The sequence below is a fragment of the Brienomyrus brachyistius genome, chromosome 9, assembly GCF_023856365.1.
Source record: "Brienomyrus brachyistius isolate T26 chromosome 9, BBRACH_0.4, whole genome shotgun sequence".
Lineage (NCBI taxonomy): Eukaryota > Metazoa > Chordata > Actinopteri > Osteoglossiformes > Mormyridae > Brienomyrus > Brienomyrus brachyistius.
The window spans coordinates 19045943-19181914 of record NC_064541.1 but is presented as its reverse complement, the minus strand read 5'-3'; the positions used below and the strand labels follow the sequence as shown (position 1 = coordinate 19181914).

At 41.9% G+C, this 135972-nt stretch overlaps 3 protein-coding genes and 1 long non-coding RNA gene across 13 annotated transcripts; 2 read left to right on the top strand and 2 right to left on the bottom strand.

The window, feature by feature from the left end:
• Positions 1-37678: 37678 nt before the first annotated feature.
• On the bottom strand, positions 37679-46322 carry efhb (EF-hand domain family, member B). Of its 3 annotated transcripts, none has more exons than XM_049026780.1 (13): positions 46004-46322; positions 45787-45846; positions 45476-45622; positions 44460-44640; positions 43996-44106; positions 43345-43459; positions 42589-42672; positions 42419-42486; positions 40236-40390; positions 39737-39944; positions 39278-39472; positions 38297-38478; positions 37679-38011 (listed from the first exon to the last, which is right to left on the bottom strand). In XM_049026780.1, exons 1-13 carry the CDS (start codon positions 46070-46072, stop codon positions 37865-37867), a joined length of 1722 nt encoding a protein of 573 aa, XP_048882737.1. In that variant the 5' UTR covers positions 46073-46322; the 3' UTR covers positions 37679-37864. The 3 variants fall into 3 exon arrangements, with proteins under 3 accessions (XP_048882737.1, XP_048882738.1, XP_048882740.1); XM_049026781.1 differs by having other exon boundaries at positions 45476-45619; XM_049026783.1 differs by having other exon boundaries at positions 45476-45681; positions 46004-46050.
• rab5ab (RAB5A, member RAS oncogene family, b) lies at positions 46097-52423 on the top strand. Of its 7 annotated transcripts, none has more exons than XM_049026788.1 (6): positions 46097-46159; positions 49214-49515; positions 49673-49824; positions 50646-50768; positions 50896-50989; positions 51087-52423. In XM_049026788.1, the coding sequence occupies exons 2-6, from the start codon at positions 49350-49352 to the stop codon at positions 51203-51205; spliced, it is 654 nt and encodes a 217-aa protein (XP_048882745.1). In that variant the 5' UTR covers positions 46097-46159; positions 49214-49349; the 3' UTR covers positions 51206-52423. The 7 variants fall into 7 exon arrangements, with proteins under 7 accessions (XP_048882745.1, XP_048882749.1, XP_048882746.1 ...); XM_049026792.1 differs by having other exon boundaries at positions 46111-46159; positions 49290-49515; XM_049026789.1 differs by lacking the exon at positions 46097-46159 and adding an exon at positions 47147-47164 and having other exon boundaries at positions 49290-49515.
• A 240-nt stretch (positions 52424-52663) lies between these two features.
• Positions 52664-65186, top strand: LOC125749492 (uncharacterized). Its single transcript, XR_007399928.1, has 3 exons — positions 52664-53449; positions 56611-56685; positions 63688-65186. It is a non-coding gene; the product is annotated as an uncharacterized LOC125749492 (long non-coding RNA).
• An 8471-nt stretch (positions 65187-73657) lies between these two features.
• On the bottom strand, positions 73658-105004 carry znf385d (zinc finger protein 385D). 2 transcript variants are annotated; one of them, XM_049026785.1, is made up of 9 exons: positions 104685-105004; positions 95133-95275; positions 84916-85002; positions 82735-82845; positions 80032-80185; positions 76259-76504; positions 75830-76011; positions 75176-75268; positions 73658-74371 (listed from the first exon to the last, which is right to left on the bottom strand). In XM_049026785.1, the coding sequence occupies exons 1-9, from the start codon at positions 104692-104694 to the stop codon at positions 74165-74167; spliced, it is 1233 nt and encodes a 410-aa protein (XP_048882742.1). In that variant the 5' UTR covers positions 104695-105004; the 3' UTR covers positions 73658-74164. The 2 variants fall into 2 exon arrangements, with proteins under 2 accessions (XP_048882742.1, XP_048882741.1); XM_049026784.1 differs by lacking the exon at positions 104685-105004 and adding an exon at positions 96189-96317.
• Positions 105005-135972: the final 30968 nt, after the last annotated feature.

The window sequence follows — 135972 nt, the reverse complement described above, 5'->3', positions numbered from 1 at the left end:
AGCTCCTCTACACATTATTATTATTGTTATTATTATTATTATTATTATTACTACTACTACTACTATATTAATATATTAGTATCCGTTGCAGACTTCCTAATACAACTTTCTGTTGGTTTATTTGCCAAACAGCAGTAAACGGTAGTAAAATTCAGACGATTTTGTATTTATTGAGAATGAAGCTAGAAATTTAGCATTTTTACTATTCGCTTGCGCCTTTAGTCTGTATATCAGCAGTTCCTACAAATGAGAGAACCGTTGTCCTTTTTTGTTGGTTTTCATTCTCAGCATTTGTCAGAAGTAATATCCAATATTTATTAAATTAATAATTTCACAAGCATTGTTCATACATTTAATATTCCAAATAGAAACTGAGAATCCTGAATATCCGGCAAGAATTCTTCTGCTTGGCGCACAGAACCAAATGACACTAGACACTGTTTTAGTAGGAAAAGGGGCTTCGAAGTATTTTAAATGAAAACAGATCCATTAAAAACATAAGTAACGCCCGCAAAAAAGTGAGGATATTTTAAATAGCCTACATAGGCTTCGCCCTGTTCGGTAAAATGTTATCAGGAGATTGAACAAACTTTCTATTCTGTTAGTCTACACTTTCATGTAGCGCAATATATTTGAAAACGTATCAAATAGGCCTATAATTCGATTTCTTGTGATTTCAGAGAATTATTACTAACTTACAATTCATCGGTTCATTAAATGCTGCCTTACTGTACAAAATTCTAGTACGCAATGAGGGCACCGCTGTCCGGAGACGGTGTTTTGCGATTATTTTGCACACAACCCAAGCGTCCATATTTTCTTTGAAAATTGTACAGTTCCCGAAAAATGCAGTTTAATGTGTCATATCGTGTACGCATTTTTAACTTTTATTAACAGATAGCCTACCTGTGCCGTTTTATAAACCTTCAAATGTCCGTCTTAATGGAATGAACAATGGCAGCGTTATATTCCTCTATACAGGAAAAAAAATGCGCGCGCAGCTTTGAATCAAAAGTTACATTTTAACCTTATTTCGATTTATTGCTCATCCCAGTTACATGACAGCTGCGCTAATGTAGGTCTCGGAGAGTTTAGTACTCAATGTCTTTAATGCGCCATGCATATCATAAACGTACCATTTGTGCGTTATTTATGTGACAATTCAGCTTATATTGTGTGTCCTCATTCACTCCCAGTGTTATGACGGGTTGCTGTCATTTCTGCCTCCATCTAAATAGAAAAACTGATGAGTTAAACATTTTCAAAAGGATTCGATTGCTGAAAAGTATCGACAACAACATAGAAACTTAATGGCAGTTTTGCAATCACTTGCCTGCTGGATACGGTGCTGATTAATTATCTACGATGATGTGTGGAGATATATCATATATTTATATATATCTGTTACCATAAGGAAATAAATATTCTTGTGTCTAATATTTATAAGTTTCGTTTCCACTTTTTCAACCACGACGTGGAAGTTTGGATTTTCTTCCATTTATTTTATAAATTATGTTGACATTTTAATCAGTTTTAATGTCTCCTTGCCCATATTTATTTGTGGTACTGTGGGTGGTCTTCATTTAAATGATTGGTATTTCACCAGCACCGATGGAGGTAAATTAGCCAGTTTGTGATTCGATGCCAGCAGCCGCACAGGACATCACACCTTCCGCTCACACGTACGCGGCAGCGCCAATTACGAGAAAACCGGCGTTACGTGCAACTAACGTACTCGCTGCCCGCACACCGAACGCGCTGCTTTTCGCGTCCCTCGGAGTTCTTCTGCTGAAAGTCTACTAGCAGTATCCAGTGTGGTACAATACGCTGCCTCTGTTTGCGTTGGGAATAGCAGGCATACTGTTGCTTGTATGACTAAAGCGTAAAGTTGGGTTAATTGCGTGCCTGCCTGCTATTACTGAATAATATTTATGTACTGTATCTGAAAGGACTTTTAACCACTGTTATTCATTTAAGAGAAAAAATGATGGAGGTGGTTTAATTAAGATCACACACATATGTGAGAGGTGTCCTTTAGAAGTCTAAATCATGATGTTCAGAAAACCTGAATAAGGTCATTAATAGGTCAGGCGTCAGGCATGGACATCAGGGTGGACAAGTGATTTCTGAAAGTCTGCAGAACGGTGCTGAGGATGCTTAACCTCTGGTGTTTGGAAATGCAAAGGATGCAGCTATGCGACAAACCTGAAAACGAAACGCCAGAATCACTCCCATTTGTACTTGTTACCAGATGAAGGATCCTAAATGAACTCAAAGAAAACAGACCGATGATAAGTCATTACAAACGGAAGCGGGCGAGGGCCGCGTCTCCGTAAGGTGTTATTCGCGTAGGGCCTGGCATTTCATCATTTCCCAGCCAAGATCCAGAATTTCATGAATGTTTCATGTTATTAAATGAGCCATGTTGGGTTGTATGCATTTGCTTATCCGTTCCCAGTATATATCTGTCTGTATGTGCATCCAGAAAGTATAGCATCATCAGATTGTACGTCTGAATACCATACATACAATTCATACAAAGCTATATATATTTTTTATATTTTAGGCATATTGATAAAACTACGTAGGTATGAACATCTGTAACTCTGAATAGGATGAGTGGATGGATGGATGGATGATGGATGGATTGATATCGTAGGTATATATGTATTAACAGAATAGAAACAGACTGCTAATTTTTATAATGTCTTCATTAAGTCAGGGAAATGGTACAAAGTACAAATACAGTACATGTCACTCTGCTGGAAGGAGAATGTTAAGAATGATTATATATGCATGCTGTTTTACCACAGTCAGTAACACAGCAACATGCTTTCCAGACTGTGTTCATAGATTGAGGCGACTGACCCATCTGTCAAAGACCTGTTAGTACGTATGACAGATGTTCACCTGTCATGCCACATTGTCGGCTGCGCGTTCCGGTACAATCCATTTGTTTTGCCTTGTTTGAGCAACACGTACTGAAGTGACTGTGTGTAAATGCTCTCCCGGAGAAGGCATCATCCACCCACTGAAGATTCCCAGGATTCCCTGAATGCTCACATCTGAGCCACAAAGGCTACATGGACTCTCCCAGTTCTCCATTGTCCTTTCCTCCGGCATGCGCGTGTGCAGGCATCCTGCTGCTGCATTCGGCGCAGCGATTTAGCTGCATCTAACGCGTGCTGAAGACCATGCAGTCCTGGATTCTTTAATGGCAATTTGCCAAGTACATTTAGCTTCTGTCGTGGCCTTTTTATTACCTTAAAATATCTTTAAACGTAAAAGAAAACAGGGAATCCATGGCTAACTGTATACATTACAATCATTACAGCAAAATTAATTATTATTATTGTATTATTCTACCAACTTATGGATGTTCATACCCCATTATGGGGCTCCATTATTATTATTATTATTATTATTATTATTAATATTATTATTATTATTATGATTATTATTATTATTATTATTATTAATAATAATAATAATAATAATAATCAAATCACTTATCACTAGATCAGATGAAAGTTTTGGGTCAGAAGTTCCTATTCATGGTGCAGTACACAGGGTAGTACAATACAAGAGCAACAATAATAATAATGATAAAATTTCGACTGTAGGACTAACGAGACAGGAGACATCGAATGAAATGTGACTGACTGCCGTTGGTCGCATGGTCTGAGTAGTGGGTAGGAATTGACGTCTTCCGGCCAAATTTGGTCGGCCTCAGCCTTACGGTTCAGGCTGCCCATTCCGTTTTAGGGAAGAAGACAGATAATAAAAGAGAAAATGCTAAGAAAAACAATAATAATCTGTTTGTTTATGTCGTTGCATTTCCAACTGCCACGTCACTGTGCAGCTCCAATCCAAGGCCAGAGGAGCCGATGGCATTTCTTGCGTATACAGTAGGCATATCGTCGTAATTATACTAGAAATGCTACACACTTTTCGGATTTAGAAACATAGTTATGCTAGATGATTGTATTTAAGATTTAAAAATAAATACAGTGGACAATGTCTCTACCGATACTTCCTTCATTTGCTTTCTCTTCAGAAAATTATTCTGTAGCAAACAGTAATGTTAAGAAATGTAACGTGGTAATACCTGTAAGTCCCTCGTGTTTTTTTTTTCTTTTCAACAATTGTTTGTTAATCAATGTTTCCCAGAAAAGTACAGATTTATTGTTGTCTGTGTGAGGACTTGTTTCGCATTTAGTCAGATTTTGACATCTACATCAGCTTCTTCTGAAAGGTGTGTTCTCAGAATGATTAACCTGCTTGTTGCAATTTTAGGAGGGAGTGGAAGAGCTGATTGGGCACACTAATGTAAATGTTAAATGAATTTTAATGTGACTTTTTCGTAATCTACCAAAGTTAATCGGACATAAATGAGAATGACCTCCAAATTAATCTTCTCTGTCGGTTACATTACATGGCCCCTGCCAGGCATTAAAGAGTGCATATTTTCAGGATGATCCATGCGCCTATCTATCACGCTGTCAGAGCAGTCTTAGACCGCATATAAAAAGCACTGATTTGACATCATTAAATGGGCGTCTGTAACGGCAGACTGAATTTATTTATGGATGTCATTCATTGAGTCGCCACCAGGGGGACATTTGTGGTAAATTCCGTGGGCCTTTAAGCAGAGTGGAGGCAGTTCAACTTCTGGTTTACATTTCTGCCTGATAAGGCTACATATTTGAAGGGAAAATGTAGATTAATTGTGCTATAACTATAAAACACAAAAATAAGCAAAAAATGATATTTAAATAATATTGATGCTGTTTTATGCATGATGTCGGTTTAGATTTGGTGATATACCTAGATGACAGCAATATCTGTAAGCTTCCCAAAACAGTCTGATGATTACGTAACATCTGCTCTTCAGTAAGTCAAGTGAAATTTGCTGACATGTGCACTTAACTCAATATATAGTTGCACATATATGTGACCTTTTATTAAAAGATACTAATACTCTTGTGCATTCAGCATTCACTGCTGGTATACAGAATATAGTGAATAACCTTAATAATATAAACCTTATAAAACATGAAATGGTACAGGGGATGTATATAGGATTTCTTGCCCTTTAATAACATTAATATTTATATGCACAAATAAAATGTCTTATTAAAGACTCTGACCCAAGTTCAATTTTTAATTCGTGGGTTAATATTTCACATTCCAACTTCCTTTTGGTGTGTCTGACCCAGTAATATCCCTAATTTGAAGTAGCACAAGCTTTTTTTAATTTTTATTTGTTCTTTGAGGTTATGCAATTGGCCCAGAAATATCAGCAAGGTTATTTTCTGATAGTTATTACACTGCAGCTTAGGGGAGAAATGGATTGCTGAGGTGAGACACCCTGGAATTAGTGTAGGAAATTATAACTATGCTGTAGCTATCTCATCGTCTCATCATAACTGGGGACAATTTAATTATAGACGATTTCATTTGAACGCTAATTTGTCTGAAAATATGACTAAAGGAAATTCAGACATGAAACTGAGTGTGATATGGAATTTGTTTTATAGTTCTGTTTTGTACATGTACAGAGTAAAGAGAAGATCAATCTCTCTATTATAATGAATACGGCACATTCAGCGTAATCCTGTGGGGCAAACCTTAATCCTGCGTGACGCTAAAATTATAAATAGTGAGTAGAAGCTCTGCACTTGCACCATGTTTGCTAAGACCTGGTCAATGCAAACACAGTCTGGGTTTCTAACAGGATGATTTATGGTGTATTATCACTTCTAAAGCCCTTGAAGCATTTGTTATTAAAACTACATTGTCTCATTAAACACTAGTTGGAATCTAAAGGAATAGAGGAAAAGCTTAAAAGCCCGAGTAGGATAATAAACTTCCCGTTTAAAAGTTGATTAGTGGAAAAATGCCAGGAGTAGAAAAACGTAGAAAGGTAAATAAAAGGAAATTGTTTTTTTTTTTTTTTTTTTTATTCAAATGCATTTACTTGTTTAATTATGACACGAATAAGGCATTTACAAAACATAAACATTTAAAGTATTTACAGACAGGGTGACATGTCATCTTGCCTGTCATAAATTAAATTAAAACATTTTTTGATATAGATCTTATCAGGAAGACCTGATCATGAAGTATGTTGCCAATGAAATTGCGGTATCACAATTAAATATATTTTAAAAATTGCTGACATATCGGCAATTTGCTTCAAGTCACAGATAGCCCTTCTCACTTCCAGAGTGGTCTGTTACCCTGACTTAAGCAAATGCAATTAGTCAGCTTGATACTTACGCAACTGAATCTGGTTCCGAGTTTAACATCAGTTAAACAGGACTAATATTAAAACCTGACATGTTAGCACTAAAACAGATTTTACATAAATAATTTTTGGAAAAGATAAATAAAGTGATGTCTCTCTTAGAGGACTCTGGGTATTTATTACTGTGCTTTAAAATTTATCAGCACAAGAAATACACAAAATTTATGATCATGAAATATAAACTTAATTCAAACTCTTTATTTGCTTTCTATAAAATAATTGCTGTTAGAGAAATATATTTCGAGTTATTAATTATCTTCTTTAATTAATTATCTGCTGTTACTGACCTTTAAGCTGATTACTGACATACCCAGAAAAATCAGGGACACCATCACAGCCTATAGCTCATTTTTAAAGTAGAGTCTTATCTTTCCTCATGTTGACATGTTTTGACACTGTAACCACAATGGAGAGATACTCCTCTGCTTGCTTCCAGCCGTTATTTCGCCACAGAAACGTAAACGTGTTAGAGCAGCAGATGACACCTGTTACAGAAGACGACACCTTTAGATGTCAGCCTCAAACGGATATGGCGTGGAAAAGAAGCAGTCTGTTTATACTAGTGAATTAGAGGGATTAGCCTTGAAATTCTGCAGTGTACTAAACGATAAATTCAGTTACTAACTAAATTATCGACTGGGTCCCACAAATCTATCCATCCATCCATTTTCCAAACCGCTTATTCTACTGGGTCGTGGGGGGTCCGGAGCCTATCCCGGAAGCAATGAGCACGAGGCAGGGAACAACCCAGGATGGGGAGCCAGCCCATCGCAGGGCACACTCACACACCATTCACTCACACATGCACACCTACGGGCTTTTTGGACTGTGGGGGGAAACCGGAGTACCTTGAGGAAACCCCATGACGACATGGGGGGAACATGCAAACTCCACACATATGTGGACTCGAACCCGGGTCCCAGAGGTGTGAGGCAACAGTGCTAACCACTGCACCACCATGCCGCCCCGGGTCCCAGATGTGTGAGGCAACACTGCTAACCACTGCACCACCATGCCGCCCCAGGTCCCACAAATCATTTGTTTAATTTTAAGGATATTTAATTTTAGGCAGAGCTTCAGTGAGAACATGTCAAGCTGATGTAGATACAGATACGCTGCTACAAATTTTGGGCCCCATGAAAGCATATTATACTGAGCCCCCAACCCAATCCAATCCAGCTATGTTCCACCCCTCTGGGACCCTTGGAATTGTCCTTTGTTGCCCCTCCAAACCCTTCTCCACCAACGTAGACAGAAAAACCCCCATAATTTCATTGATCTTTTCTTATGCTAATATTGCCCCTTTATGTTTATTAATATACCTTCTGGATTACACAATGCAACAATTACATAACCGCTAACCGTCACGCCTCTCACCTTGCATTCTGTGCTCTGTTAACCTATTGGCTGTCATTGCATTACACGCTTCAGAGAGGCTGATTTAGCCTATAGCGAGATCGGGCAGAAATAGCAGTCTATTCGTTGTCACTGGCAAATAAATGCATGTATGAGTTACCATTTCAGGATCAATTTATAAAGATAGTGTGTCTTGCTTGTACTGTGAAGCTGTGCCTGGTCCCTTCTTTGCCATGATATCATTATAAATACTGACAGTTCATTTACCAGGTAACATAGCTAATGAAAAAAGAGTATAGCACAACTTTAAGCTGTTTTAAGTTCCATTTTTTTTCTCCAATAACGCAAGTACTATGTTGTTCTACAACAGCTCTGGTTTGATGGGAACCAGAGGACAGGTACCCAAAATTGGAATAATGTGCACTTTTCAGATTCTTAGAAAATCACAAATTCAACACAGCAAATAAAAAACCATGCAAAAGAAGCTTTGAGTTTAGGATACTGTTCCGCTTCAAACGGCATCCAGACATGAACAGTCCACGTGCAGCAGGCAGGTACAGTGTGTACGTGTCATTTGCTTTCTGGCCGGTCACAATAACATACTTTGGTAATTTAAATGAATAGATCAGTATTCTCCTGATCCTCCCTGCAAAGGAGCCCGTCAACCCTCCATGCCCCCCCCAACCCCCCATTTCTGTAGACCCCAGTGCAGCTGCCCCTCCTAGAATTCAAGTGTTAGTATGCAAAATGAAGTATGTGAAGTAAGCAGAGTGCCCAAATCCTCAGCACTGATAAGACAGCAGGCAAATGGAACGGTAAGAAACTTCACTTGCTCAGAAATTTGACTCACGATTGGGGGGGGGGGGGGGGGGGTAGTGCCAGCTTCTTACAAAATTAAGTAGAAAACAATACCTGGTTACATAAGTTGACTCAAACGTTGTTTTTCGATTGCTGATTTTAACGGTTTTTAATTTTCACAGTGGTTAAGCTACGTCATTAGCAAACGTCCGGGTCAAGTAAGATGGCGGCCGCAGTATGACGGAGTGCATTTGTCCTCTTCTTGTGCATGCATACGTACAGTACATACTACAGTACATACTACATTAACGGCTGAGTAGTAGACTTCTGACAAAATTCAGTACCTACTGTGCAAGCAAACAATTTCAGACCCTATGTCTTTTTATTGTGATTTTTTGAATCCTTCATCATTTAAAAATATGTCTGAATGAAGTTACCATCATTATCATTGTGTCTGTTAGCTTGCTGACATTCTTTGTCACAGTAATAGCATTGGGCTGGCTGGGTTTGCTGTGCTAGTGTGTTAGTGGAGTTTATCCTGTGTGAAACTGTTTAGGTTTGCGGGGGGGAGGGAGTTCCTATAAGGGGAAACCGCTTTGTGGTTGTCACTACAGTGGGGATTGTGGAACAGAGAAGTGCTTACTGTTTTCTCGCCAATGGAAATGGGTTTCTATTGTCAGAGTGTATAATCAGAAGCCAAGGACCACATTTCTTGCCATAGCAACATCAATTCCCACTACTGTCAGATGTTACTTAGAATAAGTAATCGTAACGTGCATAGCGTACCGTGTAAAACATCTTTGTGACAATATGAGATGCAACCTGAGTTTTTTCGCACACATTTGTGGAGGATTCTGTCAGTGGGCCCTTTATTGGTTTCTTGCAAAATGCATATGAGGTTCCATCAGTCTTACAAGTGATCAATTGTGAGATCATTGTAACCTCTCAGATTCAATTGATGTCGGGAAGGGGACCTTTGTGACACATCACGTAACCATGGCAATGTCTCGTGTGCCAGGAAACACCTGTGCTAGGGCCAATCACCGTGGATTTAGCAATGCACCTTCCGAGAGTCAGCTTCATTAGGGCATTCAAAACACTTCAGTGCAGCATTAACAAATGATTCAATTAACATTTCTCTAAGAAAAGGAAGATCTGAGAAAGATTAAATCAATGTTAAATCATTATTTAAACCATTATTCACATCAGTTAGCACTACTATATGTTATTCAGGCAAAAGAAAGTGAAGATTTTTTTCTTTAAAACCTTTGCTTCTTGGTACGTGGGCATTGCAAACTGATTTTGATTTAAATGCACGTTTTTTTTTCTAGCAAACTTCTTCATCTTCTTCACATTTCTTCTCCTGGTGAGGGTTGCCGTGGCAGCAGACCATCTCCATGTTGACAAAGCGCATGCAGACTGTGTTGGCATATTCCCATAAACTGTGGAAGGGAAAGGAGTTAGTCTGTATCTTAGACAGCCCAGATTCTGCGTTGTTTCTTCTCAGAGGTTAAACCACGGGGCAGAGACGCCTCTCCATCAGCCTGACACTGGCTTTCTCAGTTGAGTTGAGAACTACCTTCTTCCATTAGTAGAAACACACCTTCTGGTTCCCTGAAAACCATCACCTCTGTTTGCCTGACCAGAGGTTTTTGACCCACTTTCAATGCAATATTGAAGTGGCACATCAGCTATGTCACGCCGATAACATCCAATGCTTTCAGCGTCTCAGATTTCACCCCCCCCCCCCCCCCCCCCCCTTCAGGCTTTCCACCCTGGAGGCCTCCGAGCGCCACAGCACCTTCAGCTGCAGTGAACCATCAGAATTTTCCAACACTGCCTCCTGATAAGAAGGCAAACCCACTGGATGGAGGAATTCCTCAAAGTGAACTATTCAACAATATTCAACAGTGTTTCCGGAGGTTATCAGCACCACCACATGCAGGCCAAACACAGCCCCATTATTAGTCATCAAACTTGTTTGCTCAAACATCTTTGGGGCTACGTGTCAATGTATCGGCATGGTCTCTCAGTATCCATAAGCAGCATAAGTAGGCGTACTACCTGCAGTTCGGATTAAGTAATCCTAATCTAAAGATAAACTGGATTGGACCTGACCTATCCTTGGATGGGGGACCAGCTAGGAAAGCTGTGTTGCTGCTGGAGGAGGTGTTGGCCTGTCCTACACAGGAACCGGGAGCCCATCTTGTGGTCTGTGTGTATCCCAGTGCAGTGATGAGGACACTGCGCTGTAAAAATGCTGCTGTCTTTCATCAGAGATGTAAAACCGAGCTCATAAAAGATCCTTGGCGGCCTTTTGAAAGAGAAGGGGTGGTGTCTAAACTGCTACTCAGTACAGACAGCAGTTAAAGTTTCCTTTGCTGCAACTTGTTGTAACATAGAGGAACCTCTTTTATTCGCCGGGAACAAACTCCAGCTAGATATGCCTGAGGCATGTGAATATCCTCACACCCACCTGACGTCTTCCACCACAGGGAACTCCACCGCCGATCAATTGGTCCATTCAGAGCTCTCACTGCGCATGAAGGTAAGGCTAACTAAAACTGGCCAATTCCATATTCTGCACCAGATCAGACACCTTCCCCATTAAAGAGGTAGCATTCCATGTACCTAAAGCCAACAGGCATCAGCAGGGCCTATTCCATCAAATAGCACTGTACCCGACCCTTGCCGACCTTGCAGTTGGTGAGGCCTTAAAATGACTCCATGGAATCATCTTGGGTTGAGCCAGATGGGTTACGAGGGAGGCCCAGACACCAGAGGCTAGCCTGTGGTCACCACCCCAAACCTAGCGCCAGGGCTAATCCCTATTTCAGTCAGGTACCTTTCATGAACATCTTTGTTGAACAGCTGTTCTCCTTTCAGACCTGTTCACTGAGGGACGACCTACCAGAAGATCAAGACTCAGACTCCATAGTTCTGCAGATCATTAAAGCACACACAACCCCTACAGAATGCTGAGCTCATTGTGTTACCTATTTTAGAATAAAGGAATTGTTTCCTGCTTATCTATTCCATGTTAGCTTTTGGAAATTTAGATCCAGCAATTACTTTTTACATTTTGGTTTACACATGTAGCATTTCGCATGATTTGAAGTCTAGAAAGGATGTGTATTTAGGGCAGAGTAACTAGCACAAACATGTGATTTTTATGAGAATAGCATGATTTGTTTTGATGTCTTTCATGCTGATGCTTTTGCTATGTGCTATACTTAGTCACTTACCTGTCACCATAATTAAATACGTTAGTGAGGATATCTGTCCTTTTTTCACACATGGTTACCGTTACAATTTATAGCTGACTGATTCGGTAATTTAACAGTCAGTACAGCTAAAGAGCATTTGGAATATTATTTGAGATCTTGTTTCGTTACTGAGCCCGGTTTCAGTTCAGCTGTGTAGGTGGCACATCTGAGGCACTGACACTAGGATCACGAGCCAACCTATGGAAGGCCTCCTAGAAAGGATACATGTTAATAACATGCCTGTATGTAGCTTCTCTGCCCATCGACATGGTACATCAACAGCTGGTCCAGACGGTACCAAAAACTTGGACTATCTCCAGATTTTTCCCCCTAATTGTTTTTTCTTTCTGAGTTGACCTTTGGACCCGCATGTGGTAGATCTGCTTCCCTATTTGCTTCTGATCCTTGCAGAAATATTTCTTAACAACCTACTCCATCCTTTATTTTTCCTACACCCCTGCCAAGATAAGGAACTGATCTCCAGTTGCACATCGCCTTTCCCTTTCGCTCTTCCATCTGTCACATCCTTTGAGTATCATGCAGTAGCTTACGGTGCCGACTAACCTCTACAGACTACAAGGTCCCGATAGGTGAGTCTTTGAAGTTCTCTGTCAACAGTTCACCGCTCATCCTTTTTGGAGAAATGACATAAAATCCAAGTGCCTGACTCACTCATAAATGTTCAAGGACATCCTTAGCACTGTGATTCCGTTTATGGTTATTTAATTAGGTGACCAGGCAGGCATCTTGCACTGTACATTCACTTCAAAAGTAACAGACTCCCACAAGGATCAGAATAGCATATTCCTCTGTGCTCCCTGTGCGAAGCATTCTGGGTTTTTGATCTTTCCAACAGCTTAAATCACCATTGCTGTTTTGAGTGACCCCACCTGCCTTTTCTCCGAACCCTCCTCGTGTTTCCATTTATGTTGAGTCATGCATTGTGAATATATGCTGTCCGGATGGCTATCCAAAGATGAACGATCGCAGTGTTCACATCTATGTACTTCACTCTACTAGGAATTCACTCTGATCTCAAGTTCATGCTCTTTTCAACTCTCTGGTGTTTCTCTGCAGGTGGCTTCTAAACAACATCCAAAAATTTGCCCACATCCCAAACATAAGACTTGCATCTTCTCCCTTATTGTGACTGGGGTTTGTCCGGAGAGAACTGTGTCCACCAGCTCAGCTACCGTAACGCAAATCCACCCTAACATCCTGTCTGCACAAGACCATGACTCGCAAGGCTACGTAAATATTACTACAGTATTTATAAAAAAAAAAAAAACACTGTAAACAAAAAATCTAAGGGCAAGAAGTAAATGTCTTGCTACACATGCTAATATTGTGCATTTTGAAAATTATATTTAGGTTCTTTAAGAATTCAGAGGCAAATAAAGATGTAAACATGGTCAACACCGTGTTCTTTCCTAAAGTTTGTTGTCTCCACATTGCCAACATACAGCAGTATCATGCCCAATAGTATGTCATTTTTAATAGCATATATTATCCTTCAATACTAATGGCAACATTACCAGAAATCATATTACCTTTCAATACTAATCACAGAATTCACAGAAATCATCATTGACCCAGTTTTAGAGATTTCTTTGTTCTACGCGCATTTTCCTGTTGTCACGCTTTTATTACGATCTCAGTTATCTCTGTGGCAAAGTTATAAAGAGAAACTGACATCTAATGAGTGGGGGGGGGACAACAGGTGGGGGAAAGACTAGCATGGCGAGCGGCTCGGCTGATTTTTAGAAAACCAAAGGATTCACATAATTTTTCATGCTTGGCATTAGTCGCTAATGATTTGGATTTTTTAGATGAATTGTTGTATCAATCTCTTTCACAGGCAGAAAAATCCATTATTAATCAAAATCATTTAGGCACAACAAGCAAAGCAAATTGCAAAGCAGTGAATGTCTAAATTAAATAATTATGGCAATATATCATGACAGTACGGTTTCGATGGGTTAAAGGTAAACATGTGGCACTCGAGACCGGGACAACATTGTTTTATAAATGTTTAATGACTGATATAAGATCATAAATGTTTATTACACTTTTGGGTTGCTGTAGCATATAATAGCTTTACCCTGGGATTTATTGCAGTAAGGGTAATGTGAAAATGTGGACAGTGTGGGTAGTAACGTTTTTAGTTGTTACTGTATTGCCCACTCTTTTAGTACATTTAAATGTTTCAAATAGTAGAAACTGTACTATCGAAAACTGAGATTGTATTTAATCTGTTGTGTGTGACACCGATCTTACTTTCTAATACATTTGCAGCTCATTAATTCTTTCATTAAAATTAACGGCTGACGTTCTAGCTGATGTTCTCTGTTGACGTTTTCCTCCCCAACACAATTATTTAATGTCACTTAACTTCGTGTTTTATGTCTCCTTTCTTTCACTGGCTGTTTATATTACAGTGAAACTTCCAAATTAATTTTGTTGTCAACGCTGCACTAGTCAATTTCTAAATCAATTTTATTCACGGAATATAAATGGTTAACTTTCCAATTTTAGCTCATTAGTCGAAAAGGCAGAACTTTATTGAGGTGAGATGCTTGGTCTTCAACTCCAGTCCTGGAGAGCAACTGTCCAGACTAGTAGGAAGTCGGGTAGGATAGGAAACCTGCTGGAAAGTTGCTCTCCAGGACTGGAGTTGGAGATCCGTGCTGTAGCCAGACGACAGGAACCAGGACCCAGTAAGCAAGAGATGGGAGGTAGGGAACAAGCCACACACCAGAAATGTGGCTTCATCTAGCTGATACTATGTTCATGAGACACAGTCGGGCAGAAGCACCAAGTCTTGTAGTCAAGGAATGCCCAAGAACCCCCGCTTGATGAGATGACAGTGAGGACGCCCGTCACTGCGAATCCCCAGTCTGAAGGTTGAAGATTGCAGAAGGTTGCTAACTGGAATGCCAGTGCTGCCAGTTACATGTGTGGTAAAAACAAAGCAGAGATTCTGATCAGTGTCCAGCTGTGGTCGCGATCTGCCACGCATGGAGAGAAACATGTGCTTCTAAGGCTGAAGTTATGGGAAAATGTAAAGGCAAAGTATCCCTTTGGTCAGTGGCAAATCGTATGGCCTCCTTTGGGGAATCGATTAAGAATGAGTCACTGCATTGTATAATCTCCCTGAGGTAGGAAATATGAGGGCGGCTTGCAGACTGAAGCCCGTCTTTACACTGAAACACCTCGAACGAGCAAACGCAGTCTTTCCCTTGCAAATTCTGCATGACATAAATAGCCCATGGTGAAAACATATCCTTTCCATTCACTGCTCTGTGATCCATCATAAACAGTCGGTGCCAAGCGTTCCCGTTGGCCGAGATTCCCGAGGGGGGGCGGGGCTTAAGCCTCTATAGGCCAGTAAGCCCCCAGGGGCCCCCGGGCCTTGGGAAATGTGGCTAATTTTGAGTGTCTTGGCAGCAGCGTTTTGCAGTGCCTTCGGGTCCGTCACAGTTAAAGGTTCCAGATATGGAGCAACAAGACCTGAAATGTTGGGCAAGCGTGTCTTTTGCTTCATCTGGATTGGCATCGATAAGAACCACTGTCCATTTCTTCCCTCCTATCAGCCCCTTGCATTGGATTATGGGAGCTAGCGCTGCGGTGTGCCTGCGTGCGAGCATGCTGGGGGAGTCTGGTGTGCCCCCCCAGCCCTCTACCACCGATGCCAGTGCTAAAATGCTTGCAGAACACATTCCTGTGAAGCAATGTTCTGCCGCTGATGGCTCCACATCAGAGTACCTGTCAGCCATCGGTGTGCTGCCTGCCTGTAACCCGATCGTCACAACCGCCGTCAGGAAACGTACGCAAAGGTGGAGCGAAGAGGCGGGATCCCGTGGACTGCTTTTCTCATGTGCCGTTCAAGTTAAATGCCCAGTCGATCACTTTACATAAAAAAACATCCATTTAAAGACATAACATTATTTAAAAGTCGAGTCAGAGGTCAGGACAAGTTCACACAACTGGAAAGAGCGCGTGACATGAGCGCTACGTATCGGAGAGAGCGCCTTGCCTGGAACGCCTAGCCTCGTCATATTTTAAGAAATGGTTTCGCTAGAAAAAAAAAACAGTTTCCTCTAACGACATTGACTTTCAAAGGCAACATTTGTCTACATATAGTTACTTTCAGGGGGAAAATGCTGAACTGTTAAAGTTTTTTTTTATTTTCTTTAGAAAGGGATGATGGTCAAGGAGACAGAAAAACCCAGAAGTTAGAAAAAACACAATTTATACCCTTGACGATGCTGGGTGATTATAACAGAGGGCTGGTCTGTACAGTATGATTCCCTTAAATGAAAGGTTTATTAGAAGATAATCCCTGTCATTTATGAAAAAAACGTCATTCATTACACCCCTTTAACTGCTCTCATTGGGACGTTGAGACTTTGATTCTGTGTGATTTTTACAAATCGTGGAAGCTCTGTAATGCCCGGGTTAATTAGTTAAATCAAAATGAATCGAATAACCGGAAATAACAGCACGATGACCTAAAATCTGCATCAATAAAAGATTAGCTGAGTAAAAAAATATATATATACCATTTTCACTCTCTCAGGTGATGACACAAAATTACTACACTACAGTCAAACAAAGCAGATGTAACGGGGTAATTACCCACTTAGCACCACTGTCTATCTCAGTGGTATAACAAGTCTCCCTTTGCTGCTATTTAATTAGTCCCGATAACATACTCTAAGCTAATATGCTAAATAGTTCAACCTGAAAAGTAATAAGTAAATAATTTTTCGACCATTTCTGGAGTTTACCCATTAAGCTCACAGTCAATCTGTGCTTATTAATACAAACAGACGTATTCTGCGGGAGAAAGAACATGTTGAGCATGTATAGTAGAAATGTGCACGTCTGTTTGTGACAAGACAAGACTTCCAAAATACAGATGAGTGGCAAGAGGTGACTAACTTCAGGTAAGACGTAGGAGTTCAGAGAAAGAGAGAAGCATGATTGTGCCGCAACAAAGGAAGCCTGAAGCGGGGTATTAGTAATGAAAAGCGCGTCGACTCATCTCATCAGTGGGAACAGTATTGTTTTGATGTTCTCACTGAGTGTGACGTGAAGAATATTAATCTAATTACCACACATTAATCTCTGTACTTGATATATATAAGAGGAGCGCTTTTATTGCTTTCTGGCCATTGATGTTGGCTGCGCTTTGCACGCAGGGCGTGCTAATATTTCGATTAACATATGCAGGCATGCCGAATAGTTTGAGACATTGGTTCTTCTCGGTATTGTGAAGATGCGAACTCTCAGCCCTTTATCGTGCCCTGGTGGAATTTCTCGTGATAAACAAAAGTAGTTGGACTTCTGCCACTTTGACATGGAAGATGCACACGTGCCAAGCAGCCCGGATGGGGGGCGTGTCTCCAGCCTGCTCCGTGGCCTGAGCCAATCAGGTCATTGGGGGGGCGGCTGCTTCCCGCAAAGAGGTATAAGAGCGTAAGGCTGTAGGGTAGGGAAATTACCGCTAGTTTGTCCACCAGTTACAATAGCTAACCATCCCGTAGTTTGTGTAATCATCCTGTATTGAAAAGCTAATATTGCAGTGTGCTGTTTTGAACCAGTACGGGATGCGATTTGTCCTGTATTTTGTGATTTGTCCCCCCAACAACTTGGCACAATTTACTGTGGGGGAAACACTGAGGGTGCGGGACATCCCATATCACTTCAGACTGAAAGTGGCAACCCTATATGCCAACAGTTAGACACGAGTAATTCCATTCACATTTTTATTCCTCATGTGCCCCGAATTTTCTGGAATGAATATATAATTGATGTGTCATGTGACCCATTACACCGAACACAAGAAAGTAGTGCATAAAATTACATTAAAGCTCCACATGTAAGAACCTCAAGGGGTCTTTTAGTGCTTCATAGCCTTATTATTAATCTGGATTTCCACCTTCTGATACACATGCAGCCAAACGCAAACTATTTATAATTAAGTACATTCAAACACGTATTAACAAGTATTATATGCTGTGTGTTTAATTATTAGATTTTAACTGAATCATTTCCCACGTAGCCGTTTTTTCTTGCCTGTACTTAAATTCTCTGCGCACTGTATGTGCTTGTAGTGCAGGGCTAATAGCCTCTTATATTTCGCGATGAGAGGAACGGTGCGAGGAAATCCGCAGTGGGTAGGATAATCGGTGGCTGTCAGCAGCAGGATTAACCCACTTGTCATTGGTTACATTATTGGTCCCCGTTGGGTTACACTGAGCAGTATGTGGTGAATCCCACCCAATTTTCAAAGCCTCATTTCTGCCATAAGTGCTCACGGCGTGTTAATTGCACAGTGCAGTGCAGCTAAAGCTTGTGGTTTGGACAGCTGAGGAATATCTGTTTTCCCGCAGTGGCCTCATTATTTGATGGTTAAGGTGTTTTGGACTTGCGTCAATCTGAATACTCTGGAAACCCCCTTTTTCAGCATTGCAGTTCGTAGTCTGTTACTGGGTAGCAAATAATATTATTAAACGTGTTTAAACTTGTCCTGTTTCTAATTACATTTTTTGCTTACTAGATGCATCTGGGAAAAAATACATGGAATTGATACATGAACCTCCTTTGATTGATGAAAATTAATCAATGTTCCAGGTCCTAAACAGTCAACAATTATACAGACTCCCCCTGGGTTACGATGGTCTGTCTTACGATATTTCGACCTTACGACGGGTATTCAAATTCCATTCTGTTTTTCACTCTCAGTACATTATTCAATAAATTACATGAGAAATTCAACACTTTATTATAAAATAGGCTTTGTGTTAATGATTTTGCCCAACTGTAGGCTAATGCAAGTGTTCTAACAATGTTTAAGGTGGGCTAGGCTAGGCTATGATGTTTGTTAGGTTGGGTTTACTGTATTAACATGCATTTTTCAATAGATAAATGTCACAATTACATTAGGGGTATATATTATGGGGGCAGTTATCAAAATTATTCTGTAATTTCTTGAAATGGTGGAGTGTCTTTTCCTTTCATCATGTAAAGATACAGTTCTTACCCATAATATTACTCACTGTGATGTCATCTGGTTTCCAGTGGTCCGATAGGTGATGCGTCACAGGAATTATCATTGTCACTGTGTAATTTGTGTAAAAAAAATTCACTGCTGAATTCAAGGTATGACTACCAAAGTCGTAGCGCTCATGTTGTTATTGGGTGGCGTCATATGAAAAATTCTTCCCACAACCGATGCCAAGCCTGTAAACAACCCCCCCCCCCCACACACACACACACACACACACACACATGCACACCCTCACATCTGCCCCGGCGATATTAAACGGTGATTCCTTTTTAGAACAAAGTGGGGATCTGATGCACATTCTACAATTCGGTCGAAAGTCTTACTGGGGTGTTGGGTGGGGGCTAGTGCAGTAGGCAGCTGTGAAAGTGCTGGGCGGTGCTCGCCCTCATCTGGCAATGGGGGCCCCCGCTAATCCGCCCCACCTCTGCAAGCTGGCGCAAAATTACAGTCCTGCTGCAGTGCAGCCTCAGAACACGCTGTGCATTACACCTTCCGAACACCAGGGCGGCAGCAAAACAGCAAAGCAGGGTCCAGCAATAGGGAGAGGCGTGAAGGGAATCCAGTGACACACTACAGGCAGCCAGGGGTTTTATTCTTGTTTTTTAATAGAAATTTTACAGGTAGAAGGGGAGTCACCTCAACTGCCATGCAGCTCAGAAACTGCATGACACATTTTTTTTTTTTTTTTCTGGCTTGCTGATGAAGAAGATGCCACAGACCGATAAGACGAGAAAATGAAAGGAACTCTAAGCCTCCATGGGGAGAATTACTTTCTTAATTAGTACCTCGAACAGGTTATATGTTTGTAAATGAGCAGCTTAAGAGTTTCCAAGGCGGCGCTTACTGTTAGAAAAATAAGGGCACAATGTGTCTCACGGTGCAAGTACAGTCTGGATCATAAATAGTGCCGGGGGATTAAAGAATAGGCTTCTTCTGGCGGTGATAGTAGATTTAGTGGATGTTTGGGAAAAGTGTAAAATTAGATTTAATATCCTCAAAATGTCCTGCTTGGGTAACATGTGACACAGTGTGAAAAATTCTTGCTGAAAAACCAGTAGAAGACTTTGACCTAACACCCAGGTTCAGCTGGTTGTTGCATTATATAACACCTCTCCGCTATCCTGTTACTGGACGTTTATCTCTGCAAGAAAAAAAACTGGACTATTTACCTAGCAACTAATTAAACGTTTGGTAAATACTCACAAAATCACAATCACTTGAATGTCACTTAAATGTAACATTTTGGATTTTAGCAGTGAGAGACGTTTCCTTTCCTTTTCGTATTGTATCGTTCATATTGTGTTTTCTGTAACGATCACATAACCAGTACCACTACAATTTGTGAATTCTGTGAGTTCTTCATCTGCACTACGTGTCACCTGACTGCACTGCGAATCATTTCCTCTGTGACATCTCCATACACTGAACACCCAGTGAATTTTACATTGATTCCAGTTCTGATTAATCATTCTTAAGGACCAGTTGTGTTATGTAACTATTACTCATTCAGTCTGGGCTTTGTTGAACAAAAACAGATAATATTCATTCCCTGTTTATTTTTCACACACTGATTGGTTCCTTCTGAACACTTAGAATTAACTGGCTACATGTCAGGACAATATTAGCTGTTTAAATGTTCAGTTCTTTCATTTTTAGAACTGCATCCAAAACGCTGCTGTTTAACTGACATGAGTGACATTTGTATGACATTAAGAGAGTCTGATAATCTCCTTCAAAGCAACTGTGATGATTTCTAATGCATCTGTTTTTATAAATTGCCCTCGATTTTCAGCCCACATAGTTTGAACCCTGTGCTGGCATCATATTATTAAAGTAAATCCCAGAAAAGAAAAAAACGGAGAAAACGGGAAAAAAACCAGTACAAAACACAATAATTTCCCAGTGGAGTCAAAGCAATGCATTCTGAGTGTTTACCTTGCATTTACTCCTGTTTAAGAACAGTCAACAAACACATACAGATCAAAGTGGAAACACTGAAGCTTTTCCAGAAGTAGGGAGGGTAATGGGAAGAGAGACTCTTCCAGCTTTAAAAATAATTTATATATGAAATTAAATTCTGCACACAGTTCTCCTAATTTCACTTTAATTAAACAATACTCAATAAATGGCGCATTCGGTGACCAAATGTTCACGGAAAGAGAAATGAGGGCCCCCAGCCATCAAGACCGAAATAAAGTTTGTCTCCAGGGATGACACCAGAATATGATCTCCTTAAATGACAACTGATGGTTTCAAGAAAGATAATTAACTTTTCAATTAAAGTCACATCTGACTTTGCAGTTATTTGTAGCAGTGGTAGGTTGCTATTTGCAAAGAGAAGGGATGTTTTCAAATCTAGTGTATTGTTACTTTGTTTCAATTGACTTTCAAAAACACTTTAAATGGTTAAAGGTATACATTGTAATTGCATGTCCTGTGTTCTTTTTTAACGCATTTATTACGGTTTATGAGGTATATGTTAAGTTAGTGGGGAGTGAAATAGGCAATTATGATTTCTTAAGTTTGATTATTTCCTGTAAAAGCAGACAGCATTTCATAAGTAAAACAAATGAAAAATGTTACTTATCATCTGTCTCAGAAGGCCATGTTACTGTATTGTCAAGATTTATTTATTTCTTTATTTTTGCCACAAATCAATTTTTATTTTAATCTGACCAGTATATAGACATACACATATACATGCACATGCACACATATTCCTGGAAATGTCCCTCAGTTATTACTGCCATGAAGAGTAGCGGGGGGTGGAGTGAGGCGGGGGGGGGGGGGGGCAATGTGGAGCTGTTGTCTTGCTCATTAAGCAGACTTGTACACCTGGGGTTCATCCAAACCAGGGGTCAAAAGCGAAAGAGATCTGTAGGATAATTATTGACAAGCAGATGTTATAAAATCATTTATGATAATGCAATCATATTAAATGGGGTTGTGTTTGAAAGGAAGATGCAAAAAAAAAAAGAAGATATTTACACTTCTGCTCAGCTATGTGAAATAGTCATTCGGCAATTTTAAACCGAATTGTCCACAGGGCAGCACAGCAGCACCTAAGCTGACCCTATAAGAAGACACTCAGAAATGTGCATACAGATATTAAAAGATATTAAAGCGAAATACATTCTTTAAGATGCATTAAAAGGTTTCAAACGGATATTATACACATGCAGATACACACACACACACACACACATACACACATACACACACACACACACACACATACACACACACACACACACACATATATATATTTTTTTTCTTCCCCAATAGATCAACACCATTTCTTGTCACTATTTGGTGTCAATAAAGAACCAGGAATTACAAACCGTTTGTTTTTAAATTCCAACGACGTGCGCTAACCCTCTCCTGAGGTTCAATAGTACTTTCAGCATGTGCAAATATCACAAGAAAACAGCAAGCTGGCAATAGGAGGAGGAGGAGGACCCCGTGCAGGAGGAAGGCGTCCATGTTATCATTCACACACATGTGGCCTGCTGAAGATTAAGCCATATTCATCCCGGCCCCCTTCACTGCTGCCTCATTCCATGCCAGATATGGCAGCGATTCAGCCAGCAAGCTGAAGGAAAGGAGAGCGGGATTTTGCTCACACACGCACGCACACGCATACTCGCATGCACGTGGAGCCAAGAGAGTGAGGCGTGCTACATTTACAGTTAGCCAGGTAGCCACCACCAGCGAGATTATTTCACATGCCACGAAGGCCGGCATTGGAAATCCTTACCAGAACACCAGACGTAAATATGAGAATCAAAGGCCCATCTCCCTATTTTTAAATATACAAAAAGAACCAAGCTTTTAAGGGTTATAATTGTTCTAGTCCACAAGACATGTGCCGAGCGGGCGATACTGGTGCACCTGCTGGTGACCTGAGTGAGCTTCACTGACAGGTTGAAGAATCCCTCTGTAAATGAGTCACAAAAAAAGCAAACGTACTTAAAAAGTTACATCGGTAGCGATGCTCTAATCATGTAAATCACATCCCAGAATCTTTTTTCCCTCTGTGTCAGTGTGACAGGTTTTGTTTTGAATATTTCCACTGTGATTGTGCAAAGATGATTTTTTTTTTCTGTGGAATAAAAACATTTAGCAATAATCGTAACTGAGGAAATCCCCTGCACTTCAGTAATAAAAATATGCTTAATAAATTCATATATGAAAAACATTTCTCAGAAGAAAAATCTTCTAGATTGATATAACCCTGATACTTTTTCCTATTTATATTTTATAATATACACATTTTATTAATTGAGTGATTTTGAAAGTGTTATACTATAAAATATTCTCCTGTTTGCCTGCTCTTTCATCCTTAATTCTTCCAAACATGTTCTTGTCTATTCTTAACGGATGACAGTGGATTAAAATTGATTGACGGGGAAACTTGTCCAAATGGTGCTGAAGTATTAAAAAAAATCACCATATTTGCAACTGCTAGAATTTACTTTGCCCTAAAAGACTGGAGAGGAAGAAGAGCAAGAATCACATCAGAATGACACTGTGACTGCCGTGTGGCTGTAATACCCCTTAAAACTCTCTAGTATGACTGACTACCTACAGAGGACTGAGCTTCATATCCTACTGATACCCAGCACACATACATGTAAGACTGCAGTAATTTTTATTATGTATCGCATATTGATAAATATATTTATTACATTAGCAGCCGTAGCAATTTAAATACGCTAGCTTTTTTTGCTTTAATATTGATTTTAGTTTTATGTTATTCTTCAGAATAGGTTTCTGGTTAGGTGAGGTGTGTGTGTTTGTGTTGGTGTGTGTGTGTGGTGGGGGAGGGGCATGTATAGATTACATTGTGGGGACCAAAAGTACCCCATAATGTGAACTCAATTTTATTCAAATCTGTGAATGCAATAAAAAAAAACTCAAATGTCAAAAAGCCCATAGAAGTGATGGTCCCCACAAGGAAATTAATACAAATATGTGTGTGTGTGTGTAATTTCCCTCCTGTCACCAAAGCATGAGCGCGCCACACTCGTGCACGGCAGGTCGTGCGATTTAACGCTGACACGAGCCGGGCTGTAAATAAACGCGCCCAGGCGCCCAGGCGCGAGCTCTGCAGTAACCCGTCTTCATTTTCAAGGGCGCCTCGCAGCCCCACGTTTGGCGCCTGTGTTGTTTTTGTCCAAACGCTTCACCAGGCACGGATTAGGCCCGTTACGCTGCTGCAGTGCCTCTGGAGTGTTTTCCCTGTGTCAGTAATTTTTATTTTTCTGAAGCCACTGATGCAGTATATTAGCCGTAATTTATGTTTACCGTCTCGCGTACCTCCAGTTGACTTCAACAAACCATTTAACATTTAAACCGGTGCATATGGCCTCTGTAATAGTTATTCTGCTTGGAGGAGCAGTTTCCAGATTTTTAATCATGTCTTTGGGCAAACATTAATGAATTATGTCATCAGTGGCCAAATTGGAAATCGCCTGTAAACCAAATAAAAATAAAAATTACTGGAGAATAAGAAGCGTTTGAGGGAGGCAGGGAGCAGCTACTATTAGGTGCTCTTAACAAGGCCCTAAAAATGTTGATAGCGTGGAAAGTCCATATTGAAAGTGGAGAGATCCTTCACAGGAAAGGATACACTCACTGAGGGTGAAAAGGACATTTTGAAGAGCATTGATCTCCCTTCAACTGAGGTGGAATAAAAAAACAAAACACTGAACCCTTAAATGCATTTATATATTTTTTATTTTTAATGCCTTTTTATATACTCTATTTCAACTCTGTTGTCATTTTAATGTAATTAATACATAATATTTGTACACAGTTTAAGCTTGTCAGAAGCTTGCTGTGACCCCTAGATACGACATCAGACTCTGAAGTTTTTCTCACTGTGAGCTGTCAGTGACTCTCTTCACGAGACTCTATTTGAGCCATAATTTCATAAATTTGCCTGTGAAGTAAAAACTTCCACTTAAGCGTTTGTTCCTGGGGCAAAATGATTTATCTGCCTTAGCTGTGCTGCTCGTCCCTGAGACGTTAAATATTGTTCATCATTTTATATTCCTGTTCTAAGGATCTCCAGTGTGTCTTTAAATATCTCCCAGTAAGTGTTCATTATTCCTCTTTTGTGTGTGTGTGTGTGTGTGTGTGTGTGTGTGTGTGTGTGTGTCTGTTTTTCCCACCACAATGTTTAAATGCATTTTTTGCACAAATACATTTGTGGGTTTACTCAAACACTATAGTTAATTTAATTACACGGTCAGCGTAATTAAAGACTGCATTCTTTAAAATCTTAAATCATTTTTATTGTCATGTTTGTCTTTTTAAAGTATTTTAAATGCAATTATGACAATTTTTTCCACTATTAAAAAAACAATGAATATATTACTTGTAAATGAATTAAATAATTTGCTTGTGCCATTTCGACATTTGTATTATTCCTTGTTTCACCAGCAAGTCTGTCTAGAGACCTTAAGCACACAACTTATTTTTGTTTTTGTTTGTTTTTTTCTCGTAAATATACAGAATATGCTTTTCTGAGGGTAAGGTGCGCTTCAGCATATTGAATAGTTATTTCCATATAGACTGTGAAGTAGGATGAATTTAATTAAAGCTTCAGGATTCCTTTGGCAAAAATTCCAAGGTGGAGCGCAAACAAACTAAGAAATGAACAGCAGGACTGGCAGGGACTAGCGTGTGAAGTTGGCAGCCGACGGCAACAAAACGATAACACTTAGGAAAATTTGAGCATCTGTAACGTAATGAAAATACGGTGCACTATGTGTATACAGACGTAGGACGGAGATGAGCGTGAAATAGCGGGCAAAATCTGTGCGATACAGATTCGAGAAAATAAGAGGCAAAGGAGCTTGATTTGAAGGTGTCATTCAGTTCACAGGTCGGTGATGTGTCTTTCCTACCGGGCATGTTGAAGTACTTGTAGCTTACTTCTGCCTGTAATTCTCACTGGGTGCCTTTGATATAATCTGGAGGTGAGGTTTCATGGTTATGCTCTCCCCGGCTCTTTAGGCGTAAGCGTGAGCACGACTCTCCGGCTCGTAGGTGTAACGCAGACGTGCTCCTTTCAAGCACGCGGTCGAGCGCCCTTCGTGTCCCCAACCCTGAGGTTACATCTGGGTTACATCTTTGCCAACCCCCCCCAGCACGCCCCCACGCTCTCAATGGCAGCCTCATTCCCTGGGCCCCACTGCGCTCACCTCTGACGCCACAGAGGCCCCCATGCACTGGTGGTTAAGGCCCCCGCGGCAGTGGCTGTCGACTGTGACGCGTACGCGCTGTGGAGACCCGCCCGGGTGCGGATGCTGAGCCCCCCGCCCCTACTGCTCGCTGTCATGTACAGAGATGCTCGCTCCTCATCTCCGTCTCACTCCTACTCTCCCACTTTGCCGCTTCTGGTTTTTTTTTTTTTTTTTTACGCCCACTTATGATGAATATGGTTTATTTTCTTCATGACTTTCTAGTCTGCATTCATTTAAGCTTTTCATTAAGAGCTGCTGCACACCTATGATGGACTGGAATCTCCCAACTGTCTCTCAACTGGTGGGTCTCACTTTTGTGTCGTTTTGTTGAGTTATAGAGAGTGTGGATGAAAAATTATTTTGAGGGTTTTTTTCTAATGTGAAACGTTTTTTTTGACAGTGCATGAAGGCATCATACTATCATTACTACACTATGTTCTATTTAATATTACTGTGCAAGTTTTTTTTTCTGAAATGAATTTGGTTCAAAATTTGGTAAAAAAAAATTTAATTGCTGCCTTGCACCTTCTGTTCTCCACAACCCTGAATAGGACAACGAAGTATAGAAAATGGATGGATGGATGGATGGATGGATGGATTGATGGATGGATGGATATTACTTACAGAACATTACAGTATTTTGAGATGCAAAGACCTCCTAACGTTCCACCACAGGAAAATTAAATATCCTCAAATCCACGCACAGATCTTCTTCTGAAGGACATCTCACCGGGAGGAGGGGGGCAGTCGTCTCCCGATGACCCAACCAGTGTAATTATTTGTATCAGTGAGTCCTTGTGTGCTCCAGGACGCCAGTATCTGACATGGAGGGGAAGCTAGACCGCTGCTGGAATGCTACCCCCTTATCCCCTGCAATGCCCCCCCAGCACAACCACCCCTTCTATTCCCAGGGGATGATACTCCCTCCCCACACACTCATTGCCCCTGGCTACACCAGCTGTACTGTAGGGCTGAGTGCCTTTACTATCAGTGAAAGCAGGCACTGATGGGGGGTGGGGGGGGAGAAGGCAAGGGTGGGGGAGTAGCAGGGGAGAAAATCGGAAATAGCATACTTGGCACCTGGTTTCATTTGATTGCAGTGGAAACATAACACATACTCAACATAGAATGTACAGATTTCTATTTTTGAGATGAAACACCATCCCTTTGGGTCAAATATCTGCGTGCTGTGGCCTGACCATGAAGCTGAGAAAGAGCTGCAGTGGCAGAAATGAGCCATATGGGGGCGACAAAGAGCCCCGGGTGGCACTAATCAGTAAGGTGTGAAGGATAAAGACTGATTTGTGCCATGGGGCATTTTGCGCTCATGAGGAGGCAGCAGTGAGGGCTGGTGGGTGGGAGTATTGTGTGCCATGGCGGTGCGTTATAGGATTGTGCTCAAGTTTCCTTTGTGTGTAGGTTTTGTTGCAGGATTATGTTCTTTGAGAGAGTTGTGCAGGCAGGCACGCAGGGAGGGGGCGGCGAGTGCAGTGGAGAGGAAGGGGGGGGCAGATGGCTTTGTTCGGAGCGCCGATCATGAACAAGACAGATAGTGGGGGGGGGGGGGGGGGGGGTGCCAGGGAGAGGATGCCGGATGAGCAAGATGTCAGGCCATGCAAACAGCCATGTAACTATTTAAATCAATTTGCCTCTGAAGACAGAGTACGTCTATGAAGGGACCCCTTTCCATTCCGATCTACGCGACTCCGAACCTCCACAGATAGCATCGTGCTGTTGTGAAGTTACAGCCTGAAATCACATAGCACAGTCCATTCTGTTGTCGTTTCCAATTAACCGATATTAAATTGCCCATAGTTAACGTTATCAATTGACATTTATCATGCATAACACGTAGCGCTCCGCCGGAGGAGACTCTGACGGGTCACAGGAGAGGAACATCTGGACAAATCTGCCAGTAAAGGAGGCAGGTTCCCTAACTAGTCACTGTGTCATTCTTGTACAGTCAAAATGCCATAAAACATCACAGAAAATGAATCCCGCTCTGAACAAGAAAATAGCACATTGGCTTCTACTGCTTCATCGTTTCAATGTTCAAGTTTCATATTTATGAAATAAAACAGTTTTCGGATTTTCCCAAGTGTTAAAGCACCACATGGTAAATTTGCATAGGATAACCAACATATAGCACATCATTTGCACGTCTGAAAGTACACTTGAGTAACCGTAATTACACGTGACACCAATTACTCTGTTACTTTGTATTAAATTATAATGGAAAATTCCACTAGAGAATTGGAGCCTAATTGCATCTTAATTTGCATAATTTTGCATATTAATTACATCTCAGATGAATAATAAATTTCAGCAGATTTTTTAATTTATGCACAGATACAAAAACAAGTTGAAAAATAATTTGCAGGGGAAAAAAAATCTAAAACTATTACTTATGGCGTTTGCACTAATTTCGCTCATTATCCGACGCCAAAGCGAAAGCGGAGCATCCTTCGGCAGAATCGCGGATCGTTACGCGGGCTGCGGGTTCTGTGAGAAATAATGTTTACCGGTGTTACTTCGCGGCACTTTGTTTCAGCTGCTCTTTAAGACATTTAACTTGATCAGCATTTTCCCCTTCCCAGTAAAAATAGCGCTACAAGCTCAAGCATGCAGCTACACGGTGCCAGACAGGAGTAATAACAGGACACACACAGATAAAACAATACAAAATTATATATCCCTGGAGGGATAGAAAAATGGTGTCTCCGCTGGTTAGATTTCTTCTTCCTCATCAACCATGTTCTTGGTGAGTTCTGTATTCACCAACATTTAAAGAGTATTTTGTGATAATTTACAAAATGTTAAAAAATACACATTTTAATCCATTATCTGCAGCTATCTATATAAAGTACTCCGTAAAAATGAAACATTAAAAAATGAAGAGAAGATAGAACAAGAAACATGATAAACTGAAGTTTTTTTATCATTTAAATTGGAAATATCTGTTTCGTCTAAAATACTGTATTAAAATATATCACGGACCGCAAGTGTAGCATTGATTTTTCACTTGCTAAGGTGTATGAGTTAGTTAAATGTTTTGATCATTTTAGCAACTATATTAAATTGTGTTTCTGTTCTTTTTTATTGGTTCGTCTCCTTAATCGATTAAATGTTACATTATTTAATGATGTACTTCTTTTTGGTGGGGGGGGGGGGGTACCATACATTATGATTCAAAATCATAAATAAACAAATAAATAACATTCAAATGAATCCAACATTTGTCGTATGGCACAAACTATGGCGTTTAAAATACAAATAATATTCTATAAAGAACATTTTTTTTCTGGAAAGCCCTTCCATTTTACAGTTATCCATGTGTACACGAGCGCGACAATTTTTTATCTCCCATGCAGATGTTGAATTATGTATGGACCACAGCGCCTTCTACTGGCCCGTTGTAGAAATATGTAAAACTTCTTCATATTCTTACAGAACTACTCGCTCTCCATCAGACGTGTGTAATATAAAGTGTTAGTGTTGATAAAATATTATATTTAATGTCATTAAAAGGCGATTATACTTAGAACGTATATTCAAATATATAAAGTAACGTTGAATTGATTAAATCAAGATTAAATCCCATCCATCTTCCAATCGCTTATCCTGGTTCAGTGTCATCGGGATCTTGGAGTCACTTCCCAGGCAGCTTGAGGCTCCAGGCACAGGTCACCCAAAATGCGATAGTGGGCCATCTCACGTACTGATGAGCAATTTACGGTAATACTCCAGTTAGACTAACTGCATGTAGGCAACTCTACAGGTGTGAGGCAACATTGCTTAGCTACTGAGCCCATTCATGATTTAATCGTTCGGTCCAAAACTGATTATACACCCCCTGTTAAATATTAGAAAAGGCCGTTATGTGGTGATCTAGTGTCCCCTAGTCGCATACACAATTCAGTAAACTAATTGACTGTCTATATATAGCATGTCATATTATGTGATGTATATGATATTAGATGAGTTATTTGACGTATATGATTTGACATACATGAAATTTCCATCGTTAAATGTAGGTAAGAAAATGTAACCCAAAGCAGCATACGTAAAAACAAACGTCTTTCGGTTATTTTGCATGTGCTATTAAGCCGACATTATCTGGCAAAAGAAAAGCAAGTAATTGAAATCGCTGTGGAATCAGCGCAACATTATATTTTATTATTCTGCTCCATTCAATCCCCAGATGTAAAAACGTTTAAAGCCGACAGTGGTAATTACTATAATACACCTTAGAAAGGTTTCCATATCTGAACGCAATTTCAATAATCAAATGCAGTAGTAGCAATTATTTATCAATAAAATTAGTTACAGAACTTCGAGGGGCGGGCAGCAACGCAGGTGTTTCTTCCGTGTTTGTCATGCACAGAAATAGTGTCTCAAACCAGAATAAATTACCATTATTCCCGTCACCACTAAAAGATAATAAAAATATCAAGCAAACACAAACGCCTGTGACCTGTAATCACCACGAACAGCGTGAATTTAATGATGTTTTGGTCTACTGATCAAATTTACGCTTTTGAAACAATGATTTTTGCACCTGTGCGGTATGTTCGGCAGAGTTCGCTTCGAAAACAAATCTGTTTTAATGTGCAGAGCTTAGGAAATTGGAAGGAAAAAATGTCCTCAGTTTCAGCATTTTAAAAGTTTATTCAACCGTTTAATTTGCCGTTAACAGACAGAACAACTGTACCCTGCCTTTTTTATATAAGCCGCTTACCTTTATTGTTCAATTTTACAGTAGTACGTAAATCTAAATAAATATATGTCATTTGTAAATACATTGTAAATGGCAGTATATATACCTAAAACATAGGATTAGCGACCTTTGACATTTAGCTTTTAAAACAGCGCATGTCCGTTTTAACAACGGTTTGTTCTAGTCCTTGCAACCCAGACAGGCATAAGCGGTTCAGAAAATAAATGAATACTTTCATAACTGATTATCTAAGTATCACTATAATATTGGTTGTTTGTTTTCAGTAGTTAGCACCATTGTCTTTCACCTGTGGGACCTGCGTTCGAGGTCCCGCCGGAGCTCCACGCGTGTGGAGGTCACGACCCTGAGTAGGACAAGCGGTTATGGACCGATAGACGAATCTATTTCTTAATTGCTACACCTCTGCCAAAGCGTATCTTCCATTTAGATTGTCTGCCCACTAGAAATGGGCAGAATACGACCTATCGGGATGTCAAAATGGGGATATGACAGTATTTAGCTGTAGTAGACTGCCCTCTACCGGGCATTTTGCTGAATTCACCGTTGTTTTTTGTTCTTATGTAAAAACATCAAGCAAGCGGTGGAACCACGTAACAGAAGGGAATGTCTAACATAGATTAAATCATGAATATTGTAAATGCTTATAAAATAATCTTAAGCTTTAATGCATTTGATCTATACAGTAATTAAGTATATTGTCATTGTTTAAATAAAGCCCCTTTTTCGTAAGACACTGTTCTCGTGTCTTATTGGAGTTCTGGGAGCCATCGATTTACCCAAGACAGCAGTTTATCTTAAAAATGATTGATGAAGAAGAGGCCATTTCCCTGGTTTATGCGTGATCATGACAAAGACGGAAAGACGCTTTTAGCCACCTGATTGGTGGGGAGGATTATGCAAATTGGCACCAAACCTTTCAGATGGAGTTTATCTCCCTGAACACAGATATCGACTTTAAAGTACAATGTGGGAACAGTTATTATCCCGTGTATATTGTTGTTGTTGTTACTTTGGTTTCCAGTCTCCTGTCCTCCAGTCCTTTATGATTTCAGGTCCAGCCTGAACGTGGAAGCTGTACCTTCTAACTAACTATGCCTCTTAAAGGATCCTTCGGAAATCATTCTTAAAACCGGAGCTCACACTCTGATTTTATATATAAGTACGAAATTGCATGCTTTGCATACAAGTTTTTTTAATTCCAGTTGTACTTTTAAGATCCTATTCATAATTACCACATGAACAATAATATTTAAAACTTAATGAAGTAATGCATTTGTTTGCCCTAAAATATTTAAACTTACCACAGCTGTGCTAATATAAATAAAAGCAGGGATACTGGATGAATAATTGTGTACCAAGACTCTACTGTGCAGTGAAACCCACCTCACTGGGGACCCAACATATGGATCGCGTCACTGCTAAGGGCAACGGCAATGCAGTGGTTAATGATGTGGACTCTGTAGCAGATGGCTGCAGGTTCAGATCTCAGGGTTCCTGCTCACGAGGCATAACCATATTGCTGCTGCACTGCATTTGCACCCAAATTTACAGATATATATAGCAGTTGTAATAGCTTGTTCATGGAGGTAGGGGGCAGTCAAGCTACATGTCAGCTTTTCACTGGGGGCGACTAACAAAACCCTCAATCTGATCAGATGGCATCTAATGTAAGCAAAATGGCAAAGTAAATAAATAAATAATGAAGATTTGTGCAGCATTTGACGCAGGGTCACTGCATTGTCAGTTAATTCTGATTAAATGCAGTTAATTTTGAGTAAGGGAGATTTCAACATGCACATTTTTGAACAACCCTCACTGTATACAATGGATAATCTGACAAAAAAAAATAAAAAAATTTTTTTGTGTAACAAAAATGCAATATAGGGTTATGATTAACCTTAAAGTCAAGAAATCCCAATTGTGTACATCACTGTGCTTAAGTTAAACGAGCTACTGTATGCTTGGTTTATATAGATGAATGTTTTTCCACCTGGTCATTGGGGACCTCCAGCCAGTCCATGTTTTTGCTCCCTCCCAGCTCCGGGAGCAAAAATGTTGACTATCTGGTAGAAAGCTGGGAGGAAAAAACATGCAAAAACATGGACCATCTGAGGGTTCTCGGGAACCGGGTTGAAAGATACTGATCTAAATGGTTATTCAGAATGTGATTTGCTCATAGAAAACAGTTGAGTTACAAAGACATCTGGACCTGTCTGTGCTGCTCAGCCGTGGAATTTTTGTTATTAAGACATTATGGAGCTTTGCCTTTATTAGCTCAATTGAATACATTTGGGGGATTTTGCAAAAGATTATGATAATCCTCTGCTCTTAATTTTTTATTGTGAACTCTCATTTGTATTGGGAAAAATACATTTAATCCCTAGTCCAAAGAGAGTTACATTGGTGGAATAAACACCAGATTACTTTGGGTGGATTATTTCCAAATAAGGGGTCTGTGACGGGATTATTTAAAAACAGAAAATGAAACAGAACTATTTCACCATAAGAAATTTACACGTATCTAAGGCCTGTTTGAGTATAAAATCATTTTTCTACAACTTCCTGCAGAATCCCGCAGCAATTCTTGTTAAGAAATTCCAGCAGAGTTTTGTTGACTGAATGTGTGAATTGGTTTAGAAAATACAATAGTGATGACAGATGTTGGAAACACAGTAAATGCAACCAGCTAATTAAAGGCAGGTCAAACACAGGAAATGTGTTAAAAGAGACTATTGAAGCAAATGACAGATTGTGTTAAAAAGATTACATCAAACAAAAAGCATTGCTTACTGAATAAAACCATTAAATAAGAGCTAAGATCTGTCAGCTAGTACAAACTTTGTCTCATGGGGGGGCCTTTGAACAATTCCTCTCGCATCAGCTGGGTGGGATATGTTGACCTATTGGCTTTCTTACATTACAAGGGCGACATTTTTGAAATGTATCTACATTTTTCATTCCAGGATAACAGCTTACAATAGCTAATGCATAAACAACCATTGTGAGATTCAGACTGAACAGTAATGACAACAGGGCAACTGAGCGTAACTCAGGAATGTCACAATTCAGCATTTCCAGAACTTTTTACTTCATTTGCAAATACAGAAAAATGTGTATTGAAATATATTTCACTTTAAATGGGAGTGTGTGGGTGATCTAAAGATATGTATAGATGCAAAGCTTATTAAGTGACTTCATTAAATATGGTTTTAGTGCTATATTTTTAACTAGGTAACATGGTTCTCTAAGTCTTGTCAGAAGTCTATTTGGTCTCTTAAATGCAGTCGTTCAGAAAGTACTTGCACGGATTTAGCGGCAACTTTGCGCTTTGGGAGAAATTTGATGAAAGCTGGTCAGTGGAAATAACATACTAGTCTAAATCGCTTACTGTTCCAAATACACACACGCAGAGATATACATATTCATCAGATTGAATGCTGGGAAATATTAAGACCACAGTGCAGCCCAAAGACATCAGGAATTTAATCTACGTCTCTGCTTCCCATTATTGAAAACAGGCACAAATCCAACCTTATTGAGGCCAAATGTCATAAAGAAGAAACATTGAACAATTGCTTCAGTTTCCAGAAATTTGAAAGGATATGTACTTCTGGCACACAAGTGTTGAATTAACCGATTTTTTTAAAAGCAGAACATTTTATCAGCCATGTTCACACACTCCAATGCATATGTTGGTTTCACAAAAACTAAGGAGTGTTCAATCATTTAAAATGTAATTGATTCATATGTGCTTAATGCAAAATATTTCATTTTTTCAGTTTTAATTTCCTGTGGTTCCATGTGAAATGCTATGACACCAGATTATTAAACGGTAATTGCTGGGTTCATTGAAGTTTGCAAATTTGTATTATTTGAGCTTGTCACGATGTGATTATGACATAGAAAATCTTACATTTGCAGTGAAGTGAGTAATAGAACATCGGCATCCACAAGAGTGTGCGGTAACCCACTGAGCGGTGAAATGAGGGTGAAAATAACAAGCAAACAAAAAAAAACTGACACATATGAATGAGCATTAATCTATCAGTCACATTGTAAAATTCTGGGTTTTTTGTAGGATTAGTTCATGCTTACTGTGGTTAATCTGTGTACAGTACTCAAGCATAAGTCTCTGGTTGTACACGGCAAGAAATTACCATGACAAGTTAATTTTTCTCTGAGAGAAATTAACTGTACTCAAAGGATGGTTGTTGAGTGTAATGTGATTAGTGTCTGAAAAGCTACATATTTAATTAAGCTTTTAAAACTTAAAACATGAAACTGGTTAGCAGAATTAGGCCGCAAATATATCGTGTAAACTGCAGCAGAACAAAGTAGGATTTTAAATTGGGTTCTCAAGAGGCACGTTTCCATTATATTATGTCTCGCGTACTTTAAATGTTAATGTGCAACTGGCCACACAAACGCAGACATTTTTTCATGGATATAAAAAAACTTAATGAAATATATCCGAAAGGTGTTGTCCGTTTCAAACAAAACCCATAACTCATGACACATCTAATGACTAATGAGTACAGTAAGCTTTATCTAGCTTTAACTGGTTGTAATTAGTCATAATATGAGCTAAGAAATGTTTTGTGAAGCTGAACACTGGGGCTTTTATGCGACCGGCCAGTGTAATTCCTCTGGGGAACATGAGGGCCGTAACACAGCACATAACATGCCGCAGTGGTGACATGCACTGTGTGCGTGTTCATACAACACGGGGGTTTTGGAGTTTGTGTACCTCGCGGAGAGCCCTCGCATACTTTATGAAGGTCAACAGATCCCAGCTTCAATATAAAAACGTTTTAAACAAGGTAAAACAAATTCTGAGTGTCTTTATGATTTTTTAATCAACCTGGAGTGACTGTTCTAGTTCCAGAAATAAGAACAAAATGATCTCTTGATTATACAGTGGAGAAGTAAGTACAGTTGTTCAGTGTTTAAAGAGATATATTGAGGTTTTAAGACAATGTATAATTAACTTAGAAGTTAATTAAACTTTAATATTAATCTACACTTAGCTGCGTATTCTCCACAACATCAAAATTAAATGACTTGCAAATATAACTACCACAGGTCATTTTCAGCTCATATAATCTCTTCTGTAAATCAAATGATGGATTTTTCCATTTCTTGTGTACCTGTTTCCTTTATCATTGATTACACTTTCTACTTTGCTTCTTTAGAAATGAAAACAAATGGATTTTATTACTATAATTTCTTTGTCTGTGTGTGTGGCTCAACAGTTAGCATGGTGGTCTTAAGTGTTCAAGAACTGCAAGTCTGACTCCTGGTCCTGGCTATTTGTGCTGCAGAAGTTCCATGTCTTCCCTGTGTTTGTGGAGTTCTGCGTCTTCCCTGTGTTTGTGGAGTTCTATGTCTTCCCTGTGTTTGTGGAGTTCTGCGTCTTCCCTGTGTTTGTGGAGTTCTATGTCATCCCTGTGTTTGTGGAGTTCTGCGTCTTCCCTGTGTTTGTGGAGTTCTGCGTCTTCCCTGTGTTTGTGGAGTTCTATGTCTTCCCTGTGTTTGCGGAGTTCTGTGTCATCCCTGTGTTTGTGGAGTTCTGTGTCTTCCCTGTGTTTGTGGAGTTCTATGTCATCCCTGTGTTTGTGGAGTTCTATGTCGTCCCTGTGTTTGTGGAGTTCTATGTCATCCCTGTGTTTGTGGAGTTCTGTGTCATCCCTGTGTTTGTGGAGTTCTGTGTCTTCCCTGTGTTTGTGGAGTTCTGTGTCTTCCCTGTGTTTGCGGAGTTCTATGTCATCCCTGTGTTTGCGGAGTTCTGTGTCATCCCTGTGTTTGTGGAGTTCTGTGTCTTCCCTGTGTTTGTGGAGTTCTATGTCATCCCTGTGTTTGTGGAGTTCTATGTCATCCCTGTGTTTGTGGAGTTCTATGTCATCCCTGTGTTTGTGGAGTTCTATGTCATCCCTGTGTTTGTGGAGTTCTATGTCATCCCTGTGTTTGTGGCGTTCTATGTCATCCCTGTGTTTGTGGAGTTCTATGTCATCCCTGTGTTTGTGGAGTTCTGCATCTTCCTTGTGTTTTTGGAGTTCTATGTCTTCCCTGTGTTTGTGGAGTTCTATGTCATCCCTGTGTTTGTGGCGTTCTATGTCATCCCTGTGTTTGTGGAGTTCTATGTCATCCCTGTGTTTGTGGAGTTCTATGTCATCCCTGTGTTTGTGGAGTGCTATGTCATCCCTGTGTTTGTGGAGTTCTATGTCATCCCTGTGTTTGTGGAGTGCTATGTCATCTCTGTCTTCCCTGTGTTTGTGGAGTTCTGTGTCATCCCTGTGTTTGTGGAGTTCTATGTCATCCCTGTGTTTGTGGAGTCCTGCGTCTTCCCTGTGTTTGTGGAGTTCTATGTCATCCCTGTGTTTGTGGAGTTCTATGTCATCCCTGTGTTTGTGGAGTGCTATGTCATCTCTGTCTTCCCTGTGTTTGTGGAGTTCTGTGTCATCCCTGTGTTTGTGGAGTTCTATGTCATCCCTGTGTTTGTGGAGTTCTATGTCATCCCTGTGTTTGTGGAGTGCTATGTCATCTCTGTCTTCCCTGTGTTTGTGGAGTTCTATGTCATCCCTGTGTTTGTGGAGTTCTATGTCATCCCTGTGTTTGTGGAGTGCTATGTCATCCCTGTGTTTGTGGAGTTCTATGTCATCCCTGTGTTTGTGGAGTGCTATGTCATCTCTGTCTTCCCTGTGTTTGTGGAGTTCTGTGTCATCCCTGTGTTTGTGGAGTTCTATGTCATCCCTGTGTTTGTGGAGTCCTGCGTCTTCCCTGTGTTTGTGGAGTTCTATGTCATCCCTGTGTTTGTGGAGTTCTATGTCATCCCTGTGTTTGTGGAGTTCTGTGTCATCCCTGTGTTTGTGGAGTTCTATGTCATCCCTGTGTTTGTGGAGTTCTGTGTCATCCCTGTGTTTGTGGAGTTCTATGTCATCCCTGTGTTTGTGGGCACTACAATAATAAATAAACCAATGAAAATGAGCTGGAATTAATATCCTAAATGTCAGACTTTTATAATTTTTTAAATCCATACAACATTTAATATACAATCTACTGTACATATATTTAATACGCCTGCATTTCCTTTAGCACATTTCTGAAGACCTCCACACAAACTTTGCCCCTGGGGTGTGTCACTGAGGCCAGCTTCCATGCCTCTTCAAACACTGCTTCACTGATGTCAACACCCAAATTCCTGAATATCTGTGAGATCTGAAGCACGAAGAAGAAGCAGAGGCATGAACATCTCCCACAGCGGTTTAGGGTTGAACTCCAAACAGCACAGCACACTAGATACCTGAGCTCACCTCTATTTAAGGACGTACATATTTCTCTTAGCCTTTTTCTACTGAAAGTATCACTCAGGGATTTGGTCGTTGCATTTTCGAGAACCTTTTGTGTGCATTGACAACAAAGGCATTCTATTCTATTCTATTATATTATATTCTATCAATTTAAAGTATGAATATACTGTATGTATGAACAAGGGAAAAGAACCTCTTCTTTGGTCCGGGGGGTAAACAGGACCTCCTCAGGGACGCCTTTCTGGGAGTAGATTGTGGGGTGAAGCAGGCCGTGTGCCGCTGACGCATCTCCGTAGTTTGTCCTGTCACCGAGACGTTTCACCGGCTGGGCAGCCAAGTCGGTGTGGACAGTAGGGACTCCATATGTACGGGCGTCTGAGAGACGGTAAAAAGTACAACAATGAAATCCTAGGTGGGAATCTGAAAAAGAAACGGTTGCAAAGTGTAGTTAAGCCTTATTTTCAAAATGTCTTGAGTACCAGCTGATGTGTTAATTGGATGCTGAACCTGATGGATGGTAATACCAAGGAAAATAGCTGCAGGAAACGTACTTCATACATACATGTCCAATTAAAAAAAAGTAGTGGGAAATAGCAGATAATTGAAAATAAATGTAAAAAAATCTCCTTACTCAAGTAACTGATCATATACATCAGTGTTTCCCAGTCGAGGCCTCGGGGGCCTACAGGCAGTCCAAGTTTTTGCTCTAGGAGCTGGCAGGGACTGTCTGGCAAGGAGCTAGGAGGGAGCAAAAATGTGGACTGTCTGGCAGGGAGCTGGAAGAGAGCAAAAATGTGGACTGTCTGGCAGGGAGCTGGAAGGGAGCAAAAATGTGGAATGCCTGGCAAGGAGCTGGAAGGGAGCAAAAATATGGACTGTCTGGCAGGGAGCTGGAAGAGAGCAAAAATGTGGACTGTCTGGCAGGGAGCTGGAAGGGAGCAAAAATGTGGACTGCCTGGCAGGGAGCTGGAAGGGAGCAAAAACACAGAGCATCTCTGGGTCCCCGAGGACTGGATTGGGAGACACTGACACACAGGTACATGTCTGAAAGGAATCCCGTATATAGCAAAGGGCTTGCAGTTTAACAACTGATTAAAAAACCACAGGACTTTTGCGGATCTTATTTTAAAGCAGTCATCTATGTATTTCTGCGTTTTTTATTCCCCCCACTCACTATCACAGGTGGGACCGCCCACAACAGCGTGCATCATTGAGGAGGAGGCGATGCTGCGGCTGGGCACGGTTCTGGGCCGGGCTCTAGGTGTCCTCAGGGTACCGTCCACGTGGGTTTGCTCCAAGTGCCCATGCCTGGTCCGGGTCTCCGATGCCGCTGCTGTCTTGGCTCTCTGGAGTCGGTTGATGTGAGAATCTGCATGGGCAGTTCCGTGTGGGTGTAATAAAATAAGGGAAGGAACAAGAGCACGTTACACTATGCCCCAGTGTTAGAGGTTATGCACACTATCTTGAAAGATTGTGGCTTTGTAATCCTGAAAAGGGAGACTCTTGACCCCAGTATATACAATCATAGCACCTTGGGAACTGTAGTTTGTTAAATATAAAGCTAGCTCATAAAAATGAATGATGTGCGAGTCCAATATAAATAAACAAGATTGATAAAAACTGAGCAATTAACCTCCAGTGAGAATCTGCTCTTCCCATTCTTTGATCGTCAAGTTATCCCTCCAGTTGAGAAGATCAAAAAATCCCAGGAAGTCTATCTGTCCATCTTCATTTCTGCCACAGATCTCCATCACAGCATCAAGGACGGGGGTGCTGAGGTCAAGGTTAAACATGTGACAGGCATCCTGCAGCTCTTCTTTATTGATGAACCCCTCGCCATTCTGTGGACCAACAAAAAAATCTCTATAACCCATTTATTTCATTTTATTTTTTTTATCAAATCATATTCATATATATTTCAGTTGCCAAGTGTGTAACATCTGCTATCTTCATAGACTGGCAGTTTACTACTATAAATAATTAATACATAGCATGCACTGCTGGCCATGACCGGAAGGCACCCCATCAGAGTATGAAGCCTTTGCACTGCCACATGTGATGAAAAGTTTTCCCAATATTATGAATTTTATTATCTTAAGTTGAGGTGTATAACTGTGGCCCGTTATGGATACCTTGTCAAAGTGCCTAAATGCCTGCAGCAAAGGGGTAAAGTTGTGGAATCTGTCCCTCTTCAGATGTTGACGGGCAGCAATGACAAGGGATCGACGTTCGTTCGTCCCTCGCAGACCCCCCTCAGGGAGCCCTTGGTATAGGATGTCACCAACACCTTCAAATTAAATATTTTAATTCCACAATTAAATGCTGTGCATCTACAAACTCTTTTTATGCATCTAAATTAAAAGCATTTTACATTAATTTAGATCTACTATATGCAGACCTTTTTAAGGTCTATATTATACAGTCCAGTCCCACCCTCTGGAAACGGTTACCCATGTGCAGCAGCCAGGTGTTGCGTGGGGGTCCCCTCGGCCTGGTCCAGCCTCTCGAGCCCCCAGCAGTGAGGATCCTGTGAGCCGGATCCCCCTCAGGGAAACGCGCCACATGGCCGTAGTGCCGTAACTGACGCTCCCTCACAATGCAGGTAATGTGCCTCATTTGGGACTCATCTAGCAACTGCTCATTCAACACAAAGTCAAACCAGCGGTACCCAAAGAATCTCCGAAGAGACACAGTACCGATGGAGTCCAGTCTTCATCTCAGCCCACTGGATAGTGTCCATGTCTCACAGCCATACAGCCAGACTGGGAGCAGCGGGACTCTAAAGGCTTGAACCTTCGTCCTCTTGGCTAAAGCCAATCGGGAGCCACACACCCCTTTCCAGCGACCTCGTGGCCCCCCCGTGCTCGCTCAATCCGTCTGCTGACTTCATACGACATGGATGCCGCCGCTGAAGGTAGGTGAATCTCTCGACAAGGCCGCCATTCTCCCCACACACAGAAACACTGCTGATGACTCTACCTAACGGCCCATCTGCATTAATACGTTTTTGTTTAGTAAAAATTTTCTTCCGATTTAGCCTTTCCTGATTAGCTCTCTTCGTTTCGATGTATCTTTTCCTAATTGGTTATTCTTCAAGGGAATGAAGAATCACTTTGCCTTTGTTTTCACAGAAGTAAGTCACATGTGAGTACGGAGGATACTCAGGACTCTCGCTACCTGGCATAGGTTTGCTTGCTTGTGTGCAACTAAGTCATGTTTTGTGTAAATTGTATGCTGTTTACAACTACTGCATGCACTGATGCAGCGTGTTGAGCAGCATGCACTGATGCAGCGTGTTGGGCAGCATGCACTGATGCAGCGTGTTGGGCAGCATGCACTGATGCAGCGTGTTGGGCATTAAAGTTTAGGGTTTTAGTAAACCCTAAAGTTTGGAGGACCACTTGCGGATGCAGTTTAACATCATACCCAGGACAAAAAGGAGGATTACAGCTTAATTCTTAGAAAACTTATTTAAAAATGTATTATCAGGATAAAAGATGAATAAAATGAAAAACAATTAAATTATACTATAGCAAACATCCATCCATCCATTTTCCACCCCGCTGTTCCTACTGGGTCGCGGGGGGTCCGGAGCCTATCCTGGAAGCAATGGGCACGAGGTAGGGAACAACCCAGGATGGGGGGCCAGCCCATCGCAGGGCACATTCACACACCATTCACTCACACATGCACACCTATGGGCAATTTAGCAACTCCGATTAGCCACAGCATGTTTTTGGATCGTGGGGGGAAACCAGAGTACCCGGAGGAAACCCCACAACGACATGGGGAGAACATGCAAACTCCACACACATGTGACCCAGGCGGAGACTCGAACCCGGGTCCCAGAGGTGTGAGGCGACAGTGCTAACCACTGCACCACCATGCCGCCCCCAGTGCTAACCACTGCACCACCATGCCGCCCCCTATAGCGAACATATTTCCCAGATATAAAGAATTATGAATTGCAATTCATTTAAATAAAATCTGTTATCTAATGCTTTGTTTTTACTGTAAGGATACTGCTCATGTTTATGATACATATTAATTACTGTACTGTACTGTACTGTATCTCCAAATAAATCAGTATTTCAGTCTAGGGCTCCCCCTACTGAGAGAAAATCTATAAAAATATTCAGTATGAAATATTCAATGTGTGCAGTTGCTCTCTCTCTCTCTCTCTAAATATATATATACATGTGAGTGTGTGTGTGTGTGTGTGTGTGTGTGTGTGCGTGTGTGCGTGTACATTTCATTTCATTCTTCATTGTCACAATCTAGTAATTTGAAGGAAGTCAAGAAAATAAAAACTTACCGAATTTATCACAAGAGGACAGAATCCCAAATGTGTGATTTTCTGGAACATTCAGTGTTTCTGCAATTCTATAACAAACACAATATTGCTTCATAAAATGAGTTACACATAGCAATACTGAAAGCTATGCTTCCTGCATTCATATTCCTGCCTGCCAGGGTCTGACTTACGGGTCATGCACCTTCCCGGTCTGTGGCTGAGTCCTCCTCCTGAAGTCATCGTATCGCATTGAAACTAACTTCCCCTCATTCTGCCTTTGGGGACAGTTGTAACAGTATACAAAGTGGATTCCATCTGTTTGCAGTCATTGCTGTTAATGTTCATTTGATCAAAGGGTTTAACAAAAGCAAGGAGATTTAACAAAGTGGAATTCATGCAGGTATTATATACAGCAAATCCTAAATCCTACAAATGAGGAATAATTATAGTCATATGACCATTGAGGCTGGACCATTAAGGCCATAAATGCCCCTTTTCCTTGCTCTCCATATGCTTCCTGAATTGTAGGTACAGAAGATGGGTGGATGGATGGATGGATGGATGGGTGGATGGATGGATGGATGGATGGGTGGATGGATGGGTGGATGGATGGATGGATGGATGGATGGATGGGTGGATGGATGGATGGATGGATGGGTGGATGGGTGGATGGATGGATGGATGGGTGGATGGATGGGTGGATGGATGGGTGGATGGATGGATGGATGGATGGGTGGATGGATGGATGGCCAAAATCCTGTTTGCTCTTCATGCTAAACAAAATACATCACATAGATGCAATAACTTTGGAAGACACCATAAGCCTCTCTGGTACATCTGAAATGGCAGATTAATTTAACTTTGCATGTTTCCCTTAATTCCTTCCATATTTTCTTAAGCCGGTGCTGCAGTTACTGATCTTAATCAAAACTGAAATTGACTCTTACAGCCAGTGGAGACTCTTGGCGACTCTCCGTCCATCATTGTAGTGGGGGGTGGAGAGTCCAAACCGGCAGTCCCCCCTAACGTGGCTGCAGTTATAATTCCTGCTGATACGTTCACCTGGCCAAGAGAGATCTTATTGACACTAAAAAGCCAACTTGTTAACGGGGCAGAAATTATTAATGATCGACAGAGGTGGAAAGTTCAGGTCCAGAGAGTACAAATTCAGACCAAGGTTTTGTTTCAACCAACCAGTTGAGCATAAAGAGTCACAGTCACAGAGTCACAGAGGACTCAACTGGCTGGTTGAAACAAAATCGCGGCCTGGATTTGTACTCTCCGGCCCTGTAATCTCCACCTCTGTTCATCAGTACATTTGGGAAATTTGAGAAAATCTAGCATTCGCATGATCATTTCACTACTAATTCTTAGTGCCAAGTGAGGAATCATTTATTTTTTATGCAAATATTTCCATATGTAAAATTCATAATTCATAAAATTACCCCAAAGATTACAAATTTGTGTACATTTTTCACCATAACATATTTTATACATGAAATGAATAACAATAATAACAATAATAAGTGAGTAATTCATGAGGGAAGGGCCTTGTGAACAGGAGGGTGGGTGGGCAGAGTCTTTACGTCTTTACTTACCCACACTGTATGCATGGTGAGACCTGACGTACAACTGGTGACCTTCCTCACTCTCTTTTTTTACCTGCTCTGGAGTCTTCAAGGGGTTAATAATGACACCGGCTTTCACAGCTGCACATGTGAGAAACAGTGACAATTACATTCAGCCGTCAATGTATGCAACAGTTGGTCTGAACTAACCTACAAGGCAGAATTCTAGGTATTCAACTAAATATGAAAACAATATGGTCCCAAAATTAAAGAATTTGCACTGATTTCTAAATATGTGTATTTAAAATTCACTTGCATTTGGCTTAATAGACCTTCTGGGGGACAGAAATAAATATGTATAACAAGTATTTTTAAGTTAGTGAGACCTTCATGTACAGAAACGAAGAATATTTTACGCTGTAACAAATTGCTACGTATGTTAAACGTCAGATGAAAAGAATGACATAGTATCAAAGATTTGTTTTTTTACTTACACTGAGTGGACTTCACGCCAAATGCAGTTGTACTAGGGTCCAGTCCCGGTGGCAGTCTGGAGCGCTGATCATGTGATCTCCCAAGGGGGGCACTGCTGTTGCTGAAATAGCCAGCTTCCTGTAGCTGTTGGAGTCTGTGCTGATAGACGGTGTTTGGTTTCGGGTTAATTACTAACCCTCCCTGATGGAAACAAAACAAAGCTGTTGAACATGATGTTTATTAATATTTCAATTCCTTGGTGGGATTATTATCGAAAGTGTAGACTTAAAACATCTTAGCTAAATATGATCAACATTTTTCTTATCTCGTGTATTCCCGATTGTCTTCCGGCAATTAATACATAACACTAGGGGGCAGCGTGCGACACAGTGGGCTCAGATTCTGTGCCCGTGATCAGAAGGTTGCCGTTTGGAGCCTTGGCACATCTGTGGGTGTGCTTGAGCAAGACCCTTAACCCCCAGCTCCCCAGGTGTCGCTATGGCTAGCTGCCCTTACAGCCAGCCTGCTCTCCCCCACAGAGAGCAAGTAGGGGGGGCCACAAAGAGAATTTCCGCACAGGGACCAATAAAGTATCAATCAATAAAACAACATTTATTATATCAATTCTAAATGTGAAGTACACCTTTACAATTTGTGATCCTCACATTATGCTCCATATGATACAAACCACATATCTGATTTATTTCTTACAAATATAAAACAAGAGAGGCATAATAGATTTCTAACATGTGACATATGACAAGGAACACGTGAAACCATTTTAGTTCAGCCATGTAACATGGGGCTGCAAACTGTAAATTGTCAAAGGATAAGTATCTTACAGGAATGCCTCTTGTTTAAGAAGAGGAAGGTGGACAGCAAACCCAGAAATCTGCGTTGTAATACCACGGTCAACTCTGGAATGCTTATCGTCCCGAAAGTCTGAGTATCTACACTAAATTTGCCCTCTCACACTCCAGGCTATTGAGCTGATGTTACGTCTTGTCCATCTTTCCTCCCTTCTATGAGGACTCACGTTTACAGAGGCCTTGGTCATCACGCCATGGCGCAGTGCGCTGGCGATGTCGGGGTCACCAGCCTTCCCATAAAACACTCGGGTTGCCCCAACCTCTGGACGCCTGGTGTTCAGGAACTTCTTGATCACTGGTGGAGTGGCGGGCTGCTAAATTGTACAGACATCGTTAAATAATCTAAAATGTAAAGTGATAGAAGACGGTTTAGCTTATAGTATTATTAAAAGATTTAACAGCCCCTCGATTAAAGCATTAATGATTGTTTTCATTAATGTAACAAATACGAGTACTGTGTACAGCTCATAAAACTTACCCTGGGTGTCATCTGCAGACAAGTTTTTACCTCGTCATCCGTGGGTAGGTGTTTACCTGCCTGCAAGTGTAAGGAAAAAAACGATTATTTACGATTAGTAAGGCGGAAAGTCATGAACATGAGAACAAAATATTTTTAATAAAAATGAGCCATCTAACATTACACAATTTTTTATCTTTAAATAATAAATAATAGATTGCTACATTGAAATAATTACCGCATGTATATTTGGAAACCAGTTTTGGCATGAGGAAACATGTGTCGTGTTTTGCTCAGTCTGAGTCATATTTCTTGTAAGACAAAATAAAGTCGGAACAAGACACTATATTAACTTCCTTCTGCACAGAAGAAGTTGTCCATATCCGCCGATCAGGTAAGCAGTCTGTCATGCCATCTATCTCACGGAATGTTTATGACTTGTAACTTAGCAACAGTTACCCAGATGCGGCATCTACACAGCCTTGCACTTCCTATGACAGCGACGCAACAGCAGATGAAAACTAACTTGTAGAAATATTAAGCGCGTGTTTATGAAACTGAAATTAGTATAATAGTATGCCGTTTGGTACTACTGTCCTCAGCAAAATGAAAGTTATACTCATAAAGATATGAATACTTGTGTTTCTGAATTGATATGTAAACCTGCTCAGCACGTTGCCAGGCTCAGGACCTAATTTAAATTTCAGGTGCATTGTTTTATCCTAGCATGCCTTAGTAAGATCTAAAGGGTGTCACTTCATTTTACGGTTGCAGTTCTGGATAGGATTTTATCTTTGTTTCAAAGACATAATGACGAAATGCTAGGCCAGTACAGGGGAGTCACAAACCATCTTTCAAGACAATTAGATAAAATGTTTTACTTTTTTTCTTTGGTAGGAGGTAGATTTATCCCTAAAATTCCTGTTTTATTTTAGTGACAACTAAATAATATGTAATCCTTTTTGAAACTAATTTAACTTTGTGTGACTGACGCTCTGAAATATTGGCCTACATACGTGGAATAATCATCACGCGTGATGGACTCTAAGAACCTGAAACGATGACTTTCTTATCGATATAATCTGAATAGAATGAGGGAACGCAAGCCGGTCTCAGACACCGAGGGGAACTCGCCGTTTACGGAGGTACAGTGTGCGACGGAGCAGAAACCGATCTGGGGTCGGAATTCATCTCGCCCTCTAATACGGACATGCATGGTCTTTACATTACACAGTTGTGGAGAAGCCAATCTAAAGGCAAATTTCACCGTGCTGACAGATACTGAGGGACGCTGTATTAACACCGGGCGGCAGTGCAGACACCGATCTGGGGTCAGAATCGGCCGCGCCGGGTGAGCAGAATGGGTGTCTGACGTGGCACGAGGGGCGGAAATCCTTACGTACGTGAGTGTTTTCGCTCTGAGGGGAAGTTAGGAGGGACAGAGGGGGTGCTGTGTGGGGCAGAAATTTCAGTTTTATAGAAGTAGCCGCGAATAAAACTTGGTGACTAATATTCCCCTAAACGGCCGTCGGTACGGAAAAGCGGAGAGCGCTGCACTTGGCGCGGCCTTCAGGTAAGTGGGCTAGCGGGCGGCTAGCGGTTCCGGGGGGCGGAGGTGGGGGGCTCCTGCCAGGCAGTAACTGTAGGCCAAACTCGGCCAGGAAATGAAAATAGCCGGCGGATATTTGACGGTATTTTGTAATTAGCGTTTCATTACCCGGGTGTCTCCGTCTATGACTCGGCGTGTCATTATCTACGCCCTAAGTCCGTTTAGAGGCGGCTGGGTGGGTTTGTTTATATTTCTAGGTGTCACTTACTTTGACTTATATTAACAGTTTTTTTTGCATGTGAGACCAAAATTTACGAAACTGCGGATTAATTTAATATCTCACGGAAGAAACTTAGATGGCTTTGCGCAGTGTGTTTAGGTGGGCAGTGTATTTCTTGATTGTCTTCCGAATTATTTGTACTTTAGCCGTACTTTCTTAGTCTGCGATGCATTTACACTTTTGTTAAAACATAAGTGGCTCGTTTTTTTGTGTTTTTGGGGAAATAAAACTTGGCATGAGTAAACGTCACATAGAGCAGTGAGACGAGCTTCGCTGGTGTCTTTGTATTGATGTCGGGTGGCAGAGAAAACGCTGTAATTCCCGTAAAATGTGCGGGGAAACAAAGCGACGCCCATCTGCGACATTTAAGTCGCCACTGGCGTTACCTGTGACTATGCCTTGACTTTGAAACTTTGTTAAACCGCAGCATTTCGTTGCCATTACCTTGTTAACATAGTATGACTACTCTGACTTATTACTTTCACGTTTGGTATGTATGTCATCGTTATATTTGGTGCCGTAATTTAAAGTCAGTAATCGCAATAGACCAGTTCCTGTTTTATCGCGATAGACAGATCATGCTTGAATGTATCAGTAACTTAACGAGGCTTGCGTGTGTGTGTTTCATTATTAAAACTATCCCTTAATGATTTTTGTTGAATTCAAATGCCATCAGCTTCCTACTGAAAAGATATAGAATACGATTTGCTTTGTGGCGCTCTTGTTGTCAAAGCATTATTTTAAGTTCTGTTTAAGAGAGACATTTTTAGACAAATTTTGGGAAAATGAGTGTCACTCGCAGAACAAGAATCCCGCAACATTGTTTTAAATTATTATTTAGAAAATCTGGTATTTATCTGTAATGAAAAAAATAGTACCATGCCCCCCCCCCTTTCAAGTTTCAAGTTAAATTTTGAAGAATATTTAGACACCCTGTGAATTATTCAAATGTTTCACTGCACCATTTTGTGAAATTCCTGGATCCACTCTGGTACCATTAACGTAGCGTCATTTTTGTTATTTAGTCGTGGTTTGCTGGCAGCATACCAAAAGTGACTGCGGGAACTATGTTATGGTCATAGAAAAAATTAATTCCTCGATGGCACAATCTGTTGTCATTCTGAGTTTTTGCCCAAAAGTCATGATGTGTTCCTCAAATCGAACACTGCTGTGGAATCCCTATAATCTCCATTAGCCTTCACTCTTTGATTGTACATAATTATTAAGCTGACCATTATAGAAAGTTTATTATTTTCCTCTCATCTCTCCTTGTCTATAGAAATGGCTGCTAACCTTTTAAGTAGAAAGTGAGTGTTGGGTGTATCCAGTGAGTTTCAAGGCTCCAGAAGGACTGCCACAGGATATTGAGCGAAAAGTAATAGGGGTGTGCTTTGAGATGCTTGACCAAGTTCATTTCCTTAATTTGGTAGTGATTGCTGGCCCATAGTATGACAACACCTGGGACTGCTTCCTGGGCCTGTGTGTGACTTTGGGCTAATGTTGGACATGAAAGATCAGAAATCCCTGAAAAGGATATATATCATCCAAATCAAGTGGGTGTGAATGAGCAGCAGAATTTTGAATGCTTTGTAAATTACCTAAACTTGGTCCTTCCCCAGGATTGGAACAACGTGAAAAGCACTCTGCAGTTACGTGAGAGATCTTATTGGCTGTGTCCTCCCTGTTCTTTTGAAGTTCTAAGAGCAACCAGTTGAGAACCGCCCATTAGTCCTGAGCAGAAACTGGATTGAGATTATGGCAAATCGCGGAGGAGCTACACGGCCGAATGGAGCAAACACCGGGAACAAGATCTGCCAGTTTAAGTTAGTGCTTCTAGGGGAATCTGCAGTGGGGAAATCAAGCCTTGTGCTCCGTTTTGTTAAGGGACAGTTCCATGAGTTCCAGGAGAGCACAATAGGAGGTAAGTCAAGCAATTTTAGACAGTACAGTCATTTATACAGTGTAACTATGGCGTGAAGCTTCCTTTGTATAGCTTGATATTTTTTTAAGTGATTTAGCGATTTATTTTTTATAGAGCAGAACCAGAGAAAGCTCTGTTATTTTTGTGTTTGACTTAGCGGCCTTCCTGACCCAGACAGTTTGTTTGGATGATACAACGGTGAAGTTTGAGATCTGGGACACAGCTGGACAGGAACGTTACCACAGTTTAGCACCCATGTACTACAGAGGTGCGCAGGCCGCCATTGTGGTGTATGACATCACAAACAAAGTGAGTCGCAATAATGTCGTACGTGAAGTAAGAGATGAGCAGTGGGACACAGGTATTGCTGGTGTAATATACAAATAGATCCATCCTCAGTTCCATCTGAGTGAACCTGTGGACGTTTACCTCAAAATGTGGTGAAACTCACATTACCTCTTGTGAACGTCAATGGCAGATGCAGTGTAGAGCGATTTTGTATTTAGGGCATTTATGAAGAAGAGTGGCAGCTACATTTCTTAGGTCATTCATCTTTCTGTTTCTCTTGTAATTAAATTTTATTTAAATTAAACCTAGTGAATACTTTGCTCGCTTGCACAGTCATAATTTATTTTATTTAACGTTCCAACTCTGTTGTAGCTTTTACTTTGGCAAGTACCCGGATGGATGAATTGTATTTTGTTCAAGGCTGGATGGAAAATGTATTATAAATACTGGCATAGTGAACTTCACAGTGTCATTTTCTTTATTTTTTTGCTCAGTGCTTAATACTAAAAATGAATATTAGTTGATACCCTGTTGCAGCCAAAGGATAATTATGTACTCTGTGCATTTTCTTTTTAAATGAATTTATTAAAAAAAAATACATTACCTAATTTTCCTTGAAATGATTAACATAAAGTCTGAAAAACAAGGATGCTGGATGAATATATATGCATTTTGCTAGTATAGATGTCCCTGTAAACCTGTTTTGTTCTGTTAATATGTGTAAAGCCATTAAGTAGCATTCAACAGTTTTAATGGCTTATCAATGGGGGGGAAAAGCATTTTTGGCATCTTTTACAAAGCTCAGTATTAACTAACTCTTCTGCTTTTTTTGGGATAATCAGGAATCATTTGCACGTGCAAAAAACTGGGTGAAAGAACTTCAAAGACAAGCAAGTCCCAGTATTGTTATGGCTTTGGCTGGGAACAAGGCTGACCTCGCAAACAAGAGGGCTGTGGACTTTCAGGTCGCGTTCAGTTCTGTCATTTCTGAACCTGACCCCTTCTAAAAGTGATTCTTATCGTAATCCATATTACGGTGCTTTTTTGTATTTAAAAGGATTCTGCAAAGATAACAATAATTCATTTTTTTAGGAAGCGCAGTCATATGCAGATGAAAACAGTTTACTGTTCATGGAGACGTCTGCAAAAACCTCAGTGAATGTGAATGACATCTTCATGGAAATTGGTATGTTTACTGCCGTCTTTCTCATCCAGTCAACAAAAAACAAAATGTCTGTGAGAATGTCATCCAACTGTCCCCCCTCCCCTCCCCCCATGTCCAGCAAAGAGGTTGCCCAAGAATGAAGCCCAAGCTTCTGGGCCGGGCGCTGGCAGAACCCGGGGTGTGGACCTAACTGAGACAGCCCAGCCCAGCAAGAGCTCCTGCTGTAGTAGTAACTAACCCGATTTCTTCTACTCCTCCAAGCTTACCTCACTTTCTAACTGAGTAACACTCGGACTGGAACCACTTCATCCCAAACCAGCTCTCTGGAATAGTAAAAGACTGTGTAGCTGCATTTCTAATACTTTTAAACTTTTTTTTACACGATCTCAGAGATTATGAACGCACGTATCACTACAAGGCCGAAACATTTTTTTTTGACAGTTCAGAAATATGCTATTAAACTAACAATTGTAAAGATGACGACAGAAAAGGCAAAGGATGGCTGACTGGTGGAGGAGGAGAGGTGGACTTCAATTCCACTCTCCTAATGAGGTTAAGTTCCCTGTACCCCATTTCCCCGGATGTTAATGGTGTTAGTGACAGCTTTTTAGCGTTTGCCCCATCTGTGCATGCCAAGTCCTCAGGCAGCATTGTGCAGCAGCATACAGTATCGATGCAGTTTATACCTGAACCCACAGCATTTCTCTACTCGGTTGGTTCATTTGCAGCAGAATGTTTTAGTTAACTGTCAAGTGTAACTGCGGGGGTCAGCTAGCAGATGTGACTGTTGGGCGCATGTTCTCTAATTCAGCACAGCATTCCATTTTAAAGTTTTAAAGACATGTCGTAGATCTGGAATTTCCTAAGCGCAATGTCTGTTTATGTTACATTTTGTGCTTAAGAAAAATCTCAGACAATTATCTAAAAACCCAGTCCACAGGTTCTGAGTATCATACAGAAGTCTTGGTTTTATGCTTTGTTCATAGAAAGCGTAGATATTCTACAATTTCCATATTGCGTAATATAAATATGCTGTGAACAGGATGTTGTGGTGTAGTGTACAATGTAAGGCGTGGGAGGTTAAGGTTTTCTTGGGGCTTAGATTAATCAAGCCAACATGAGCAGAAGCAGAGCTACAGTGGGTTTGGATTTTCTTACGTTTAAATTATATTAAATGATGGTGTTTATAAATGTAAGTAGTGTTCAGAGATGATTTTGCATTTTCTTAATGCCCTACCTTTTATATTAATATGTTGGAACATGTCATTAAACTATAACAGCCCATGTAGGAGACCATATACAATTGAAATCTGTTATATCGGATTTATCACAAGTAGCTTGACTGGACTTTCCGACATTCTTTTGCAGCTGAGCTCATGTAATTAATGATGTCATTGTCAGTTATCCTCTCTAATGTTTATTCATTAACTTATGAATAAATTGGTTCATAAACAAGTGCATTCAGCTTGCTTTTATTTGTATTTACTGCGGTACGTATTTTCAGTTCTGAGACACGGTTGGTGTTTATGCAGCCTTTCATAGCTGCACCACATACATATCAGATGTTGTAGTTGTGTAATTGTAGGCCTTTTGGCAGACTGCTGGCACAAAGGGCATCCAGGCCTTGAAACAGCAGAAGACTTACTGATATATTTTCCCTTGAGCCTGACGCCAGTGCAGCTTTCACAGGTTTCCTGCCCATGTTGTTGGTGGCTCCTCACATGCTGTCTGTCGACTCTGCTCAGTCTCGGCATGAATATTATTCACAGATTCTTTTTTCTTTTCTGGCAAAATATCCAACTTCACCTTCAACGAAGCTCCTGCTTCCAGTTCATCTTCACTAGCTGGGCCCTGAAACTCTGGGGTATCTGCTCATGTACGAGTGACTGATGACTCCATCTCAGGAGGACTTTGCCACGGGGCATTGCTGTGGCGTGCTCATGCGGGACATCTCCCGGCCTACTGGACGTTCGCACGAGTAGCCGAGAAGTGAAGGGCTCGCCGATGACTGACCTCTTCGACGTGATGTCGCCTTGGTCGCCAAGCTCACAGGTTGCCTTGAATATATCATTCGCCTGGCTGTACTGTCCCATTGTCAGAGTCAGGATCCTCCTCCTTTCATCAGGATTGGAGGTGCTGTGATCTTTCGTGAGTTAGATTCCTCTTACATTTTCATACAAAACTACATGACTGTTACCTGTCGTACAGATAATTAAAAGGAATTAAATATTGTCAAAATGATGGCATGCATATGAGTGATACCTATGCATACAAGTAGGCCATAATTGAGCCAAAGGGAATATGAATCCATACTAAGCAGTGTTAGTGATGCGTATCTTCCCTGAATCTGCTATCCGATGCCAGGGTGGGGTATGAAATCAGACACCCCTGGTACAGCAGTGCCTGCTTATAATAATTCCCTGCTGACAGGACACAGTTTATCTGGCAGATTACTACTGTACGGTCACTACACCGGATCTTGTAAGTTTTGTTTCGGCCCCGGCTCAGGACGGTCCGTCCTGGTGAACGTGTGCGTGAGGACTGCGTGATTATGTGTATCCCTGTTGTGCCGGTCTTGCAGGGACAGTGGCTGTGGGTAGGTTGTCTCTACAGCTTCTCCTTTAAAATTAAATGGGGTGTCGAAACTTGATACTGTCTGAAGTTCCTGCTTATCCAGTGCGTTCGAGGAGTCGTGTTTGGATAGTCGCTCAAAAACAAGTTTTTTTTGGGAGTTCTTAACCATAACCAGGCTGAACATTGGCGTTGGAAGCCATCAAAAGTCCAAAATTAAGCTCATGCCTTAAACCTACAACTGAAGGGATTCTCTCCACCCACGTGGACAGACGACACCGTGTCTGTACATTAGAGTTTCATGTTTCATCGTATTTTTAATTAGTATATTACCAGTTTTTGTCGTCATCATAGCTTAAAGTTAAATGTATTTTTCCGGTTTCTCTCCAAAATGTAACTGACATTTGATTTTCCAGTGAATAGTAGGACACAAAGAGTTGTTTGCAAATGATAAATAAATACAAATTAAATATTTTTTCTCTTTTGTAGGTATAATCTAAAAATATTCCACGTAATGAATAAATTACGCCATGTTTTCCGCTAATCTATATTGCTCTGCACCACTTACGAAATCAGTATTGTCAGGTTACTTTGAATTATTTAGGACTACCGGGTACCGGTTTCCTTGGGAACTCAATTAAAATAACGTGTATTTAGTGTATTTCCTGCATTACGACTAAATACTTCTCACTCTTTTAATGTCATGCATTTATAAATGTATGGCTCGCATTAATTAAGTCACTGCGGGGTTGCCAGCTTCAGTCAGCAGGTTGGCGTGAGATTTCAAGTTTGAGACAAGTCTGAATACACGCACACTCATTTATAAATAGTCGGTAGGGTTTGCAAACTACCCCTAACGAGTTTGATGCAGTTCATTTTACGTTAATCATGCAAAAATAAAGATTTCTCGCATGAGCGTCAGAGTCTGAAAGCGTGAGATTTGGCAACCCTGTAACTGGGATGGTCTAAGAATTCAGTTCGGGCCGCACAATGTGAACATGAGCTTGGACCTCAGCTATGGGTGTGTAGTGTTGAACACTATTAACAGCATAACGTACAACTACAGAAATGTATAAGACGTTTTAACACGCAAATTCATAATGTGATTCATTCGCTGGATGTTAGGCAGACAGCAGCACTTAGTAGGAATCTGTCAAATTCTGTTGTCGGCCTACTGATTTTGTAAGTTTGCATCTTGCATGTTCGTCCTACATTTCAGTAATTCATATGTAAGTTTAATTAGATATCTGAGCACTCACTGCATTATATACTGATCTAGTAAAACGACCAAAAGTAATAAAAGATCGGCGATAGACCTAGATTAGTATAGGCCAATTCAAGGAATCCAGTGCCATCAGTTGTTTGTGGAATAAAATAGAAAATAAATCGCTAGGTGATGTAATCATATCTCTCTTAATATTTATTTTATTTCAGTTTGATGCGTTTTCTTATTGTGTAAGTAATTTACATTGAATTAATTTACACTGATCATTTTTTAGTAGCCAGTAGGTGGCACTGCACCCTTATGTAATTTAGTTAGAGTCTGAGTACCGAAATTCCAATCCTTGGGGATTTTAAGCGAATCGCTGGCTTTAATTGCGTATTAAAATAGTTTTTTTTCCATCAAATATGTGTATTATAGAAACAGTATGAAATAGTCATAATGTTTGACACTTTTATTTATTAAAATTTTATTTTAAAAAATGTCAACTCGAGCACATGCACAGTGATCCACAAATGAGTATTCCGTCATCCTCCTTCATCCCGTTTCTCCAGATGAATATGTTCTGTGCTCACATGATGCTATAAAATGAAACGTACAGGCTCATTACGATTATACACATTATTAAATATTACTCTCAATGTTCGTTTTTAACAAAGTAGCCATGTCGCTGGTTCACGCTCCTGTCCATTACTTTGCATGCATGGAAGCATGTATATTTTTTGAGTTCCATTCATAATAAGCTGTAGTTTGTTTGGTTGAGCTGAATGAATGAACTTAAATGTTTCCATGGAGGACGTTTCCCATATCTGAGAATCTAGAATTTCTCATATAAAAACAAATGATACATTATACAGAGAATCCAACAGGTGTTTTTTTTTGTTTTTTTTTTACAAAAAAACAACCAATGGTGGAAATTAAAAGAAAATATTAGGTACAGATGACCAAAATAATATTCAAAATGCATGAAAGAAGAGTGATTAATCCTCAGATGACTACAAGAAAGTGTTTGCGAAGCTGGATGAAACTGCCACTGTGTTTAATGTTATTATAATGTAAATTAGTATAAAAATAATTCTCTTATCAGTGTTCTTTGTTTAAATTATGATTTAGTTTGGTGTAAATCGTGATTCATTTTGGATGCTGTGGAATTAGCAGTGTAATTCCAAACTGAGCCTGGAGGCCCCGACGTCTGGTTGAATTACAGTATACAGTGCGCTTCTGACAGCCTGATTTAACACCTGTCACAAAGCCGGGGCTGTGCAAGTATCCGTTTTACTATATAGGATGTCAGAAGAGATTAATTGTTAGTCAGATTGGCTCAATATTATCTGTTCAAGACGGCAGCATCAATATGTATCCATCATGTCTGGATGAAATTGTTTTTTTTTTTTTCAGTAAAACAAATTGAAGGAATTTGCTGTTTTCTATTCTGAGCATAACTGGATGTATCAAATAATTCCCCAAACTGTTCATTACGTCTGGTTCCTCACCATTTGGACCGAAAAGTTTGAGCTTTGTTTTAAAAATAATGCAATTGATAGAGTTTATTGTTTTTTTTTTTTAAATAAGGATTTGCTGTAAAAAAGAGAGAAGATGCTGTATATACATGTAATAATCAGTCCCTCTTACACCTGGCAGAAATTCCATGTGGTGTCTTGCTGGTTCTTATCTCCTGCTGGAATGTCAGACAGACGTGAACGGTGGAATAACAGAGTAGAGTAAACGCCTCAAAGACTCACCTGTGCCTTAACTCTCGTCCCTCGTCTTTTATGTCTCTCCTTTTCTGTTTCTTCTGAGTCTTTCGTTTATTGAGAGGTTGAGCTGAGAGGCCATTTTCCTCCCGCAGCGTCACGTTGCCTGAGGTTGAGGCGAGATAGAAGGAAAAGATCTTAGAAAGGATCCGCTGCTTTTCCTGTTCCAGGTAAATATTCCATGAATGCTTCAACTTGACACATATCGTAAGAACTCTCCCCAAAAACAGGAAGTGAAAAATAAAAGTTTGTATCTACTCTGTATCCTATCCTGCTAGAGGCAAATAAATGTTTTTTTTTTTTAATATAACATGAAGAGTACCTAATTGAAGACAGGTAAATTAACCAATGCGCTATGAAGTATTTCCACATTCCCCCTTGTCAAAGATGTGAACTACAGCTACAATTTTGCACCACACTGAACACCTTTCACAGTAAATGCATGAGTTATTCAAGCTATAATACACTCAGTGGAGCCTGGGAATTATAAAGCCAAAACAACATCCTCAGAAGTTGCTGCTGGCCATGACAACGTCGTCAGATTTTGACTTGCTCCACTTTTCGTAAACTTGGTAAAAAAGCAGGATAAATTATAAAATGTGACATGTTTCATTTGGTAAAGAAAAGATCTGGGGCCTGTTTCACAAAGCAGGATTTATTTCTTTGCTGGATAACTTGTCAGATTTAAGGTAGTCTGGGCTAAATAGACATTATGTTCATCCACTTACATTTAGCCCAGACTACCTTAAATAGGACAAGTTATCCAGCTAACCAAGAAATCCTGTTTCGCAAAACTGGCCCCCGACCTTGCCTGCAAAACTGGGTCCTTGGATTAAGTTTAGAACGAGCTCAAACACCCATTCTATTATCCTGGGCTGTTGCATGCAGCTTGAGAACTGCTTGATGCCTGCATGCTCCTGTATCGCGCTCCAGCTCCCGCTCTGCACACCACTGCATCCTACATGCTTGTCTGACCCTTCACTGGCGGATATCTGCAAGCAGTGCAATCCAGCTGCAGGCCACAGAATAAACTCATGAAACTGCAAATGACATTGCTGGCAGATATCTTGTCGTCAAGGCAGGTCAAGCAATATTTGAGCAATTTATATTTTCATGAAATGTATTCATCTTCTAACAGTTTATCCTGGTCAAGTTCAACCCCTGTTGATGGTATTTGAAATATGGAGGTACATTTAACAGGTCTCTTATAAACAGACCACAAGGGTGGAGCAGACCACAAGGGTGGTACGGACCATACGGGTGGTACAGTAGCCTCACGTCTACAGGACTAAGAGGTCTGATCACACCTCCACCCTGTGCATGGAGTTCATGCTCTCTAAAGACTTCATCACCACCCCCCCATGATAAATCAAAACTGTATATACAAAATGTAGCTCTACAAAGACATGCTTACTTAGTAAATGTCCCTCTTTACTAAACAGGCTGATTGTCTGTCCTTTAAATATGATGAAATGCCATGATGTAACCAACAAATTTTACTCCTAAATATAAACTGGCATAAAAACATTACATAAAAGAAATGTTACAGAGCTGAATACGGGAAAACTGGTAAAAACATGTTTAATGTAAATCCAACGGTTGTCAGTCTGTGGTCGGTCCGGATGTCCATGACTGTTTCTTCTGCTGGTTTAAACATGGTCCTAAGAGCACTCCCTGCCGGCAACCCCCTCTGCATCTCAGCCTTTCTCATTATCCTTTATGTACGTAGCCGGTATCTTCATCCATAAACGAGGCTTCCTGCCCATCCGCAGCCCCCGTGATGTCGGCCATTAATAATAGCTTTCATCCAACCGTGTAACTCGCAGAGGAGCGGCAACGTCTGTCATGCCATTGGCTGGTAATCGAAGGACCCGCTACCCGAGTCCCAGCTTGTCACCTGGCATCTCCATGGCAGCAAAGCCGTAGCAGAAATCAGGCTCTCTAGCAGGCAGTGGCAAACCGCTCATTAACAATCCAGATAATTCAACCACGCTGTACTCTAATATGAACGACGGTAAATTGAACCTTATATTTGTAATAAATTCATATTGCTGCGACTTTGATCGATGCAAATTGTAAATATGTATGCATGTGCAGCCTTATTAATTGAAAGCCACTCTACTGTGTGTGTATTTCCTTGTACAGTAGGAGTGAAGTGGTTTTAAGCTGTGTGAGGACTTGATTGGGTGGTGTGTTGCGCTTTTGGTTTGAAACCAGAATTGATTGGGTATGTTAAAGTGCTTTATGGATGTTTTTAAACTGAGTAATGGAAGGGGCATAGTGAAATGCAATGGATTATGGGTAAAGGGTGGGGTATGAATACCCTGATAGATTCAGGGGACCCAGCACTGTATAGGGGCAGCACGGGAGATACCCCTCCAGCCGCTGGCAAATCCTATTGACCACTGGACCCAGAGGATTGCTTCTAGGAGCCCTTGTGGATAACAGAATCAGCCAATGCTCGAATCCCTTGTATAAAATGGTGTTGCATTTGCACATAAGAAGAGTCTCTACATGTTCAGTACAGGTGCATCCATCGAATGCCTAAGTACATAGTAGATAACAGCAACAGTGTAAGATTTTCATAGATTACTTACAACCTGACTAGCAAAGGAACTGAGACACAAGACGAGCAAAGCTCAAACAACCTCGGCCTGTGGCGAATTCAGGTTTTGCATTTTGGAACTTTCCGGAATTCTTTTCCCCTGGATATTTTCTATCCACAGTCGGTTGCATCTGTGGATGCTGACATGGAGAACCTACTGTATTTAAAAGTCAAAGGTGTATGTTCACTGTTTGTAATGTAAGCTGGTTTTCTCAGCCGATAATTTCCTATACCTGTAATAAATATCATCTGTCTGAGTTGTCAGTAAAGGTAGCTGATTGAGGGCCTGTTTGACCTGTGATTAAATTATGCAAACGATTAAAAGTTTTTCTGTAGCACAGCACGCAGGGAATGGAGTGATGTGTTATAAAAAATATGAAAGTTCTGGATCAATACAGAGAGTAAAAATGGCTACACTTCACAATAGACACAAACATGTACATGTTACTGCAAAAACCTGTCAAAACATAACTGAATACCACGGTCATTTGCTAACGAAATGTGTCAAGCTGCTAACGAACTGCTTCAAATTTAAAAGACAAGAAAAGAAAAGAACATGGATCACCCAACTCGAAACCCCCCATTTTGTTAATTTTATTCAAACATATTTGAAGAGCTGTAATTGAACTATTCTTGTAAATGTCAGCTCTCCAGTCTGCAGGAGGTTAAGCTCACCATTGCTAATGGTGTTAATTACCGCCATAGTTCCTCTTCTTCTGGCCCCCACGTTGCACGTCTTAAACATGCATTTGATGCCTCGCAGGTCACAGGAAGATCGTTTTGCCTCAACGCATTGGATTGAAGGCAATGACCTGAAAACATTCGTTTTGTTGCAAATTTTCAGCAATACCTTAATCTTTCATCTATGCCCGTTACATCAAATGTTGCATTATTCTATAGCCCGAAAAAAGATGAAGCAACAATAATCTGGGCCTTGAGAGTTTTTAAACCAGTCTGTGTGTCGTCTCAGAAGTTCTCTATTATCTTATGACGTCTGTGAACCTGTAAAGTCCCACTTTGTCTTCAAAGGCTGGCATGTCGTCTTATATACTTCGGTTTTAACTCGCCAGACAGAATTTATTTTTTCTGCCACAAAACTGGTTGCTTTTAATTGCCTGTTGAGTCCAGGATGTTCTACTGATGTGGAAATTATAATGAAAGTGAAGCAGCCTGGACAGAAATGAATCGTGACGAAAATGATCCCTGTCATGGATTTCCCAACGAGTCGGGGGGCTGTTTCACAAACATATCGCAGAAGTCAGGTTGGCATCGTGAATTAATCCCCACATTGTCTTCTATCATTAATATAATTTTTCTACTAAAGTGTGAGCTCATTATTTAATCCCTCTGAAAAGTTTCATTTCACATCATCAGATAATTGGAGGTTGTTTTATCGGTGCTTTATGATTTTACACACATGAACTCCTTATTAAAACATTACTCTAAACATAAAATATGTGAGTTGGTATCCTAGTAGTACAGCTAATGAGTTACCCAGTTGCAGCATAATGGAAACCATGGTATTCAAAGATTTTACATTACCACTGAGGGCTGCTGAGTTCGGTTTATAGTCCTTTCTGACATCAGTACTGGTTTTCACGAGGCTGTGGTTGTTAAATATACAGGCAGCGTTTGTATCATAATTGTCTGCTTTTACCTTGTCACATAATCTTGTAAACAAAGGCATAGTTGATTTACTTAAAGGAAAGCAGATGTAAACTGCTTTGAGGGAAATTAAGTACGCAGTAAAATCTGGTGTTAACAAAAGAGTGGAAAACACATCCAGTTCAGAAAATGTAAATCTGTTGCCAGTGTTTTTAAGAGAAGCATTAGCAAATAAAGAGGTAGATCATAAATAAGCCAGAGTTCATCCTGGTGATGGGTGGAATAATGCTTCCATATCTTTGGCCATATGATAAATGAGAAGGAGGTTTAATTGAGATTGACAATCTAATCTGCCCTGTAGAAGCCTAGCTAGTGCCTTCCTTCATTAATAAAACCATTAGGTTTGGGGATTTATGGTCTTAGTATGACAGAAAAACACAAAACACTTACTCTGGCAGCATACGCATTTTGAAATATCAGTCACAGTTAATGATGCATTATCACAGACCTTGGGCATCATCTGAGAAGACACTGCTTCCAGAAATTTCTAGCGTAATCCAGCGGTAGAACCCATTAGTGTAGGATGATGATTCTCAAAAAACATGTTATCAACAAACATCGCAAAGCATCGTCACAATATAACATTGAGGATGGTATAGAGATACGCTGTTTAATGGCTGCCAAATCAATGCTTCAATCGCAGAGGCCATTAAATTCCAGAAAGCACGCTAGAAAAGAGTCAATCATACTCACATAGACATATACAGTAGAATTGCAAAGAGCATACCATTGATCTACATCGGTCTACGGCATGTCCTTTGAATATATGTACCCTCCAAAGGTACTGGAAATAAACACAGAAGGACTACAGGGAGTTCAGAGTGTTACTGTAGATCAAGATAGCAGCTCAAACTGCTTTGTTATGTGACTCACTGATCCACGGCACTGCAATAATTCTTCGTGGAGATCTCAGAGCTGAGCTGACAAGGCATCAGCTCTCAAAGTACAGCGTCTCCACTCCGTGTTCCTGACCCCATCAAAACGTTTTTTTTTTCTCTTACTTTATTGAAGACTTTTATTTTCCGACTGAAAAGACATTTTGCAGGCCTGGGTTGCCCAGTGTTTGGTAGTTGGTCTCAATCTTGTACCTGCATCTTCATGATCTTCTTGATGCTCACAAGACCTATGCGGTACACAACTGGAGATCACCTTCTTCTGCTGTGTTGTGTAACTGAGTGTCCTGTTTGTTATATTGGTTATTATTGACTTGTGTGGCTTCGAGGTGATATACAGTTTTAGTTGAAATGTTGATTATGATTATGGTAAAAATCGAAAGTTGAATTAATTGAATGAAGTAAATCCTATGATAATATACCATACGTTTCATTTTAATATTTGGTTTAGGAGAATTAGCTAGGGGGCGGCATGGTGGTGCAGTGGTTAGCACTGTTGCCTCACACCTCTGGGACCCGGGTTCGAGTCTCCGCCTGGGTCACATGTGTGTGGAGTTTGCATGTTCTCCTCATGTCGTCGTGGGGTTTCCTCCGGGTACTCCGGTTTCCCCCCACAGTCCAAAAACATGCTGAGGCTAATTGGAGTTGCTAAATTGCCCGTAGGTGTGCATGTGTGAGTGAATGGTGTGTGAGTGAATGGTGTGTGAGTGTGCCCTGCGATGGGCTGGCCCCCCATCCTGGGTTGTTCCCTGCCTTGTGCCCATTGCTTCCGGGATAGGCTCCAGACCCCCCGCGACCCAGTAGGATAAGCGGTTTGGAAGATGGATGGATGGATGGATGGAGAATTAGCTATAAAAAAATATGATTCCACGTAGCAAATTGCAGCATTTTATAAGACCCATAGTGATCCCTGAGAATTTTGTTTGAGAAACACATCAGAGGACAGACCTGCAGGGAGCTGGTGCAGGAAGGTAACTGCAGCAAAACTTTGGACATGTCAAGCTGCCTACATAGGAGTGATGGGATGTCGCATCACATGACCTGAACTAAACACAGTAGAATTGGTTTGGAGGAGTTTAACCACAGAGCGAAGGAAAAGTGGCCAATGAGAGCTCAGCATATGAGGGACCTCCTTCAGGAGCTGGAAAAGCCTCCCAGGAGACCACCACATGGAACTGGGTTAGAGGAAACAGTAGGGTCAGGCAGACCCTGGGGCGATTACGGTTAAAAGCCGTACCCAAGAGCCCCAAGGCAGGACCCCTCTGCCGACCATGGGATTTGAACCAGCAACCTTCTCAATCCCAACCCCACTGCTGCCCCTCCAACAAGAAAAAAATATATTTTTTGTTTAATACTTTTTTGGTCAGTGCATAATTCCATATATGTTATTTCATCATTTTGGTTGTAATTATTGTAAAATGTATGGAATAGTACAAAGAAACCTTTCTATGGGTAGGTGTGTCCAGACTTTTGACTGGTACATGCTTCCCGAAACCCGTTTATGGTCTGGAATGGTGTATAGCAGTGCACGGAGAGACCATGAATTCCAGTGTGAGAAACACAATGCATATTAACCTATTATTATGAGAAGAGGGGTGTGGTAGTCACTTTCTAAATAATATGACAAGAACAACTCAAGAAATAGAGAGCTGTGCTAACAATACAAAGGTTGTGGGTTCACATCCTAGGGGGCACACATACATAGTAACCTTCCCTCTACTTTAAGTAGGATAAAAATCATCTGCTAAAATGTAAGACTACAAATGTGCAATAATATATTGTTTCCCTTTAAACTGTCAAGGCACAGATCTCTCTGAAGTGCAGAGATGGCGGCATATGGGGAGATGATGTAATGCTATCAAATGAATAAATTAAGCGTCATGTGCACATTTGCAGTAGTTGGATGTATATGACCTACAGCTGGGAAAAAATGAAGGGACTGCAATATATTTATTTGCTTCTTAAATCTGAATTTTACAATTGTAGCTTAATTCTGTTTCTGCTGGCAGGAGGCTACGCTGAGAGGCAGGCTGTCTTCTAAAACGGCGGGACACAAGAACAAGGTGAAGCAGGAGACACTGGCAATGACCTCGAGTGACCTTCAAAGAGAATGGGAACCATTAAGTGGTGTGAAGTGCACTGCTGGTGTAGTTCGTATCAGGCTCCTAGAAGCAGGACCATAAAGTAAGGAAGAAGCCCTTCATTAATGAGAAGCAGAGAAAAACCAGGCTGCAGTTTGCAAAACAATGTATGTCTTACACAGGCACATAACCTTAAATTGAGAGATGAATGAAACTGAAAATTTTGCTTATATACGGTACCACTCAGCACGATATATATCCTCAGTTCCATTTAAAACAAATTTGTCTAAAAACCTGAAAAGCAGCTGTCATACTTATTAAATATAGTCAAGGCTATTAAATCAAATATTCGTCTGAATAGCTGCATGCTTTTTCAAACCATGTTAAAATGAAAAGCAGTGTTATTGGCAAAAGCCCATCCCATTTATCATTAGCTTTCCTTTCCGAAAAGGTTTTATTCACGTTAATAGCTGGATATGGAGCAGCGATGGTTGGGAATGGAATTCTGCTTCCTTCCTGAGGGTTTTAAAACAGTACGTGCTTTTTGTGTGCTGTGCAATCCCCCGCCAACCACAGTGCAGGTGGGGGACAACAAAGCCCACACGCCACACTGTGACATTTGTGTTCAAAACAGCGATTTTGTAGACGCGATTGGGAATTGAAATGAATTATCTGAAAAAAGAAAAACAGCATTATTGCTTTACCGGATCACTTGGAATTGTTTGCCAGTGAAAAAAATCACTCTACATGGGGAATGCCCCCCCCCCCGTAGCAGAGGGACAACAGGGCCCATTAAACCTGCGTGTCATGCTGATCTTCCACATACTCTGATACTGAAATACAGAGGAGCATGTTCAGACCGGACAGCTGAAGAAACACGCACACTCGTCCTTTTTCTGTTAACGCCGCACATTTCTTTGTGCCCGCGGATGTGCTTTCTACCTCCTGTGCTTTTGTGCATTTATTTCCAGAAATCGCCTGCACTAGCAGAGGGTGGAGCCTTTCTACTGCTTTTAGTTCTATCCTGGTCCTTAGCAGTGACACCGTCCCCTTCCTTCAATCAGAACTTTGAAATCCATCTCACTCTTCACTCCTCAGCCAATTTGTAAAGGTTATGCCTTACTATTGAACTAATTGAGTCTGCCTTGGTTTATATGTAAATACATCCATCTATCCATCCATTTTCCAAACCGCTTATCCTACTGGGTCGCGGTGGGTCCGGAGCCTATCTCAGAAGCAATGGGCACGAGGCAGGGAACAACCCAGGATGGGGGGCCAGCCCATCGCAGGGCACACTCACGCACCATTCACTCTCACATGCACTCCTATGGGCAATTTAGCAACTCCAATTAGCCTCAGCATGTTTTTGGACTGTAGGGGGAAACTGGAGGAAACCCCACGACGACATGAGGAGAACATGCAAACTCCACACATGTAACCCAGGCGGAGACTCCAACCCGGGTCCCAGAGGTGTGAGGCGACAGTGCTAACCACTGCACCACCATGCTAACCACTGCACCACCATGCTAACCACTGCACCACCATGCCGCCCCATCTAAATGCATGCTTTCTATAAATATTTTATGATCTTATATACAGTCTTAGTGTGTTTACCTATACAGATTGCTTGGATTCCTGTTATTTTATGAGATGGTTTGTATTTTACAGTGGTGTTGGTTAAGCGACCTTATTGTTTGATTACCCACATTTTACACTCTTTGGAGCAAGACTGCACTAAATTTATTCTGCTTCTTATACCTGTTGGAGTGTTTATGACCTCTGGTAATGTACTTACTGCAGTCTTTGCTCATAACTCGTGACTCGCTTTTAGACAAAAGCATTTATTTAATGCACATTTGTAAGGACAAGCAGGAATGTAAACGGCATTTTTCAAAAAATATCTATCTATTGTCTTTGGTCAGTCGTAGGCAGTAAAATCTGCTCCGATGTATTTTGGGAGGATGCGTCGTGCGGAGTTACATTCTGAAAGCAAGCAGTGATGTTGAGGAATGGAATGTAATCACCACAGGGAGAGTCTGACAGTTATGAGATTAGTCTGGGTTCTCGCCTGTCTGAGGCAGCCAGATCCCTCCAGATTGCTGCGATTGCGCTCAATATACCATCCATGTTTAAGTTCCTTCTACGACCGTAGAAAACTGTTTCATGCTTCATACTTTCATGGTTTTCATGCTGATAAGTGTAATGCGATTTCACAATCACACCCGAAAGCCAATATATATTTTTTTTCACTATTCCGAAACACAATTTTTAGTAGGTAGAACTTTTAAACTCAGTGATTTTTGGTTACTAGATTATGGGAGAACTTGCGTTTAACTCTACTGCTATACTTTGACTTGGAGTTTATTGAAGGGAAGGGTAGAGTTATCAGACAGTGAAAGATGAAGAGCATGAGGAGCCCAAGGCAGGCATCGCTTCTGGGGGGGGGGGGGGGGGGGGGGTCGGCAAGGGAGGGGGGAGAACCGCTCAGAAGATGGCGGCCCAGCCTGCCGCTTATGTCACATAATGGGTTGACTGGCACAGATCTCAGTCACCCTGTTTAGGATTAGACCAAACCGTGTGTCTCTTCATCTGTGTGAGCACAGAGCGCTCCTTCATCGTAGACTTGGTTATTTCGGCAAGCGGAGGACCCGCCTAGTTCACCGCCTAATAAAGACCATTAGATATCAGCTGGCTTCACACGTAATAACTGCAAACCCGGCTCAGGTGTCCATAAAATGACACGGACTCTTTGTTTTATGTGAACATTGTGGCCGGGCTTTTAAACTACTGCACATTGATGTGAAAAGGCAGCACAGAATGTGGTGTAGTTGCAATGACATTCGTTCACTTTTCCGGGAGGTTCCATGGTGCTTTTCTGCTAAGCGTTTTCTTTCATTAGTGTTTCTCTTGAATTATGCAATATGCGCTTCTTTTTCATTAAGGAAACGGCATTTTTTTTTATTTCTGTTTTTTCTTTTATTATTTGCATAGTGATTTATATCAAGATTTTAAAGTCCATTTTGAGTCACTCATGTCCTCACAATGATAAATACTGATTTGTAACTGAAATTGAAGTGTACTTTGGCATATTTAAAGTAGCATGTCAAATAAAAACATCCTGCTTTAACTAATTTTATTCAAAACTGAATGCTGTTAAAGTGGCTGCAGACAGTAACACTGCATTTTAGCACAATTTAGGTAACATACATAATCTATCATCACTACATTTGTCAGGCTTTAAAGGAATGATTGGTGTAATTTTCTCAGTAATGAACATACAATGAATAATTGGAAACATACAGAAAAACACCCATCAAACCAAATCAATCTCCTTCTGCTGTCGCCGTAACACTTTTTCCATTCACTCATCATCTACAAGCTGTCAATCAAGCCTAAATGTAATGACCTAAACATCCATCAATAATGGTGTGGTGATTTGGAAATACCGCGTTAATACATCCTCGATTTTTCGGGTACATTTATTTGTGCTACAATACTATGCCCCTTTTCCCCCTGTAATTACGTATTTCATGTTTACCATAAGCAGATTTCCTGAAAGGGAAATGTAAAGGTTTGCCAGATTAGGCACCCCAGTATGGTGTTTTCCCAAGGGAATAACCCAGTGATTTGCCCCAGCTGTATGGAGTACTCCCAAGGGAGTAACCCAGTGAATTGCCCCAGCTATATGGAATACTCCCAAGGGAGATATCCAGTGAATTGCCCCAGCTATATGGAGTACTCCCAAGGGAGATATCCAGTGAATTTCCCCAGCTGTATGGAGTATTCCCAAAGGGAGTAACCTGTTGATCTTCTCCAGCTGTTTGGAGTACTCCCAAGGGAGTAACCCAGTGAATTGCCCCAGCTATATGGAATACTCCCAAGGGAGATATCCAGTGATTTGCCCCAGCTATATGGAGTACTCCCAAGGGAGTAACCCAGTGAATTGCCCCAGCAGTATAGGCTTCCTCCTGCTTTTATATAGTATAACCGCACAACGTAAATATTATAGGTTATAATGGCAATTTTGCCTAAGAAATGAATGAAGAAATGAAGAAGTGAAAATTATATCTGAAACTATTTAATCATCTTTTAGCTGCTTATCCAGGGGTTGGTAAGGGGGGGATCGCTGGAACGTGCCAGTGCGTCACAAGACATGCCAGTGGAACGTGCCAGTGCGTCACAAGACATGCCAGTGGAACGTGCCAGTGCGTCACAAGACACACACACTGCAGGCAGTATATAGACAGCTATTAGCCTGACTGTATATCTGCGGGTAGCAGGAGGACATCGGCGCGCCCAGAGGAATCATGTGCGATATGGAGAACATGCAGACTCCATGCCTGCAAGCCAAGCGGCAGCTTGAGGTAACAGCGCTACCCACTGTCGTACCCAGTACCATACTGAAAACTTCCTGTCATGCTGTTAATGAGCTCGGTGTAAAAAAAAAAAATAAAATGCATGTAATTAATGCATCTATATAAAGATGAGTGTGCCTTTCTGAGAGGTTATGGAGATGTTATGGTTACCTTTCATAGATACACACCAGCTTTATATATACACACATTTGGCCATTTATTAGATACACGTTTCCAGTGCTGCATCAAACCCTTTTTTGCCCTTAGAACTGCCTTAATTCTTTGTGGCATACAATGGATTAGGTGCTTGGAGCATTCCTCAGACTCTGGTTCAGATTTGTGAGCTGCACCTTCATGATGCGATTCGCATGATGTGAGCTGTGTGGCATGGTGCGTTATCCTGCTGGAAGTAGCCATTAGAAGCTGGGGACACTGTGGCCATAGTGGGATGGAGATGGTCAGTGATAATACCCAGGAAGGCTGTGGCATTAAAACGATGCTCAGTTGGTATTAAGGGGCCCAAAATGTGCCAAGAAAATACCCCCCACACCATTGCACCACCAGCAGCCTGAATTGTTGATACAAGGCAGGATGGATCCATGCTTTCATGTTACTTATGCCAAATTCTGACCCTGTCACCTGCATGCTGCAGCAGAAATTGAGACTCGTCTGACCAGACAACATTTTTCCAATCTTCTTTTGTCCAGTTTAGATGAGCCTGTGGCCACTCAAGCCTCAGTGTCCTGTTCTTAGCTGACAGGAGTGGCATCCGCTGTGGTCTTCTGCTGCTGTAGCCCATCTGCTTTAGGGTTTGTCATGTTGTGTGTTCAGAGATGCTCTTCTGCATACCTTGGCTGTAGCGAGTGGTTATTTCAGTTACTTTTGTCTTTCTATCAGCATGAACCGGCCTGGCCGTTCTTCTCTGACCTCTGCCATCAACAAGCATTTTCACCCAGAGACCCTCCACTAGTGTTTTATTTTTTTCTTTTTCAGCCCATTCTCTGTAAACCCTAGAGATGGTTGTGTGTGAAAATCCCTGTAGATCAGCAGTTCCTGAAATACTCATAGCCAGTCCGTCTGGCACCAGCAACCAAGCAGTGTTCAAAGTCACTTAAATCCCCTTTCTTCCCCATTCTGGTGTTTGATATGAATATAAACTGGGTGTGACCTGTACAGTATCTGCATGATTTTATACATTGTGCTGCTAACATATGGTTGGCCGATTATGTATCTGCTGCTACAAGCAGTTTATCAGGTGTACCTAATAAAGTGGCCGGCGAGTGTGTGTGACTCCCAAATTCAAATATAGTTCTTATTTATTTGAAGAGAACTGAAACGCTTTCTAAGCATGGATAATGTAGCCTTTGAAAATATCATGAGTTGGAAACCACTATAAAGTTGACCTATAAATTTATTGTGAATACATTTTGTCTTTAGCCTCGTAAATGTCACATGCCAGGCTATAACTCTGAGTTAAAAAATGTCTTAAAAATGTCTTTTCACCACCCAAAAATAAAATAAAAATAAATACATCGGTGACATAAAATATTATTTCTTTCGTGACAGGTATTTTGGCTGTAAAAGTCAAGTGCTACTTGTAAAAAAAATAAAAATTGGTTCTTTCACACATATAAGTGACATAGCCTGAGATTACAGGTGAAGCAGGACCTCAGTAAAGTGGATTCTGCTGAGGCCTTTTACCTCCCCGGTTCTGGATTCAGGTTCTTCTCCTGGCTCTGCATGTGTCCTCATTCTGTATTTATTTAATCCTCATACCCGGCTTTGCCCTTTGCCGTCCGTGGACCAGTATCTCCACATAACAGTGTCTTTTATTAAAAGGAACCTGCTACCTGTGTCCTTTAATCAGTCCAGTATCGCTCACGTTGTTTGTGGAAAAAGAAACAAAGAAGATTATGTCTATATTATCTACAGTATGTGACATTATGTTATCTACAGTATATCAGCAGATGGTGGATTATTACTGGCCTGTCTGGCGTAGCTTACAGCAAACTGATTGGTTGAAAGGGAGGAACTGGCTGTGGCAGTATTATCTCTTATCCTCTCATTTTGTCTACATTGGAAACATCATGGAAGCAGCTATAAAGTCTGACTCGGGGGTGCAGGTGAGCTGATCACAGCGGAAAGTGAATGACAGCAATTCACAGCACTCTTTAATTAAAATTGAAGGTGTACAGTGTCATGCCCGGCTCGTCGGCTCCTCATGTGTGCCACGCCCCCTGCTTACCCACGTGTTCTTTCCCGATCGTACCCAGCTGTGTCGGATTATTTTCAATCAGTCCTGTGTATTTCAGTCCGTGTCTTACCTGAGTCCTTTGGCTGTCATTGATGTTAGTCGGTGTGCGATGTTCTCCTGTTCTGGTTCCCTGATTAAATCCTTAGTTTTGCCCCGGATTTGCCTGTTTGCCTGCTACTTGCTTGCCGCACCCACACGATCGCCGCTCTCCCCGCGCCAGGTCATGACATACAGGAGAAGATACGAGTGATATTTGTAGATGGAAAACCTAGATGTGGAATTACAAGTGTCTCTGACTATAGCTGTATATGCCGACCGGCCTTAACCTGCCTAAAATTGTGTAGGTCCCCCTCCATGTTGCCAAAACAGCTCTGACCCGTCTACGCATGGACTCCACATGACCTCTGAAGGTGTCCTGCGGTATCTGGCACCAAGACATTAGCAGCAGATCCTTTAAGTCCTGTAAGTTGCGAGGTGGGGCCTCCATGGATCGGACTTGTTTGTCCAGCACATCCCACAGATGCTTGATTATATTGGGATCTGGGGAATTTGGAGGCCAAGTCCACACCCTGAACTCTTTTTCATGTTCCTCAAACCATTCCTGAACATTTTTTGCAGTGTGGCAGAGCTGAATACACTGCTGCCTAAATGACTGTACATGTACATACATTTCCAGCACTGACTTTTTCTTCCAGATCAAAATACTGGCTCCTGTTTTGCTGCTAGACATTTTTCCCATCGATTGTGTGTTACGACTGAACTGACAGCTTGTTTTTCATATTTGTACTGAAGCGTTGCAGTCATATTCTAGGGACGACCAAAACATAAACTAGGAGACATTAACGTTTGAGTCTGAGTACTAGTTGGACAGGATGTAAGTGGCCAACATAAGGGATGCAACCTCAAGATTGTGTTTGAATCTTGAGGTCTTCTGGGGAAGGAAGAACAAAGTATCGTTTTGAAGCTCAAAGAGTGATTTGATGAGATAAAGTTTCTTCCTTTAAATTTACATTGAATATAAACTGTCTGTAGAGGTAGAGTAAGATAGGTGTTATGGCAACTCGTACAATTTCATGACCGCATGTGAAAGTGATTAAACTTTCTCTGAACTGTAATGCAAGACATCTCACACTGTTCAAGACTCTTCCGCCAAATTAATCAGACCAAGAAGGGCTGATGACGGCGTCCGAAACAATTTAATTTTCCCCAGTAACCGCAGGCTATACTGGTTTTGGAATAACAACAGAGATATGAATTAGTCACACTGACTTTTTGGACACACATTTCGTATGTCAGGACATTTAAGATTAGTTGCAAGCTGAGACAACACAAAACCGAAAGGAGAGATAGTAGAGCAGGTGAACAAAAGTGTGTGTTGGGGGGGGGGTTGTATGAGTGTAACTGCTCTATGAGAGTCCAAAAACAGCACTGCCAGGTCTTACTTATACTCCACAGCAGTAACGGTGTGGGCCTGCATTTCACGGCCTCAAGGAAACCAGACATAATCTCACGCTACCAGCCTCATGCACCTCAAATAATAACATTTCAGTCATGTCTCTGAATATCTCACTTTACCAACTTCCCTATACTGCTGGAAAGCCTTAGTGTTGCACACAGTGGATCGGATATGGTTCAGTGATAACAATCTGATATCACTTAAGTCACTGCATTTCCGTGATGGGCCAAAACGGTAAGAAAAAACAGCAGATGACAGTGAATTCCTAAGTAACCGTCGATAACATCTAAAGTTAGAAAAAACTAAAGAATTTCACTTTTGAATTGACTTCATGATTGGAATTAACTAAAAGATATTAAATTAAAACATTACACAACTTTGAAAGCACATGCATGATTCTGTTGCTATATGTAAATGGGTATATAATGTTATAACACCTGATGCATCAAGACAACACGATCTGACAGCATTTTCACACACACATACAAACACAAGCACCAGGGGTGCCGTAAAGGCGGGGAAAGTTAAACTGGAACTTGTTTGGACTGGTCTGGGTTGGGGACCCAATACGATTCGCTTCCATGGGGCCCAAAATCTTTACCAGCCCCCCTGACAAGGATAGACATAAATAAGAAGTTTTTTTGTGGTTGTGGACTTTTGGTTTATGTAAGTCAGCTAAATGACTGCTGGTCTAAGTACCAAGGAAACCCACTAACTGAACACTGCTTATTCATATGGCTGCAGTAGGACCTGGTTAGAAGGGACTGTGCTCTGTCTTGCCATCACTTAGTTTTCGTCTTTTCACAGCAATCGTGCAGATCCAGTCCACGTTTTGTAATGCTGCTAATCCTTTGCACAGCACTGTACTCTGTGTGTGTGTGTGTGTGTGTGTGCGTGTGCGTGCGTGTGCATGTGTGTGTGTGTGTGTGTGTATGTGTGTGTGTGTGTGTGTGTGTGTTTGCACTCCCAAAGTAACTATACTTTGCATAACCTCTGGACTGTAAACAATATATTGGCCTGGAAAGGAAGTCGACTTCAATCATGAAAGGCAGCTAACTGCAGCTTACACTGCAGATCTCACTGGAATTGGCGTTACGACGTTCTGTTCTGTTGCTGGCTGTGAATTTACCTTGGATGGAAATTGCATTTGGGCTTCATCATACACTTGAAACAAACGTGAGCAGAATGGTGTCAGTACAAGAGAAATATGTCCACTTCCCCAGCGGTGGAAAAAATGAACCCATGAAGTTAGGTGGTGCATAGTGCTGGGGTTGGGGGGGGGGGGGGTCAGGCTTAGGGAGCACAGAGGGTGATTCTTCTTCGTATAATTTAGTTAGAAAAATGTAACTAACGAGCCTATACTAGGTGACTGTGCTTGAAAGTGCTAAAAACACAGTTCATCCATCCATCCATCCATCCATTTTCCAAACCGCTTACCCTACTGGGTCGCGGGGGGGCAGCCCATCACAGGGCACACCTCACACGCCAGTCACTCACACATGCACACCTACGGGCAATTTAGCAACTCCAATTAGCCTCCGCATGTTTTTGGACTGTGGGGGGAAACCGGAGTACCTGGAGGAAACCCCACGACGACATGGGGAGAACATGCAAACTCCGCACACATGTAACCCAGGCGGAGACTCAAACCCGGGTCCCAGAGGTGTGAGGCAACAGTGCGAACCACTGCACCACCATGCTGCCCACAGACCGTTCAAATGTTTCTTATATATCATCAGAGGCTTAATCACTTTTTGTTAAACTGGTCAAGGCAATAATGTAGAATATGGATAATCTTAATTTCAGTTCTTTCAGTCGTCACAGACTCAACAAGATTTTTAATGATGAGTTTATTGTTGGACAGTGCCCCTTATTTGGAGTTTCTATTTTATTTCTGATGTTACATTTGGGAGATAAAGTGGGATCAATACAGTGATACATTCTTTCAGTCTCTTTCCTTTATTATGAGTCTTTAGTGCTGGATCTTTAGCTCTAGTACGTTATGTGGGACACACAGAACTGCCAATGTCGACGTTATAAAAAGTGAGGTTTCTTTTTGATACCGAATCTAATCTCTCCCCTTAGTGCCCTCCTTAGTCATTAATACAGCCAAAGATAAACTGCATAATTCCCTGGTTTTCCGTTTAATTTACTGCAGTGAACCGTAAGGCAGGAGCTGAAGTCGCAAATGCAATCAGGTGGAAGAAGACTTCCCAGGTGTGAGAGCGACAGAGGGTCCCTTTGGGCCAGTAGGTGGGGGGAGAACAAGACCCCAAACGGGTCCATGTTCCCCTGCGACAGCATCACGGAAAGTCCCGATTCCAGGTGGGGGGCAGCCAGTCAGTAAGGAGCGAACAGCACAGGTGAGGAAGGGGTCCGGATGGGTCCGGGGGCCGGGCGGAGCAGTGGGGCTGGGAGAGGCGGAGTCTGGAACAAGGCGGCGGGGCTTGAACGGAGGGGGAAGTGGGGGGCCACGGGTGCCAGGGGGCTTGGTAGCAGGCAGGCTGGGAGAGGCTGGTCCAGGCCCTTCTTCAAGCCTAAGTTCACCTAAAGAGAGAGACGGTCTCACCAAACAAAGGACCACAGCACCGGATGTCTTGCATATGCTATCTAAGTTTATCAAGTTAGTTTGTTTGTCTAAGGCCATTGTTGTCACAAGTGATTCAGAGTTTGTAAAATAAATTATAATTGTAATGTAAATTTGAATTCTAGTGTGAATTGTAATTGTAATGTAAATTGGAATTCTGGTGTGAATTGTAATTGTAATGTAAATTTGAATTCTAATGCAAATTGTAATTGTGAATTGAAATTATAATGTAATTGTGATGTAAATTGTAGTGTAAGTGTAAGTCTAAGTTGTAAGGTGCCATATACAATGAGATTATGTCCATCCCTGTGACTTTACGGTACTGAGAATGTTTGTAGAGCCATTGGGCTGCTAATTCTCCTCTCGTCACACTATGGTGGGGGGATGCTCTGCGGGGACTTCATACACATTCCTCCTTCTGTCATGAAATATGAAGCCCACATTTTTCATGTATGTAATTGAAGCCAATATTATATCCTAATCAAAAGAAAGGAGTCAGCTCTGTATAGATTAAGGGAATGTTTTACTGTGGTTAGTAATATTTACATACTATTGTCAAATTCCTAATGACCAGACTAAAGCTATTTCATTTCCAAGACATTACATGAAGAAGCAGAGCATCATTAGAAGGCCACAATGACTGAGAAGGTGCAAGTTAAAAGGGGAACAAGGGCACTGAGCTAATGGCGCCCAATGATGATAATAAGAGGAACGCCGATACGTCACACGTCGTGGTCGCGGTGATGTCCGGCAGGAGGACTCACGGTCTGGCCTTTCTGTGCTTTACTGTAGGGATTGTATTTTGGTTTTGGAGGTTTGCCTGCCGCTCGGTCTTTGTGTCGCCTGCTGCTGATATGCTGGAGAAGAAACAGAATCTAAGCTGAATCATAAAAGTCACCCCGTTTATGCAAAACGCAGAATGAATGATTGGTTCAGGGAGATATCCAATCAGATTGTAGAGGAGGTGGGTCCAAGCAACCAGAGGATGTGGGACCAAGACGTCTGATTGGTTGGACTCGCCTCCTCTAGTTGCACGCACCTGCCTCCTCTACAATCAGACTGGTTATCTCCCTGAACCAATCATTTTTTTATTCTGCCCTCAGAATAAGTAAACAAGTATAACTCCCATGAACCTTGTTCATAGGTTATGAAATTCATATTACAATTGTTATATTATGACATCATTGTTATGAATACATACAAATAGCTATGTTGTATATCCATTATTGTACATCCTGTGGCATTTTATAAATACATATATAATGCTGAGGATATATACAGGAAGTGCTGGAATATGAAAACATCTAGGAAGGAAATTTGATTTAAATCAGCAGGTAAGCCAAGCAAAATATTGACTGTTATATGGGATTCAGTGCCCCCCCCCCCCCCCCCCCCTACACAGAATGAACTCTAGTCACCTGTTTGAGCTGCGTTTCTGAATTCACGTGCACGTCACACGTCTCACAGTGGAACATTCTGTTCTGTAGGCCTGTACATGCTTTGGTGGCCTGGCTCAGTTTGCCCTTGACCCCTGGCCTCGGGAAAGACTTAATGGTTCCGTTTCCAGTCCTGGCTTCGAGCATCGTTTTGTGCTTGGCACCTGACCATGGAAGGCAGCCATTAACAACAGCTATTAAATTATATCAATATATGACACCATCTGCTTTTGACAATGTGTTCATGTGGTGTGTAATAGAGTGCAGATTTATTGCACCTGAGAGGAAAAACATTGAAGGATTTATAGCAGTCTGAAGAGTGGGGGTTTATTTTAGGTCTTTGTGTTATTTGGGTTCGTTTTCGTAAGAGACTGGGCCTGGCGTCCGGACGGAGATCGCGAGGCTCCTCACCGACGTTGTGGGCTTCCAGCTGTGATGCGGAGTTCACAGCCACCTTGCAGAGGGAGCAGTAGAGGAGGCGTCTGGCCTTCTCCTCCTCCGTCTCCTCCCCTGGCTCTCCAGAGGAGTCACTTTCAGGCGACCCGTGTCTTCCCTCTACCACGGGGGCCTCTGGCTTTTCAGGGACGTCATGGAGCGACGCCGACTCCCTCACGCTCGAGGGTGAGGATGGCAGAGACGCCACCCCAGCTAGGCTGCCTGTGGACAGAAGAAGATCATTTGCACAAGATCGAAGCCATGCCAAGTCGGCTATGCTCAGCACTCCTCCTCTCCTGGAAGTTCCAAGAGTCTCCCACAAACCGACCTCAGATCCTTGACACCCACGAATGATGCCCAATGTCCGGGAAATCTGTTCCTCTGCTTTTCTGCAGCAGTGTAATTAGTTAGCAAGAAGTTTTACCACCAAGACCTTGCCCAATCCAGTCGGCAAATTTTAGCCTTACCACCACTCCCCAGACAACAAATCCTGCTCGCACAACACCGCCCCCTCCACCCTGAGCTAGAGTGGTGTATAATTTCCAGTACCCTCACACCTCTTACATTATACCACAATATACAGTATTTTGATTTTATAAAGCAATGCTATTCTAGAATTTCGTTAAAATATTTGCCAGGGTGTTGGAGTGGGGGCAGTATTTTCAAATGAGAAGGTGAGATTTATATATATTTGAAATCGATGCATGCAAATCTTATATCTGGATATTCGTACTTACATGAAAGTCGTTAAGCCCTCATAATTGATCGACAATAAACCAAATCTTGCAGTGTGTCAAACGGATTAGAAAAAATAAAAACTCACCCCAGAATAATCCATTCCCATATTAATGTCCTCTATGACAGCATCTCATTACAGTGCAAATGAACCCAGTCGCTTGACAGATTTGCATGCTGTGATTAGCTGTAATCACAGATTGCCTCTTTGTTGCAGTGTCCGGCACCTGACAGGAGGGGCCTTTTTTTTTGGGGGGGGGGGGGTGATTTTCTCAGTCTCACCTTTGACTGTTAAAATCACCATAAACATAAGAGCTTATGATTTCTTGGGTTTGCCACATTTTATCTGAATTCCGTAACCTGATATATTTCCCCTGTATACAATGCGTCACGCAACCCAAATGTCATTGCATATATTTGGTATATTTCAGTGACTGCCGAGCCAATGCATGCTTGTTGTGTAAAGAAAGGAAGATGCTTTGTTCTTTAGCTCCTGGTCAAAACTGTGATGGTTTGAGTTTCAGCGTCATCCTCCATATGCCACAGTTTTCTGCACGACATCTGAATGCCAAGCACACAGTCCCAGTGGTCTGGGTGCTGCTCCGCTCTGCTGAATATCCTAAGCGGCTGAACAAACTCTAACGACAATTTTTATCTTGGGGCAGCATGATGCTGAATGTCCAGCAGGTGGGCAATTAGAGTCGCTAACCATGGAAGGACAGCAACCGCACTGTAAGCAATTTCTGGGTCTTTCTCTCAAGTGTAAAATTTCATCAGATTGGGTAGAGAATTCCGTCAGTCCACAAGGAGACACTTTTTGCTCATTTTTTTGATTGTTGGTTTATTTACAAAGTATATAACAGCGAATATAAGTGGTATACTACAGTGGTATGTAACCAGTGAAATGTTTGGACACACCTGTTGAAAATCATTCAATCATTTTCAACAAGATAAGAAGTCTAAGCACACCTGGAGGTTATGTAGTTACTGTATTATCTTGTATTATTATCTGTATTATTGTGAACAAGGAAAGAGTTAGAGTTGTATTGAAGAATAAGAGCATGATAGGCAACTTGAGCCCAGAACTTGTGGAAATACCTTCGGGACTGTTGGAGGAGCATTACAGCTACATCTGGAAGCTGGTTGAAAGAATGCAAATAGTCTGCAATGTTGTCATCAAAGCAAGTGGGGGTTATTTTCAGGAATCTAAAATTTGACATGTATTACTTCATTGCTTCGAGGCCTTTTACTATATGGTGAAAAAGGTTGCCAAAATACAGACAAATGCATTAAGTGATACTTTACTTGGCATGAACAACGTAGTGTGTTATTACTTAAGTATTAATTAACCAGAAAGTCTTAGCTACTTACTGATCACTTACTGATGATGTCCGTTCATCATTAATGAATTGTGACGTTCGTTATCTCAAGCAATTATTATTTTTGTGATACGATTATTCATTGTTTTGGGATTCGCAGTGAAGGGATGTGGAATGCTGATTCTGGGAAGCTGTGCAGCACATCGAATAGGAATCCTGACTAAGAGCAACACGGAAGAAATTTGCTACCTATTTTTGCAATTTGTAGGAGCCACTCACCTTGACATACCTGCTAATAAATGGCAACGCAAAGCAATCAGAGGCAATCAGAGAGGTGAAACATGCCAAAGAACAACCAGCATGATGCACGAATGTTCCAAGCAATCCTGCTCCTCATTTCCCAGACATACTGTATCTTGCAAGACTCTTTTGCTTTAGTATCACTGTCCTGCTTCTATAAGGAGCCACACATTAGCATCCCTTCCAATCTACAGACACAATAAGGTGTTAATGACAATATAAGGAGACCCGTCTCCAACTGTCTGCGGTATCTCTCCACAGAACTGGGGAGACCTGTTTCCTGTTCAGCTAACAGCACTTTGTGATTAGATGTTTCACTGCAGCAGACTCTTTTCCTCCCGTCTCTCCCTTCAGACATGGTTCACCACTTTCTTCTGATAAAAGTCAGGATCAGAAAAGAATCCTTTTATAAAACTCTTCCATACTTTCTACCTCTTTTTCTACCATGTAATCAAAGTCCCCAGGACTTTCCTAGTCTCTTATCAGCATTAGAAAATTTAGCACTTTTATCCAAATAATTAAGTTCAACGATGTATCGCTACTGTGAAAATTAGACAGTGATTCAGCTCTCTGAAGTTATGCTTTTGTTGTTATTTTATTAGTTTCATCCTTTTATATTCCAAGTGTATAAATCTCCTTAGTTCTCCTTCCAAAATGCTGATGTTGATAAACAAACCCACTGCCCTTTTTCTATTGCCAACTGTTTCTTTGTAAATGACACTGCAATAATGCAATGCCATGCAACATGAAAGCAATTAAGGATTTTAATTAATATTTTTTCCTATAATGGAAACTGTCTTTTTTTTGTCACGAACATAAAAATGCAATTAAATTGTTTATTTGCAAAATCAGTTCTCTTTGCAATGTCATTTTCATGTTATGTGGTCTTTCACCGTTTTAGCGGGATTGATGTCGGAGGCTCACGGAGCCGGTTTCTGCTTATTCGGATGGCTGTAGCTACACAGCTGACAATCCTACCATATCTCTTCCTCAGTGGCTCCTAGCTGGGGATGTTTCCTACTGAACTGGCCTGGGGTGAAAAACACAGCATGCTGGTTCACGGACATCTAATCTTCTGTAACTCTTTAACCAGCATAATGTTCTCTTTTTTCGTGATGGGTTCTACCCCTGAAATCTGAACGTTGGCTCGCGAGCATGTAGGTCACCTTTAAGTCAAAACTTTTCAATGGATCAGCATAGTTTCCTTATCCACTGTAAAGTCCAGGCAAAGCGAAACTGAACGTGAAAGGACGCACTCTCCGGGACGACCTGATACGTGATCTGGGTTGGATAGACAGACCCATGGCAGGTGTGAGCAAAAAATCAGCCAAACTGAGAGAGGGGAAGGGTAACAAAGGGGCACATCTGCGGTAGGAAAACCCCAAAAAACCTGACCTGTTGTTTCAGGGCCTGTAGGGGGCAGCGTAGCCTGGCTGCCCTTTGTGGATTCCTTGGTGACCATCACATTGTTTTGCTCGCATTTCAGCGCGCCCAGTGCTTTCAGCCTCTTCGCATGCTTAATTCCGTTGTAGTGAGCTGAAGCTTGGCTCTGCAAGTGCAGCATGCATTCAGAATTAGTCTACAGGCAACGAGAGTTTACAGCACACTGACCTGCTTTAAAAATGCATCAAAAACTGTGTCCACAATAATGCTGGTGGCATTTATTCGTAAGCGATGGCGCCATTAGAAATGAGACTGTTTCTAAGTAACGAGCTGGAGGATTTCTTAGTTTAGTGGTTGTCTAATCTGCTTTAAGGACTCCAGAATTATCCGTGAAGGCCAATGATAGCATTGGTAGTTTCCGGAATTGGCTCCGGACCGCCCGGACAGTGCAGAGGACAAGCAGGTTTGGATAGTGGATGGTTTGATGGAGTTATGCAATGAAAATATCAAGTTATACACTGAAAATATGATGGTTAGCTTCTAAGGTCTTTGTAACGTCTGTGTGATAGAAACTAATTTAGCTTTGTTTGAGAAGGTCACAGATGTGCTGCTGAAGTCACGAAGTGTCTCTGTAATCACACATTCCTGAGGCGCTGATATCCATGGTACTGCAAAATCTGCTTTACTCTGTCACACACATGGGGCCCCTTCAGCTGTGACTCTCAGGTCTAGCTGACTGTTTGCAGGAGCTGCGCACACGAGACACCGAGGGTTACATGAACATGCAAGCTCGACCAAATGAAATCCCTTTTACGCACTGACTCCGTTTTCATTCCAGCAGTTCCTGCATTGTGGGGGGGGGGGGGGGGGGGCAAATGCCGTGACAGAAAACTGCAAATAGCTTTTTTGTCAGCCTAGAGCGTCTGAAAACACCTGAATGCATGATAACTCGACAAAAAAATAATTAGGCACTTTTATTCTGTGTGCTGTATGGCTTGTATTCATATTATATAACTATAGTCAAGTCTAAATCCTATTTAGGGTGGGTTCAGTTTCCCAATTTTTTTGTCTCACTCCCCTGGGGGAAAAAAATGTAATCCACTTGCTGATTTGTACCCCCCACTCCTCCAGGTGGCAAATTTGATTATCAGAGACCGGGGGGGTTGGCGTCTGCTATTTTTTCAGATTGAAAATGGTGACCCTACTGGCCGTTCAATCAAATCCCAGAATTGTCCCTGTATGTAACTTATATCACATTTATTTTAATAAAACCCGACGATATATGTATAGAATGGAGGCCTTGAGACTCCCATGAGCAGCTTCTGTGTTTCTAAAAACCTTTATTTGTGATGTTCGCCGCACCTTTGCCTTCATTGGTGGTTGGCGGCGCTGCAGGCCCAGCGAGGCCTATCAGGATGAACGCTCACATCACCAATTAAAGTTTCGATTTTCTCACTTGCAGCTGCATTCGGGGTCTGCAGAAAGCGGCAGGACGACTTCTAATCTGCACTTGTCACTTTCTGAGTTAAAGCTTAAAATGAAATGAGTTTCTTCTGTGTTTCTGCCATTAACCAGGTGGAAAAAAAAGGAGTATTATTGATTTTTTTAATAATTACTTATTACCCTTTTGCTGTCAGGCATTATTATACACAAAAGTAACATCAGTAATAAAGACATTACAGGGAGGAAAACCGAAATGGTATTTTTACTATGCATTATTTTCCAGATATATTTACAATCCAGTCTATTGAAATATGTATGAGTGTCAGCTTGTAATCTCCAAATTGAATTTTCTGTAAAACATCGTGAGTAAATCAATGAGTTCTCCACTGTAGTGATAAAAGACCCCCATACTCCAATTGTTCATTCGCTGAACTGACTTTGAAATGGACAGTTCATTACTTATAATAAGCGAGAGCTTTTTTTCTTTCCATACTTCTTTACAGCTGCCGATTCATTTTGACAGGAAGAATCGCTTGCCATAAATGACTAATACGAAAGACGGACGTACCGAAATCCACTCACTAAAACTATGATTATTAGCCATTATGATACATGCATATTTCATGGGATTCCCCTAACATCCATACAGCCGTCCAACTGAGTTCCAGCGGGATGCACGACCTCGTCGTAAATCAGATATCGATAAGCAGACTGAGGTGATACCAACCAGATGTTTGGATAAACATCCTCTAGGAGGCAATTTTATGCATTGAAGTGCATTTCAAGAAGAAAATTATAATAAACTACTTTCTGATGGAAATTAAGATGTCACAGTCGCCCTAAATCTCGGCCAAGGAAATGGAAAAGATCCCCTGGTCTGCCTTGACCCGCTGTGACGGATGGTTTTGATGAATGCAGATTATCGTGAAATAATCCCCAGTGCATGAGAGATGACAGCTCCGTGGTGGAATACATCAGCCCAGCACCAGCATAAATTTCCACTACAGAACAGGCAGCTGCTTAACTTAAGAGAACCCGGCATGTTTTATAATTATTCTGGTTTGCTCAGTCCTGATAAGGTAGACAGAGTGACTTTTAGGCCTGCATACAATCATCCAAAGCAAACAGAACCATTTCTAAAGCCAATAAGAGTAATTTACAATTTGTGAAATAATTTGTTACTAAGGAAAGCAACGTATTCAGATAATGATATATGATCATAATATATGGTTGAGAAGCAACTTGAGAAACAGCATCTATATTTGCACTCACCTCAGAGTTAAATTTGAGCTTGCACACGCTGCAGGAAACAACATGCTTTTTTTGGGGGAGTAGAGGGATTCCCAAAGTGTGAGTTACGGCAGCTTTTTGAGTCTGGTTCAGCTGTAAAAGAGAAAGAGAGACCAATTAAAGTACAGCAGTGTGTCACCCCGTGCACACCTGGGGGGGTGGGGCAGTAAGTCACAGGGGGGCTATTCACTCCGGCTCGGGCCGGTGCCCTTAGGACACGTTAAAAATCACTTTGCTTCACGTTTTCAAGCATTTGGAAAAGTCTTGCGGTTGAATCGCCAAGCAGATTAACCTGCAACGGGACGTTTGGATCTCAAGGACGGCCCTAAAAACTACAAAAAATCTCCTGAACAAAGTCATGTGCACATTTTAATGATGGAAAAGGTGTAGCGGATGCACAGCAGATCCCTGAAGGTTCTGTGCGTCCAGAGGGTCTGACGTGGATTCTGCTAAGTGGCTAATCAGCTGCTTCGCAGATGGTTATTTGGCTGAAGCATTATTTTGTTTATCGGCATCATTTGAGGACCAGCTGCAGCAGAATATCAGGGCAGGAGCTTTATTTATGTGCACTGGGCTCTACATGCTGCACAATTCAAGAGGGGCGTGAGGGAGAGAGCCGTCTGAGCCGGGATCGCTGCTCCCTGGGATTGTCTTACTGTATGATGTTAACTGTCGTCTCTCTTATCTCTGTATATGTGTGTGCGTACGTGCATGTGTGTGTGCGTGTATGTGTGTGTGCGTGTGTGAGTGTCTGTGTGTGTGTGTGAGTGTGTGAGTGAGTGTGTGTGTGGGTGAGTGTGCGTGCATGTGTGTGTGTGTGTGTGTATGAGTGAGTGTCTGTGTGTGTGTGTGCGAGTGTGCGTGTGAGTGTGTGTGTGTGCGTGCATGTGTGTGTGTGCGTGCATGTGTGTGTGTGTGAGTGTGTGCATGTCTGTGTGCGCGTGTGTGGGTGAGTGTGCGTGTGTGTGTGTGTGTGCATGTGTGTGTGTGTGTGTGTGAGAGTGTGCGTGTGTGTGTGTGCGTACGTGCATGTGTGTGTGTGTGTGTGAGTGTGTGTGTGTGAGTGTGTGCGTACGTACATGTGTGTGTGTGTGTGTGTGTGTGTTTGTGTGCTGAAGCATTTGTACAAATGACGGTTGTGTTTCTATGTTCACCGAAAGGTCGAGGTGACAGACCATCTAAACTCTCCATTGGGTCATTTCTTTCACTTTCGATGCATTTTATTCCATTTCTCTGGTAGATGAGCTGACATAAGCATCTGCTTGCCTCTATTCCTTTAATCTAAAAGCATCCTTATCGGACCTCAACGTCGTTGGTGGGTGGAGTGGGGGGAGGAACACGGCCCTGTTTAACTCCATGGAAACGGGGGAAAACACATGGCTGTGTGCAGGGGGGCACAAAGAGGGGGGGTTGTATGACAGTCTGCACAGACAGGCATGTAGCTCTAATAGTTTCTAATTACCATGCAAATGGCTTCAGATGGTCCTCAGCTAGACCTGAGAACAAATTCTGAGGAGAATTTTCCTTGCATGGAAATCTTAACAAAATAAATGTTGCCAAAGTCCATGTTCCACAGCAACACGTGTGTAGGATCTCGTACTGTTCTCCCATCTCTGCAGCTGTTATAAAAGACATATTTATTTTCGCTAAACTGTTAGCTGAGAAGCTCTGACTTTTCATACATGCGCACTTTTGAGCGGCTCATATCAGACACAATTTGAATCCAATCGCTTTGTTTAAAACCAATTCCTTTTTTTTCTACCAAGTGCTTAGTTAGAACCGAAGCTTTGTAGTGTCGGAAAAGATCCACTCTACGGAAGTAGCACTTCTACGTGGCAAATTGTTAGTTTATTTGTAGATGAACTCATGATGATACTGATGACGACGTGAAAGGCAGAACACTGAGCGATGTGGACAGACTCCTCCAACCTGAAGTCTGAATCTAACATTAACGCACGTCAAATTCACTGTCTGCTGCGTGTGAGTGGGATAAATGACCTGTCCAAAGTAATCTTTAAACCTATATTTTTCCCAATTACACAGGCAGCCCGGGAGAGTCGACAGGTCCTCCAGATGGTCGCAGACACGCTCGGACACGTGCACACGAGTGTGACGAGCAGTGATCCCCTCAGAAATGTGGTTTTGGGAGCCCTTTGTACTCACGCTCAAATTCAGCCGCCCGACAGCCTGTCCCCTCTTCCATTTGCTGAGCGTGAGGCTTTGTCCAGCCGGGGGGAGATCCGCTATACTCTAGCAGGAAGGGGGCAAAGGGAGCGCGGTGTCACACTCTGTTACTGCACCGCGAACGGAGACAGAAACACAGTAACTCATCCAGACCAGACGTACAGGGGGTGGAGACCAACCTACAGACCTATAAACTAAAGGCCTTCAATGCTATACATATTTATTTGATTCCTTCACTATGAACATCAACTAGATAAAGCTACAGATTGGATATGATTGAAAATACATATTTAATTATTATTATAACAGTTTTGACTGCTCAGTAATAACACATTTAAAAACACTATTCAAATATTTGCTTGGTCAGCCACTTTAAACCTAATAGATAATATCCATGGTAATATCTTTCTAGTACTTATGTGAAACTGACTTGCAAATTGTTACGTTTAACTAGAGTGCATGACCTCGCATTCACTGCACGGTTGTTTTATTTTAATGCGCCGTTTTTACAGTTTTTTACTAATGCAGTTTTCAGAGTGGATCTGTGCGAAGCGTAAACAGAAGACGACGCTTCTCCTGTCTTTTCTGCTCTGCTGTTTCTGAGGGAATGTGATTAATCCATGTTTTATCTATGAGAAAGATAAGAGGAAATATATCATGATTTCTCGGTCTCTGTCCTTTCTGTCACGTGTGTGTGGCCTCTCTGACAGCTTAAAATTTTTTCTTAAATACGTGAGAATATGTGAGAGGTTGAACTGTAAAATTCTGTATCACCCCAAAGGAGCGGCAAGACCCATATTGTAAAGGAGTCTGTGAAACTGCAGCACGATGACATATAAAATACAAACATTCGGTGACCCAGCGGCATAAATAATTGCAGTATTTGAATAATTTGCAGCTGACGCGGGTGAAACGGCCCGTAGCTATGAAAACAATTCAGCCGCATCATTAGTTTAACCATGAATGACCTGAATCAGCACAGCTGCTGGAACACGGATGTAAACATTGACAAAGGAAAGAGGACGAGTTTGCAAATGTGATATGATTTGCCCAGGACCCCTTCCACTGAAGGATTTCTCATTTAATTAAATAAAAGATAATTATCCATCCATCCGTCTTCCCTAACCCCTCATCCACCCTGCATGGGATGCTAGCCATACCCGCGGACATATGCTCACACACTATAGCCAATTTAGAGGTGTCACATGACCTGGCTGCACGAAGAGGCTTCCAAGGTGAACTTCCAGAGTGGAGATAGTCGGTAACTAATCGCCTTCATTTGATATGGTGACTGATTTAGTGGCAGGGGGTTTAAATTTACGATCGCTGCAAGTTCAATTCCCAAGCTGCGCTCCAATAACATGATCTGGAGCAAACTACTTAATATAAACGGTTCTGGGGTGGCATCCAGCTTCTGTAAATCCATGCAAATGAAATAACTTTCAATGTGCTTCATAAATAAAATATACAGTTTTGCGAAACGCTTTAGAAACATCAGGCCAGAAGCTTCCAATGAAATGTTTAAAAGGTTAAAAAAAAGGTTCTTTTTATGATCCGTAAAAATGTTACACAGGGCATTGAAAGAGGGTCATGTTAAAGACTCACACATCGCTACATCAAGGCCTGGAAAGGGACCCTCCTGTTGAACCTCAAGTACTCTGGTCACACTGCTGCAGTAAAATACCCAGCTGAATAAATGAATAAATCGTTGCCTTGGTAACTAAATAATAAGGTGGGAAAACCTTAATGCATTGGGCTGTTAAAGTGCATTTTAAAGTCAGAAATCATGTATACATACATGAATATACATACAGTATATGGATATATGTATAATATCATGTATCAAAGTCTATGTTCACCATTTGAGTAGCTTTATTAGCAAGAAAATGTCATATTTTTGATTAATGAAAGTGACCCCCTCAAGCAGTTATAACAGCAGAGAAAATGAAACACTGCTCCTTTTCATGGCATGAGAGAGTTAACTGGCGCATTGAGAGTTAAAGGGCAGCCTAGAATGTGACTCCGCCTTCACCACACAACCAGTTACTAGGGTGTCAGACATGCACTGTTACATACTCTTTCCATGTTATAAAGGAAACTTGTTTTATTTGACATATTTTCATTTATAGTTGTTCACTCAACTTTCCAATACTTTACAAGAATAACAAATCTGCAGTTTATGCAATAAATGGAAAAGTAGTAAAATCTGTGGTGTGCAAAAACTTTTGACTGGTAGTGTACAGACACACACACACACACACACACACAGACACACACACACAGACACACAGAGACACAAACACACACAGACACACACACACAGACATACACACAGACACACACACACAGACACAAACACACATAATTTTTTTATGTCACTGGTTGCATGCTGTATGATGAAATAAAAAATATTAATGAGTTACTGCATTCGGCTTTTTACTTGTAATTTCTATTTAGTTAAAGTATATTAGTCTAGCTGTCAATTGAACTCCTAGTTAACAAGCATAGAAACTATAGTGTGTAATTCTGTTGAAGGTCGATATATAAATGTAGCATGAAACCTTACTGGAAACTTCTTTGTAACAGATTTTTTAAATGACCTCACTCAGTGGGTGTTCTGGTCTAGGAAACTTTTATAATTCACTATATAACCTGTTTCAACAGTCATATATTCAGACGCCATGTTCCCCTTAAGAGACACTGGAAGTCTTTGTGAGAATATACTTGAATATGACATTTTGTTCCACCCTAACTAAATATGCAAAGATAAAAGGCTTTTTCTTTTTTAAAACCGTGAGCTTTGTGAGTCACTGGAAGTATGAATTATACAGATAAAAAAAAATATATTGTGAAATAATCTTCTATTAATGGTAGGCTTTCAAAAGTATTTTATTAAAAGTTATGGGGGGAAATCTGGAAACGATCTTCTATGGGATCGTGTACTTTTTTACTTTTATTAGACAGCACCTTGTTATATTGAAGAACACACCCTGTTTGTCAGGGACCAGGCTGCTTCTTCCAAATGCCCTTGCAAACACCGTCTAACGGGCGAGATCAAGCGGCATAAATCTTTAGAGCGCTCACTGTAAAAGAAAAGCATGTTGCTCTTTGTGTTTAATTTGTCGGAATTGGGGCATACAAGGACGTTCATTAAGTGTTTTGCGAAATGATTGTTCTACTTATAAAGTTTTATTAGCTTTTCAATAAATAAATAAAAGCTCCCAGGATGCACTCAGCTCCCGGCCTCCAGCAGGCGGCAAGATGTGTGAATTCAGCACTGCATGCTGGGGGGTAAGCAGGGGCGACTCTGGGGGCTCCGAGGGGCATTAAGCCAAAAAGCTCCATGAATTTTCACCCCTTTATCCAGGGTTGTGAAATTCACTAGCACAGGATTTACTGATCACTTTACCGCCACAAAGCTCAGGGCGACCTTTAGCTCTGGTGGAATCTGTGACCTTCATATGGCCCCTTTGCCCACAGAATCCCTTCACTTGCCCCCCAGGTGTAACTAACCTCTTACTGTACTATTTTTTTTTTTTTTTTGTATATACTTCAAAAACCTCGCCATAGGAACTGACCCCAAAAAAATGCAGCTGGGCCCCCTGTATCATTCCTGGAAGACCATGAGGGGGCAGTGTGTGCCTCAGGGGGCTACGCCTCTCTACCTCCATCCATCCATTTTCCAAACCGCTTATCCTACTGGGTCGCGGGGGGTCCGGAGCCTATCCCGGAAGCAATGGGCACGAGGCAGGGAATAACCCAGGATGGGGGGCCAGCCCATCGCAGGGCACACTCACACACCATTCACACACACATGCACACCTATGGGCAATTTAGTAACTCCAATTAGCCTCAGCATGTTTTTGGACTGTGGGGGGAAACCAGAGGAAACCCCACGACGACATGGGGAGAACATGCAAACTCCACACACATGTGACCCAGGCGGAGACTCCAACCCGGGTCCCAGAGGTGTGAGGCCACCGTGCTAACCACTGCACCACCATGCCGTCCCCAGTGCTAACCACTGCACCACCATGCCGCCCCCAGTGCTAACCACTGCACCACCATGCCGCCCCCAGTGCTAACCACTGCACCACCATGCCGCCCCCAGTGCTAACCACTGCACCACCATGCCGCCCCCAGTGCTAACCACTGCACCACCATGCCGCCGCCTCTGTACCTGTGATGAGAAACTTGCCAGATTGAGCCCCGGTTTTGGCAGAATAGCTACATTTTCATTGGGCCCTTGAGAAAGGGCTTTAACCCCCAACAGTGCTCCAGGACTGCCGGATAAATTACCCAGGCTTTGCTCTGAGCTGTACGGTGTGTGTGTGTGTGTGTGTGTGCGTGTGTGAGTGTGTCTCTCAGATGAGAACACGATGGGATATGCAAGACCAAACATTCCAATGTACCTCTGCAAATAGCAAATAAAGGATAATTTCATTTCTCATCACATGACCGTTACAGCCAAACACACCCATGTAAATGTACATTGTGAGATGCAGTGAGCTGTTTTTTTTCCCTGAAGGAGGGAAGCGAAGACCCTCGGCTCTTCTGAATTCTGATTGACTGTCACGGTCATGCGTTCCTCAGACTACAACGTTCACATCATGGTTGGGTGAAAACGCGAGTGATTTAGCTCTGCTGTTCGGACGGCTGCAGTGTGGTCTCGTTACTCTTCCTCTATAATTACAGGCACCTTTTAACTAATATTTTATATCACTTTACCGTTAATTCTGGACCAGTCCAGCTGTCCATTATCAACTTGGGACAGACAGCAACACGAAGCACATAAATTCAATCCCTGCCAAATTCCACCGGTTTGTGCTTCCAGCCTGAGCTGGAACAGCCAGCCTGTACAATGTCACGTCCAATTAACACCTCACCATTTACTCTGAATCTAATGAACTCTGCCCAAGAAATTCTTCAAATTCTATGCAACCGTGTGTTTAGGTTTGGTGCATATGACACAATGGGTAATTTCATTTTTCAAAGAATTTCATTTTAGGATGGACCAAAGTGTATTTTTAATGAGGAAAGCCATTTAAATATGGGGCAGATTTTAAAAGTCGACAGTTGCAATTTACACTGGTCTAGGGCCGATAACTTTAGCAGGCTTTAAAAATAGCAGGGTTGTTCATGTCGTAATCCATTGAAGGCATGTGTAAAGACTTGAAAGATATATGGATCGCAGGCACAGAAATTGCATGCATCCTGCCGAAATGCCGCAGCTACAGAGTGTGTGTGGTATTCTGGATGGTTATATGACAGCCGGGAGAGGAGAGCTGCAGTATCCTGACAATGTGTCCTATTAGGACATGGTGAAGTTTTGTCATTTGAAATTTTGGGAGTGAATGATCTGTAAAAATGTAAATGTTATTGTAATAAATATAATTTTTATGAGGGTTTGATGATCTTTGGTCTGTATCTGGTTCTGCGGCTTTTTAAATTCCCGTTGTTTGCTGTTCTTCTGAAACGTTTCAGGTTGCTGCCTGGAAAAACCCCTTTTTCCACGGCTTGATCAATGCCAAACTTACTCCACTCCACGCACGGCACTGAAAATAAAACATCACAGCTGGATTTCACGAGTGCCTCCTGACACGCCGAATTTCCATAGTTTGAAGAGCACTCCGAAATTTGCTGGCAGAGATAAGCAAATAGAGGGCTTTTTGCCATCAAGGTCTGCGACATAATATCCATAAGAATTGACTATTTTCACAGCTGAAATAATTCTCTCTTTGTCTGATATTCGAGGTTCTGGAACTAATTTTCAAATTTGTTTTAAAGGGCCTGGGGTGGTTCTCACTTAAGCGCTTTAAGAATCATCTCCTAGATTTAAACAGATTTCTAATTACAATATTTCATAATCGAGGAAATTGAGAAGCACGTCACCGCTGGGGTGTGCCAAGAAAAAACCAGGACTAAATGCAATAGGAAAGGAGCAGAAATGCACAGAAATTCACAAGAATGTGTTAGATTCATTAACAGTGCACAAGCGCGATGGGAATGATTCCGGCACGGAGTTAGAGTGGCGACACTGGCAGTGAGCGTGCCAGCGCAGTGATCGCAGAGTAAGTTAATCCTGATTGCGGTTTCACTGCAAAACCAGCTCATGCATTCCTTCCACGGATACCTCACCCATCACAAAGACATTCAAACACGTACACTTTTATGTTTTCATTTATTTTTTTATTTTATTGCCTCTGACTTTCTGCTCTTTTTTTCCCCCGGCATCTGCTTTGAGAATCAAGCCATACAGTTATTCCTCAGTGACGCTATCCCCCCCCCCCCCCCAAGCCCACGTGTCATTCTCACGTCTTACAGTTTTAAAGATTTCTCTGCAGAGCGGCACTAAAGGGAAATCAGTAGGTCACACTGCTGATGGCACTAACTGGGAAACACAGCGGGTATTTGTATTGTTTCCAAGAGAGAAATGTGCTATTCAAACTTGACAGGCGATATTTTTCGGCGGGGAGGGGAAGCCTTACCTTTGACCCTCTTTTGCTGCCTGTCCTCCGTGTCACCCTAACCCTAACTGCCCCTCTCTCCACTCTCTACGTCGTTTTGCTCTCTGCCTTCCCTGTTTCGTCACATATCCTGCTTAAGTCCTCTTCTTGACGTGGTGCCATCCCCCCTTTTTGAGGACTTTGTTTCATCTAATGAGCCACCGAAACACTTGCCAGTTTCCCTCAAGCGTGCAGCTTCCATGCGACTCTTCTTCGCATCTGTGACCCGCCATGACACGAGCACAACACTGGCAATGCTAAAAATCTGCGCTATTCTGTTAGCGTAATTCATCACAAGCATGCAGGCGGGTTTGTGAAAGTGCATCTGGATAACTGCACTTTCTTGCTTCTAGAACGCTCTGTTGGGAAATAGGATTTCTCAACTCCTCCATTCTGATACAGAGAACTTTACCACTAGTGGTGTTTGTACTTAACCTCAAGTGCAAGCGTTCCACAGATATTTCTGAGGAGAACAGTACACTGAATGCCCACGTTTTACAAAAGAAAGCAAAAGCTGATTTCATCATTGGCAAATTAAACAGCATTCCCTGTAAGGTGGGGGGGGACATGTCGGCTAAGTTAAAATTATGTAGTAAGGACATTGATTCACTTCATCTGTGCTATATCACTAACAATATAATCTCTCTCTCTCTCTCTCTCTCTCTCTCTCAAATTGATGCCCACACACTCATGCAGTCCTACCCAATAACCAATAACTGTTCCCTTTCCCCTGTATCATTGCTGACACACACAAAAAAAATCAGGTATTTGGGTGTTGTTTAATACCCATTCCTTACTCCAAAACTCCAACTTCACCTGTAGCAGATATCAAGTCTCACTGTATTAACTGGGGATTCACTATATTGCCTGAAATTCTTCAGGATCTGAGTAAGCCGGTTGTCAATTCCAAATTTTGATGTATGTCTATCATGCTGTGTTGTAAGGTCCTTAAAAATGTCTGCTGTACTGGAAATAACATCCGGTACTTAGTCATTTATTACTTTGGGTTTAACAATAAGACTGAGAGCTATATAAATGGGGGCGCTTCCACACTGTAACTTGACTGGACCCCAAAAAAAAAAAAGATCACTCTTCGTCCCAATTTATGGATCCCATCTGTTATTTAAAGCTCTCAGTTGCACATCCACATTCCAAACGCCATGGAAACCCTACATACAGAAATTAAACAAGCAGAGGAGAGACCACTGACACTCGGAACAGAGGAACGAGGCTCTGACTAATTCTCAGATCCTTCTAAGGGTGCCAATCTATGACTGCCATCTTGGGAACTGCTGTGAAAACAAATCCAGTCCATTTCGATGGTGAGCAAGACGAAAAAGGGCAGGATGAGGAAGGCCGCAAGTACACAAACACAGAACCATCATTTATATAATGTTATACGCTTGTTTTAATTCAACCAGCAGCCACCTACAATAAAAGTTATCTATAATAAAATAAACACAATAGATGACTAGGATCTGATATGAAGTGATTTAAGGCACACTGCACTTACATGCTACAACTCCGTGAATTGACCTGCAGATGTAATTGGACTTCCTGCTTTAGCTTCTAATTACACTAAATTTGCAAGCCGATGATGAGAGACGGGCTTACGACTGGGCGCTAATGCTACGCGTTCCTGACTGTAGGCTGAATTCATATTCACCGGCTGTGGCCTGACAGATGTTTCTAAGGGGAAATGGTCTTTAAAGGCAGGCCTTCCATACTTCTCATCGACATCAGCTACAGACCCCTGGGCCCAGGGATAATGTACCTCTTGCAGCCAATCTTCCCCTCCTCGCCCCCTCGCCCGGTAGCAGGAAAGCTAAATAAATGGGACTTTGTCACCGAGATGTTAAATCTTACATTTGGGGAAGGAATACAGTCAGAGAGGACCTGCTAGATAAAAACAGCCAGTGGCAGCTACTGTCGCAATAACTATGTTCTGCACTAGAAAACAGTGAGTATTGAAATAAATACACAGCAAAAACATTTGTACAGAAATGACGCAAACCAGCGCTGAAGGATGTTGACAAATGTATGGCAAAATCTGGGCAACACAAGAGCATAAAGTCCAGAATGAATGAGGAAATCACAGGCTGAGCAGAGTGATGGCAAACTGATTCCACATGATTCCACAGGGTTTGTATGGATTTCCATTTATAACAAAAGGCGTCCACAGATATACAGATCATAAAGGCAAATATATTATACAGCTAATATTTAATAACTAGTTTGCGGTCTGATTCTTATTCGTTTGACAGTTGTTCTGAAGAATTAGCTTTAAAGGCGATACTTTCATTTGGAAGCGAGATCTGATCTCATTTGGGCGTATTTCCTAAAGGACTTTTTAGACAGATTACAAATTCATTTAATGGAGATTGTGTACATTTTCAAAAAAAAAGAACGTGCAGCTGTCATTAAGCCTGCCTTTCAGGGACACTGTAACACAGAAGAGGGGCCCCTTAATGGAATATTAATCCCATCACCAGCCAAAACCACAGCGCTGTTGCACTGCCTGCTTCCAGACCCCGAGGCTGGTTGGGGGATTATTTACAGCCCAAAAAGGAATCTGCCCGAACCTGATTACAGTTTCTCTTGGGTTCACATGCGAAAAACTAGTGACAAATTCTCCCCACAACATTTCCATCCAACAAGGGGGGTATTTTTTCATAAAAGATGATGAAATTCACCACACGAGGAGACTTTTTGGGCAAATTTGACAGCTGTTTTATTTTTTCATAAAGTAGTGAGAAAACTAAGGAAGAATTCATCCCCACAAAAAATGTCATGTTTAAATTTAATTATTTTTCTTCACTCTGCATTGCCAAACTCCAGGGAATATCTACAGTACTCACAGTTATAAGCAGCTGTATGGGAAAGGATGCATGTATATACTTTTACATTAATTATATGTAACATTTCTCTTTCTGTAGCCCTGAGCATCACAGAACTGTGAAAACTGACCGTATAACTCATCTTTAAAATCTGGAAGACAATGAATGAATCGATGATAGATTATTATGCCAAAAGATTCTTATGTTGATCTTTGATAGCCATTCCCCACATGCATATATTGTATACATGTATGTGTAGGTTTGTGTATATATTAAATATATTCATATATTTACATTTCAAATACATACATTTACTTATATGTGATGGAATGTAGGTAAATAACCTACATAATAACCTTTTTTTTGTCTTGATTATTGTTTTTATTACTTCTATCATTCCCAGCTTCTCTACTGCAATTTACGTAGCAGAAGCACAATATAAATTATATATTGCATAGAACGTACTGGACTATTTAATAAAATGAGGCAATACTGGCTTGTCGGGTAAGAATGAATTGTAATGAGATATGTATGAGTTTTCTTATTTACTGCTTGCGGGTCCCTCTGCGGCGTAACGCACTGGCCAGCGCTTAAACAAGATGCATCGTTTTCCATCCCAGCATCTGCTGGTGTTTCAGAAAAACATAATAAACTGCTCAATCAGAGAAACTGCAGGAAGGTGAAGCATCATAGACGAGATAGTCAATTAGAGCACGATACAGACCAGCCGATCTCCCCCCAAAAAAACCCAAAACCAGACTTTTAGTGGGAGCTGTACACCGTCCCCGTTACACGCTCGATGTAACTCATAGCATTAAAAAAGATCTTTTAAAGACGCCGAAGCGTGACTCACCAGCCTGAAGTTTGGCAACAGGTTGACTTGCATTGCGGTGTCCAGAGCTAAGGGGAGGAACTGCTTCGTTCCCAGCGATGGCTGGACATTGGCCACAGGGGGGCGCATCAGTGCAGGCAGGATGGTACTTTGGCATGCGCTTCCTAGACAGTTCAGGAAAGAGGTGTTTTATGTTACGCGCATTAAATGAGGCCGGCATGGTGGTGCAGTAGTTACCGCTGCTGCCTCGAATTCCCTCACCTGGCTCTGTATGTGTGGAGTTTACCCCCAGAGTCCATACGAAGTTGAATTGGAGTTAGAAGTGCTTTAGATGTTTCACGGAACTTGTCAGTCTCAGTCAGTTTTTCACGGTTTCCGCAAAACATTTTTACATTTCCTTTCACGATCAGCAAATCGGACGATCAATAACCTTCAAAAACAAAAGCATTTCTGTTCTAGGTGGATTGATGGAAAAGTCGTGGAACTCTGACCCAGATAAAAAAAAAATCCAGTAGTTATAAAGCCGGCAGAGTGGAACCGCTGCCCCCTGTAGTCTATCATCATCCCACTCCTTCAGTAATTGAAGATGACTTCAACCTGCCCCCCCCCCCCCAACCACCACTCAAAGCACCACATGAATACTTATTTGGAATTTGAACGGCTCTGAGCTCACGTTGACACTAATGCCATTGCAGGGCTTGAGGAACATTTGCTTTGCTTCGTGTTTCACTGCCAGTGAAGGTACGAAGCCGATTCTCTCCCAATGGGCATCAGGGACAGCGTCGCTCGTATGTGAATAGCAAGCTAGCACAACCTGCACCTCTTATGCGCACTCAGAAAGTCTAAAAACAAAGAATCCAGCATTTCCACATCAGCAAATTCGATTAACCGTGACTATAATGTGCTGGCAGATTGCAAAGTGTTTGCTATGTTAGGATGCCGCAAAGGGGCAGCGCGTCTAACGCGTAACGTATTTGTGGCGGATTAAAATTCATTGGTCAAAATCAGAGTAAGTGCCTGCCCTGGACCCGTAAGAAGCGATTCTGTTACTTAGTGAAAACATGAGTACATAATTACCCAATAAATAATGCATGTGCTTTTCTCGACAGCTCGATGCTGCATCGCCTTTCGGTCTAAATTGCCTGCTCGCCCTTTCCCTCAGATCAAAGGTAGAGTTTGATCAGTTGGCAACATGCCCTTCATCGCTGTTGGTAAATGTGACCGCTAAGTGAGGGCTAATGCTACAGGGTAATTAAAAGAAAACCAGATACAACCATGTTTTAATCAACCACAACTTGTAATGCGCACCGCAAAATGCTGTCTTGTGGCCCTTCGGCAAATCGGGAGGTGCAGATGAAAGCTGAGTTTAACTGTGGCTCTGCCTGCTGTCGTTTTGTTCTGTTGTTTTATTTTGACGACAACCGGGGCTGGGTGTCTTCTCGTACGTTCTGCTTTCATCCACAGGAAATCTACGCAACACCCAGAGCCTCGCATTAGCATGCATGCTCCCTGCCAGTCAGAACTCCGGACACACCTGCTTTTGATGCACTTTTCTCTATTTTAACCAAGTCATACACCTAATAGCAAGCAATCCTGAAGCAAGGGATAAAACCAAATAATGCAACCGCCCAGTGAGGTGGCAAACATTTCAAAATTTTCTCACATTTTATACCCCCTTTTGCTTCGATGACAGCAATGCGGACTCATACTTGGCAGGCATTCGTTCATCCAGCTTCCAGATGTAGCCACCTGGAATGCTTCTCCAACAGTCCTGAAGCAGTTGCCGCAGGTTCTGGCCATAAGCTGGCTACCTTACATTTACTCTTCCATCTGTCACAGCCCTCCATCGCACTCCATGTTCACAATATAATACTTGCTACATAACCGTAAGGTATGTTTATAGCTCTTGTTGAATAATGATTTTCAGTAGGTGTATCCAGACATTTGTCTGGTATTGTAAAAATGACTGTCTAATTTTGGGTTTCGTGGGCATCTAGCAAGGACATACACTTTTAGTCTCTGCTTGGAACGTGTGGTTAAAACATTAATGCAACAATGCTCAAGTGTAGCGTATTGACAGGTTTGAAGCTAATGGGCATGGGTGCGGGGGGGGCACGATGCTGTTAGCACCCGTCTGTGGTACCTTGAAAGAAACTATTCTATTTGCAGATGCTGCCATTGATGGTTCATTAAAAATATCAATACAATGCAGACATTTCGATCAGTCTCAGACCCTGGCCTTTTTCCGCATGTTTACGGTCTACCTCAGAATCAAACATTGCATTAATTGTTATGCTAATCGAACCAAATACTACTGTTGAGGTTGAGATCTAGCCGGACACCCAACAGAGCAGCCGCTCCTTGGGATCCAGTTGAGTCGGCTGAGGGCCCCAGAAGGGAAAAAAATGCTGAAAATGTGCGTACGCAACTTCTTACGCAAAATCCTGGGTCTATCAAACAAAACTTGACAGGAAAAAATTGTGTATTTATCTAAACACAGAAGGAGGTGGATGCAGCATTTTGTGAACTGGAATATATTTTGAAATTATCATGTTTTTGCTCATTTAATTTGCTATTTCAAATACAGTACAACTCGTGGGCGTCGTTAGGTCCGATCACTCGGGCAAAAGCCAGGAGTATTGCAAACCTAGCGCTCAGTATTTTAGCCCCGATGCCAAACTTCCTCCATAGATACATACTGTACATAAACAAAGAAAGAAAGAAAGTCAAACCCCAAGTAAACTTGACTTAGCCCCTCATCGTATTAAATCTGTAGAAATTCCCCTAAATAAAAAAAAAAATGCACATGTAATCATCATTAGTTGCACTGAATGTGAATCACCCATCAGACGTTGGCATGCATGGATCCAAAAAAGCCTATAGTCACGAGACTGTGGGACGACATAATGGGGTCCTTACTACTGACTGCCTATACCAAAGGATTAGACGTGAGCGAGTTATCGTGGATAGCTAAGCACCTCAAACCAAAGTGTATTTATCGAATGTACAACAGAACAACATACAAAAGCAGATGCAGACACTGAAATCAGTTTCAATTAAGCTACTTTTGTCAGCCGTTAGCCGTCCCATTATAGTAATGCGCAAGTAATCTGTAACGCACGTTGCGATTAAATCATGTTTCACGTTGCACATCAGTATCTCCTGACTGCACTGCCGCATGCACGACGAAGTTTGAGGGCGAACATGTGGGGTTTTGCCCTCGACAGCTGCAATCGTCTCTTTATCTTGAAATCCGACGACGTCTTTATACGTTGTAGCGCCTGGCAGACAGTCATCGCAAGAGTAGCGAAGGACAAGGAGACTTGCTTGCTGGGAAAAACACGCTCTTCATTTGCTCTCCTCCGTAAGATCATAATACGGATCCAACGAGCACCACAGCCCACACACCCGCGAACACATGTAAGTCAGACGCCGAAGTGTAAGGTACAGACACGATGGGAGATTAATACACAGCTAAGAACATGCGAGGATCGGACAGGGTGCGCATGAGACACCCGCAAACATACACGCCACAATCGGAAAATACAAGTATTAACTATAACAATACAACCACAACAAAGTGAGGGCTATTTACAAACACTGGCTGGGACATGCACACCCCACCGGCGCTACAATATTCTCATATATTTTATATATTTTTGTATGTTTATATATGTGCTCTTATGATACATGCGCTTAGGCCTCCAGATATAACATTTTATTGTGCCTCTACCTCCCACTGTTCAAAATTCCTCTTCTTGGTTTTTATTTACTGTCGCACTCATTTAAGTTTGCAACCAGAAAGGCTTGATTTGCATATTATATAATTTGCGTATTATATTTATTTTTGGACAGCAAATGGACAGGATCTCAGGCTCATGCACATATGCACGTTTACAAGACATTTCCAAGCAGAAATGATAAATCCAAATTGTTTTGTGCGTACGCATTTTTTTCTTTTCATGCCTACGCACTTTTTCACAGTGAAATGTACGCAAAGTTTGATAAATGAGATCCCTGCTCTGCTCTGCTTCCATGTGCAGCCACTGCGAACCTCGGCTGGAAAAACGATGATTATGACTCTTGAGGTATTGAGGTTTTCGCCTCTGATCTAAAATTAGCCATAAAAGCTGCAGACACTTTGGCTGGTCTGCACTACTGCTGTTGTAGACGCACGTCACAATGGGCAAGCTATATATATATATAAAATATGCTATATTATATATAATTCTTTTCCTCACCATGCCACAAAACACTACAAGGATTTCTTAAATTATGGCCCTACCTTGTGTTTTAGTTTGTGTTTTGGATGAAGGGACCCAGAAATAAAATAAATAAATCAGGAATAAAATCACCACAGCAGTTCATCTCCGGTTTAAAAGGCTCGTCTGAAAGCTGAGCACAAATGGAAACGTGCCACTATGAAGGAGTTAAGCGGCATTTGTGTTGGTCTATGGTAACAGCTGTGCCTTCGTTTGTGGAATCGCGCTGCTTTCGTTACACGCCGAGATGGGAGTGGCCTGGCAGCTGTGGGAAAACCAGCACGCCTACCATCAGTCTGCAGTTTGCACTGCGGAGGTGTGTACATTAATTCAGACGACTTTCAGGCAGTGTAGTCCACAGTGACAAGTGTTATGTAAGTTACTGAAAATAGTAATTAGTTACGGTTACTAGTTACTTAATTCAAAATTAATATCGTTTAAGATGGGAATGTCGTTAAGTGATTGCATTCCATTTAGTCCTATTAATAGTATTTAAATCACTGCATGCATTAAAGAGTGATTCTGCAGGTGCATTTTTTTATAACTTTGCTTTAATCAGTTCAGCATAAATGTTATGCCTGTTGGTTCTCTTATGTTGTCAATATTTAAAATAATGAAGAGGTCAGGTCAGGTTGGGGGCTTGCAATAGTACAGCGCATTGTCGCACCCACCACACAATGAAACACCTTGGGATCCCGGTTGGCGACCCCCCCCCCCCCCCAGGCCAATAAGAGGTCGAGGTCCACCCTCCGGAAAACACCAGCAGGTGTTACATGGGCGTCCCCTCGGCCTGGTCCAGCCGCTCAGGTCCTCAGTAATGAGGATCCTACGAGCCGGATCATCAGGGAAACACGTTACACTGCGCAGAAATACAGGGAATGTTGAATAAATATTCAGTAGCGATGTCTCTGCAACATTGTAACAGTGAGCAAATGACCTGATAGAGATGCTTTGCCGATGGATTTTAACACATCGCGGTAACATTGTGCCTGTGCATGTGTTCTGTCTGGGTAGTCATCTTATTTCAGTGTTGCTGCTGTGACAGTGCGAGACAAACTTTATCTATCACTGTACCTAATATCACCCATTTATTCACCAATTCATCTATCTAAATGAACGTATCTCACCCCGCACTGCACCACGCTCTCTCTGGTCCTCCAGCACCGCTTGCCTGGTCCCACCATCCCTCAAGGTGCAAGGAAGACAAGCATCTAGACTCTTCCCTGTTTTGGCACCTATGTGGTGGGATGAAACCCCCCCTAGATGTCCGAAGGGCCGAGTCACTGGGTGTCTACAAAGAACAACTGAAGACCTGCCTCTTTCGGAAGTACTTGGATCAGCACATCCAGAATTATACTCTTACTATAAAAAAAATGTATTATTTGCCAACAGAGTTTTTTAGAGGGATTGTATTCTTAGTCGGGTTCTATTGAACCAGTATCAAATTGTATTCACTTATGAGATTCCTAAGCACTAATGTAAGGTGGCCAAGGATATCTGCCAAATGCCGTAAATGTAAATATTGCACCACCGTGAGGTCAGATGACGATAGATCATAAACGGGAAATGAGGGGGAACAAGGTCGCATTAATATTTTCAGACAGGACAAATGTAACATTTAGTGAGTCCATTTAAATTTCAGTACTTTAAATTGTGTTATTTAATTTGAAAAGATACTTAGTTATTTTACTTGTCACCACCAAAAGTAAGCCTAATGGAATTGCGGTAATTTTTACTTTTTAACGCGTTAATACCGACACTGACAGTGACCAAAAAAAGTATTTAGCAATGAAGCACTTAAGCAATGTAGCATGTCTTTGTATTTATAGACAAATGTTTTATTACATTGGTGAGAATTTTCTCCATATATTATGCGTAAATATTACTTTTGTCCTACAATAGTGCTCTTTGTAAAAATAATTCCATGTTAGTGTAAAGTGCATTTTCCTGAGCCATGGGTTTATCAGCACGATACTGTATGTTTTCTCAGAGACAGACTTACAATTATTCAGTTTCATATCGTGTTTTGGCAAGACCAGCTGCACTCTGCATGGCGGATCACCAGAGTTTCAGCAAATGTGCCTTATTTTAGAAAAGTGGGCGGATAACAAACCATTGAAATTTCCTTTATGAACTAGCAAATAATGCAGAACAAATAACATAGAAAAAGAATAAGTGTTAAGGAGCAGCGTTTAACGAAGAAAAAAGGCCCTTATGTGAGCTGCGACCTGGGTGACTTACATGCAGGCATTAAGGGATAATAATGAGAATTAGACCCACAATTGGCCAGGAAGCAAAGCCATCAGAAAGCCGCCTGCGTTCTGGGAGCGATGCGATCAGGCTGCTTCCCAGCAAACTATCGAGTTGTTATCCCTGCAGGAACACTGCGAGTTTCAGCGTGGAGAGCCAATTGTGAAAGAACGCGAACACATGAAACCAACGTGACAGGAGGCTAACGAAAGAGGTGAACCTCGATTTACTCTCTACTTGACATCTATTGACAATAAATGGGCTCGGGCAGAAATCTGTGGCAATATCTGCTATTTTGTAGATGGCAGAGTATAAATATGCTTACACCAAAGTGTAGACTTAAGTACCGTAAAAACTGCGATACTCGCTATAAAATAAACTCTGTGCTTGTGTTGTGGTACATGTCCTGTCTGTGCTGTACGCTACGGCTGGAAATTGGTCTGATGGAATGGAATTGCGCTGTGGTGCTGACTGATTTGCAGAAGATAGATTGAAGTAGTCCGCTCTGAGATTCATCACAGAAGTGAGAATAAGACTGACAAAACCACACTCATAACCTCCTCTGATTTATTGCTATTTTGTTGCTTACTTGACACTTTTCTGCCTCTGCAGCAGGGCAGACATTTCTACACATTTCTGCTGCCGCTAGTCTTACTGGAGCAGTTCACATTAAGTGCACCGCCTGGGAGCGGGATCGGCTCCCCCCGGGTCTCAAACCACCAACCTCCAGATTACAAAGCTTCAGGAAACTGGCAGAACATTATAGCTGCCAGCTGTTCTCCGTTGGCCTACCACTTGCGTAGCATTTTCCCTTTCATACTGAAGTCCCATGACAGAGACACATTTTTATGTTGGCCCAAACCTTCCTTCTACTTCAGATAAGTGGTCTTCATCAGTATCGAGTTAGAGTCTGATATAATGTTCCCTTGCACCGGCCAAACTGGGACTCAGTCATCACTCCTCTGATTCAGAGAGCAGCAGAGCAGGGTCACGCTCTCCGACTCCTGGTCCTGCTTCAGAGCAACATCTTCCTGCAGTTTACCACCAAATTTCCACTTGACCTAGTGTGGTTTTATTCTTGCTTTGACTTGTGTGGTATTTAGCAATAAATGTTTCTGACATTTCTGTTCTAACAAGGCTGTTTATCTTCTGTGTTTGCCTGCAGTGGTTGAGAATGACTTATGACCTACTAACTAGTTACTGTATAGATATTACCAGAGAAAATAGAAGGTACTCATGTGAAAGGATAGTTCTTACAATTTCTATGTTTGTTCTGTAGTCATTGAACATTTTACATATTTTTTAAAATTAAATCACATTAAGTATGATTGAGATAGACTGATTACCCAGCATTAAGTAGCACCAATGCTACTTATATTTAATATTTTCAATACAATCAATCCATAAAAACAGACACAGGCAGTGGGCCAAGGAAATATAATAATTGTGCTTTTTTTCTTTTTTGGTATCCTGACTACAGAAAATTATTGACCGTAATTTTCCATCAGGTATGGATAATATGAATTATTAATAGTATTAATGGATAATATGGGGCCCTGCGGGTTTAAGACAATCAAAGGCAGAATACCTATATCACTGATGGGCCCTTGAGCGAGGCCCTTATTCTCAAGAACTGCTGTGGGCCGCTGGATGTATGCCTACCCCTGCCCTCTGACACCAGGCTTACTCTCACATCAATACGCATGCGTCTAGTAGGAGAGCGAGACTGGGCATCCAGAGATTGAATTACGTCCTACTTGGTATGACCTGTACAATAACAATAAAAGCATTCTGTTCTGCTATTGTGTTTATGATATACTCACTAATGTAAAAGGGTGTTTTTATTGATACGGCTCAGTTTCTGGAACAATGGCAAAGTGTCACGCGTCTCTTAATCATCATTATGCAGGGGCAGCTCGCAGCCCGCTCGCGCGGCCATCCATCATGCACGCTGCAGTCTGAAGTTAACCAAGGAGCTATTTACGCCCTGTAAAAGACACACAGCAGGGCGGGCTTGTGCTGTGCATATCCGTCAACCCCGGCGGAAAGCAAGTGGGCTAACAGGCAACAAACGCCGGCATTCTCACTCAGCACTCGTTTGTCTGCACATGCACACATAGATAAACAAACGCATGCATATGTACACCTGAGGACTGAGTACGTCATCTCCGTATTTCTTCATATCGACAGATTTCTTGAAACACATATTCATTATTACTTTCATGACCTTTTATTTTAGTAAAGTGCTTTAACTTTAAGCAAATTCATATATTGACTTATATTTTACAGAAAATAATTGTAGAAGTCAATTTCTTTGCACTCTGTACTCATTTTTACGTTTTTTTCTTTTACTTGTATCTGAATTATTCTATTAATTAAGTAATTATTCTATTTTAAATGCTTGGACTTCAGTTCTAACCTTGCCCAAACTGGAAGACTGCGTGATTGCATGAAACCGAGAAGTAATATTTTACTGTCGGGATGAAGCCGTCTCTATATAATTCTGTAGCCTGTGGGTGTTGGAGTCAGAAGTGGGAAGTTTTCTTCTAACCCACGTTGCCAGCTCAGCACCCGCAAACCCGCCCTGGCTTAGCTGCCCCAGTCCCTCACGATCAGCACTTGCCGCTTGTATTTGGTACATGATAAATCGTAATGAAAAACATTCCTAACTCTACAGCTCTATAACTCACTTCTAGATTCTTTTTTTCATCAAGACAATGACATTAAGTGAAAGTGTTCTTAACGTCACTGCATTCGGATGCGAGATCACTTCTGACAAGATCTCGTGTTGCGTGACACCAAATCCCACTTTATGCCGACTCATAATTCACCGTAAAACCAGCATGCGCTGCCTGTGGCGTTTAAATACAAAATCCCATAAATGCGTAAAGACAGCTCACGGTGTTGTAAATAGGGGCTGGGAGCTGTGTCATTATACGGGTGGTATTTCTTCACATCCTTGTCTAAATAACGGTGCGTGCTGATGACAGCTCCGCTTCTCCACATCGCCATGTGCTGCGGCGCCCCCGGGAACCGGGAGCTGAGACCGGCGGCCACTCACCGAAATACATGCTGCCGCTTATCGGTCGCACATCAGACACTCTCTCTCGCCCTCTTTTCTCTCCTCCGTGCTTCCCGGCAACTTCAGCGTGTCACCGAACACCATCGCGTATCATCCCGGCGATTCCGTTTAAGTTGCCCTGGCGTCATTCTCCCTCTCCCTCTGGGAGGATCTGTCTGGGGATGTCTCTCTCCCGTATCACTCCTCTCCAGCACTCTGACTGGTCCTCCTCTTCTCCACACTCGCTCTCTTGCTCTCTCTCCTTCCTTTTTTATAGGAGCTTGGCCTCTTGTCTACTGTTCTTGAGCTCTGGCTCTCCTGCCTCCGTTTCCCTTTTTCACCCTCTCTCTCTCTCTCTCTCTCTCTCTCTCTCTCTCTCTCTCTCTCACCAGTGGTAATATGACTCCTCCTTAAACAGCCCTCCCAGAACCGGTAACACAGCACTACGGCTGGTGACAGATCCACTTCTCCAACCTCCCTAATTCATTTCCCCCCCCCCCACCCCCCAGGACACCGTACCCAAGTGACAAGCATGGCACCCCTCCCATTGCACACCACAGAAAGCAGGATGGCGGAGTTACCAGAATGGAGGGTAAGAGAGTGTTTATGTCAGTGTTACTGACACTCATTCAGCGTCCCGAATCAAACAGGCATGACTTTGGTCTCTTATCCCGCTCCTGTGATATGAATTAATTTTTTGAGTTGACAGTGACAGCCGGTTATTTACAAATCACCACGTGCATCAAGGCACAAAAGTGCACAGATTACCATGCAATTATGTTACATCGCATACAAATGCGGGCGATTCACGCCATCGTGATACATGTGGTTTGTATCAGCAGCAGTTTACTGAACTTCTCTTCTCCATTTTCCCTTCCACTGGGCTACCGTTCGGGGATGGCAGACGCCTGGCCTTGCACAGCTGTTTGCAATAAGCCTTTAATTCTCCCGTCTTTCCTGCTTTAGCCCCACAAGCCCATCTGAAATGGGTGCATTCCACTTACAGAACGGCAGCCTACTGCCAGACTCGGCCTCCTACTGCAGAGCCAGCAAAAGGTTCGATTTTTTTAATCCTTGACACTGAGGTGTCAGCGCTGGAAAAGTGCAGTATTTGTCACCATGAAGTGCGCTTGGCTGCACTGGAGCCCCGGAGCCCCAGTGTGGAGCTGCATGCAAGTATGGCAGGATGGACTTAATTAATCATACTGTCACTTTCGTGACTCTTTCCATTAGTCACTGCGCTTATCTGATCCACTCTGTTTCAGATGTGTGCAGTTCGAATGCGTTCGGCGGCTAAATGCTTCCCAACCGCTATCTGATTCGGGCGCAGGGGGAACGGGTCAGTGCAGGAGCCTGGGCTGAGCGGAATGAGAATTCAAGCTAGTCCCTGCAGACGCACTGGCCGGCCGATCCGCACCAGCGTGCACCGGTGGTCCGCAACACTCAACAGTCCTCACTCATCTGTCAGGTTTTGTTCGTCGGAAACGAGCGTCTTCTCAAGGTCAAACCAAGGGCAAAGTTTCGCAAACATCACCATGCAGCGGGTCCTCATGTCATTCATTTAGGTGCCCTTGCTGCCTGTTTATTTAACAGAGGCACTTTAGCTGCAGGACATCACGGAAAACGCATATGCACATATTGTCAGTCGCCCATTCCAGACAAATGTGAGAAGCGGACAAATGCAAAGTATATTTTACAGAGTGGCATAAATTGCAGGTGTCGTCTCTGATAAAGTGCATGTCGTTACATGTCATTTCGTTTGAGAATCTGTGTCATGGGGCACAGGTGATGGTGGTGGTGGGGGGGGGTATAGTTTACCTTAGCTAAATTCATCTGGGAAGGGATTAGCTGGGCAGATTGAAAAACAGATTGAGAATTTGACCCGCATGGTGGTATGGAGGGGAAGTGGCATGCGGGCAGTGTGCAAGCCACCACACTGTGGACGTTAGCATTTATCAGCATGCTTGGGGCGCTGATAGCTAACGTGTCACTAGCATCCCTCCGGCATCATCTAAGCACCCACCAGCAAGAGCTCCAGTGTACAATCCTCCTGATAGAAGCCAAACATGCAGCATCGACGGACCATAAGCTACCACAATAGCTATACCAATAATATTGCAATACCTGCAATCTCATTTTACTAAATAAAACAAAACAGTTACTGCTACAGTAAAATCATGGATCTCCAGTTAATAACATAAAGAAGCTGAATGTATATATTTCCCACAGAATATTTGGGTTCCATTGCCCAACAGACAATTAGCGTGTCTTTAAGATGAAATGTTGTTATTTTACTGTCATATAGTGCTTCTGGCTGAATGATTATACAAGCAAACGATTATACAAACAAAGTTTAAAAATCCTAACCTGCTCCAGCAAGTCTGTACAGATATGTGTCTTTTTAATCACCATACAGTACAGTCAGTGTTGTCTAAAATACACATTCATTGCAAACTGTTCCAGGAATCCATTGACGCTGTTTGAAAATAAACCCTTTCTGTGCACATAGATGCATTATGCATTTCATTCTCAGTCTGTATTTGTATTTTGTACATTTTGTGTATTTGAAATGTTCTGTTATTCTACATATACATCTTCCGCTGAGGCAAAAGGCAGAAGGAGGAAAAGCACTCAGACAACATCAATGCAAGGAAAAAAACAAGGACCACAGCAGAGAAACAGGGGGGGGGGGGGCTCTTAATTAGCCAGGTATACATTTATATTTTCCATTAGTAGGTTTAGCGCTGTGTAAGGACTTTGATCATAGGCTGTAATTCATTACTTGGATCATTCAGTTCTCTATATACATTTCACTGATGCACAGCGTCGGTCTCAGGGTCCCTTTCCACGGGAGTATGGTAATTCCATTCCGAGTCATACAGCATGGAAGAATTTCAAAGTCTCCTTGATAGATTTGATCGGTATCAGTTGAAAAATAAAATCCCCTCATCTATCAGCTCTTGCCTCTCTGACGACAGGGGAGCTAAATGAATAGAGACCAATTTCTGCTACGCTACTTAAAAAGTAATTCCTGAACCATGCAGTACTTCGAAACCTCCGTGTCTGTTAATGGTTACGATATGCAATGAGACGGATTGCTATGGATCTCGACTGAACAGAGAAAATCGGATAGTGGAACTACATCATCTCTGTATCTCGGTACAACAAATTCCGGCAAAAAAATATAAAATGCAACAGTAAATCTGCTATGAGGCAACACTGTGCAAACATTTCTGATTTGGCGAGAGAGGCGGACATGGGGCCGCACTTGTTAAAAGCTGTAAGAGACACAAACAGAGATAAATGGCTTTGATGGGATTTCACAGCATCATGCAAAACCCACTGAAAGAGAACCTAGCTACTATTTCACTACTTAATTAATGTATGTGTGACTAACAGAACATTTTTGTGCTGTTTTTTTCCACCGAAAAAATTCCTCATCACCTGAGATGAAGTGCATGTTTATAATGTAATTAAGTAATTATTGTAACAAAACTTGCTGGCAAATGTAACCTAAAAGCATCTGCGCTTGCTCTCCATTCAGATCAGGAAGTTTAAAAATGCGTATAAATTATTTAATAGAGTGTCCTTTAAAATCTTATTATTTTGCAGCAAACAAATTGCTTTCAGATTTTGACATATTAGTTAGACACCAATAACACGGTATGCCCTTTTAGTACTTGGTACTGATTTAAAAATTGATTTCGCATTGATGATAGATCAAATTTATTAATGTCAGTTTGCTGTAATCACTTTTAATCCTTTATAGGTGACCAGGGCTGTGTGTTTGTCTGAATTAATACTGGATCTGCACATTCTGAGAGGAAACACAGACACTATATGGGGGAAAGTCAAATATGCTTCTGAGTCTTACCACATGTATGTCAGTCCATTGCTTTCCCATGCACACATGCTCTGTTCAGGGCCGTGGGAAGCTGGAGATCAGCACCAAGGCTGTGTCTGCAAGGCAGGGAATAACCCATGAGGGTGCAATCCCATCACAAGGCACACACACACCATTTGGCAGCTCGGATTTACACCGGCATGTTATTGGACTGGCGTCGGCACTCCACGGTGACACGGGGAGAACATGCAAACTCCACGCATGGAGCTGGGGCCAAAGCCAACCGTGGGTCTCCAGAGGCGGGAGGCTGCCATGCAAACCATTGCACCACTATAGTGCTGCACACCGGAGTCAGATTTCCGTGACGTGATATTGCACCGCAAAGACAGTGACTTGGTAAATGGGAAGAAGAAGACAAAAGTCGGAAAAGTGAGGAAATATTCGGTTTGAAAGGCAACGTGCGAGCTGGCGACAGGGACGGGATGAACTTAGTTTCAACATCACGACATTCAAGAGCTCAAAGCTGGATGATTTGAGCTGTCAGATTTCTATTCCCCACACTGCTGCAGGGGAAAACCTGCAGCAAACGCTAGAGATTAAAGAAAGAACAAATAAAGGAGGGGAAGCGCTCTCTCACGGAGCTACGATTGCAGAACTTGCGCTGGGGTGATTCTGCAAGTTTAAACTGCTCACCGGAGATGAACGCATCTCCCGTGTGCACTGAGCTTGTCATCCTGGCTGAGACATATTGTCGACTCGGGCGCCTAACTGCGAATTCACATCGGGCCAGAAGATCATCGTTTTTTAACAGAGCAGGAACATATGTGTGACTGTGTGGTATTCGGCACTGTTCCAGTATTTCCAGTAATTTGTTAATACCTACCAAGTACATTAATATTTGTGTCTATGCCCATTCCTCCATGTTCACGCGTAAATACTTATGTTTACTTGTTTCTGAATGGCAATTGTGTTCCAATCACGGAATATCAGGACGTCCAATCAGCCATGCCGTCTGGAAGATAATGTATTCCCACGGGCTGCATGCCTCACTATGTACAAACATCCTATGTTTGAACATATAGCTGAGGTGCCAGTTGTGTCTGTCTGTACAGTTGTGGAGTGAAACGCGGTGGAAAGCAGAGTAATCCTTTCAATAATGGGTGCCTGTTCAACATTCCCAACACCACCTGCCCCAGCACTGCTAATCAGTAGCTGCAACTGCTTCCTGGCATCAAACTTTCCTCGCTTGTATGTCTGATAAATAAATGCAAAGAATCATACCTAATCATACCGCGTGAGTATATAAACTATGAATGCATGCAGTTTGTAACATTACCCCGGAGGTGAATCCTGGGATCACACTGATATGCGTGTGCATGATGTATGTCAATCTGTATGTATCTTTAAATAATGTAAAAAAAAATATATTAAAAAGCCATGTAATTTTGTTGTATAATCACTGAAGCGGTAACAGACATAAATGTATTTTAAGTCTGTTTGTGGGGGATTCCCGTCAAGGAATTCCAAGTGTCAGCCTGGGTTTTCCTTTTGGGGGCAGCGTGTAGCTTGGCAAGCTAAGTGTCTGTGAAGTTTGAGCCCAGTGTCAGCAGAGTAGTCAGGTCTGTGGGCCCTTGAACGAGGCACATGTGTAAACAACACAATTTCCCCTGAACTGGCAGCAAAAAGTATTCCTGCATTCTATTGAGTGTGTGATTAAAAATATGCAATAGGTCTAAGGATCAGTTTAACATTAGACTGAAATCAAGGTCAAAACTTTTTTTTTTTCCACAAGATCAAGTTTGTGATACATAAGAAGGGTGTGACTGTAAAAATCTGCAAACACACCAGACGTCCCCTTTTCCAAGAAAGAACAGGCGTGCAAATTATGCTGAATGCCAAGTAGGAACACACAGCTTCAGCTGTAGCCAGCAATCTTCCCAGAACACACTGACTCAGGTGTAGAGATACTTAAGCAGACACCGTAACTTTTATTAATCTAGAAAGTAAAGTAGAGTAAGCTGATAAGCGCTGATTTCACCTGATTGGAAACATGCGACAGGTAAATGCTAGAAATGCTAGAAAGATTCATTTATTTACATCCGAGAGCTGTGCTAGAACATTCTATCACAATTAATTCTTAAAACAAGAACAGACCGGTTAAAAAACAGTTTTTATCCTAAGGCAATTGTGCTAGTGAATGCTGAAATGAAATGATATAACTCCTGGTGTTATCAAAGAAAGGAGTGTGTGGGCACAGGTGGAGGGGCCAGAATGAATGTGAGCATTTACGTATTTGTTAAGTTATTTTGGATGAATGTTGTACAGAAGAGGCACTTCAGTTTCGTTGTTTTATGACAATGACAATAAAGTATCTATCTATCTATCTATCTATCTATCTATCTATCTATCTATCTATCTATCTATCTATCTATCTATCTATCTGTCTGTCTGTCTGTCTGTCTGTCTGTCTGTCTATCTATCTATCTATCTATCTATCTATCTGTCTGTCTGTCTGTCTGTCTGTCTGTCTGTCTATCTAAATAGTTTCCCAGAATTCCCCACTGTACTTTCACTATGTCAGCCTGCCCTTCCTAGCTATTTCAGGCCTCAGGGCGTCAGTATCGTGATGATTATATGCTGATAGCTGCACATCTCGCCTGCCCTCCATGCAGGGCCTGTAATCAATAGGTTTTGCACAGTCATGTAAAGGACATTAACCTTCACTGCCCCCATTCTGTCACTCACACTAGAGTCTAGGGCCACAAGCTGAGTCACTGCACAAGGGGGCGCTCATCACCATCTCTCATCACCATCGCTCATCACCATCTCTCATCACCATCTCTCATCACCATCGCTCATCACCATCTCTCATCACCATCTCTCATCACCATCGCTCATCACCATCTCTCATCACCATCGCTCATCACCATCTCTCATCACCATCGCTCATCACCATCTCTCATCACCATCGCTCATCACCATCTCTCATCACCATCTCTCATCACCATCGCTCATTACCATCTCTCATCACCATCGCTCATCACCATCGCTCATCACCATCTCCCATCACCATCTCTCATCACCATCTCTCATCACCATCGCTCATCACCATCTCTCATCACCATCTCTCATCACCATCGCTCATCACCATCGCTCATCACCATCGCTCATCACCATCGCTCATCACCATCTCTCATCACCATCGCTCATTACCATCTCTCATCACCATCGCTCATCACCATCGCTCATCACCATCTCCCATCACCATCTCTCATCACCATCTCTCATCACCATCGCTCATCACCATCAAAATTACAAGCAGACCACCGGCTTCTATACAGACCCACAAACTACATATAAATAATTAAAATGAAGTAAAAATGCTACACTTAAGGCCATAACACCATCTTTCCTTGAGACGTCACGCTTAAAAAGTGCACAAAATCATCCCCATTTCTTCATTTCCTCTAAAAACAGGCACCTAATCCACGTCAGGAGCGACACTATAAGCTTCTTCAACTTTTACCGTCTACTTTAAACCTGAAAGGCTCCTGTGTTCAGTTAAATTGTTCGGTTGGCCTTGTACGTTTTCTGATTTGTTTCCTCGATTGAAAGACCCATCCAGCTGTTTCACTTTAACATTAGTGACACACGCATGATTATTGGAGACTGACCAATCAGCACACAGTAACTCAGTGCTTAAGTGAAACATGGGTCCTTTTGATTGAAATGATAGTTTAGAAACCCGGCCATGAATTCGCGGTCACCCTAGGCACAGCGAAGTCTGGACGTTTGTACATCATGTCTGCGGAAAACACGAGACACTCAGCCTGCCTGGACCACCAGGGTTACACCCCAAAGCAACAACGCACTTTCTTATCACACAAAGTTCGCATCTCTGAGGCTGGGCTCCAGGTCGACACTGGAATATTCACGACTTTTTCCTGCTCTTCCCCATTGGCCGCTTTTGCTCTCTCTCCTCTGTTATTTTTCCCATTCAGTCCATCCACAGTAACACTAGCGCCAAAGCTAACTGCATGCAATCTATCTGCGGTACTGCTGCCTTAGTTTGTTAAACGTGCCAGAGCCCTCCATGTTGAAAATGCCAATGTATAATATTATTTATAATTAAAAGCTAAAGCAAAGGGCTTTATCACCACATTCATTTTCAAGGCGAAACACTATTAAATACTCCTCTAATAAGAGACACACAAAAGCTAACCTTGCGCAGCTGGAGGGTGAAAAGAGGGACACTGTGCTGAATGGATCTGAGCACACTTGAGAAAGGAGAGTGAGCCTTCGGCAGGCAGAGCAAGGTCAGCCCTGTACGGTGGGGTCCTGTGAGATGCATGAATTACGTGAATTCCCTCTCTAATGAGAAGTGGTCAGGATGCTGAGATACAGCACTTTGGAGTGCCGAGGGACACAACTGTCCTAACCGACGCAGTCTAGCGGTCAAAAAGTTCTCATCTGGTATAAATACCTTTGACTTTAAAAAAATAATAATAATGTCAAGGAAATGAATGAATGTCATTTCATTCAACGCTCATGTGTGCGCTGTGTTTGGGTAAGGTTTTCTGTTTACACTTAGTTCTAAAAGGCATCTTGGGTCGGCTTGCAAGCGGACAGCGCTAAATACTAACCCTAAATGACCACCAAGACAGACTGCGATCCGATCATTCAAACCACTTGCCGATTTGGTCAGGGACACACTTGACAACTTGTCTTTTGTAGCATAAATGCAAATATGCCCTATTGCATACCTGACAAGGACAATAACTGCATGTCTTTGGACACCTGGGAGATGCAGGACAGACAGAGGTGTAAACGGTGATGTGTCTCAGCTGTCTGCTTATGATCCAGTCGTCCAAGATGCATTTTAAAGCCAAGTGTAAATAGGGCCTGATTTACAGCCCTCATGGTTTCAAAGCAATAAGGCTGAAAGAACTTTGTTTTGTTCTTTTGTTTTATTTCTTCTTGTTTTTTTTGCACAAGGAAAATGTATTACAGTGTTATTTTAATAATGAATTTGCTGGACTGGCCAAAAATTTTTTTTAACCTGAGCAGCTCATATTATTGTAGTCTATCTTATAATTTCGGAATTTAAATAACTCAAAGCCACAATTCCATTTCTGTTTAGGTAGCATTTCCCGGTGCTACACTGCTGATGCCGCGTAGGTATGTAGCAGAATAAGAGTTTACAGCAAGTTATAAACAGTATGCTTACTTTGTGTCCATAAGATGGCTCTGCCACTTGCAGGACTGACATATATCAAAGCCTTCAATAAATGACAATAGCGGCAATAGCCCAGGAGCGTCTACGAGAAACCAAGCAAATCAGTTTTACAAGGGGCTATTTACAGAGGCATAGCCCCCCACTGCCATGTGTGAAGTACCCAAAGCTTCCCTCCTTCCTGTTTTAATGGCGTCCAGATTGGGGGATCAACAACCTGCCTCGGTGGGCCAGGTGTGAGCTGTGTTACGGGTTCCGAGCCAAAAAAACCAGCATAGTCCAAGCAGTTCCCGCCTAGTCGGGTTTCGGGGTCGTCTTAGCAACAGAACGCTACAGAAAATCAGTCCCGAAAGCTGCATTGTTGTATTAATGAGTTAACAAGCATTAGTTTGATGATCCAGTATGTCAGGACCTCAGGCCTAATGCCGAATGGACATTGCAGTTTGAAGCTGCTTCACCTCCTCCCTGCTCGTCTGCCAGGCAGCAGGAGGGCGAGCTGCACTGCAGACAGGAGTATCATTAAGACCACAGAAAAAAACACTATTTCTTCACCATAAATGGAAACGGTATTAATTCTTAAATGCTGAACCAAGTCTATACAGTCCAGATGCACATAGCCCTGGCAACTAGGAGAACTCGGCTTTTGTAAAACTGTAATTCAATCCCTGAAATAATCAGAGAGCACCTCACTTTAAGGATAAAAGGAGATGTGGAGTATTTCAAGCTGGTTTTTGTGCAGGTTCTCTGCCTTCAGCTCGCTTTTGACCTTGATTCTAACGAAAGCGCATGAGTTACCGAATATATGGGATGTCATTGTAAGTTCATACTGAGTGGTTTGTACTAATTACAAAATGCTAACATTGAATCATTGAAATGTTTTGCCACCCTTTTTCCTATCCCTGATGAAAAATAATCATATTATGTACACTAGGGTGTTGTGCGTGTGTGTGTGTGTCGGGGGGGGGGGGGGGGGGGGGATGGGTTGATGATTCCAAGGGTCCCTGAGTGACGTTCAAAAAATTCGGAATGTAATTGGATGTGTCTGGGTTGTGGGTCTATTGTGATAGACTTTCATGGGGTCCAAAATCTCAGTTAGTAACCCTGGATATTATTTTCCAGCCAGACAAAAATGTGCAAGCACAGTGAAGAAGTCACTGCTTTAGGCTGTTTCCACTGTATCACTGTCTTACAGTGCTTGTTCATCAACTAGGACTATAGCGTGTTTTACACATGCGTTACTCAGATATTATGAATATGCAGTTGCAGTTACACAAACACTCCATCCACAAATAACCACTACACTGAACGATCTTATTTAGTGCAAACATTTCACGAGTTTTCTTGCAGTATAATCGCAGCTCCAAAAGGTGAGAAAAATGTCTTTTAAAAAATCATTAAGAATAAAATCATTGAAAAGCCTATAAATATCAAAAGCGTGTGGAAACAGAAGTGAAAATTCATTCCTCAGGTCGTGCACCAGGTTCTGCGTTGTCTACATCTATTGCTCGTACAGTTTACAGTTTACAGAAAGATACAGTTAAGAATGATAAACTTCAGTAAACAGTCATCTTAGGGTAATTAGTAAACGAATCTTTACAGAAACTCAATTTCAGAATCACAATCAAAAAATATTATAATAAATGAAAAATCATTTTGTTTGTTATTATTTTGGGCATCTTTGGAGTCTTGGAGACCCTTAAAAATATTACATTAAAAATGTTTGCATTTCAGAACCCTTAAAAGTCAGTGTGATTTGTGTTTTCAATTTACAGACTTTTGGCTCACAAAGTTTTTCTTTTTTAAAAAAAAATAAAAAATCAGGAACAAATTATGTTCATAAATCAAGGGATTCCTGTAAAATACGAGAACCAGACAATCAGCCCCCCAGAATTCCGAATTCCGAGGTTCTCACACATGACCTTCAACAGACACTGACCTTTCCCCCCCCCCCTGCCCCCGCTCCCCCCCACAGAACACAGAACAAGAACCCAAAGCCCCCTCCTTGCCAGCCTCCATATGGCATTAGGGCGGCAGTCAGCCGACTTCAGAAATTAAGACCAGAGCTTCCATTTCCAGGATATTTATTTCTTTACTCAACTGCACTGCTGTCCCGAAAATAATCATTTTGAGATTATATTGCCTTTCAAGGGGTTTGTAGAGATTTGTTGTTCCGTCGGTTTATCTGGTCCGATGCTTTACAGCCATCTGGTTTGTATAACCACGGACGCTGAGGAATACTGTGACGTGCAGGATTCACCATCGCAAAGGCGTGGACCATCTTACCCATTTGAGGATTCATTTGCCCTCATAAAATTACCTTTGAAAGCCCTTTACCTTTAAAAGTCTTAGCCTGGTTTGCCTTTGAAAGCCCTTTAAAAGTCTTGCAGCCACATAAAACAGGTTTTCAGGAATATGTTATACGCAGAAACCACATGTGTATAGGGTTACTTTTAAAAATAACATTTATTTACAATAGATATATTGCACTACATATGGTTTCTCGGTGATATATAAAATAGTTTATGGGGGGGGGGGAATACGGAAATTAATATTTCTGAATCAGTGCCGCTGTGCATGGTGTACACTTCCAGTATAGAACAAGCTAGACCCAAAGAAAGGGGACATCCTGGGCATCAGGTAGCCCCCCAGGAATGAACTCCTGCCCACATCGCCTGTTATAAAATATAATAACAGCCATATATTCCTCGGCTTCCTGATGTTATGTATGATTATTGTGAGAAGAGGAATGTACCAAGCTGGGGCATAGCGAGAAATTCTGCCCCCCCAGGTAAAATATCTACCCCTAATGGTACCCCTATAAGTGCTGGGCGCCCTGAATCAGCCAGGGTCTCCGCGGTGCTCCCATGTTCCCGGTACCTGCTGCTGCAGACCTTCTCCTTAGGCCATAACAATGCAGTACAAACAGCATGGATGCTTTTCCATGCTACCCATCCTTCTCCAGTGGGACCAGTGATCACACCACGGCGACCCTGGAATTTATCTACATCCATCAGATTATGGTTATCCAGGGAAAAATTCCAGAAAACGTATCAGATACAGAAAATAAGCCAAACTCTGTGGCCTCGGGTGTCACACAGTGAAATGTCCGTCTTTTCTCCAGTTGCTGCTCCCTCAGACAGCGATTCCCACAAATCCTGCTGGCTGTTTGCAGAAGCCTCTGCATAAACCTTCAATAACCCCCCCCCCACCCACCACCCCCAGCATCAAACCTATTGATATGGTTGCTGGACCTCCAACAAAATTTATCTCTAGCTACAGGAGGCCTGGTACAGGACATATCTGCACACACACACACACACACACACACACACACACCTATGCATATAACATGAGCGATTCACAGTTACCTGTTAGATTGGGCCCTAATAGTGTTTGATTGGTTGGAAATGCAAGAACGTCCTGTGGAACCTGAGCAGTATGCGTGGAGAACCCTTCACAAAGCTATACCAGGTTCAAATGTGTGTGTGGTCTGTGTATGTGTGTGTGGGGGGGGGGTATTTTCTTTTATGTGAAACCATTTTTCAGGTCCCCACAAAGATCTGTGAATGCAAACAGAAACGTAAAAATGTCTCATGTTTTGTTTGGTTACTTATGGTTAGGGTTAGAGCTGGGTAGGTTAAGGTTAGGGCTGGGTAGGTTAAGGTTAGGGCTGGGTAGGTTAAGGTTAGAGCTGGATAGGTTAAGGTTAGGGCTGTGTAGGGGTTAAGGGTGTCATAGTTAGGATTAAGGTTTTGCCCATAGAAATGAATGGATGGTCCCCACAAAGATATGAATACAAGTGTGTGTGTGTGCGTGTGTGTGTGTGTGTGTGTGTGTGTGTATGTGTGCGTGTGTGTATATGTGTGGGTCATATGTATATTACATTGTGGAGACCAAATGTATGGTATAAAACATTTTTTTTTTTTTTTAAATTTTTGTTGTATTTTGTTTGGTTACTTATGGTTGGGGTTAGGGTTTGTCCCATAGACATGAATGGATGGTCCCCACAAAGATATGAACAGAAATGGGTGTGTGTGTGTGTGTGTGTGTGTGTGTGTACAGCAGCACTGATGCCATCTCGCTCCACTGGACAAATAAAACTAAACACCTTCCCGCCTTCATTGGCCTCTATGCACCGTAACTCTTTTCTTTCTGTTCCTCCTTTATGCTGCATGACCCAATTTGTACTCTTCCCCACTGCAGAGATCTTCTCCCTTCAGGAATGTTAAGGCGGGTTACTCCCGCCCCCCCCCCGTCGACACCGCCTGAGAGCTCTGTGAAGAAGCAAGTGACTGCGGGGGAGGGTATTTACTGCTTTAGTATTGGAGCGATCACTCTGACGGGGGAAAGCAGGCCTTCGCAACAAGGCCAGGTAATTAGCTGCAGGCTGAGTCAATTAAATAGCTCTCATCTTTTCAATCATTCCGCCATCTTTTGTAGCTCATTTAATCTCACCAGAGACAAGTACCAGCAGGAAGACCATAACAATGCAGTCAATATGTGCTGGTTATTTTTTTTTTCTAAAGACTTTAATTTCAACCGATCAGTAGACTTATGTATTTTTACTCACTTTTTTGCACACACTATTCAGATTTTTTTAAAGTATGGGTGATAAATATTTTTGATAACAAAATGATGAGGATCGGGACCGAACGACGTTTTACATTGTCCCACGCTAACAAAACAGTGTAAATCATCAGAGTTCGGACTGGACCTTAATTACAGGCAATACCGGGTGAATATCGTCCAACTTATGGACAATTCGTACTTACAAATGGACTGCCATCAAACCCTGAAAACATCACTGTAACCACAGGGCTACATTACAACCTTAAACCAGCAAAATGGGCTGAGGTCAAGAACAAGCCTAAGTTAAATTTAGCTAAGCTACCCCATTGAGAAAAACTTAGTCTTAGCATTATCTAAATCTGAGTTATTCTGTTATTCTAACACAGAAATCTCTACCTATCCATGTTTTCTCACTTCTTGTCCACTTGAGATAATTGGCTATATTAGGGTAGACCCTAGATGGGCTACTGATTCACACACATGTGCGATCGCACAAGAGGAATCAGGATATGCTGACTCACCCCCATGTGAGAAGGAGTCAAATATGCAAGATCCAAATTTCAACCCATGTCCTTGGAGGCCTCAATTCTACCCACAGAACCAATGGATGAATGCATTGTTTTAAACTATAGCAGTGACATATCTCAATACATTTTCAGACTATCTTGATGCGTACAGTATACAGAGATCTATGCTCAGTGTCCCCACACAATATGGCAGAGCGTACCACATCTCTGGAGTCTCTTAAGCAACACATAAAAGGATTTCGTAAACATTCTGTACCAATGAACCAGTTCATGCTTAAGATATAATCTCTCTGCCTGTTTTGGGATTTCACACTCTGCTATCTGTCTGTATTTGCTATCTATCTGTATTTGTAATATGTGAGACCAAAAGCAAACATCTTTGTACATCTTCATTCCAGTGTCAGGAGACTGAACCTCATAGAGCGTACAGAGGTGCACAGTTGCGCAGTGCTTAGCACTGTTGCCTCCCACCTCTGGGACCAGGATTGAAGTCTTTGCCATGACTCTGTGTGTGTGGAGTTTGCATGTTCTCTCCGTGTCCTTGTGGGGCTTCCTCCAGGTACTCCGGTTTCCCCTCGCTGTCCACAAACATGCTAAGATTAATTACGAGCGTAGAGTTGCCAAAATGTGTCAATGGTGAGTGTGCCCCGCATCGGGTTGGCCCCCCATCCTGGGTCATTCCCTGTCTTGTGCCCATAACTTCCAGGATTGGCTCCAGACTCCCATGACCCTGCGTAGGACAAGTGGGTATAGAAAATGGATGGATATTTTGCAGAACCCCACACTTAAAGAAAACCAGCGTGAAAGACCTCAGCTTTGGCACACAGGCAAGAACAGTTTCTTAAAATTTACTAGAGTAAGTGCGCAGTTTTATGTTTAAAGGATTATAACACCATCCTTCCATCTATCTATCTATCCAGCTGCCAGCCCCTTTTCCAGATCAGGGATCTCAGGGAATATCCCGGATGGAAAAATGATAAATCTTTATAAGAGCATATTTATATTTGAAAGGCATGGTCCATAGGCAGTAACTCATTGACTAAGTAATTGATATCACTGTTAACCACATTGCAGGACAAGTGAAAAACTTATCATTCCTTGCTGCCGTCTTACTGCACACCCAAGTCTTCTGGTATCTGCTGGAGAGCGCTACACTGGGAGCCAGACGAAATCCTAGCGTTATGTAAATACTGGCGATAATGTGCTTTGCAACACAGTCCATATTTTTTTTCCAGCTCTGCCTATTCATAGCTCACAGGTGCAGATGTATCTTTGCTGCCGCGATATGCGATTTTTACACATTTTAAAGGGTGAACGGACAAGCAGGGCACCATTTAACACAGAAAATATTAATGGCTCACTTTCCGTCACCTTGAAAAGAATTTAGTCATTAGAAAGAGTAACTTCAAAATGCTGCATGCAACCAGTAAGTCACATGACAGAGCCCCCTGCGTAATCAAATAGGGTAAGAGGCGGGCTGTGTGTGCACGGGATCCAAATCAATAAAAGCTATCGGAAATACCTATAAGTCGGAGTAATAAAACGGGGAAGATCTGTGACTCACTTTACGAAGCCACTTTAAGTCGGACTAGTGTTGTAAAATAGGAGTTTGTTGCGATTGAACAACAGCGGCAAGACGGTGGGGGAAACGCTGAAACTACAAAAGCAGGAAATGGCTTTTAATGATCGCCGATATAAAATATTAATCTTGCTTCAATCAAACAAGTCACTTCTTTTCTGATCACCAAAGCAGGAGATCCAAAGGATAGAAAAAGCCTTTCAAGAGAAAACAGAAACAGACCCCAATCCTGTATAATGTGTGGCAAGGAACGAGTGATTGAAACAAACCCAACACCTTGTCCCAAGGACATTTCCTATCAACAGCTCTGTCCCGACCACTTCTTACATCTATATTAATACATGTTTACGAAGTAGCATTCTAGGTCTGTGTGAACATAGCTGCTATCTTCTTCCATATCTGTTGGCTACCAGTTTCTTTCACCGCCCAATAAGCATGAACTTCCAGCGGCTGGAAATCGCCCGCGGAGTGATTAAGTGTGTGTTAACACCCTGCGATGAGCTGGCATCCCGCCCGAGGTGTCCCTGCCTGTACTTCTTGTGATTGGCCTGCTGAAGATGAGTGGATGTGTACACCATCGCCGTCACAGGTGTTTATTAATCGGCTTTGTGCTGGAAGTAGCGTTCTGTCAAATCAGGCTTTGTCAGGTGATGATGGGGAACCCTGCCTCCGCACCTGACATAAGCAAATGGAAAAAGAGAGCAGAGTGGACACTGGTAACCTTCATTATATGCCTCAGTGCTTCCATCTGCCCCGACTCCGGGAAGGGAAAATCGTTCACAGCAACCGATATCTGCCGGAGCCTCATGGAGATGTGGTCGCAAGTCTGGAGCACAAGTTACCACAAACAACTGAAAGGTAAAGGCACGATCCCCGGAACACTACTCAACGATCATCTTTGAACATAGTCACTTATTGCTAGAAAGCACATTTAAGACACATCCATCATCCACACCAGCTAACCCCAGGGGGCACGTGCCACAAAGCAGGGCTACACCCCACGCAGACTAACGATCCACTTAACCGCACATGAGATGGGAGAGACTTTGCAAACACACACACCCAGCAAAGGCAGGGCTCAGTCTCCCAATCTTGGAGCCAGTGGTAGCTGTCCCCCTGAGCCACCATGCTAACCACTTAGAATAAATAGCATGTATATGTATTTACTGCTTATGGGGAAAGAAAATGGGAATACTTTACTGTTAGGTTGAAGGAGCTGTATACATAATTGACTGTTTTGTGTTTTGTGCAAAACATACTAAAAAGAGTAGGGAGTTATTCTTCCTTCATAACAGGAGACACACCAGACTCTCTGTCTTACTTAGAGGGTTATCTTTTCATACACAGATAAATCGGTGCATTTTTTTTATCCTAGCTGCTGGCAAAGCACCCTTCCAGGACGCCATCATTCTTTTTTAAGGAGATGTGTAATATATCATCCCTAGAAACATGAGGGTTGGTCTTCTGGGAAACATCTGTCCACACATAGGCCAGGACTGAGTGTTGTGGGTGGACTGAGACGCCGTAGAGGAGGTCCGGATGTTTGCTGCAGGACTGACACGCCGTAAAGGAGGTCCGGAGGTTTGCTGCAGGACTGAGACGCTGTAGAGGAGGTCCGGATGTTTGCTGCAGGACTGAGATGCCATAAAGGAGGTCCGGAAGTTTGCTGCAGGACTGAGACGCCATAAAGGAGGTCCGGAGGTTTGCTGCAGGACTGAGACGCCGTAAAGGAGGTCCGGAGGTTTGCTGCAGGTGCAAGCTGACGGATGGACCTCCTGACAGACTGTGCTCCGCAGTATCATCACTCATCTTTGAGTTGAGTGTTCCCAGATTTAGCCTGGCATTTACAGGACACATCTCACAGTTCCGCCAGCTAGTTTGACACCCCTGTCCAATTTAGCCATGTAAGCTGTTGTATCGATTATTCCCCTACATTTTTTCTTTTTATGTTAGATATGCTATATTTTCTGAGGTCCATGATTTATGTATGCTTGTTGAATACCCTTTTTACAAGTAAAATTCAGGAAACACTGAAGTGGAGATACCTCCAGGAGTCTTCTGTGTTACACAGCTGACCCCAGCTAACAAACACCTTGGAGCAGTTGCATGTTACATGTATTTTAAAAACCTAGAAAATGACCCATTGATCTATTCATCTTCGAACTGTTTATCCAGTGCAGCATCACAGTGAAGCCAAAGCACAAGGAAGAGGAACACCAAGAACAGGGGACCGAGCATGTAGCATGAACCTGTGCATTCTTAAGAAGTGGCACTTTCTAAGGATCTGGTTGTATGGGATGGCGTATGGCTACGTTGGTTAGAATTCTGTGCAATCAGAAGGTCACTAGTTTGATTCCCCGTGATTTCACTATAGGGTCCTTGAGAATGATCTTTAACCCTCAATTCCCCTATCGATTGTGTGACCTTGTTTTCCAAAAAAAGACAAATGTATGTTGCTTTGGATCAAAGCATCTGCTAAAAAAATTTTAATACATTATTAAAAAGGCAATATCTGATACCCAATATCTCCATTTAATGCCTGCTGATACCCTCAATTTCCTTTATCAGCTACATGCTCACTTACGCTCTGCTCAGAGCACACGGTAAATGTAAAGTGTTTCCCCTCATTAGCTTTTGAACAAAACAAAGGATGCAGAGTCACCGCCTTCCCCGTTTAATTGCGACCTTTGCGTGTTGACAAAAGCCACTAGACGCCTCGAGAAATGCGTCTTGCCGCAGGCAATATCACAGTCACGCACGCGGCTTTGAATAAAACATCTAAGCCCAAAGAACGAACTGACAATCACCCCCATGCCGGGCAGCGTCTGCATCTAAGCTGCATAAGATACGCCGAACCACCAAATCCCTGCTTTCATCCGCATCATTACAAAGCAGAGATCGCACCCTGGGCTTTTGGTAAGGAATACTCAGGGTGGTCTGTCCGCCTAGGGTTGCTGTACAGCCATTTGCCTTTTTCTGTGGATTCCTCATTTACAATACTGCTTACAAAAGTTCAAACTGAAAACACACATTTGGTATTTATCTTCTCATTTATTCTTCTCATTTAACAGTAATTATGGGTTTGCCAGAGTGGTACAACTGGTTACCCAAAATGCAACAGTGACTTAATCCTCGTTCCTAAAAATCCTATTGCCATTTTGAATAAGCATAAGAAACTTCTAGTTGAACAAAGAGAGTTTTTCTGTTTTTGCGTGATTTTTAATGCAACCCATTATAGTCCAGCCCAAACCCTCCAGGCATTTGGGATATTTTTAGTGTAATAAATTAATTTGTTGGTTAATGTGCAGAAGCACAGAAGACCAACCTTGAAAAAGCAGCTCGCATACTGTGTTCACAGATAATTTTTCACTTTTAATGTGTCTGGGTTTGAAACTTATAATGACATAATGCCTCTTACATAAGCAGTCAGACTGAAAAAGGCCACACTGCGTTCCAAGAAAGGAAATTAAAAATTGGCACATCGTTCAGTGCCAATTTACATGGTAATCAAGGACAATTTGGAATCATAATTCTCAATTTGGAAAGGATTTATTTAACCTTTTTTTATTTGCGAACGAGAGATGAACTACATTCATTGAACAGCGAGGAAATCCTCGTCAGTGTCATTTAAAAATACGTAACTTGAGTAAAGAGTAATGAAGAGAAGCTAAAATCAATGAGACAGAAGGATGGAAAAACAGCAGATGAATAGAAGAATCAATGCAATGTGTGTGTTTGTGTCTGAAGTATCTGAGAAATATTTATTCTTAAGTGTATAGCTTATATTGTAGTGCTTAAGAAAATCATGCATGAAATAATGATTCAGTCACATAATAATAAACAAATGAATCAGATTTAATTCCTCCTTAAATTCAACCTCTGTTAATAAATAGACACTCCCTGGACATTAATCATTTGCTAGAGAAAGACCCACTCTGGAACAGATAAAGGTGTATTTGAATTAAAGAGCTCTCCTATGGTGTAATTTCATTACACAAAGGGTACTCCTGCTACACTTCCCTTATCTCCTCTCTGTTTTGTCCCAAAAGTTCAATAAACCAAGCTGACTGCAGAAAATGTGTGTAACAGAAGTAAAGTACTGGAATGGTGGTTTTATTCCAGGGGTGATCTAGCTCACTAAAAACAGAATATCTTACCATGACTGTAGAAACACCATTTGTTGTCACTGGGATTCTCTATGGCGACAAATTGTGCGGTACACTGCTCAGCCTGTGTATATTTTTAAATGAGGAGAATTTCCAATTAAAGCTGCCCAGAATAGTGAATTTGTTTAAACTATAGCAGAATTTCAGGCAGATGACAAAAAATGTAATTAAATTGTCCCAGTGTGTAACTAAACCTAAATAAAATAATTTAGCTCAAGTGGGAAAAAAAATCAATTGATGATCACAATATGTTTCCCAGTTCCAATAACCTCAGCACCCAGAGAATGTTCAATGAAATCAATTATTGACATAATTATTTACTTGAATGCCTTAGAGTTGCTGGTGTCACAGTGGGTCAGCAGTGTCGCTTCACACCTTTAGGACCAGGGTCTGAATCCCTCGCCTGTGAACACAGTTAGTTGCTTTACCTTAAGCTAGAAGTCAGGATTGTCCAATAAGCATTTAGGTAAGGAGAACTGAATAGTTATGGCGATGTGTGGAGTTTGCATGTTGTCACTGTAGTGTTCCCTCCGGGGTCTCCAGTTTCCCCCCACACTCCAAACACAGGCAAAAGCGAATTACCAAACTGTCTGTGTGAATGGTGTGTGAGTGTGCATTGCCACGGGATGTTGTGTCCAGAGCTTCTGGGATAGGCTACGGACCAGCATTTGCCTGCATTGAACAAGTGGGTACAGAACATGAATGGATGGCTTTAGAGAGCAAAAAAAAAACATATTCTACTGCTGCAAGAACAGAATCAAACATTCATACTTTAATGTAATTTACTCATTGTTATTTTTTATTTCACCAGAATACAAAGGAACTGGATTTGGTCAGTTTGTTTTGCATATGAATATTAACCAGGGAGGTGTTCCACCAAACAGAACTTAACTTAAACTAGAATTTATGTTTGTCCAATAAGAATACTCCTTACCTAAACTCTCATTGGACAATCATGACGCCTATCTTAAGTTATCCCAGCGAACTGACAAATGCTGCTTTGTGTAACACCTCCCAGTTGTACAGCTACACGGTGGTTTCTTTGATGTTGCAAGAAAAGCCTGAGAAGTGAAAGTCAACGACTCTCATTTCATGTTGTGGTAATCTTGAGTTAATCGAAAAAGCATCAACCTCTAGGTATTCAGTTAAGGTCAAGGGTGTACTTTGCATTTAAGAGAGGTTTTCATGCCTATGAATTTATGACAAATGATTTTCTGAGAATCTTAAACTCTGGATTTATAATATGACCTAGACGTTTGTCATTCACTTTATTTTCTGCATCTTTGAATGGGAAAATACAAATCCATATACTATACACATTTCTGTTCACAGTGTTAATCTTTTACAAGAAGATACGTTGTACTTTGTTACAATGGGTCGCTTCCTGCCTTCCGCCCGTAGCCTCTAGGATATATTTCTGACCCCCCCGAGACCCTGAACAGGATAAGCGCTCACAGAGAATGGATGGATGGATAGACGGATACATCGCTATATTATTTTGATGTATCAGGTCTCTTCATGCATGCTGCCAGTGAGTGTCATGGTGCCTTGGTTTCTGAATGGGATGAAGGTTCTATACTGTATTCTTTGTTGGGCAAAAAACTTGAGAGATAATAATTTCAGGCATAATTATATTTATATAATTATATTCTTTTGATTTACATTGATCTCATTATTTATTGTCATATTTTTGAGAGGCTGCATATTAAATAAATGTATATCAGTTAGCATTACTAATTTGCTCATTTTAAAAGTGAAAATCCGATTCACCTGTAATGCATTATTGATAATTCCTTAGTTCACTGGTCAGTGCCTGGTCAGTAAATGGCATGAGATTTCAACAGCATACCCTACTGGTCTGGTCTGTTTATCAGTGTTTGTTTTGCTTGTTGGGGTATATGTTTGTCCGCATGACATGTTCAGTTGCTCATTGTTGAAGCTGTTAAAAAAAAAAAAACGTTTGGTGTGTCTCTGTGGAAACTCCATGTTTGCCTGCCAGGTTGATAGAAATGTTAGGTGAAATATAGAGACACGAGATAATCTCACTGTCTTTCTGTTGAACTAAAAACTAAACCATCTGTCTTCCAAAAACACATATTTAATGCAGGGTTACAGTGAGCCTGGATCATTTCCCAGGAATAATTAATAAAATAAGTCATGTACGTTTTATTTATTTAGCAGATGCTACATACATTTATTTGAAAGTATCCATGGAGCAATTGGGGGGTTAAGGGTCTTGCTAAGGGCATCAACGATAAAATCATTCTGCCAGCCTTGGGATTAGAACCGGCAACCTTCTGACCACAGATAGAGTCCTAACCAACTAAGCCACACACTGCCCCCAAATATACATGCGTAATATGTGAACCTGGTCAGGATATACAGTTAGAGGATGGATGGATGGATGGATGGAGGGATGGATGGATGGATGACTTCGTCAGTTCCCATCACCAAAAGTAGTGTGCAATGTATATGTTGATTACCCATAATGAGATAAAATCAATCCAGACACCTAAGTGAACTCATAAGCCAATGCAATGAAGTTCACACTGATAAATATTTTGCAGGATCCAAGCTACAGCAATAATATTTTCATGCATATACTTCAAACTTTTATCCATCCATTAGTCTTCTGAAATCTCTTATCTAGAGTCATGGTGAGTCCGGAGGCAACCCCAGCAGGCAGTAAGAACTAAAACACCAGTCAATCACAGTGCGCACACACACACAATTACACACCAATGGCGGTTTGGAGAACGGCATGTTTTTGGATGGTGGGAGGGCAGCAGATACCTAGAGCTTGTGTAGAGGAAGTGTGTCAAAGCAACTAGAGCAGGCGGGGCCAAGACATCTGATTGGTTGGTCCCACCTCCTCTAGTTGCCTGGACCTACCTCCTCTACAATTTGATTGGTTATCTCTCTGAACCAATCATTGTTCCTTCTGCCCTCAGAACATTTTTGTGTAAGTAAAACTCCCATGAGCTATCTGGAGGAGACTTGAATATCATGGAGAGAACATGCAAGCTACAAATACAGGTAGGATTCAAGCCTGCAGCCACCTGGGAGTGTCAAACTATAGAGTTACCCACTGAACCTCTGTGGCACCCAAAAAAATTCAAATCACGTCCAAAATAAAACAAAAACAAAATGTTATCCTTCCCCGTCCTACCAGCAATGTTTTGGATTCCTATCAAGTTAGCAAGCTCCATGGCATGGAAAGGGAGCCTCACGAACACACTCACACAATGCAGAATGTACTTGTGAAAGCAGAAAATAAAAGAAAGCATCACATTGCCGGCAAATGTTTCAATTCACTGCACACAGTGTTGGCTTAAACCTAAGCAGTTAAAAATGGGAAATAATGGAGCACAAATGGAGCAGCTTCTCAGTGCAGCCTCATGCAGAGCATAAAGCACAGGGCTGTAATTAACCCCCCCTCCCCCCCACCCGTACTTTCAGCTTATTTTTAAATTTATATATGCTACTTCTTTTATGCTGGGATTGAGTTATTTTCAAAGAAACCTCACAGAAATTTACATCAAGAACTTACATTGAGATCTCCAGCGGCTCCTAAAAATGCCCGAACTAAGCTCCCGTGACTGCGAACTCGAAAACTGAATTCAAAGATCAGGACAGGAGAGGAAGGAGAGTGAACAAAGTGGGTCAGCTTAAGGCATAAAGTGCAGCAGGTGTCTTTAAAGAAAAGCTTCTCTTCTATTATTTATAAACGCCCAATCAAACCTGTCTAGGATTTCCCTTGTCAGGTAGTCCAGTGAACACTGGTGGAAGCATTTAACCGATATACATGATTACAGAGGCTCAATGGTTAGTGAGACAGCCTCAGACCAACAGGTTGTGGGTTTGATACCCACCAAAGCTGTGAGTGTCAAAAGTCTGCATGTCCTCCACGCATTTGCAAGGACTCATCCTGCAGTTCAAAAACAAATGGTTGTATGAATTTTTATATCTAAACTGTTCGCAGCCTGTGAGACTGTGGAACCTACGACTGGCATTCAGTGATGGTGTTTAGGTTTGCCGGTTTGGGCTTTGTGCCCTGAAGCCTGCTAGTCTGAATCCCATCTTCAGCAGAATAGCCACATGAAATGAAGGGATCATTTATTTGCCATTCACATGTACTGGTGCACTGGAATGATTGGGGGGGATTAAGGGCCTCGCTCAAGGGCTCAATGAAGATGTGACTTTTCTACTGAGGTTCAAACCAATGACCTGGTCAGAGGCACAGAGACACACACTACCCCCCCCCCCCCCCATCACTGTTGGGCTCTTGAACAAGGCCTTTAACCCCCCCACCCAAAAAATGCTCCAAGGCTACTGGATAAATGGTTGACCCAGACCTCTGACCTGAAGCTTTGCTCTCACCGGTACAAGACAGAGTGTCTAACAGGAGAGTACGATGGGACATGCGAAAAAGAAAGAACTCAAACGGAATTCCTTTCCTTTTTCCTTTTTCCCATCCGGAGTCCCCTTCTGCCCTCTCTGTCCTGGGACGGGCTCCAGGATTGTCACACAGATAGGAAGACGGATAAATGGATTGATGCATGCTATGTGCAATTAAATTGATATAAGCTTTAAGATGTCACTGGCTAACTAATTTAGCTTTGTTTAAACATACTGAAGAAGTGCATTAGTCATTTATCACATTCCTCATGTGGCTATTAACTCACCCAGAAATAATGATGGTCACAGTTGTGTTTTAATGGTTATTCCAGTGTATGTCAAAAAAATATGCAGCGCTAAATGCTAAATTCACCATCCGCACCCATAATGAATTATTGAATCTTATTACACCACAAGCAATTATTAGTGTTGATGGGATCCTCATGAATCAGCCTAGAACTTCAGCAGAGGCAACATTAACATTCAGATTAAGACAAAAACGAACATTTTCTGCGAATCCAGTCACGTTCACTGCTCCAATTATGACTGAAAACAGAAAATAATTAAGGAAACAATTTCAATTACTCTGTATGTGTGTGTGTGTGTGTGCATGTGTGTTTGTGTGTGTGTTTGTGTGTGTGGTGTGTGTGGTGTTTATATTGCATTTCACTCCCAAACTGCCTCACCCCAAGACTGTTGCTCTCTTTCATATTTCAGTAGGGCTTTCAGTCTCATGTGAATTTCATTTTCATCGTTGAAAGTGCTGCTATTGGTTATTATGATGACTTCCCCTCAAGTCTTTTCCTTGCAACTGCGGTTTTCATCTCAAGACAAGCAATCATCGTTAGCTAGGGGCTACAGAGCGACACGATAACAAAGGGCTTCGCCCTTGTGTCCCGTACGGAGTCAGTTCTTCAAAACCCTTAATAGCTTAATTTGCTTCTGATTGAAGCTCTGTAAAGTGATCACTCAGATCGATCGTCGCCGTCTGTGGACCCACATGCTAATGGACCACCCAGATACTTCATAAAAGAAGGATAAAGGAACCTATTTAAATGCCATTTTCATGCACAGCGATAATCTTTTAAGTCTGACCTGCTTTCGCTACATAATTTCTCCTTGCCAACCAGCTTCCCCTCCATTACTTCCTGTGCAATAGCTTGATTCATACTCAGTGTGAATGTACCTATCGGAGCTTAGCAAATAACAGCGTGGAGATAAACCTGTTGATTGTAGAATTAGTCTCTGCTATTGTTTTACAGGAGCTTTGGCTCAGGAAGACCAGTTTTCCCACCCACAGTTTTCTTTAGATATTGTCCAGTGCAAAAAGGACCTCAAACCCAGTCTCACAGACAGTGAGCACAACCCCACAGCCAAAATATGTTGCAGTCCCGCAGTCACTCTCCTCTCGATGGTTGCCTAGACAACAAACTTGTCTTTAACTGGTATCTTCAGACATTCTCTGCATCCCGACGATACCTGGACAAGACTCGGTGACGGAAGAAGGACGGCCAGAAGATGGCTAATCATTGCAGTCTGTGCTCAATGGGCTCCAGTGTTACGAGCGTCTTGCCGAGAAGGGCTGGCAAAGCCACAGTTTTGTGATATTGTGTGTCTCTTTGATTCGGGCTGCCCATTGTCCCCTGAACTGACATCCAGTTATTGAAAGGATGACAGACAACTTGCAGACACATGTTGGTACGGTGACTTTATGCTATCAGCACTGGATCCGAGTCCGCAGAGGCAGCCTGCCGAGTCAGCCGTGCAGGACGCATGGCAGATGAGGAATGCTGCAGGGAATGCACAAGCCCTTTGTGGCATCATGTGCTAAGTCTCAGAGCACCACCTTGTGGTGAAGTTTGAAACGCAATCATTTTCTGGTGGGAGACGCACTGTGAGAATGCAAAACTTGAAAACCTCCTACTGGACCAAATAAATAAAGCGAATCACAAATCCAGCGCTCTCTTCCGGAGGTGCCGCCGGAGATTCTGTGTCAATGCTATCACAATAAAGATATACATCCAATCTGAAGGTCATATGTGAAGCAGATTTCCAGTTTAGCTTTACTTTTCAGGCTTTACATGCCAACGTTTCAGCATAAGGTGGCAGCTGTTTCACTGCACTCTGGTGGGTAACTGATCAGCTTCTGTCTAATATGGGATTGAGGAGAAGGGTGAAAGGAAGAAAGCAGCCTTGCAGTGTGAGAGTAAGTGATACTACAGAACAGGGGGTTTGGGGGGCATGTGGTGGGCAATTTACAGCTCTGCCAGTGATTGCCAGGAAAAGGCGGTCTGTTACATACCCAGAGCTCGGATGTTGGGGTGGGAGCCCATTCCTATCGATGGGCACTAGGCGCTCTCATGTGACAGCGTCTTCACTGCTGCTAGTTGGCACGACAGGCTTTGAGACTCCCGCGGCGTCCCACATCTGCATCGACGAGATAGGTATTCCATTTTAATGCCTGACTTTCAAGCACATGAGGACCATGTGCATTAGACAGTAATCCAGTGAGCGTGCTGCCTTCTCAGTGACCCCCGGTGGCTCAGATGGTGACACTGACCCCACAAAAAAGGCTCGGGGCAGAAACCAGGTTTAGGCCAAACGTCGCCTGACCTCCCAATAAAAATAATAACTTTTAAAGGAGCTGGGCACCACCTGGAAACTGAGAAATGCCAATTAGCCTAACTGCATGTCTTTGGACTGGGGCAGGAAACCTACGTGATACAGGGAGAATAAGCTCCACACACACACGCACACGCACACACACACACACACACACACACACAGAACAGGGGTCAGATTTGACCCCTGAGCTTTCAAGGGGAAATGCAGTAGAGCTTCCTATTAAGCCACTACGCTGTTCACATGCATAAATATTAAGTATAATTTATAAATAACGATAAGTCCTGTTTCTTGAGGATCCCACATTTTTCTTTTCTGATTTTAATGCAAAAAGTAACTTCCACATAAAGTCACACTGGACATCTGTTGGTCTGTTGGTTTTTGCAATTTGTAATAATCACAGAATGTAACCTCAATGACGTAAAATCTACATTTAGCAGCATGAATTCATTTGCTTATTGCAATTTATAAATGGAAATAAACGTACATATGCAATATATATATTTATACTCTGTGACAAAAACATTTAAGCACCCAGACGTGTGGAAGTTAAATGAATCTGCATTTGGTGAAAGGCTATGCAACTGTATCATAATGATTATAATATCGGATCAAACGGCAGTATGGGCACACAGCTGGTCCCAGGTCAGTGGGGTGCGGCACCCCCCCGGGCCTGGATACATGTGGCGATATGATGTGGAAGTGAGCCGTATAACCGCTGTGTCCTCTCCTGCGGCACGTCGGCCCACAGCGGTTGTAACTGGCCCTCGCGATCCTGCAGATTGGCACTGGGTCTGAGTTGACATCCGAGCTGATCCCACACATGATCGATTGGGGAAGATCGGGGGACCTGGTTGGTCACGGGAGGAGATGATTGAATGAATGAATGGATGAATGTCTTTTATTGTCACTATACACATGTACAATAAGCAGCTCCACCAGTGCACACATGTATGTAGAACACAAAACAAACAATAAACAAATAGTGCAAAAAGTTCTGCAGTGCTATATACATATGGAAGGAATAAATAACTAAATAGGGTTTTTTTTATATATATACAGTGTGATATGCAGTGCTGGTTATTGCACATTATTTAAATATTACACAGTAATGATGATCATGTGCAGTGAGTAGTGGATGTTGGACACAGAGTGATGATATTGCACGGTATACAGATAATGCACAGTTATCATCAGTACCATTTAGATATTGGAAATTGCACAGATGATGGATAGAAGGAAGTCCAGGGGGTGGGGGGGGGTTAGACTGTGCAGTCAGTGCATGTGTGAGTTTAGAGCGGTTATGACGTTTGGGAAAAAACTGCTCTTGAGTCTGTCTGTCCTTGCTGTGATGCACCTGTAGCGTCTCCCTGAGGGCAGCAGGTCAGACTGATCAGAGCCAGGGTGGAAGCTGTCCTTGATGATGATTTTTGCTCTGCTGAGGCAGCGGGGGGGTGGGAGAGGGCAGCCGACGGTGTTTCTTTAATGCTTGGCACACAGTACGGCGATCCTCCCTTGGTGCGGTCTGTCCTGGGCGACTGGAACCTCACAGGCCCTCACTGTGACATCTGCACGCCCCACATGCCGGGTAACTGCACCATACGACCACCTGGCCTCATGCACAGTGTGACCCCTGTCAAACTGCGTCAAGTGCTGGTGATGCTGTGTAAGGCGTCTACGAGGCGTCTTCTGCGTCTGGTGACTAGACATGCCGGCTCCTTGCAAACTGAATCGTTTGCATAGCCATCACTGATCTGCACGTGTGCCGAATTACATCCAGATCGGACCTTTGCTTCTGGGTGCCTAACTTTTTTTGTCATCGAGTGCATTTGCAGCATTTGCATCACAATTTAACAAACTTAAACATTACTTTAATAATAAATGTATCTATCCTGACTTGTTTTCTTGGCGTTAACGCAGTCACTCCACCACAGCCACACTGCATACCCAGTGCAGGGTCACTGCGTACATCACACTCGGCATTGCTGAAACGTTATGTCATTATGCTGCGTAAATGTATCCAAAAGTATATCTGTGAGATATAACTGGATTCACGGAGCTACAAATAACTTTTACAACCTCAGGCCAAAAAAAGCAGTATTTGTGCTTTATAAATGACAGCAGAGATTGAGAGAGATACTAAGTACACTTCTGTGGATTTTAAACAGCACTTTCCTACATGCAGCCTAAGGGACGACGATAAATCTGTTAAAGCTGTTTTTCTTGGATTTCTGGAACTCCGGTTTCTGCCGTTGTGCCGTTTTTAAGCAAGTCGTGTGTGTTTTTTTTTTCCTTCCGGATTGAGGGAATGTTGAGGGTGTTGAGCAAGGTCTTAAACTTAAAGCCTTCTGCGAAGTCACAGGGGATGCGAGCATTTCCAGATGCTACAGAAAACCAGAGAGAAAAGACTCCACATTTCAGTGATGCTAAACGGAACAGCACCGTCTGTACGCGTGCACGTCGACACCCCTGCGGTATCTGGGAGAGACAGTGGAAATGGGCTTTTCATGCTTACAGCGAACACTGTAGGGAATATCAACAGTGGAAATATTATAGCTGATTTCAAGCAGGTGTAAACCATTACGGCTGGTCCGGCATGATTTAGTTATAAGTGATTCTCATAAGAGTTTCCCACAGTGAAGCATAAAAATCTGAGAGTTCAACATTTTTCAGTTGTAAATCATTCTGAAAACTCACAATTAGAATGGGCAGGTTTTGGGAGCCATATTCTTAAAAAATCACTGGCATTTAGTAATGTCAATTTGATTTTCTAAAATCTGAGAATGACTGGATCAGCTGGAGCTAGGGGATGCCCCCCCCCACACACACACACACACACCCCCACCCCCACTGCTGGTCACCAAGCCCTGTAGTGTGTAGTGTAATGAGCACACAGCCTGGGCACGACTGCTTTCCGTTTGCACATTGCATTCATTTCCATGACAAAGCCTTCACCCCCCCCCCCCCCCCCCCACCCTCCAGCCCCCTTCCCGGGAGTCCCACATAGGCGACACGCAGACAGCTTGGGGCCTGAGGCCTCGCACCCGCCCACGGGTCAGCACCGGACGCGCATCCCCTTGCCAATTTTCATGCTGATCTGAAGGCCAGGCGGGGGTGGGGTAATCCAGCCCCCCAGAAGCACCAACAAAACAAGCCAAGACCTTGGTCGCCTTCAGGTTTATTTATATAAGAAGAAAATCATTAAATATACAGCAATGCTTTACATTAATGCACCTTCTTAATGCATTTATAATGCATTCATAGAACATTCATAAGCAGCATGTAAGTATACCTTAACATTCTAACATACCTTAACAGCTCTAATATACGTAAATATGAAACATTATATAACAACAAACATTATAATCATATAATTGGATAATGTTCATTATTAATGCATACTAAAGCTGTTAAGGTACGTTAGGATGTTACATGTAGCTTATTAATGTTCTATGAACACATTATTAATGCATTTTGAAGGGGAACCGCATGTTCTATGAATGCATAATGAATACACCGTGAAGATGCAGTTAATGCGAAGCGTTACCGAATGTACTCTTTAAGCGATCAGCACAATGCATTTTTAGTTTCCTTACCGAGTACAAAAGGATGGACAACAGATTGTTTCTGTCTTTCCTTTTTCACAGTGGAGCAATAGCTTAAATACACAAGAAAAGTATTAGTCCAACGGGTCTCTTGTAGAGTAACGCACCGGTAGCCTGAAAGTCCAGGTCTGGGGTGTAATTCAGGACTGCCAAATGATGCATGACAGATACATTTCACCTTTGTTCCAGAGTGTCGCACTTCTTCAGATTTTATCTGTCCGCCTGTGATGAGTTAGCCCGCACTTAAACTTCTACAATAACAAGTGATTGAAAACCTTATAATGTCCACTTAACAGGCCGAGTGTCATAATTAAAGTCTGGAAGGCTTAATAAAGTCTTAATGGATGCATAAAAAATAAGACACCGTTACGTACTTATCCTTCATCGCCAAGTCTGTGTGAAACAGCAGAATCTGAGGGTCGGAAATGAATTGAACTAACTGGTTGTGAAATGATAATTTAAAGGCGATAAAAAGCAGTATCTACAGTCTTGGTTTCTGCTTTGTTCATATAAAAAACATATAATTAAATATAATATTCATAAGAATAGCACAGTGCATTTTTTTTAATTCTCCAACTAGTTAAGAGGGGAGGATGGATCGTAAAATCAGAGTATAGTCTTTTTCTATTCATTTTTTTTCTGTGTTTAAAGGAAAATTCCGTCTTAAATTCCAGGCTCATATTAACGATTTGCTTTCCTTTTGTGACTTTTGAAGAATGACAGAATTCAGAATAAGATCATTGAT

What these genes read in the sequence shown, in the direction of transcription:
- efhb (XM_049026780.1), bottom strand. Translation starts at nt 46,072, where the DNA reads ATGACTCAGACTGAGCAAAACACGACACATGTTTCCTCATGCCAAAAC. An exon ending in GGTTTCCAAATATACATGCG is followed by an intron (nt 45,847 to 46,003) that starts GTAATTATTTCA and finishes TTACACTTGCAG; the next exon opens with GCAGGTAAACACCTACCCAC. An exon ending in TCACCATGCATACAGTGTGG is followed by an intron (nt 43,460 to 43,995) that starts GTAAGTAAAGAC and finishes TCTCTTGGCCAG; the next exon opens with GTGAACGTATCAGCAGGAAT.
- rab5ab (XM_049026788.1), top strand. Translation starts at nt 49,350, where the DNA reads ATGGCAAATCGCGGAGGAGCTACACGGCCGAATGGAGCAAACACCGGG. An exon ending in CCAGGAGAGCACAATAGGAG is followed by an intron (nt 49,516 to 49,672) that starts GTAAGTCAAGCA and finishes TGTTTGACTTAG; the next exon opens with CGGCCTTCCTGACCCAGACA. An exon ending in TGTATGACATCACAAACAAA is followed by an intron (nt 49,825 to 50,645) that starts GTGAGTCGCAAT and finishes TGGGATAATCAG; the next exon opens with GAATCATTTGCACGTGCAAA.
- znf385d (XM_049026784.1), bottom strand. An exon ending in TGTTGCCAAACTTCAGGCTG is followed by an intron (nt 85,003 to 95,132) that starts GTGAGTCACGCT and finishes CCTTCCTGCTAG; the next exon opens with AGTATAGCGGATCTCCCCCC. An exon ending in GCTGGAAGCCCACAACGTCG is followed by an intron (nt 76,012 to 76,258) that starts GTGAGGAGCCTC and finishes TTCCATGGTCAG; the next exon opens with GTGCCAAGCACAAAACGATG.